This window comes from Carya illinoinensis, chromosome 4 (genome assembly GCF_018687715.1).
Source record: "Carya illinoinensis cultivar Pawnee chromosome 4, C.illinoinensisPawnee_v1, whole genome shotgun sequence".
Lineage (NCBI taxonomy): Eukaryota > Viridiplantae > Streptophyta > Magnoliopsida > Fagales > Juglandaceae > Carya > Carya illinoinensis.
In genome coordinates, this window is record NC_056755.1 from 31,240,280 (window position 1) to 31,384,458 (window position 144,179).

A 144,179-nucleotide genomic window follows, 5' to 3' on the forward strand; every position below is an offset into this window, starting at 1 on the left:
TCTTTTTCTTTTCTCCCCTGCTCTTCTCTCTCCCTGCGCGCAACATCCCTCTCTCTCTCTCTTCACCTGTTTCCTTTGTCCACTTCAACTTGCTGCCGCATGCCGACTTGGCCGTCACCGCCCACCCCAGTTGGTTCCCCTCCGACCGGCGACCCTCCCCCTCCATTTTCAGGCCACCTCGTGCCACCGTTAGTCTCCACCCACCGTTGGAAGCTGTGGCCACTTTTTCTTCCAGCTTCGTCATACACTGTTTATTGTCGTCGTTATTGCTCCCATTCTCTTCCCCATTAGCTGGCAACCCCACCCCTCTATTTTTAGCCCCTCTTGCTACACCTAGCTTCTCGACGCATAGCTTCAAGCCACGCAGTCTTAGTCTCCCCGCGTCGCTGTTGCACCACCATTTCTTCACCACTTCATCACTGGCTCTTTAGTAACCTAACCCACCATTCCCAGCTCTGATCCGCCGCCGGTGAAGCTCAACCATCCCACTTTCCGTTTTGGACTTTTTGGCCTTCAACTGCCGTTTGTGCCGCCACCCACGGCCAACCACCACCACCATTAGCTTCACTAGCACTCCTAAGCCCTACCCTATCCTTCCCTAGTCTTCGTTTGTCCTCGTTCAAATTTTAGTATTTTGTGACCCATCGCCACAATGCATTTTGTATTGTGACGTTGCATTTCGCCGCCTTTTGCAGCTCATTGATCCTCTAGAAATTATTTTATAGTGCTATAAGTATTTTTCAAATAACTTTTAAGATTTAAATATATTTTTGCATTAACAATAATTGTGATTTGGTTGGTTGTGCAGGACTGAGTCAGAGGGATCGGGAGTCGGTTGAATTGGAAGATTGAGTTGTGTATATGATTGATTGATGTTGTTGATTGATGTTGGAAGTTGTTGTTGTTGGATATTTACGTATCTTGTCGTATGCATTGCATAGTGTATGCACGTTCATGTTTACAAAATAAAAACTGGATTTTCGCATAATGGCATGCTTGTTCATGTGTATATTTGGAAACTGGGATTTTATGCTAGAAAGGATTTTGGATGTGTTTGAAATGAACAGATTGAACGGTTTTATAGAGAGTCACTATAGGGATTTTATACTAGAAAGGATTTTGGATGTGTTTGAAATGAACGGATTGAACGGTTTTATAGAGAGTCACTATAGGGATGGTAGTAAGCAGGGACGGTGGTAAAGTCCTGCCTGTGATTCCCACCTATAGTGCAAGCTGTAGGGATGGTGGTAAATAGGGATTATGGTAGAATTCCACCTACGATTCCCACCTACGGGGATAGTGATAGAGTCCCACATGTGATTGCCACCTACAGTGCTCTGTTAGACTGAAAGAGAGGTAAAAGGAACTGTAGGGATGGTAGTAAGCAAGGACAGTGGTAGAGTCCCGCCTGCGATTCCCCATACAGTGCACGTGGTAAGGATAGTGGTAAGCAGAGATGGTGGTAGACTCTCGCCTGTGATTCCCACCTACGGTGCATGCGGTAGGGATGGTAGTAAGCAGAGATGGTGGTAGAGTCCTGCCTACGATTCCCACCTACAGTGTTAATTGGATATTTTGGCCATTTTTTGGAAAAATGACAATTGTTTTAATGGATTGGATTTTTGGGCCAAAATGAAATTTTGGCGTGCGTGAAAAATTATACATTTTTGGAAAAATGATGATTGTTGGGTCTCATGCATATGGCATCACGCTCATGCATATTATTATTGCTTTAATGTATTTTTATCTTGTAGGTTGTTTGGGTTATTACTTACCTGCAGTACCGTTTCTTGATACTGTAGAATTTGACGCAGGTAATGAGGAGGCAGCTCCGCCGGAGGAATGAATTGGTGTTCCTTGCTTGCATATGATGGAAATTATTTTTCTTGCTTTTAAATTATGTATTTTGGTTTATGACTTTGTTGCTGGAAAATTGTAATATTTTTGGTACGCTTATGTTTAAGTGAATTTGTATTTAAACAATTCTGGTACTTAGTGATCAAGTTAAATCATTCCGCTGCATTCTTTGTTTTACATATGTTGCATATACACACACTTGACACATGTCAATAGGATGCGTGACATGTATTGTCATCATTCCGATGTCTCGATTCCCATGTTTCTATACGTGGGGGTTGAGAGCGTCACATAACTTAATTACAAACTAAATAAATGTGATGCCCAATATTCATGTAATTATCAAACAAACAAATACTTTATTAAATAAAATATTATAGCAAAACGTCGCTCTAATAGGATTCTTAGGGCATTAATCCCAACACATGATATCATATCATATATATATATATATAATGATAAGAAAGGTGAAATTTTGATGATTGAAATGTGCTAACCTGACGTTTATATAGATTCTGATTTTCAAATGTACTATGGATCGAGTGGTATGGTTGGATGGTCGATAAGATCATTACCTTGTTTTTTATTTCTTGCAATTATTCTTAATGAAAGATGCGAGTTTTGTTTTTTTCCCCTTTTTGTTAAAAACTATTTGGAGATAATTGAGTAGAAGAAATAATTAGAAAAATGCAAAAACTAACAAGTAGGTTACAAATAATACTCATGACTTCCATTTTAATCTAAGTAATATATATATGAAAAGGTGCTACTTGAATTAAGAAATATATTGGTGAATTCGAGAATTCTAAGAATTGATGCATGAATGAGCTAGAATTCTAAGAGGTAGAATTTAAATGGTGGTCTATCACATACATGTATGCGTATATAATTCTCCTCTATTGGATGACCATGTACAAGAAATATTTATCGTTAACACCTTGCCAAGCAAAAGTCTAAAAAAAAAATGATTACAAAAAGAATACAATATTCTTATGTATCTCGTAGTTTATTCCATGAAGGGAACTCATTTCCATATCCAAATGGCCAAAATGATTCAAACTTTAACAGCTTAATTAACGACTTGAGGCTTGACATGGGACAAGAAGTCTCCATACACCTAAAACGACATTGTTTGAGATGAGTTTCTCCATACACAACTCGTTAGAGCACAAGTATTGGATTAGTTTGGCTAATATATACCACTTGGTTAATCACTTAAAACTTGAACTCTACATTGAATTAGTCATTGCACTCTCTATAATAATAAGATTTTTAATTTTTTTTTTCTTTTTTGATCTACTCTTTTATAACACCCCACCTAATTACCCATTAGGATTAACCTTTAATTGCCTTAAAATAAGTTTATAATTTTGGACTTTATATATATATATATATATATATATATATTTAGCATAAAAATTATTATTATAATTTTTTTATTTATTATTTTTTGTCAGACTTGTTTTACCTATTAGATTATGGCACTTAGTGTCATTAAAAGATTAGCTTGAGGGTTAAGATTGAACGGTTTAGCAAGCAAGCCCAATAGTACTTCACTTACTTAAGCCTTTAAAACTTTTAGAATGTTATGGGCAAGACTTAGAAGCCTTAAACCAAGCCTTATAAGAGTTTAAGTCTTGGTGGGTTGGCCTTTGAAAGGTTTTGGCCCAAGTGTGAGGAAGGCATAAGGCCTTTTGGGCCTAACTTGGTGTTGGGTTTGACCCATGACATATTTATAATAAGACAAGACTTTTTTAAGTCATATCTTTGTGGATCTTGAGGCCTCTCATAATCTCTTAAAGTCTGGAACCAAGACCTCTCATCAACTCATACCCAAAGCCCATAAACCATGCAACTCCCTCTCATGGCCTTTTAAGCCCAATAAGTCTCAAAGCCTTATCTTGCATTTTCACATTTCTATTTGAAGTCCACATACACCATACCATTGGTTTCCGCAAATCCAAATGGTACCCCCACTCCCCTTAGAACTTCCAAGTGTCCATAATCAAGCTTCTAACTTGAGTTAAAGACATTAATCAACTTACCCATGATTAGTAATCTTTAAACCATATTTCAAGCTTAATTTTTCTTCTTAATATTTTTAGCCTTTTTTATCTAAAAATTTCTTATTTTATTATAAAATTTCATCATTTTTAGATCATGTTAGAACCCTAGATAAATCTCAACACTTGTCATTAAGGGTAATGACATATCATTGCCAAAAATCCACCAATCAGCTCACGCATGCACTTGGGCATTATTTTCTTTTAGCACCTCATATCATCCTTTTAGAACTAAACTAAGCCTTGGACGAAATTGGTTTCAAAAAGTCAAAACTGAATGCACTTAAACACTAGCTGGATGGAAAATCGAATGCCTTGCATTTTGGTTTGATTTTCTACTCTCAAATGACCCACACCCTCACGCCACCTCTATCACCATCCAATCCCCAAGAAACCCTCAAATTCATTATGAGCATTTGATCAAAAACTTTCCCACAAAAATTATGCCAAACCCATGGCATCAAGCCACCACCACTCGGCAACACCTTTCCCTTCACCTCTTCCCTTTGAGCTACCACTTCATCATCACTTGGTAGCCAATCCCCCACCCTCCACCACCTACAAAACCCTTCATATAGTGACTCATGACCTGCATAAAACAACCATGAAGAGAGGATAGAAGGGTGAGTTGAAAAATGGTCAAAATTGTCCAAGGATTTCATCCTTGAACCCAACAGCTATTATGCTTGATGTCATAAACCATTTTCTTTTATTTTTCTTCTAATGATGCACCATAGCAGTAACTGCACCCTCTTCTTTTGCATCGCAAAACCAGAAAATGAAGAAAAACATTTGATTTGGGTCACCATTCACCTACACAAGGTGATGCAACCAAGCTGGAAACTTCACATCCTCTCACCACCGCCCACTTCACCCAATCACCATGAAGGTCAATGCCCCCTCCCCTCTTGAAGCCTATAAAATGCCCCTCCCCTCTTGAAGCCCTATAAAATGCTCCTCCACTCCCTCATTCCTCCACACCTCATCTCCAAGCTTCCTCTTGAGATCTTCAGAGCTTCCCCTCCCGTAGTGAATCATAGAGAGAAACTGAGTGTTCTTGGGAGTTTTTGAGATTTCTTGTGTTGGGAGCTTTAGAGGGCCATGAATGTGATACCCCGTTTTTACGTGTATTTTCACTGAATGAGTATTTTAATTTAATTAATATATTAGTTCTTTTATTTTAAATTATTGTATTTTAATTGGTTTTATTTTAGTTTGATGTGGTGTTTAATTTATTTTAGTCATTTTATGGTTTTTAAAATTATTTTCGTCGGATCAGTTTTTGGACTCCGGAGGTGAGAACTAGACCTCATTTTCTTTCTCCATCTTTTCTTTTCTCTTTTTTCTTTTTCCCTTTTTCCTTTTTTCTTTCTTTTTTTCTTTCTTTTCTTCTTTCTTTCTTTTCTTCTTCTTCTTTTCCACTCTACCGCGCACAACCTGCTCTCTCTCTCTCTCTCATCACTAACGCCATCCAGCTCCTCAGCCCAGCAACGCCGCTCGAGATGACGTGGCCGTCATCGCCCCCATCGGTCGACTCCCCTCCGGCCGGCGCACCACCCCACCAAAAATCAGCCCCTCCCATGCCGCCGTTAACCACCTAGAGCCCATCTAAGCCACACGGCTTTTGGCCATTTTTGGCGCCGTCGCTCCACCTCCGGCCCCTATATTTTCACCACTTCATCTCCTACCTCTTGCCATCCTAACCCACCCATTTTTGGCCCCGATCCGTTGCCGAAGCAACTCCCACGAGCTCAACTCTGATTTGCTCTTTTTCAGCTTCCACCGCCATTTCCACCGCCACTCACGGCCAAAACTCACTTCCATTAGCTTCATAAACATCTCTAGGTCATTCTGGGAAAATGGCGAGGTTACGATTGAGGTTTTGTGATCCATTTTCTAGAAAAATGGTGGTTTCATGATTTGGGCCATTATCTGGGATAATGGCAAGGTTTTGTTTAAAAGATATGTTTTGGGCCAAAATGGGTTTTTGGCGTGTGTGGGAAAAAATGTGGTTTTATGGGTTATGTGCATTCGGCATTCTTTCATGCATATTGTTTGAGTTTAATATATTTTTATCTTGTGGCGTTTGGATCTTACTTACCTGTGGCACCATTTTGGTACCGTAGATTTTGATGCAGAGGTCAAGGAGGAGGAGGAGGCTGAGCCCGAGGAGGCGGCTCCGCCGGAGTATTGATTTGGAGTTTTTGCCTTTTAGTTTGGTGTTGAAACAATATTTGTGGCTTGTAATATTTTATTATGTATGTTTTGAACGGATTTGTATTAAACAAAGAAAAATTCTGGTACTTAATTATAAGATTTTGTTTATCCGCTGCGTGTTTTCTTTTGTACACTTGTTGCGTGTACACACACTTGGCACTTGGCGATAGGGTGGTGACCCGTGTTGTCATCATCCCGACGTCTGCATTTCCCCGTATCCGTACCTGGGATTTGGGAGCGTCACAGGTGGTATCAGAGCGGTTTGGCTCTAGGTAAAATCACATGTCCCGAAGATGTAGTACCAGAAAGTTTTTAAAAGTTGTGATTTGAAATTTATTTTAAGTAAAGTTGCTATTTGATTTGAATTTATTTGAGCTAGCTTGCTTGTTTTTATTTATTTAGTTATGTTATTGCATGCCAGTATGTTTTATTTTCTTGTTATGTGGTTTTGGTTTTGGTTTTGGTTTTATGTTGTTGGTTTTATTCATTTCTTAAAGGGGGTCAAAGGTTGTGTTGTGGCAGGAAAATGGCTAGACCAAGAAAGTCTACTCAAGAGCCTCGGGACGATACACCGAGAGATGATGCCATAGCCCAAGCGCTAAGGCAAATGACCGAGTTCATGCAGCAAAATTTTAGGCCACAACAAGGAGGGCCTTAACCACAACAAGGAGGTCCTAGTGGAGTGGTGCAAGCTGGATGCACCTATGAGCGCTTTCTAGCGCATAGAACTCCACCCTTCACGGGAGAAGAGGATCCACTTCGGGCTGGAAAGTGGGTCAGAGATTTAGAAAGAACATTTTAAGTATGTGGTTGCACGGAGGCACAACAAGTACTTTATGCCAGCTATTTGTTTCAAGGCACTGCTTCAGAATGGTGGGATACAAAAAGAGTAATGCTGGAGTCAGAATTGGGGTCTTTCACCGCTGTGTCCTGACAGCGCTTTAAGAAAGAATTTAATGACTGATTCTTTCCCGCTTCTGTGAGGCGGCAAAAAGCAAGAGAGTTCACAAGCTTGGTCCAAGGGAGTATGACTGTGGAACAGTACGCCCGAAGATTTATAGAGCTTGGGCGATTTGCTCCCCACCTCATTGCCACAGAGGAAATGCAGGCCGAGCGCTTCCAGGATGGTCTGCATCCTGATATACGCAGAATGGTAGTCTGCCACTGGATCTCTACCTTTCAGGATTAGTGGACTTGGCCACTCTTGCAGAGCGAGAGATTAATCTGAGTATGGGCTCCCCTCTAGGACAAAAGAGGCAGAGTTTTTCTGGTGAAGGAAGTAGTTCGGGTTCACCTCAGAAGTTTGTTCAGCGGACTAGGACTCGACCACAAGCGGCCTCGGTGTACGTATGAGAGGACGGGTGCCAGTTTTTGGAAGTTGTAATAGAGCCCATGTGGGTGACTGCCCTTCAGGTGGGGCTCGATGCTATAATTGTGGCCAGCAGGGGCACTTTGCTCGTGAGTGTCCTAGGCCAGTTCAAGGAAGCCGTGGAGGTAGACGTGGTGGAAGAACAAATCAGAGGCAAACAGTGCAAGCTCGGGTTTATGCTATTACACTCGGAGATGTTGATGATGAGGCACCAGCGACCCATGATGCTGGAGTGATTACAGGTATGGATCTAATTTAATTTTGGATTTGATTTTTGGTGTGATTTGGTTTCTTCTTTGTATTTGGATTTCATTGGTTAATGTGATTGGTTCAGGAAGAGTTCGTTTATATGAATTTTATGCTTGCACTTTGTTTGATTCAGGTGCATCTCAGTCGTTTGTATCTTCCACTTTCGCTCGGATATGTAATCTGGTTACGGGACCTTTGCCAAAGTCATTGGTAGTGGCTCTACCAAATGGTGAAGTGGTGTGGCGTTCCAAAATTGCTTTGGGTTGTCCTTTGAATTTTGGTGGAAGGTTCCAGGATGCAGATTTGGTTGTATTTAAGCTGCTGGGATTTGATACTATCCTTGGGATGGATTGGCTATATCGATATTCTGCGAGTATTAATTGCAAAAGTCAAATAATTAGTTTCCAGCTCCCAGATGGTGAGTATTTAGAATTTGTGGGGAGTAAACTAAAAGAAAAGCCGGTAGTTATATTGGCAATTCAAGCGAGAAGAGAGATTGCTTGTGGAGCGGATGCCTTCTTAGTCCAAATGGTGTCTACACTGTCTGAGAAGAAGTCATTGGTAGATATCCCAGTTGTGGAAGAATTTCCTGACGTGTTTGTGGATGACTTGCCTGGGCTACCCCCTGTTCGTGAAATGGAGTTTGTTATTGACTTGGAACCTGGAGCGACCCCTGTACATAAAGCCCCTTACCGTATGGCACCAGCTGAATTAAAAGAGTTGAATGTTCAGTTGCAAGAACTGGTAGATAAGGGGTTCATTCAACCAAGTACTTCGCCGTGGGGTGCGCCAGTGCTGTTTGTTAAAAAGAAAGATGGAATCCTCAGAATGTGCATTGATTATCGGGGAACTAAATAAGGTGACCATCAAGAATAAATATCCTCTCCCACGGATCGATGATTTGTTTGATCAGCTTCAAGGAGCAGCTGTGTTCTTGAATATTGATTTGAGATCAGGATACTACCAATTGAGGATAAGGGATAAGGATGTACCCAAAACTGCTTTTAGATCGAGATATGGGCAATATGAATTTAAGGTGATGCCTTTTGGGTTAGCCAATGCCCCTGCCGCTTTTATGGATTTAATGAATCGGGTATTTTGACCTTATTTGAAGAGCATGTTTATCATCTTCATCTAGTTCTTGGAAAATTAAAAGGATACCAGTTGTATGCAAAGCACAGCAAATGTGAATTTTGGTTGGAGGAAGTCAGATTCCTTGGGCATGTGATTTCCCGAGACGGGGTGGCTGTTGATCCTAGTAAGATGGAAGCCATTTTGTCATAGCAGTGTCCAACAACCGTGCGTGAGATTCAGAGTTTCTTGGGACTTGCCGGATATTACCGAAGATTTGTGGAGGAATTTTCTCGCTTATCCGGACCTCTCACAGCTTTGACTAGAAAGAATGCAGAATTTAATTGGTTAGACAAGTGTGAGAGAAGTTTCCAAGAATTGAAGAACAAATTGACAACTGCACCAGTGTTGGCACTTCCAGAACTGCACAAGCCATTTGTAGTTTTCAGCGATGCGTCTAAATTTGGATTGGGATGTGTCCTTATGCAGGAGGGACGGGTTGTTGCTTATGCATCCATCAGCTAAAGGATCATGAGAAGAATTATCCGACACATGATTTAGAATTGGCTGCAATTGTGTTTGCTCTTAAGATCTAGCGACACTATCTGTATGGGGAAGTTTGTCAAGTATACACCGATCATAACAGTTTGAAGCACCTGTTTTCTCAGAAGAATCTAAACATGAGGCAGAGGCGATGGCTAGAGTTAATCAGTGACTACCAGTGCGAGATCAAGTATCATCCAGAGAAGGCAAATATAGTTGCGGATGCTTTGAGTCGAAAGTCACACTTGGAAGATGAAGCCGAATCGTCAGGATTGGATTCTTTACTTTGCGGGATGAGAAGACTCCTTATTGAAAGTTCACAGCAAGAGGAGATATTATCTTCAATTCTTCATATTCGAGTAGCTGATTTTGAGGAATTGAAGACTCTTCAAAGGAAGAATCTGAAGCTATTGGATATCAGAAAAAGAGTCAGAAAATCTCGAGAGCTGTTGCATTATAGTATGGATAAAGATGGAATTCCTCGATTTCGAGATCGTAGAGTGTTCCCCAAAGATTCAGAATTCAAGGAGCGGATCATGGCAGAAGCTCATGCGGCCCCTTATTCAGTTCATCCTGGTAGTACGAAGATGTACCGGGACTTGAAGAAAAATTATTGGTGGGAAGGAATGAAGAAGGATATTGCCTTGTATATCGAGAGATGCCACACATGCCGTCAAGTCAAGACCGAACATCAAAGACCCGCTGGTATGCTTTAACCCCTTCCTATTCCTGAGTGGAAGTGGGACGACATCACGATGGATTTTGTAGTGGGCTTGCCGAGGACTCCTAGTGGGAAGAACTCGATTTGGGTGATTGTTGACCGGTTAACTAAGAGTACTCATTTCTTGCCTGTTAATAACATTGATTCCTTGGGTAAGTTGACTTGCTTGTACGTAAAGGAGATAGTGTGGTTGCACGGCATACCGAAGAGTATTGTGTCGAATCGGGACCCAAGGTTCACATCTCAGTTTTGGAAAAGTTTGCAGGCAGCATTGGGTACTAGTTGAAGTTTAGTACTACATATCACCCTCAGACGGACGGCCAGTCAGATGCGCACTATTCAGACCCTTGAAGATATGTTGCGAGCATGTGTTATGGAATTTCAAGGGAATTGGAAAAATCACTTGTCACTCATAGAATTTGCTTATAATAATAGCTTCCATGAGTCCATCTAGATGGCTCCTTATGAAGCTCTTTATGGGAGAAAGTGCAGATCGCCTTTGTGTTGGGATGAAGTCGGGGAAAATAAAATAATTAGGCCCGAATTAATTCAAGAGATGCAAAGTCAGGTCCGGATTATAAGAGATAAAATGGCAGCAGCTCAGAGTCGTCAAAAAAGCTACGCAGATACAAGGAGGAGAGAGTTATCTTTTGAAGAAGGTAATTGGGTTTATCTCAAAGTCTCTCCCATGAAAGGAGTTAAGTGTTTTAGTAAAAGAAAGAAACTGGATCCAAGATATGTTGGCCCTTTTCAGATTTTGGAGAATGTAGGGTCCATCGCTTATAGAATTGCTTTGCCAGAATATTTTGGGGAAATTCACGATGTCTTCCATGTATCATCCTTGAAAAAGAGTTTTGGACAACAAGAGCCGCGCTTTGTTGACCCAGAGCTTATTCAGTTGCAACTGGACCTTACTTATGAGGTTGTTCCTTCACAGATTATGGATTGGAAAGAGCAACAATTGAGATCCAAAACGATACCTCTGGTAAAGGTGGCATGGGGAGATCCGTTAGCTCAAGATTTCTCTTGGGAGAGAGTAGCTGACATGAGGGAGCAGTATCCCTATTTGTTTGAGTAAATGACGGTACGTTTCTTAAACTTGGTCTCAGTAGAATCATGTAGCTTGCTTCAAGTTAACGTTTGATCTTGTAAAGTTTGAGGACAAAATTTGTTTTTAAGGGGGGCAGGATGTGATACCCCGTTTTTACGTATATTTTCACTGAAAGAGTATTTTAAATTAATTAATATATTGGTTCTTTTATTTTAAATTATTGTATTTTAATTGGTTTTATTTTAGTTTGATGTGGTGTTTATTTTATTTTAGTCGTTTTATGGTTTTTAAAATTGTTTTCGTCGGATCAGTTTTTAGACTCCAGAGGTGAGGACTGGACCTCATTTTCTTTATCCATCTTTTCTTTTCTCTTTTTTCTTTTTTCCTTTTTCCTTTTTTCTTTCTTTTTTTCTTTCTTTTCTTCTTCTTCTTTTCCTCTCTACCGCGCACGACCTGCTCTCTCTCTCTCATCACTAACGCCGTCCGGCTCCTCAGCCCAGCGCCGCCGCTCGACGGCTACGTGGCCGTCACCGCCCCCATCGGTCGACTCCCCTCCGGCCGGCGCACCACCCCACCAAAAATCAGCCCCTCCCGTGCCGCCGTAAACCACCTAGAGCCCATTTAAGCCGCACGACTTTTGGCCATTTTCTGCATCGTCGCTCCACCTCCGGCCCCCATCTTTTCACCACTTCATCCTCTACATCTTTCCGTCCTAACCCACCCATTTCCGACCCCGATCCGTTGCCAGAGCAGATCCCACGAGCTCAACTCCGATTTGCTCTTTTTCGGCTTCCACCGCCATTTCCACCACCACCCATGGCCAAAACTCACTTCCATTAGCTTCATAAACATCTCTAGGTCATTCCCTACCAATTTCAATTCTAGGTTTGTCCCCGTTCGAAAGTGGGTAATTTACAACCCACGGCCACAGTGTAAAATATACTGTTACGTTGTTTTTTCTCCGCCGTTTGCAACGTCATGATCCTTCGAAAAATACCTTATAGCGCTGTAAGTATTTTCCAAACTCTATTTTATATTTAAATATATTATTGCTCTTACAATTATTTATTTGACTGGTTGATTAATTCCGAACTGAGTCCGAGGAGTCAGGGGTCGGATGGATTGAGGATGGAATTGTTTGGTTTTGTTGATTTTACGATTGGTTGGATGATTTGTATCTTGAGGTGTGCATTGCATGATGCATTCATGTGCATTTATTTAATTGAGAAAAACTGGCTTTATTTGCGTAAATAGATTTTCGGGTGCGTGTGTATCACGACCCCAAACCAGGATGGGGTATTATATCGGTGGAGCTCCTCTGATCACTCGGGAGTGGATAATACTGAGTGACATCCCCTGGGTTGTCGTTGGGTGATTGAGCTGAAATATTGCATGTTTTAGCTATTTAAAACCAATGAATTTTAAATTCTTCGTGACACTATTATTGGTTTTAGATGGAAAAATGATTTTTAAGCATAAATACGAGTTGGGATTTTTAATTGATTGATATCATGTTTATGCTTAATTTTATAATTATGATTTAATGGGACAATATTTCTTCACATATATAGTCTGTTTTTGATAATCTATTTTTCTTTTAATTTATTTTTTATGAGTGTTATTTCTTTCTTCTTATTTTCAGTTTAAATAAAATTCTAATGAGATCCGGTTGAAACTTTTGACCAAAAGTGCATATTAATTGAGAGGAATGAAGAGAAGGAAGGACGTAATTGGGCAGCTGCTTGTTTGGCTTAACTTTCATCGGTTGGTGCAGCTAAATTAAGGTTGAACATGTGATGGATTGGAAAAGAAGCCGTTTGAAGTGTGAAGACATGCTTGAGTTTTCAACCAAGTGTGAATTGAAGATGGAATTCGGCTGGTTAATTTGAGTGGAGTAGATAGATGTCGTGCATTACTTGACTTGGAGGAAGGGCAGCACCAACTTGAGGCAGCCATCTAAAGATATATATATATATATGTGTGTGTGTGTGTGTGTGTGTGTGTGTGTGTGTGGCTGGACGGCAGAAATTGAAAAGGTGAAGAGAAGAGATAAGAGACGTCGGCTGGAGTGCTGGATGAAGAAAAGAAATGCCGTGCTTGACTTGTGAAGAGAAGAGATAAGAGAAGTGTCGTGCTTGAAGTAGAGTGCCATATTCAACAAGAGAAGTCGGCTGAAGTGAATTGTGGTTGGGGGAAGTTTGGTGCCGACTTAATATATAAATATATTGCTGGACGAAAAGAGAAAAGAGAGGGAGTTTGGACGACTAGAAGCAGCTATATATATATATATGTTGCTGGACGTAAAAAAAGAAAAGGGTAGCAATCGGTGGGTGTAGAGTGAAAGGGTTACGTGGGGAGAAAAGAGAATTGGAGAGAGGGAGAGTGAGACGTGGAAGGCTGGGATTAATTTTCCAAAGAAGGACATAGAGATGTACGTGGTTGGAATTGAGAGAAGAGAGAAAAGGTTGTGTCGGTGCAGAGTTTTCAACCAAGTGTGAGTCGGTTGGGGATTAGAGTCGGTCATGAGTAGAGAGGAAGAGAAGAGAACCAGTCGGTGGATGCAAGAGTTGAGAGAAAAATGTAGGAGAGTTGAGGTGTAATGTACGTGGTTGGAATTGTGAGAAGAGAGGGGTACGTGGAGAGATATTGAGAGAATTAGAGTTGGATGTGAGTAGAGTCGGTCGGTGCATGATTAAATGGGGTTGAGAGAGGTGTCGGTCAGGTGAGGTTTATTTTGCTTGATAGTTGAGAGACAATGAGAGAGTATGGACATGGAAGTCTATGGTGTGGGATTAATGTACGTGGAAGGGAATTACTCGGCGGAGGAATTTTATTTTTCTGCAGTTCATTTTCTTTTTTTATGAATGGAAGGAAGTTAGGTGGGGACGTTTGAAGTGTTGTGTTGTGCTGGAAGTGAAAGAAGGCAGTCGGTGGGTTTATTCTCTTGAAAGAGTCGGTGCATGAGCTGGAGTTTATTATTGAAGAGGGAAGAGCAAGTCGGTTTCTTAGTGAGAGTGTCGGTTATTTTTTTTGGATGGAATAAATTCGTTGTGTTGTAAAAAGAAAGAGACTCTCTCTTTCGGACTTCATTTTCTTTTTATTCTTACTTGCGTATAGTTATTTCTTGTATTTCATTTTTGTTTTCTAACGAATAATATTTATATGATTTCTATAGCACTTATAATAAATATGATTGGCTAAATTTTCATACTAAGGTTAGAGGTGAAGTTTAACGATTTAAATATTATTTTCAGATCCACAGCTTGATCGATTGAAAGATTTTATTATTGGATATTTTGATTATCGATATACTCGTCTTGATTCATTGTGATTTCTGAATACAGTGAATGCTTGACGAATCCCTGTGGTATTTAAATAGATTTGTAAATGTTTTAATCATCAATCGTTCACGCTCAATCATAAGCAACTATTTTTCTTGATCTTAAATGTTAAATCTTCCAATTAAACAGAATCATTATTCTAGTTTAATTGAAGTAAATCGATCGGAAACAATATCATAAATTATTAAATGGATCCTCGAGACCTTAGTCTTTCTCCAAATTAATTCATTTTATCATTTTAGTTTGATTCAGTTATTTTATCAATCTTCATCTGATTGCACGTTTCTTTTAGTAATTTCGTTTCATTGTCTGAATTTATTTCCTTTATCACAAAAGTCAATCCCTGTGAATTCGATCCTGTAAGATACTATAACACCTGTATACTTACAAGTAAAACTGTACTAAATTTTTGGTTCATTAATTTGAGTCAGAATTTAGGCGCAACAAGTTTTTTGGCACCGTTGCCGGGGATTGCAACGTGTGATAATTGTTTTTTAGAAAAGAAAAGAAAAAAAAAATTTAGTAATCTTTTGCTAATTGTTTTTCATATTCTTTTTGCAGGTACGACTTTTTTACGGAAAACAGAGCATGTAACATTGCTTCTATATTCATACCATTTGGTAATCTCATTCCAAAATTTTTTTTCTTTTACTTTCTTGCTTGTTTTGCATTTTGTTTTTACTTTTTGAATGTGCTCGATCCTCTATGATGAATGATCTCGTGGCAACGTGACCAAACAGGTAGATTGAGAAGAGAGGAAATTGTTTTAAAAGAATTGATTGATACTTTGTCAGGTGATTCTAAAAATTCTCATTCTAATACCATGGCTGACAATCGTAGTGTTCATGACGAACAAGAAAATGAAGAGGCACAAAATAATCCGCCAATGAGAACTTTGCGCGAATATTTGCAGCCTACAAGGACAAGTACTCCATCTTGCGTGATTTTTCCTATGAATATGGAAAATTTTGATTTAAAACCGGGAGTAATCCAATTACTTCCCAAGTTTCATGGCTTAGATTCAGAAAGTCCTTATTTGCATCTAAAAGAATTTGAAGAAGTTTGTGCAACTTTACAAAACCAAACTATCAATGATGATGTTGTTAGATTAAAGTTGTTTCCATTCTCTTTGAAAGAAAAAGCTAAAAATTGGTTGAACTCCTTGAGACCAAGATCTATTGGCACATGGCAAGAAATGCAAAGGGAATTTCTAAAAAAGTTTTTTCCTACTCATAGGACCAACACTCTTCACAGAAATATTATGAATTTTTCTCAAAAGGAAAATGAAACATTTTTTCAGTGTTGGGAACGTTTTAAAGAATTGTTGCTAACTTGCCCACATCATGGCTATGAGACTTGGCGCACCATTAGTTTCTTCTATGAAGGTTTAACATCTCAAATGCGTCAATTTGTAGAAATGATGTGTAACGGTGATTTTCTAAATAAAGATCCTGATGACGCTTGGGACTATTTTGACCAGTTAACTGAAAATGCCCAATCTTGGGATAACACAGATCGATCTGATCGGTCAAATAAGCCCAAACTCGGTGCCATGTCTCAAGAAGGTATGTATGTTCTTAAAGGAAATGATGATGTGAATGCTAGGATAGCAAGTCTGACAAGAAAAGTCGAAGCCATGGAGGTTAGGAAGGTAAATCCGATTAAGGCCAATGAAAAAGAAGAAGAAAATTGTGGCATTTGTGAGATTAGTGGACACCTAACTCAGGATTGTCCAACAATCCCTGCTTTTAAAGAGGTGTTGCACGAACAAGCAAATGTCATGAATTCCTATAGGAGACCATTTTCTTCTCCTTATTCGGAAACATATAATTCTGGATGGAGAAATCACCCCAATTTTAGTTGGAGGAATGAGTCCAATTCAAATCAAAATCCTCAAAGGCCATCTTCTTCTAGTCCTTATGTACCTCCACATAAGAAAACCCTTGAGGAAACATTACAAGCTTTTATGCAGGGACAAGCAAATATCAACACTCAGACAATGCAGGCCATTACTGAGATGAGAAGTTCTATTAGCAACTTGACCTCTGCGTTGCATGCTCAAGAAAAGGGTAAGTTTCCTGCTCAACCTTAGCCAAATCCCAAAGGTAAATTTGAGGTAAGAAATTCAAATCCCTCTGATTCAAAATTTGAACATGCCAAGTCCATCACCACTCTACGCAGTGGAAAAATAATTGATAAGAGTATTTCAACAACGAAAGTTGATGAGACCAACAACTCTTTAAATTCCAAGAATGATGGTGAACTTGAGAAGGTGGAATTGGATGTGCCTGTGAAAGCCCCAATACCTGCTCCATTTCCCCAAAGATTGCAACATTCTCACAAGTTGGTTCAAAATGCTGATATTCTTGAAATTTTCAAACAAGTAAAAATCAACATTCCTTTGTTAGATGCAATCAAACAAATTCCATCGTATGCTAAATTTTTGAAAGATTTGTGCACAGTGAAGCGTACGATGAAGGTGCAGAAGAAGGCTTTTCTCACTGAGCAGGTAAGCACCATCCTCCAGAACAATTCTCTTCCTAAGTACAAAGACTCGGGTTGTCCAACAATTTCCTGCGTGATTGGAAATTTTAAAATTGAAAAAGCTTTACTTGACCTGTGTTAACCTCCTACCCTACTCGGTATATGAGCAGTTGGGTCTTAGTGAACTTAAACCCACCAAGGTAACACTCCAACTTGCTGACTATTCAATTAAAATACCGAGAGGGATAGTTGAGGATGTGCTAGTTCAAGTAGGCAAATTTTATTTTCCAGTGGATTTCATTGTTTTGGACACAGAACCTGTCTTTGATGTTTGCACTCAAATTCCTATAATTTTGGGTAGGCCGTTCCTTGCGACCTCAAATGCTTTAATAAATTGTAGGAGTGGTGTGATGATAATATCTTTTGGCAACATGACTTTGGAGTTGAATATTTTCAATATTTGTAAACAACCTGGTGATGATGATGATGTGCATGAAGTAAATCTGATCCAAACTCTTGTGCAAAATAAATTTGATTTGTCAAGTTTTTCTGACCCACTTGAGGCTTGTTTGGTTCATGGTGAAAATTTTGATGATGATTTTGTACTTGCATCTATGAATTTTTTGCTAGAATCTACTCCTATAATGGACACTGATAAATGGAGAACATGTTTTGAGGAATTACCGCCTCATGATGTCGTGTCTCTCCCTTCAAGTGTGCAAACACCAAAACTCAACTTGAAACCTCTACCTGCTGATCTCAAATATGTATTTTTAGGCCAAGCAGAGACATTACCAGTGGTCATTTCATCAAAACTGGATGAAATTCAGGAGAGCAAATTGATTGGTGTTCTCGTTGAACACAAAGAGGCAATAGGATGGACCATAGCTGATATCAAAGGTATCAGTCCTTTGATTTGTACCCACAGGATTTATCTAGAGGAAAATTCTAAACCCTCTAGAGAAATGCAACATAGACTGAACCCCAACATGAAAGAGGTTGTCAGAGCAGAGGTGTTAAAACTTCTGGATGTAGGGATCATTTACCCTATTTCTGACAGCAAATGGATTAGTCCCACGCAGGTGGTACCTAAGAAATCTGGTGTGACTGTAGTTAAGAATGCTGATAATGAATTCATCCCAACTAGAGTTACTACTGGTTGGCGTATGTGCATTGACTACAGAAAACTGAATTTTGTCACCAGAAAGGATCATTTTCCCCTACCATTCATGGATCAAATCATTGAACGTGTAGCGGGCCATAAATTCTATTGCTTCCTAGATGGTTATTCTGGATATAACCAAATTGAGATTGCTCCTGAAGATCAAGAAAATACCACTTTTACATGTCCATTTGGTACCTTTGCATATCGAAGGATGCCATTCGGACTCTATAATGCTCCTGCTACATTTCAACGATGCATGATGAGCATATTCAGTGACATGGTAGAGCGTTTCGTTGAAATATTCATGGATGCTTTTTCTATTTTTGGTGATTCATTTGATGAATGTTTGACTTATTTGGAAAGAGTGTTGATTAGATGCAAGGAAAAGAATTTGATTTTGAACTGGGAGAAGTGTCATTTTATGGTCACTCAAGGGATTGTTCTCGGTCACATTGTTTCTTCTCAAGGTTTTGAAGTGGACAAGGCCAACATTGAATTAATTTCTAAATTGCCCATCCCAAAGAACATCAGGGATATCAGATCTTTTCTAGGTCATGCAGGTTTTTACAGGAAGTTCATCAAAGGCTTCAGCACAATTTCTAGACCTTTGTGTAATTTATTGTCAAAGGAAAATTCTTTTGTGTGGACTGATGATTGTGAGTTAGCTTTTACAAAGCTAAAAGGTGAAATTCCTCACATTTGGACTCAGCAAGATAAGAGGAAATTTTTTGTGGAGGTAAGAAAATTCTTTTGGGATGATCCATATCTGTTCAAGTATTGCCCAGATCAGATAATTAGACGATGTGTTCCCAATAACGAATTTCAAAGTGTGATATCTTTTTGTCACTCTGGGGCATGTGGTGGCCATTTTTCTGGAAAGAAAACTGCTTTTAAAATTTTGCAATGTGGTTTCTATTGGCCTACCATTTTCAAGGACACCCATGAATTTTGTAAAACTTGTGAGCGTTGTCAAAAGTTGGGAGGTATTACCCGCCGAAGTATGATGCCATTAAATCCAATTTTGGTTGTTGAAATATTTGATTGTTGGGGCATCGACTTCATGGGACCCTTCCCAATTTCTTTTGGCAATCTCTACATTTTGGTAACTGTGGATTATGTGTCCAAATGGATTGAAGCTGTTCCATGCAAAAACAATGATCACAAAGTGGATTGAAATTTTTGAAAGAAAATATTTTATCAAGGTTTGGAACACCTCGAGCCATTATCAGTGATGGGGGTAAACATTTTTGTAATAAGTCTTTCGAGACCTTAATGCGAAAATATGGTATTACTCATAAGGTTGCTACCCCTTATCATCCACAAACAAGTGGCCAAGTTGAGGTATCTAATCGGGAGATCAAAAAAATTTTAGAAAAGACGGTTAACCCAAGTCGCAAAGATTGGTCTTTACGACTAACCGACGCACTTTGGGCATACCGTACTGCTTTTAAAACCCCGATTGGTATGTCCCCATATCGACTCATTTTTGGAAATGCATGTCACCTACCTGTGGAATTGGAACACAAAGCTTATTGGGCAATCAAGCAATTTAATTTTGATGTGGATAAAGCTTGCTCTCTTCCTAAGTTTCAGCTTAATGAGTTGGAAGAAATCAGGAATGAAGTTTACGAAAACTCTCGCATTGCCAAGGAGAGAATGAAAATTTTTCATGACAAAAATATTTTTCAAAAATCTTTTGAGCCTTCCCAAAAAGTTTTATTGTATAATTCAAGGCTTCATTTGTTTCCTAGAAAGCTTCGATCCCGATGGATCGGCCCCTTTGTTGTAAAAACTGTTTATCCTTTTGGGGCCATTGAGATAGAAAATCCAGAGAATAGTAATGTTTTTAAAGTTAATGGACAAAGGTTGAAACCATTTTTGGATGATTTTACTCCAGAGGTTGAGTCCACTACTCTGGAGGATCCTACTTATCAGAATTAATTTCTGATTTCTCATTGTATATACCGTATTTGTTTGTTTTGTTTTTCTTTCTTTTGCTTTTTGTGTTTTTAACTTTGACAGAAATCTACTCCTTATGTGCGTTTGAATATCTCAGGTGAATTCTTTCCTCTCTATTTAATCATTTTCGTCTCAATATATGTTCTACAGTGTTTATCTTGCTCCAATTCATACCTGTATATCATACATCATCGAACATTCAATTGCTGAACATTAAGGACAATGTCACATTTAGTTGGGGGGAGGGTTTTCTGTTGAAAATTTATTAGTACCTAAAAAAAAAAAAATTGTGAGGTGCATTGAAACATAAATGATTAACACACACTTCTGGCATTTTTGTGAAATTTGAGTATCTTGGTGGAGTAGTTGAGTGGAATTATTTTGTAAAGATTTATTTTCAACCTTAAGCATAGAACATGACTTATGATGCATCATATTTTGTTGAGGAGTGACTTGAAACACCGGGATACGATATTTACAAAAATGAGAATTAGTTTGATTTGTATAGAATGAAGGGCAAGTTTTGAAAGAACATTTTGCACATGCTTACACTTGTAGTGTTGTAGTGTTCCTCATTAATGTTCATTGATTTAAAACAGGAGAAGTAAACTGCAGGATTACCGAGCCTTATGATTGTAAAAAAAAAACAAAAAAAAAAGAAAGAAAGAAAGAAAGAAAGAAATTGAAAAAAAAAGTCATGTAATTTTTCCTGAATAAAGGGTTAGAAACAGTTACCCAAAACTTTGGGGGTTGAATGTTCAACATTTAAACGGAGTTGGCGTGAAAACTGTTAGTCCCTTAGGCTTTGAGGTAGTTAGAATCAATAATGATTAATCTCAAAGTTGAAAAATCCTATGATAAATTAGGTTTATTAGTGAGGAACATACAAAGGTTTAGCCACACACACATATCCGAGTTCTAAGACATTTGCCCCAATTCTATGTGAACAATTGTTGAGACTTTCCTTGTGGATACAACTCCTGGTGTTGAGTAGTCACGAATCAATTTTTTGTGAGAATTCAGAATTATGTTTGATTGTTTTTGTTTGAATTTCGAACTTTATGTAATGTTCATCTCAATTAATTTTTAATATTTTGCTCAAAAATTAGCAAAAAGCTAGTTGGGGGGTGTGATTGAGCTGAAATATTGCATGTTTTAGCTATTTAAAACCAATGTATTTTAAATTCTTCGTGACACTATTATTGGTTTTAGATGGAAAAATGATTTTTAAGCATAAATAAGAGTTGTGATTTTTAATTGATTGATATCATGTTTATGCTTAATTTTATAATTATGATTTAATGGGACAATATTTCCTCACATATATAGTCTGTTTTTGATAATCTATTTTTCTTTTAATTTATTTTTTTTTAGTGTTATTTCTTTCTTCTTATTTTCAGTTTAAATAAAATTCAAATGAGATCCGGTTGGAACTTTTGACCAAAAGTGCATATTAATTGAGAGGAATGACGAGAAGGAAGGACGTAATTGGGCAACTGCTTGTTTGGCTTAACTTTCATCGGTTGGTGCAGCTAAATTAAGGTAAGGAACATGTGATGGATTGGAAGAGAAGTCGTTTGAAGTGTGAAGACATGCTTGAGTTTTCAACCAAGTGTGAATTGAAGATGGAATTCGGCTGGTTAATTTGAGTGGAGTAGATAGATGCCGTGCATTACTTGACTTGGAGGAAGGGCAGCACCAACTTGAGGCAGCCATCTAAAGATATATATATATATGTGTGTGTGTGTGTGTGTGTGTGTGTGTGGCTGGACGGCAGAAATTGAAAAGGTGAAGAGAAGAGATAAGAGACGTCGGCTGGAGTACTGGATGAAGAAAAGAAATGCCGTGCTTGACTTGTGAAGAGAAGAGATAAGAGAAGTGTCGTGCTTGAAGTAGAGTGCCATATTCAACAAGAGAAGTCGGCTGAAGTGAATTGTGGTTGGGGGAAGTTTGGTGCCGACTTAATATATAAATATATTGCTAGACGAAAAGAGAAAAGAGAGGGAGTTTGGACGACTAGAAGCAGCTATATATATATATATATATATGTTGCTGGACGTAAAAAAAGAAAAGGGTAGCAATTGGTGGGTGTAGAGTGAAAGGGTTACGTGGGGAGAAAAGAGAATTGGAGAGAGGGAGAGTGAGACGTGGAAGGCTGGGATTAATTTTCCAAAGAAGGACATAGAAATGTACGTGGTTGGAATTGAGAGAAGAGAGAAAAGGTTGTGTCGGTGCAGAGTTTTCAACCAAGTGTGAGTCGGTTGGGGATTAGAGTTGGTCATGAGTAGAGAGGGAGAGAAGAGAACCAGTCGGTGGATGCAAGAGTTGAGAGAAAAATGTAGGAGAGTTTGAGGTGTAATGTACGTGGTTGGAATTGTGAGAAGAGAGGGGTACGTGGAGAGATATTGAGAGAATTAGAGTTGGATGTGAGTAGAGTCGGTCGGTGCATGATTAAATGGGGTTGAGAGAGGTGTCGGTCAGGTGAGGTTTATTTTGCTTGATAGTTGAGAGACAATGAGAGAGTATGGACGTGGAAGTCTATGGTGTGGGATTAATGTACGTGGAAGGGAATTACTCAGTGGAGGAATTTTATTTTTCTGCAGTTCATTTTCTTTTTTTATGAATGGAAGGAAGTTAGGTGAGGACGTTTGAAGTGTTGTGTTGTGCTGGAAGTGAAAGAAGGCAGTCGGTGGGTTTATTCTCTTGAAAGAGTCGGTGCATGAGCTGGAGTTTATTATTGAAGAGGGAAGAGCAAGTCGATTTCTTAGTGAGAGTGTCGGTTATTTTTATTGGATGGAATAATTCGTTGTGTTGTAAAAAGAAAGAGACTCTCTCTTTCGGACTTCATTTTCCTTTTATTCTTACTTGCGTATAGTTATTTCTTGTATTTCATTTTAGTTTTCTAACGAATAATATTTATATGATTTCTATAGCACTTATAATAAATATGATTGGCTAAATTTTCATACTAAGGTTAGAGGTGAAGTTTAATGATTTAAATATTATTTTCAGATCCACGTAAAATCTATTTTGCAAGCTTGATCGATTGAAAGATTTTATTATTGGATATTTTGATTATCTATATACTCGTCTTGATTCATTGTGATTTCTGAATACAGTGAATGCTTGAGGAATCCCTGTGGTATTCAAATAGATTTGTAAATGTTTTAATCATCAATCGTTCACGCTCAATCATAAGCAACTATTTTTCTTGATCTTAAATGTTAAATCTTCCAATTAAACAGAATCATTATTCTAGTTTAATTGAAGTAAATCGATCGGAAACAATATCATAAATTATTAAATGGATCCTCGAAATCTTAGTCTTTCTCCATATTAATTCATTTTATCATTTTAGTTTGATTCAGTTATTTTATCAATCTTCATCTGATTGCACGTTTCTTTTAGTAATTTTGTTTCATTGTCTGAATTTATTTCCTTTATCACAAAAGTCAATCCCTGTGGATTCGATCCTGTAAGATACTACAACACCTGTATACTTGCAGGTAAAATTGCATTAAATTTTTGGTTCATTAATTTGAGTTAGAATTTAGGCGCAACACTGGGCGACAACCGGATCGCACGATACGGTAACGCTGTCATGTCGACTCCGTGGTTCCTAGGCTGGCGGGGACTAAAGGATGGCCTGGTCCAGGTACGCACTGGGCGTGAGACTGGGCATTGCTCGTTTAGGTGTCACATGCGTGGTCGGTACCTGCGGTGTGGCACAGGAGCCAGAGTGTGCGGTTGATCCCTAGGGGAGATTACAGTGCATGCAATAATTGGATCGGATTTTTGGATTTTGAATACGGGCCATTTTCTGGAAAAATTGTGAGATTACGATTGAGGTTTTGTGATCCATTTTCTGGGAAAATGGTGGTTTCATGATTTGGGCCATTATCTGGGATAATGGCAAGGTTTTGTTTAAAGGATATGTTTTGGGCCAAAATGGGTTTTTAGCGTGTGTGGGAAAAAATGTGGTTTTATGGGTTATGTGCATTCGGCATTCTTTCATGCATATTGTTTGAGTTTAATATGTTTTTATCTTGTGGCGTTTGGATCTTACTTACGTACTGCACCATTTTGGTACCGTAGATTTTGATGCAAAGGTCGAGGAGGAGGAGGAGGCTAAGCCCGAGGAGGCGGCTCCGCCGGAGTATTGATTTGGAGTTTATGCCTTGCAGTTTGGTGTTGAAACAATATTTGTGGCTTATAATATTTTATTACGTATGTTTTGAACGGATTTGTATTAAACAAATAAAAATTCTGGTACTTAGTTATAAGACTTTGTTTATCCGCTGCGTGTTTTCTTTTATACACTTGTTGCATGTACACACACTTGGCACTTGGCGATAGGGTGGTGACCCGTGTTGTCATTATTCCAACGTCTCGATTTCCCCATATCCATACATGGGATTTGGGGGCCTCACAATGAAAATTGTAAGTTTTCTTTCCCTAGATCTTAGTTAGCATGTCAAGTCTTGCTTTTAAGTGTTGAAGTAAATTTTAGTTGAGTTTAGAAAGTGTTACCATGCTGAATTCAAAACCGGGTTAAGAATAGATTACGTGTTTAAATTATTTTAAGTGAAAATTTTAGCTATCGCATGTCTTAGCATATTTTGATGTGATTTATTAATGTCTTAGAATGATCATTGAAAGTTTGATTTTCATATTAGAAGCATGCCATGATAGGTTTTAATTCTATTTTTAATTGATCATCAAAGCATGCATAGGTTTTAATTAAGTTTGTGATTAAGGCATGAAGTTTTAATTTATTTCACATAGGCTTGATAAATGAGCATTTAGAAGACCTTGTAATTGGGATAAGAATGAAAATGCCTTTTTTGGTGAGTTTTGAAGCATGCCTTTGTGGTTTAGGCTAGAAGCATCATGCTTGATTAATTGATGATTAATGAAGATTAAGGTTTATTAGTTGATGATTAATAAAGATTAAGGTTTTTAGTCATGATTAAGTGTTGGAATGAACTTGCTCACCTAAGATTTAGGTTTTATCATGTAATTAAGGACTATAGTGATTATTTGTGATTAAATAAAATTATATATGCATGCATTCATAAGGATCAATAGTTGAAATTACACTTAGGCATCAACTAGAGTGCATGCCATGAGTAGAGTGTGTTTAAGCTAGTTTCACTTTGAATTTTAAAATTCTAAAGGTATAAACACCTAAGGCTAGTGGGTGTATATGTTATGATGTTATGTTATATTACCAATGCATTGAGAACGAATCTGCAGACAATGTAGTTTCAAAGTGAGTTGTACTACAGTCACCAGTAGGTACTCACAGTGCATATAGAGAACTGTGACAATACCATACATTATGTTATGATTAAGTATGAATTGCTAATAATGATGAAATTATGCTTTTGTTAGTTGAAGTGAAAAATATTCTTTATAAGAAAATCATGTGTGTCTCAGTTTTTCTGAAAATGTTGAGAAATCTGGATAGGAGACATATACTGATTTCTCTGCACTGCATGCATTTCATATTTATCATTCATCATGCATAATTTATCTTTTGTGCACATTGGTTGTCTAACTTACTAAGATTTCAAAAAAAAAAATCTCATCACTTGTGGACCCACTATCATTCCATTCGGAATGATAAAAGCTGTGTCAAGACCCGACAATGAAGGACTAGATGGACCAATGGATTCAAGTGGTTGAAGAGGAGCCGGATATCAACAAATGAGTAGACCTCATCTTGATATTTATAGCCCTAAACCTTTGTGCATTAGAACTCATGAAGTAGTTGATTTAGCTATGGAGACTTCTTATCGTGAATAAATGAACTAAGATTATGCTACTGTATGATTTAAACTTATGATAGTTATGAATGACATTGAGATGTTTTAGTTATTCTAGCATAAATTTTATTTAGTCACCCTTAATCCACTGTAAATATTGCATTCTACTATATGCATTTGTAGGATATATTGCATGTTAACTATCATGTATAGGAGTATGTAACTTTGTGTTACATGTATCGACGCTCTATGCCTTCATTACATTCAATGTAGATAAAATTTGAGCCACATTAACTAAATTATGACTTTCACACTACAACATATAGCAGTGTTTGCGATGAAAATAATCATTGCAAAAACATCAAATTGCGCCGCAAATGACTTTTGGTGTCCGAGCTCTTTCACCGCTAGATAGTCAACACTAATTTATCTCAAAAAGTTTTTAACAGCGACACATCGTGAAAACTCTGAACTATTGCGGCGATTCATAACGCTGCAAATAGTCTACAATGGCATCGCAAAAGAGCACCAATCATGATTAATTATCCATTGTAGAATTTCCTCGCTGGAAATGGGTAGCTATAAGCTTGAGAGTTTTTTTTTTTTTTGATAGGAAATGCTTCACTGCATATATTCATAGACGAAGTTACAACTGTGACTTAACAAACTGGAAAACCAGACCATAAGCCAACTAACACATCTGCTCAGGAGCTCCCCCGTCAACAAATTTCTTTGTGACAGACAGTATCTAAAACTTCTATACCTCCTCTCTTGACAGCGGTCAAAAGAGAAAGCTCTCTAATAAACAGAGATAAACGACATCTCTTCCGAAGAAGAGAGGTACACCACACTCTCTCCTCCCACGGAAGAGGAGTACCCAAACCTACATTCCTCCAAAAGAGGAGTAGGACAAAACCCACATTCCTTTTAAGAAGGAGTGGGACTCTAGGCAGTATATTATAAATAAAATCTAAAACATAATTAAAACAAATACAGAACAACATAAAAAAACAGTAAAGGGCTGTGCAAAACAGAGGGCCCAGCCCAGGCCCAAGACCCAACATCGTGGGGGCCCAACCCGCTAACAGAAGAGGCGTCTAAGGATCGGACTAGGGTTACTTCGCTACATCCGCCGCCCCTTCTTCTTCTCTGTTCCTGTGCAGCGCTGCTGCTGCCGATCACCACAAGGCACGGGAAGACCCCCGATGCCTAGATAAGCCCCTCAACATCGTCGGCCAGAAACAGATAGAGTAAACCAGCAGCCCCATCGTACGAAACCCAACCCTCTGTTACGAAAACAGAGTTTCAAGCCTCTTGCCGTCGAGCCACCCCGCCGTATCCCCGCCTCACCATAGCCCAAGCCGTCAGCCTTGCGCCAACACGAATAGGCTAGCTTCTCACCCGTCCAGATCCTCCCATCTGTTTCGCCCTCGCCGTACGTCCCCACTGCAAAGCGCCTCCTCGCAGGATTGCTCACGCCTCCTCTGCAAAGCGCCACCTCGCTGGGTTGGTCGGGGCCCTTACCGGTGATCCTCGCTCCAGGAAAGACACTGGAACCAGGGGAGAAGAGCTAACCACCACAATCGCAGGACCGACTGATAAAAAACCAAAAACGAGCCAAAACAAACAGCCGAAAAAGAAAAACAGAAGAACAAAGGAAAAAAACTAAAGGGAGAAGGGAAGGAGGAGGGGGGGAGGTGACCGGTGCAAAACTGCAAGTGCACAGTATCGTAGTTTTATAATAAAGTGGTAAGAAGAGTATCGTCCTCAGGGATTGGTACCTTACTCTTACCAAATACCAAAATTATACTAATCTCAATTTTATCTAGAGGAATCGCTAAGGTTTTTATAGTTGCAAATAAAACTAGATCAACTCAAAGAGAAATAAGCAAAGAAAATAAAACTGACTTTCAAAGATCAAATTCAATAGGGAAGAAAACTTCTAGGAAATCGATTTCACCATAATTCTTCACTATGCTTTTCTCATCCAGCTAATTTAACTTAAACCTCTTTTGTCTATTAGCAAATCTCTAATTCATCCAAAAGCCTCTTTCGATAGTCAATTGGAAGTGATTCTAGTTTATCAATTCACACAAGAGTATGCAAATTAAATAATCAAGAATGTAATAAGACCAATGATTTAATTACTACACAGGTTCATACAAGTCTTTCGATCTCTATACTTACCTATGCTGAAATATCCAAGATCTACCCTATGATTCCCTCTTTCGATAGCAAATCACAAGATTAATAATCATCTAAGCAATGGCCAGTTAATTAGAAGCATTAAACTCAGAATAAATCAGATAAACAAAGAGAGAATTGCATTAAATTAGCATGGACAAACAAGCATAGTTCGGAAATAGGTTACATCGTTTTCCTAGAATAAAAAAAATTTAGTTCATGCTAGAAATGGAATTCAACATAAACGAATTCACCATAATTGTTCTGAGAAGATGGGAAGAAGAAAATAAACACTGAAAAATCCTCCTTGCAGCCTCAACTCGTCGTCAAAAGCTCAAGGGAACGATTCAACGCTTTTCTCCCGTCCGTGCTCGTGTATGAATCCAACGTACGTGCAATAAATTGGAATTCCGTCTCCAAAACAAATGATTTGAATCCCTCTAGCTATGTTTTTCTCTCCCAAAGAGTGTTCTCCAGTCAAAACTCGCGGCTCTAGAGTGAAAAATGGCTTTTATATGGTCCCACGGCGGAAAACCTAAAATCTGTCAAAATACGATGTTCGCTCGAGCGGGGTGTCGAGCGCGCGTCGAGCGTTCGACTCTGCCTGATTTCGCCCGAGCGTCCTATCGAGCGCACATCGAGCGTTCGACTCTGCCTGATTTCGCTCGAGCGGCCAATGTCTCTGCTCGAGCGATCTTCGTTTTTCAGCAACCCGCTCGAGCTCCCTGTCGAGCGGCAGTCGAGCGTTTGAATCTGCCTGAATTCGCTCGAGCGGCCAAAAGCCTCCACTCGAGCGAACTTGTAAAATCTGCAATATGAAATTTTGCAAGCCATCAAATACCCCCAAACTTACAACTTTGTTTGTCCTCAAACAAAAAGAAAAACAAATGATAGTTTAGGCAATATCAACTCGACCCCAAAGAGAAGTATCATCACTCACCAAGCTTTTATGAATTTAGATTTCATCTCTAGTATCTTACTCTTTTAACATCAAAGATAGCAAGAAAATCAATCAAAAATTTTACAATTTGTCAAGCAAGAGTTAGGCGTTTACTTCAACCTAAAGCTAAGACCTTGAGTGTGTTGTGATATAGTCAATTTAACCTCAAACCACCTGCAAACTCAGATAAAAGTAGAACAACCAAAATCAGAAGAATTCTCTTAAAACTTAACCCCATAAGTCCAATTTTCAGAAATCCTCTCCACTAATGTAGTCAACACCAAAATCAAAGATCAAAAGGTCTTTATTAAGGTTGTAATGATAGGCCACAGGGTGAGGGTTAAGAAAGAACTGGATATGGGAAATTAAATCAAACTGGGAAAATACTTAGTGAAAAGAACATTAAAAGAGAAACTCACATGATTCAAATCATAGCTCTTTCTTGGCAATATGCTCATACTTGTGGCATTATTATTGCTGTAATCACTGATGTAATACCAACACTTTCCTTAACAAAATTTGAGGTAATTCACTTTCCGCTTGGCGACTTCTTTTTCTTTTCTTTTCTTTTTCTTTCTTTCTTTTTTTTTTTTTTTAATCACTTCCTTTCTTCTTCTTCTTTTTCTTTGATCAAACAGAGCAAACATAATACGTTTCATCATGAAACCAATTTTCTCTTTTAAATGTAACTCTCCACCAAAGTATTTTCTCAAACTATCAATGGTAGATTCATTGTTTTTCAGGCTTAGAGCGGGCATGGTTTATGTAGTTTAATGAATCAATAAAGGCTCATGAAGGCTCAAGGGGGTTGACTATGGAAACACACCATGTAATGATGGCATGACATTTAGGACGGCTGGGAAAGCTTTTTGGTTATGCCAAAGAAATGCCTAGATCATTTCTCTGATATTTGGTCTCAACTAGGATTTCGCATCAAGGACCCATCAACGGATTCTAGAGCAAAGCAAAATCGAACCTCCCTCTTTCAATTAATTCAACTTCTTCTCTTCATAAGCAAAATGGAATAAGAGAAAAACGACTATGTGCTCAATTGTGTTCAAGGTCAAAGATTTAAACCAAAGTACCCACAAAACTTCACTTGACATAAAAGAAATTTTTGAAAATTTTTCTCAAAACTATCTTCAATCACAAATTTCAAATTTCAGAGTCATAGAGAATTCAATCTTACTCCAATGCATGCTTGGTAAGAGAATCAAACAACTCATCAACAACCCAAGACTTAGAACACAAGAGGATCAAATGATTATAAGAGTTTACACCCCCAAACTTAAACTAAACAATGTCCTCATTGTAATACAAAAGTAGAAAGGATTGAAGAAATAAAAGAACTTCCCTGGTTGCATCATGAATCTTCCGTAAATTAGAATTTTTCAGCTCTTTATTCTTGCTAAATAAACCTGCATCAAAAACCAATTTATTAAAACTTAAATAAATAAAGATAATAAAATAAATGAAAGAAAGAAAGATAGATCTATGGGTTGCCTCCCATAAGCGCTTGTTTTAAAGTCTACAGCCAGACTTTTCAATCTTCATCAATCGGGATCTCCAAAAGGAATAAGAGTACAGTTCCTCTCCACTTCATTGCTAAGTGATGTATCCTGCTGCAGGGCTCGTTCTAGGTGATTGGCTGGTGCATCTTCTTTAAAGGCCTTTTCTTCACATTGCTTAATGTCATCAACCCGAAAACAAGTGCTTGGCTCTTCTGAAATTCTCATGGCTTGGTAAATGTTGAACAAAACCTCTTCCTTGTTCACTCTCAATGTTAACTCACCCTTTTGAACATCAATCAAAGCTCTTCCCGTGGCCAAGAATGGTCGACCAAGAATTAGTGGGACTTCTTCATCTTCTTCCATGTCTAACACCACAAAATCAGCAGGGAAGATAAATTTATCCACTTTTACCAATACGTCTTCTATGATTCCACGTGGATACTTGATGGACCGATCCACTAGTTGCAAAGAAATTGTTGTAGGCTTCATCTCTTCAAGTCCTAATTTCCTGCAAACAGAAAGTGGCATAAGATTAATGCTAGCACCAAGATCACATAAAACTTTATCAAAAAATGAATTTCCAATAGTGCAAGGCAAAGTGAAACTCCCCGGATCTTTCAATTTTTGAGGCAATTTCTTTTGAAGAATAGCACTGCATTCTTCAGAAAGCTTCACTGTTTCAAACTCTTCCAATCTTCTCTTCTTGGAAATGATGTCCTTCAGGAATTTGACATAATTTGGCATTTGTTCCAAGGCATCTGCAAAAGGAATATTAATGTGAATTTTCTTAAAAATATCCAAAAACTTAGAAAATTGCTTATCTAGTTTTTGCTTTTGAAAATGCTGAGGGTAAGGAAGTGGAGGAGCAAGAATAGGAGGATTGTCAGGAAATGAAATTGTAGGAGCAAAGTCGGTCTCCTCTAGTGTATCATTGACAATCTCATCTTCTTCTACTTTATTCTTGCTTTGGCCAATGTTCACAGCTGTAGGGGTGGACTTGCTCTCCTTCAATGGTGACCTCTCTATTTCTTTTCCACTCCTAAGTGTGATGGCCCTGCATTGTTCCTTTGGATTCACTTTAGTGTTGCTGGGAAAAGCTCCTCCTTGTTGGGCATTGATGGTAGTGGCTAGTTGCCCAATTTGCACTTCAATATTCTTTATAGAAGCTCCCATATTGCTACAATGAGTCTCAATGTTGTCCAACCGTGAATCAATCTTTTTAAACCTTGCATTGGTCTCCTGAACAAAGGAAACCATGGCATCCTCAAGTGACATCTTCCTCTCGCTTGGTTGGCTATCAAATCCGGGAGGATGTTGAGGTTGCAACACGTTCTTGGTATTTCCATATGACAAATTCTCATGATTTCTAAGCCCTGGATGATAGTAATTTGGCATAGGATTACCACGATAGTTGTAGTTCCGCTTGTTGACATATTGAACTTGTTCTTGACTCACCTCATTGCTTGGAACTATCATACTTGTAGATGCTACATATTCTGTACTTTGTGGTATCCTTTGTGTTGTCAAGGTTGAAATCTGATGAGATAGAGTAGCTACTTGAGCGGAAAGAGCTGCTATTGGCTCCAAGTCATGAATTCCAGCAACCTTCTTAGCCAAAGTCCTCTCAGTTGGCCATTGATAGTTGTTTGAGGTCATTTCCTCCAAAAGTGCAGTAGCACCTTCAGCTGTCTTCGACATCAAAGTTCCACCAGAAGCAGCATCAACTATAGTTCGAGTTTGCCCATTTAACCCATTGTAGAACATCTGAACTTGCAACCAATCTGGCAATCCATGTTGTGGGCAACGTCGAACCAAGTCCTTATACCTTTCCCATGCTTCATAGAGTGATTCAAAATCATTTTGCTTGAACTGGCCAATCTCACTCCTGAGTTGGGCTGTTTTTGCAGGAGGAAAGAATTTAGCAAGAAACCTCTCAGCCATGTCTTGCCAACTAACGATTCTTCCCGGTTGTAAAGATTGTAGCCAACCTCTAGCCTTGTCCCTCAAAGAGAAAGGAAACAATCTCAGTCTAATGGTGTCTTCAGTAACACCATTGATCTTCATAGTGTCACAAATCTCCAAAAACATAGCCAAATGAATATTGGGATCATCCAGTGGCGATCCGCTGAATTGAGCCTGTTGCACCATGCTAATCAAAGCTGGTTTGAGCTCAAAGTTGTTGGCATTGATTGGCTGGCGCATTATGCTCGAGTAATTTCCATTCACAACTGGCCGCACATAGTCCTTCAAGGTGCGTGGTAATACCTCACGATCTTCTTCAGCCATAGCTAGTATCTTATTTCTTCTTAGTGATCTAAGAGTTCTTTCAATCTCCGGATCAACAGGAATAATGTCACGAGATCTAGTACGGCGCATCCAATGTCAAAAACACACCTGTAGAACAAATTAAAACAAAATTCTAAATTAAAATCAAGATTACTTTGTATCGATATTGACAAAAAGAATAAGAATAAATCAATCCCCGGCAACGGCGCCAAAAACTTGACCGGTGCAAAACTGCAAGTGCACAGTATCGTAGTTTTATAATAAAGTGGTAAGAAGAGTATCGTCCTCAGGGATTGGTACCTTACTCTTGCCAAATACCAAAATTATACTAATTTCAATTTTATCTAGAGGAATCGCTAAGGTTTTTGTAGTTACAAATAAAACTATATCAACTCAAAGAGAAATAAGCAAAGAAAATAAAACTGACTTTCAAAGATCAAATTCAATAGGGAAGAAAACTTCTAGGAAATCGATTTCACCATAATTCTTCACTATGCTTTTCTCATCCAGCTAATTTAACTTAAACCTCTTTTGTCTATTAGCAAATCTCTAATTCATCCAAAAGCCTCTTTCGATAGTCAATTGGAAGTGATTCTAGTTTATCAATTCACACAAGAGTATGCAAATTAAATAATCAAGAATGCAATAAGACCAATGATTTAATTACTACACACGTTCATACAAATCTTTCGATCTCTATACTTACCTATGCTGAAATATCCAAAATCTACCCTATGATTCCCTCTTTCAATAGCAAATCACAAGATTAATAATCATCTAAGCAATGGCCAGTTAATTAGAAGCATTAAACTCAGAATAAATCAGATAAACAAAGAGAGAATTGCATTAAATTAGCATGGACAAACAAGCATAGTTCAGAAATAGGTTACATCGTTTTCCTAGAATAAAAAAAATTTAGCTCATGCTAGAAATGGAATTCAACATAAACGAATTCACCATAATTGTTCTGAGAAGATGGGAAGAAGAAAATAAACACTGAAAAATCCTCCTTGCAGCCTCAACTCGTCGTCAAAAGCTCAAGGGAACGATTCAACGCTTTTCTCCCGTCCGTGCTCGTGTATGAATCCAACGTACGTGCAATAAATTGGAATTCCGTCTCCAAAACAAATGATTTGAATCCCTCTAGCTATGTTTTTCTCTCCCAAAGAGTGTTCTCCAGTCAAAACTCGCGGCTCTAGAGTGAAAAATGGCTTTTATATGGTCCCACGGCGGAAAACCTAAAATCTGTCAAAATACGATGTTCGCTCGAGCGGGGTGTCAAGCGCGCGTCGAGCGTTCGACTCTGCCTGACTTCGCTCGAGCGTCCTATCGAGCGCACATCGAGCGTTCGACTCTGCCTGATTTCGCTCGAGCGGCCAATGTCTCTGCTCAAGCGATCTTCGTTTTTCAGCAACCCGCTCGAGCTCCCTGTCGAGCGGCAGTCGAGCATTTGAATCTGTCTGAATTCGCTCGAGCGGCCAAAAGCCTCCGCTCGAGCGAACTTATAAAATCTGTAATATGAAATTTTGCAAGCCATCAGGAGGGAGGGAGGAGCCGAGGCTCCCACCTCCCTCAAATTCTTTTTACGCCGCAGCAAATTTTTACGCCGTAGCAAATTTTTTTTTACGCCGCAGCAAATGCCAGTGCTCAGTAGCCTTAATCTGAGCACTAGTAACAAATGCCAGGAGGAGGGAGGGAGGACTTGGTAACAAATTCTTTTTACGCCGCAGCAAATGCCAGGAGGAGGGAGGGAGTTGGTAACAAATTCTTTTTACGCCGCAGCAAATTTTTTTTACCCCACAGCAAATGCCAGTGCTCAGTAGCCTTAATCTGACATGGGTTTTGGCCTTTGATGCTTCTAGCAGGCCGCTAGCCTTTACCGCTAGTGTTTCTATTAACTGAATTTTTTTAATTATCTTTTTAATATTTTTAGTCATTAAGAAAGAAAAAAATTTTAAAAATTTAAAAATTAAATTTTACTAATCATCAACAACTTAATAGTAAAAAAAAGTTAAAAAAATAAAATAAAAAATTGAGAGTGCAAACTCATGGATTATTATTTAGCATTTTCCTATGGCCTTGGCCGATGACTCAGAAATAGAGAGAGAGAGAGATCGATGGTTTGAATGTGCAGGCCGATTGAAAGACATGCATGTATGTCTACTTTTGTTCTGTCCCAACTGCTCACTGTGATAGTCCTTTATAAGTCTGTCGCTCTGAAGTTTGTAGGAACTTCTTTCCTACACTTTTTGGACCGATGCAGAACAGGCCCACTCCTACTTCAGATTTCAGGATAACTCGACCAGTGCTCTTTTTTACCCAACTCTCCTCGTTCCTTTCTCTCTCTTCTTGTTTTTTTTTTTTTTTTTCTCATTTTCTTTTAGCTTACAGTATGGGAGTAATTTGTAATACTCCATAAATAAATTGTTTAGCACGAAATATCATATGTTTTGGGTTTATTTATTAGACAAGGAAAATGATATTCCCACCAAAGGAACCCACCGACAAAAGCTACCGATTGTGTGGTTTTTTCTTTTAACTTAATGATTAATAAAAGATTTTTAATTTGTGATTTCTTTTTTTAAAATGTTTAAGAGGTTAAAAAAATATTTGAAAAAAAAATTAGCCATTCAGGGGAAACTCTCGGTGGCTATCCTCGGTGGGTATAGCATGGTAGGAACACCCATTAGACAAACTAATTAGTTTGGGACAAGCTTCTTCTAATGTTAGAAAAAATAAATAAATAAATAAAATAAGCAGTTATGCAGCTTGCTTAGTAAATGGAAGTATATTATATATGTTCAAGCTTCTTCTAATATTAAACGATTCAGATCACCTCGAAAGTTTTTTTTCTTTTTTTAATTTTAAAAAGAGGACAGTACCTCAATTTTATTGATAACTCTCAATTTTGACGGAGGAAAATCGTAATTACAGCCAGATAATTGGGATTTAAACATATAAAACTCGAATTCAAGTTGTTCATAAATAATTCAATATAATTTACGTAGCCTGCTGAGATATAACTAATAAAATAAATAAATTTAAATCTCATGAAATATCTCAAAATTTTATTTTGTCGGGAGAAAGATGGAGTCAACTTTTCAACACCAGAAACCATTTGTATATAGATTTTTCGTTTTTAAGTAGTACTCCTAGCAATCCAACAGTATAAAAAGTTCTCACAGTTTCGATTTTTTTTTTTCTGCTGTTTATATAATTTGTTTGACATTTATGTTTGGGAAGATTCATCACGTGAGGATGATGAGGCAGCCATGCCCGAGGATGACAGAAGGTACCTATAAAAATAGAGGATTAATGTGGTTTTTGGGTTACTTGAACGTCGTAACCCTTGCAGGCTTGATCAGGGTAAACTATATATAGTATATAATATGACGTCTGGTATATATGGCTCGACAGTATTAGAATGTTTTCTGTAACCCTAAGTATAGGTTGTGGTTAGAATGTTTACAGGAAGAGAAATGTTACAACTATAAAGAGATTTTATAAATATAAACCAACAAAGTAACGTTGTACGTAATACGTCAATTTGTGAATTTATAATTAAGCATTTCTCTTACATAAAATCGAGAATATATACAAGAGAAGAGAAGGCTGGCGAGGGACTCCAGCTACTCCATTATTACAGGAAAAGCAGTGCATGCATGCATGCGCAAGATCAGGGGAGGGGATGATTACACAAACAGTTTGCATTAGTCCAAATATTTGACCATGCAGATTGTGGTCGTAGCTAAGAAAGAGACAGACAACAGAAGTACTATATATATATATATATATATGTGTGTGTGTGTGTGTGTGCAGTGTGTGTTGGTTTGGAGTTGGTGGCGGAGATCGATCTCTCACTTTTTATGCCTCCAAATCTCAAACCTCAAGGAAATTCTGTAGCATGTATAGTTGAATAGTTACCGTTGAGAGGTCTAGATTCCCAACGGCTAAACAAAATTAAACCACATGTTATATATGCACGCATCATGTCAAAGGTGAAATATTTGCATGGTTTAATACTACGGGTGATATTTGATATATGCTGAAAGGCTCATGTAGATAAGATCATTGACATGGAGTTGATATTCAGAGCTAGCTATATATAAGGAAAATGAACGAAATTATAAAACCGGAAAAGAAAAGAAAACATTCGTAAATCGGGAAATTATTAATGGGAATCCTCCTCTCCGTTCAGCGCTTTTTGGTTAAATGTAGTATTTAAAATCCACTTTTGCCTCCAATTAAGTTGAAAACAATGAAAATCTTGTGGGGGTAAAAAAGAAATAATCTTTTGCAGATCAACTCATAACTACCGTAGTGCTTAAAAATGAGAAATATTTTAGTCTCAAAGAATTATACAGAAGTAAACTCACAAACAGATTGTAAAATTATTTTTATTATAAAGTAGATCTAACAGATTATATGAAATCATGTCAGTTTATGAATTTATTTTTATATACTCTCTTTGTATATGTAGTACTTCTCTTAACAATTGGGGCAAAACTTGGCTCAAAGCTCATACAGATTTATGCCTCACAACAATGCTCTAAAATTAAATATATAGAGGGGTTTTCTGTCATGTTGTTCTTTAAAAAAAACACAGAAAAAAACAAAAACACTTAAAAATACTTCGATTGGAATGGCATTAGAAAAATGACACGACTTATACATAATTATAGTACAATTTACTCTCATTAATAACAAAATAGCTTGTAGTTAGTGTTGAAAAATAAATCTCACATTGCTATGGATAAGGTTTTTAAGCTCATTATCCTTTCTTGTTAAACCGGTTTTATAAGAGAGATATGCCCATAAATTTCTTCATGGTATTAGAGTCTGCCACAAGGACAAATAGGAGCACACATTACTTATCTCGTGATAAAGACCACTTATTTCGTGAAAAATACCAGAAAAAATATTGACTTATACGTGAAGGAGTGTGTTGAGGAATAAATCTCATATTATATGTAGATAAAATTTTGGATATATTTATAAGTAATGAACAACTCTCTCTTGTTGAACTAATTTTATGAGATGAATTATTCTCATCAATTTTTTCATATAGATGAAAAAAGTTTTGTTTTATCATGGCACTGTGCTAATGACAAAACGTTAATACGGATCAGATCCAAAGCTACAGTTTTTAGTGACAATGTTTGCATACAGTTCTGGCCCGAGTGCCAACTTCAAGGGTGTGAAAAATAAAATATCTTTTCCACTGAATCCAGATGTGCCACACTTCTTCGCAAACAGAGAGGAGAGTTTGCACACAAATCAAATCATAGTATTCATGCATTGAACCAATTTTTCACCATTCCTTTTTCAATCTTTGTTTTTCCTCAGTGACATCGACGCATGATCAAAGAAAACATCGTAAGGGCTTGATCTGTAGCTAACTCCAGACAGTTTTTGAGTGTTTTATTCCCATTGTATACAGTAAGCAAGTAGGTATGGGCAGTGAATGAATTTGCCTTGGTTTGATGGCTACAAGGTGGGTCTATCTGTACAAAGAGTTAAGAAGTGACAAACTGTAGCAAATCTTGGTGACATTGGGCCCCTCCATCATAAATTACAACAAAGAGAGAACGTGAATGAAACCCAGAAGAGAAGATACATATCAAAATGCAAACTTGGCAATGAAGCAGATTTGGATGAGTCACGCAAACATTAACTGAAGTGGGAAAGGTACAGAAGGAAGAAAGCAAAAGACATGGGATCTTTCATCTTCAATCAGAACACAGAAACAAGCAAAGTAGCCAACGAAAAAATATATATATAATAATAACAAAAGCCTGCAGTTCTTAAACTATGATTCCCCACCAAGTGAGTTCATTTCCGGCCTTTGCTTCAGAAACACAGTGCCGTAATCTCAACCATCTGCAGATAAACGGAGCTTTTAGGCAAGAAACAACTGGTTCGTGAAGGATAAAGAACAAAAATACCAAACTCATTGTGAAATAATGTTGATCAAGATCAACAAGTGGGTTATTCAATTACCATTATGGGCTCTGGAATTGAAGATGGGGAAGTCATGGAAGGAAGATGGAATGGAAATTGATAGCCGGGTTGTTGATACTGATGAGCTATTTGATGATTTATCATCCAAATCGAGCCACGAATCTCTCTCTTTAGGCGGCCACTCATCTAAGAAGCGATGAATGGTCTTCTGGGGTTGTTCTTTCTCTATTTGGATTGGCATCTCATTTTTTATAGCACTGCCCAGCGAAAAGTAATGCTGGTCTTGCTCGGGTTGTTTTGTCGAACTACCGAGGCTCTGAAGCTGCAAGTAAGAGTACTCACTTTGTAAACTAGAGCAGCTCCTTTGCTTTGAATACGTGCTCATTGTCAAAGGTGTGAGTTGCCATGAATCATCCATAGATGGACCAGAAAAATTTCTCATAGACCCAGAAGGTTCTGAGAAGAAAGCATGCTCATCTACCTCCTCTTTCAGCCCATTCACATACCTGTTTCTTCTTCCCAACAACAAAGAAAAACACTATCATTAACAAGCACTTACTAAAAAAGGTACCATGTTTAGGTTTATAGACTTCTGTTGTAAGACAGACCTGTAATCTGCGTTGGTTGCCTGGGAGTAAGAACCAGTGTCCAAGAGGTAGGGGCTAATATTGTTTTCTTGAGGTGACAAACCAATCCCGGGAAGCCTTGAAGAATATGTGGGATGATAAATGAAAGGGTGGTGAAGGTGGGTACTGTAGCAAGGATGGTGAAGGTGGTGGGTCTCTGAGGACATTGAAGAAAGTGAAGGAAGAGAATGAGATGGAGCTGGCGGAAGTGTGGAGTGGTTCTTGGTGATTGATGAGATTGTTAGAGATGATAGATTTGTGTTTGCTGCTGTTGATGTTGTTTTCAGAGCTTCCACAGGCTTTCTTGAACGGTTTTTCCCTCTGTGCATATGTCTCTCGCAGTACTTGGAATCTGGAAATGCCTCTTTCGAGCACCTCCATTTTTTCCCATCTGTTCTTCTGCACCTGCCTGGCTCTGGGTCTATTTTTCTCCCCAAACCCATCTGCAAGTAGTTCCAGCCAACTGCACCAGAAACACCTCAAATCCCCCTTTTTACCGAAGGCACAAACTTTTATTCAAAAACTCAAATAAAAACACATAGATGCACCCTCACTCAAAAACATGAGAGTCTAGTTGTAATTGGCATACCATGTTGAGGTTGGTGAGGTAAGAACTTTGATGAGAGAGAAGAGTCCAAGCAGCTTCTTTTGATGGTTAAGAGGAGTTCAGGTGGGATAGGGATGCCTGATGCCATGTACTTGAAGATTAGAGCTTGGTGTTCAAGCTCTTGCCACTGACATGCAGTGAAGGGAAACCTGTTTCTTACACTCATCATTGAAAGAGAAGGAGAAGGAGGAGAAGGAGAAGGAAAACGAAAAGGGAAAAGAAACTTCAAAGCGAAGAAAGAAAGATGAAACAAAGAACCTCTTCGGACTCACAGGGGCACTGAAAGAATCAGAGGTGTGTGTAGGTTATTACTTATTACTTGAGCCCTTGGAGTAGAGTAGGTATATTTATTTCAGGGACCATTGGGCTGCAGAATCTTCTGTAGATGAATAAAACTAATGGTTTTGATTACAGTGCTGCATGCCATCCCACCCTCTCTCTCTCTCTGCGCTCCTATTATGACTGCACCTCTCTCCTGCTTCTGGTTCTGCAGCTAAGCTGCATCTGTGGCAGCTCTTGTCTCTGACATATCTACGGAAACCCATAAACTAAAGGGGGGAGAAACAACAAAAGATCGAAAAAAACAAAAGAGAAAATAATAGTTATTGGCGTTACTATATATGAGACTGTAAGAGTTGGTGTCTGAAGCCAATGGCCAGTCTGAAGAGGTCGTACGGTTCAAGCTTTTACTGCTACTAACTCTTTTACTTTTTCTGTTCCTTTACCTCAGAGCTCTGTACTCCCCCCACCCCCCACCACTTACCATCTGACCCTTTTTCACTATCGGAAATTTGGAACATGAGAGTTTCAGGCCAGGGGCTTTTTTGTGCACTGATCAAACTGGAATACTGCTTTTCTTTTTCCCTTTTTTTGCTTTCTTTTACTGCAGATATTTTTTCTCTTCCTTGGTTCCAAAATGCCCAGATTACTGAACAACGTGTTGCTTAATTTAATCCGCCAGTCACTTGCTCAGATTACTGAACAACAAATATTATAGTTTAAATCCCCAGAAAAATAAAAGAAAAACCATTTACTTTGTCTTAATGATTCGTTATCATTTCTTTACTCCTACCGGAAAGAACATTGCTTAAAAGACCAGAATCTGACCCTTACACACTTGTATTTTTAATAAAGTTGGCTTCAGAACTTAAATGATCCAGACATTCAACCTAGCTTTTGCGCTTTCTCTTTTTCTTAAATGGGTTCTCCATGATCTATGGGACTGTGACAGAACATTGCATTTAAAAGGCCTTACTTATTCAGTGGACCAGATCAACAAGGTTCAAATGCATTAGAAGAGATCAGCATCTTGTTACATGTTAAATAGCTTAAAATGGAATGATGCTCTAAACAGTTGAACACAGGATTGAAACCAGAGTCCAGACCATTGCTTATTTGCTTTCCTGGTATAAAGTTATCAACAACCATCAAGTCCATAACATTATATCCTAAAACTATTTATTTTTGACTAAAATGAATCTATTGAAATAATATTTGCCGTGTAGATTACGTAAGTGTTGCATAACTTTTTTAAAAAAATAAATAAATAAAAAATTTATATAAAAAAAGAAATTAATTTTTTAATAATAAACTCTACTTTTAAAAAAAAAAATTACGTGTCACTTACACACTTAACAAGTACATCTAACATTACTCAATCCCCTTTGGCGCTATTCCTAACTTCCTATACCCTGGCAGTCTGAATCTCAAACACATGCAAACTTTTGTTTTTTCATATATATTTAATTTTTAACGTGACCCACTTCCAAAATATCCTCTCAGGTCCGTTTTATATTGTAAAAATAGTTAAATATCCTCTTTAACATTCCCATGCACAGTTTGACATAAACTCGATTTTTTTATGGAAAAGATGAGATAATTTGATTATCAAGAATGGTGTGAGACCCAACAAACATTCCAAAACAATAGATATATCACAATAATTCAAGCCTAATTGGAAAATGTTACTAAATAATTAGTCTCCTCCCATGGTTGACTGCTGCCTGTGAACATGGTTGTTGGTATTATTTTTTTAGAGGAAAAATCGATAATAAAAAAAGCAAACAACATCAATGAATATGAGAATGAGAAACTTTAGGGGTCGACTAACACAAAATAAATAGCAGCATTAATTAGCAAAAATCAATTATATCATGTCTATAAGCATCTAGACTTCATTCTAATCAAAATCATACAGCAAAAATCTTGGTCTAAAGTCCAAAGAGATCATGAACAAGAAGAAAAAAGAGGAGTAAGAGAGCCGCAAGTAAATCAAAATTGAAATTAAAACAAAGATATTTACAATTATGAATTATGTAACCGTTACATAATCATTTTGAAAAATGTGAATAAAACATGAGACCCACATAAAAAAAATTTACTTTTTTAATAATGGATCTCTCTTTTTGATTACATAACATTTACGCTCTTCGCGGTTATATGTAGAATTATTTTTAAAATTATTATGATATAATTAGACAAGTTTTAGACCCGTTTGGATAGTGAAAATGTTTGATTTTATTTTATCTCATCTTATCATTATAAATTTTTTAAATTTTTACATAAAATATAATAAATAATTTAAATTTTTCAAATTTTAAAATAATAATAATATTAAAAAAGTATTTTAATAATATTTTATTTAATTTTTAATTTTTATCTTAATTCATCGGTTATTTTTCAATCCTTCGTGCAATAATGCAATTTGCGTGCTTATTGGAGAGAGAGGGAACGTTCTTTTCTAACATAAATTTATTATATAAAAATAAAATATATAAATAAAATAAATTCCATTAAAAAAAGAAGGTACAAAATTTGTTAACACATACAAAATGGGAAATGGAGCCAAAACATTGATCCGAACCCATGCTCCTCGAGTATGGCGACTGCCAAAAGGCAGTTTTGATTGCAAAATTGCGAGAGATTTGAGATACAGTTGATGAGAATCAGTGGATACAGGTGCATTGTATTTGACCATTTTAAGCCATCTGATAGAGCTTTCCATACTCTTGTCGTCCAGATCCTCAAAATTACAAGTAAAATCTCATCTCTACTTTGGATAAAAGAGAGAACAGAAGTCTTTCTCGGAGATGGAGGAAAAGCTTGAGAAGCGCCGGTGCGTTGGGTAGTTCGTGTGCTGGGCTCCACTTGTTGAGTATATTTCTGGGCTGGTGGTAGGGGATGATAGAGCGATATACTCCCAAGTCAGCGAGGGGGTGTGTGTCAATGGTGGGGGAATGGAGGACAACAGATCTAGAGTTTTTTCTTTTGAACAAAAATGAGGAAAATTGAGGAGGAAAAGTGCTAAGAAAATAAGAAAGAGGCCCAAAACTTAGTCGGAGATTGACAAGTACGTAGAAAATACAAAGGAGGCATTGATTGCACCACAATGGGACTATGCTTGGTTCTCATGCACCGGTAATAAGGAGGTCGTAGCGGCCAGCCGTGGTCGTGCAAATGGAGGCGGTTCTATTGTTGGGGATCGTGTATGAAGATGAATCTTAGATGATGGGTGGAGAGCGGCAAATGATAGAAAATGGAGGGAGAAAAAAGCAAAAATGAGAGAAAAATGGAGACAAAGTAATTAGAGGGAGAGGGCAGAATTTCTCTCTCTAAAGTTCGGTCTACGGACAAAAAACACTTATTTTATAGAGGACGGGTAGGAAGGAGAAACTGTAGAGTTATTTTATTTTTATTTTATAAATTTAAAAAATTAACTTATTTATAATATTTTACGTTGAATTTTTTATTTATTTTTTCGATTGTTTAAAGAGAGCATGTTCGCTTAGGATAGCGAGCGAGAAATTCGCCTGTGAGCTTGGAGGCCGGACAGATTCGCATGGATGTCTCAGATTTGTGGGCCTGCCCAGCCAACCCTAGCAGAATTCAAAAGCACGTCGTGATAGGCTTACCTTAAGGGCTTAGTTGTCCTCAAAATTCTCAACTGGGGGGGGGGGGGGGGGGGGGGGGAGGGGTGGGTCTGGGAACTTCCTGCCTCAATAATTTGCATGCGGTGGACTACATGGTCGTATCATGGGGTGCGTGCTTTGGCTCTTCATTAATCAGAGAAAAACATCTGGTCAGAAGAAAAGTCATGGGGCCGAATTCCCTTCACTTTTCTTACAATCCAAAGCCAGGTGGTCGAGAGCCCCCCCATGTTTGCCAGTTGCGAAGACTAAAGAGAGCACGGTTTTAACAAGGTCAAGCAAAATTGGAGGTAATGGTGGTCCACAACACTAGAGAACTGACACAAAAATTTACGGTGTCCAGGGAGACCAGTTGCAGTCCATTCAGTATGGTGTTTGCCAAGGAACTTGTACCGGAACTTGCATTTATATATACTGCAGAGAAAACTGATCATATATGTACATAACATCTGACTATGCAATATTTTCCTGCATACACCAGATTTCATTCAAAGGTTCAGTTCATACAAAGATGACATTTTTGAGATTTCTGTTCTACTTTCAATCACATTCAACCTTACCTGGTGCCCTTCTATTAAGTTCATACAAAGAAATTCTCAAAACTGGATTTGATGCTAAAATCTGAACTCAACATTAGTTTCTATATCCCAAAAGGCAGTGATTGTTACTGGTTTGCACTGGCTGACCACGTCCATAGAGTACGCTGGTTAAATATGGAGAGATAATCTTGTAATTCCAATAGAGTTGCATTTCCGCAGTCTCGACTATTATGGTGATGGAAAAGTATCAGAAAAGTGCAATGAATTGCTATTGATAAAATGTATTGGTGGTATTCACAATTCAGATGGGATGCAGAACACCTTTCTTCCTATACCCGCAGTTCTAACTCCTGTCTACAAAGGCTGAGCTATCGTGGCATAATAATCCCGAATCAGGACTTTACATATTCAGTATACATTGAAGGAGAGAGGGCTGGAGATGAAATATGACGAATAAATTACAGCCGCATTCAAAACCGGGCAAAATTTACTCATACGATATTTGGAAAATTACGTAATTCTATGATTGGATAATTACACAAATTGAACTTACGTTCAATGTAGAATGACACCATACAAACTTCAGGCCAATCTTGCATGGAAGCACTATTCTTTCTGGAATAAAGAAAGAACAAGATCTGTATGTACAGAGAAGAGTTGCGTGTCCACAAAATGCTGCTTGGTATGATAACAGAAAGTGGAATAAACAAGTTAATATGATTTCTTAGTACTTTCCACTGTACAGGACATTAAGAGAGGATTAGAATAAGGTGCAAAAAGGTAATGCAAAATAGTGGTTGTCTACAGTTCAACTCGAGTCAAGTAATTTGGCTTTTTTCCCATAATGACCTTCAAAACTAATTCATGAATAAAGATAAACCAATATCATGGTGGTAAATTGATGCTTGGGCCCTAGGTGGAAAAGACGTGGTCAATAAGTCTTTAAGATCTTCTCTTAATTAGCAAATAACTTGTGCACTCCATGCGACTAGAACCCATGACTTAAATTACCATCCCATTCTTTTAGGGGGTGGAAGTCTCATTCATCTTAAATGCCATTGGCTCTTTCTTAGAGAATAGCCTACCTTTTTCCTTTGACACATTCATATGCAGAAAAAATAAATACCATGATGCTCAAGCGTGGCAAAGATAAAAAAGAATATCTCTGATTAATTCAGTTAGCAAGCTAATTCCTCAAATAGTCAGTGAGCACTAAAATTGGCTTCAACAAACTAGTGTAAACATTGTTGGATGACAAGGAAACACACCTTCATAAATGGTCGATCACGGTTAGAGAATGAATCGATGAAACTCTCCTTCAAAAGCAACGATACCTATGATGAAGTATAAGGAAGTTGTGTCAGATCTCCAGCAATATGCTTTTATAGCTTGCCAAAACAAGTCAATTTTATCAAGTGACTATTTGCCATTCAAAATGACAGGTGAAATCATCACACATTGGGCATCTATGTTTGCACTCTTCCAATTGTCCATCACTCGCCATCCAATATGTTTAGTGACTGTTCTTTTAATATGTAAATTAACTTTGATCTCATTCATACATGGATGAGATAAAAAGCTCATCATTGAGAAAAATTATGTTTTTATCATTACATCAGGCCACACGTATGCTTTGTTAGTGGTAGCATTAATGCATCTCCACCCCTCCTTCTGCTCATTGTTCCCAAAGTCCTCAACTGTTCTGGCACAAAGATGTAGCAAATGCACCCATATACTTATTTTTCTCAATTTCCCTGAATACCAACACAAATGTGCAGTTCCCTGAGAAAAGAAATCTTATCCCGCCTGGCAGAAACTAGCTTTTGCCCCTTCAGGTGATCCCCTAGATATATTTCATGAATTGCAGGATTTTTCTTCTGTTATTTGTTAATAATCTCAAGGCTTTCAAATGCATCCAAGCAATGGTATCAAGTTGAAGATAGAAAGCATGAATTTGCTTCAAGAACAGGGGCATGGATCAGTGTTCCAATCCCTGCGCTGACTTTTACAGCATACTACTGCATAAATTTGGAATTCTTACCCTGTTTATTTTTGTACTACTTGTATGTATCACTTAAATGCCTGATTCCCTTTTAAGAGAACATGGTCAGTGCTTCTTAAGAGGTCATAATCATCACAATTTCATGGTGCAAATTGTTTCTTCCAATAATATAGAGACTATAACAGAAACAAAAGAATAGACGTTTACTCGATGCCACCCAACTATTAGAAAGAATTCAAATCAAGATCTCCTAACATTTCAATTGGGACTAAATACAAACCTTATCATCATTTGACTGTACATTTGTAATTGTGTGTGAACGGAGCTTCGAGCAAAGACAGTCCAAGTAAGACCTTAGCACCACTAGGAAACCCTTGGCTGCTTCAGCCTGCATTCAAATACAAGAAAACAGCAGTGAACATAGCACTGTAATTATAGTTGCCATATCATTACAAAGACAATCTCAAAGAGGAAAGAACATGACAAATTGAACATCATTGATATTTGACAAGAAAAAAATCACTTCCTTCCTTGGTGGTATTAATTGTTTGCCCAGGCTTAATAATTGTTCCTACCAAACAGAAATGGTCAATGAAGATAAGAAGCCAGTCTAAAGAAAAAGGCACTAAAGCCTAAGTTCCACACTCAAAACCAGAGATTATTTCATAGAAGAATAATCAAATGGTGAATGGAGTAATGACAATGACCACTGGCTGGCATTCTGTGAGCTTTGTCACGGGATGCTGCACTCTTTCCTTCTACATTTGCAACCAACATCACACGTTGTGGCCAGTGCCCAAAAGAAGAAAGAAACACTAGCAAGCACAATCTCACCAATCCAGTCTATTATTATTAATGGGAACAGTCTGAAGCTATGGGGAAACCAAAATGAGGCACTTGAAACAAGAAAGAAACTGCAGAATCAACTTTCCCAAATACAAGAATGTTCGTCAACTTGTCGTACCCAAAAATATCAAGCTTCCTTCTTGGGAAACTAAATTCTGATTCGATTCAATTTTTAGCAAATATATTCTGATTTAGATGTCTGAAAATTTCTGTTAGTTTGTACATTGGTTCATTTGATTTATTAAACCTGTTTTATGATTAAAAGTAGGAGAAATGATAGTTTAAAAAGGAGCTTTCGCTGTGCATAGGAGAAGTTTAAATTAGCTTGAAGTCCTTCTGAATAAAAACCAGATCTGGTTCAGAAAAGCATGAGCCTAGGAGGCTGAGGACTCCCAGATCTGCAAAAAATTCTAGTGCTTTTTAAAATAGTTTTGGAACCTAAAACTCATCTAAAGCTGCCAACTGTCAAGAACTACCTACAGCCAAATTTCCTTCGTGAGTTTATTTTTAGAATTAAACAACAGCCTAGAAACCAATCTTAAACTGCGGCCAGCCATGAGAACACATCCAGCACCCCTACGTGAGCTTCCCTTCGACAAAATAAAACCCTAGCCCCACGAGAAGATCAAATCTTCACTTTACCCTAGCTGCTGCCATCTTCTGAATAAAACCCTAAGGCAATTATGTTTAGCACACTAGAAAGCTTAAACACAATACATAGTGCATACCACATTGAGAAACAGGTCAACTTAAATATGTAATATGACCATCCATGAAAAAGAGTTTTATTCTTTTAAGAAGACAACTGTCAAACAAAGAAATCAAATTTGACCCTAAATGTAAAAAAGCATGTACAGGACTTCAACATATGTCAAGTGGATAAAAAGGTGCGAAAGTAGAAGTAAATGGTGATGACTACGAATGCTTTCTTTAGGTTGCTAAGGAAGTGTGGATTTTGTAACTTTTGGAAACCAGGTAAGAAGTATGATCATGCCCTTTTAAAATAAATGTTAAATTTTTCTTACGAAAGATTTTCAGGTTATATGCTGTAATAATAATTCTTTCTTGTAAGCCTTTTTTTATGCACCTACTATATGATACATTATGAAAGTGAACTTTGCAGACCACACCAAAGGACACTAAGAAGGTTTGGTCCACCAAGATGCATATATCCAAAGAGCAGCTCCCCTTGCAGGCTACAAGATGTAGGACTGGTGCACAACCTAGACACAGTATGTGTGGGCTACCAAGACTTCAAAACTAATTGCTTTTGACAATGTAGAAGTCCGCAAGCTAGAATTACCAGAGATATTGACCTAATGAAGAATGAAATGAATGTTTATCACATGAGATATTCGGAATTCTTTTAGGAAAAATGTATGCCCTTTGGTTTCTCCTGGGGTTTTATGATGTATCAAATTGTTACATTTACAGTTTTATGGCTTTATGGCTTAGTTAGTTGTTTTTTATATATAAAAAAAAAAAAAAAAAAAAAAAAAAAAAAAAATTTACTACACAACTAGACTTCCAGTGACTCAAATTCTGAAGGAAAAAAAAAAAAAAACCACTACCGATCCAATCTTTCTTAAGAATTATACTATAAGGTTAAAAAAATCAACACAATACAATTCAGCGTTGCTCAGTTCCAACAATATGTTCCTTCTAATACAGAGGAAACCACTCTAGAAGATTATGAACAAGGGCTTCCTGCTAGCCTGGTATTCATCATCAATAACTCTGAAAACTTGCAAACACTGAGAAAAAGAATATTTGACCGAGGTGGCAGAGGCTGCAAGGGAAGGATAATGGTGACAAAATAGATCAGGAAGAAGAGCGTACCTGCACGTCTGTACATTCATAAACAGGCCGTTTCTTCCCCAAATAACTTTCTCCAACAAGCTTTGCGTAATAAGGACTTAAGGAGGAAAGTAACTCCTTTTGTTGTGGCAGTTGAGGTATTGACGATGACTTCACCTAATGCACATGCAATAAATAAGTATTTAATAAGTCGGCCACAAAGTTTTGTTTTTTTTATGACAAGTAACTTGGCTACGAAGTTTAATCTATGAGGTCCAAATAAATATACAATTTACAAAATGTCACAAAATGAAATCATACAAAACAGCTTCATAAGTAGCAAAAGAGCATCATCAAAAGTGGTATAGAAATTAAATGATGCAAAAGAAAAGTATGCACTTAAGCTTGACTTGGGGCTTTACATTTGATGGCCAAGATTAAAGAGCCTTCCATAAGCATTCATGGGTACTGACCCAGAGTGTCGGCAAAAGGGCTAGGCGCTCTTAGTGCAAATGCTGTCTAGAGACTAGGCACAAAGTGCAAAGCACAAAGCACAAGTGCACGCCTAATTAAAGTAAAGCGCATATGTTAAAATTAATGGATAATAACAAAAAATAAAATAAAAACGGTTTAAAAAGCAAGATGGCAATATATTTAGCCTATTAACTATATTTATTACAGCAATGCAACATGAAAATCAAGTAGTCACCTAATTACATAAATTTAGAAAGTTTTGGTCAAAACCCTAATGCAATGGGATACTTAGGTTTAAGATCCTGTAATTCTTTTAAGAAATAACCCCATGTGGTATGAGTTAATTAAAGAGAGGCCCTTTGTTAATTTTGTCATCCATCTAAGTTAATTGAAAACACTTAGTAGCTTCATAGATTGTCATGTGTCAATTTTTATTTTTTAAAATAATTAAGTTCGTTCTTCTAAAACATAATTATAAATAAAAACAGATTTTTTTATTTAAACTTAAAAAAAAAAAATGGAACGGCCATCATTTAATGGCCAAAACTAGGGCACCCACGTGGGTGGCCATGCTTTACATGAACATAAAATTTTATATAATTATATTGTGATTTACTTCATATACACATATGATACTTGATATCCACTCAAAAAAAAAAAATCATAATTTCTTTTTTGATAAATAAAAAAAAGTACATGGTGCATTGTTGAATCAAAATATACAAAAATGCGCTTTTCTGCTCACACAAAAGGCCTTAAAAAAAAATGCTTAAAGCATTCTTTCGTACAAATGCTTCGCTTTTGGTAAGCAAAGCACTTTGGCCTTGGCACCTAAGTGCGCTTTTATCAACACTGCTCACCCATCAAACCATTTGACAATCAAATCTCAAGTAATGCTCTATACAAGCCCAGGGCTTGCAAGCTCTTTGGAAAACAAAAGGTGGGACCCACCATAAAAAGTGGATTTTTTTTCAGATTTGACCCACTTTTTTTCAAAGGAATTGCATGCTCTGGGCTTGCACAAATCATTGTTCTTAAATCTATCCATGCCATAGATATCAAATCCATGGGCCTCAACCTTGTGAGACCCTAAAGAATGCTTTCCAAGTGTTCAATGCTTTTTTTATGACAAGGAATCTTGGAAACTATGCAAATCATTTTTCTTAGAGAAACACTCTAGCCACAAAGGAATTATACAAAAGTAATCCCACAAACTAAAGTGGCTTAATGTGGTTCGTCAGATTGTAAAATTATTTTTATTGTAAAACAGATCTAACAGATTAGATAAGTCACATCAGTTTATGGGATTGTTTTTGTGTGATTCATTTGTGGATGTAGCAGTACTCTATTTCTTAAGGCTCTGTTTCGTTTCACAAATGTCTTAATCTATCTCACCTCAACGTCTAAACACCATTCAAATCCAAACACTTTTCAATTTCAACTTTTCAACTTTTTCATCTAATCATTACCTAATCGTTAGAACTTTCCCGAACTTCCAAACAAAACACAAAAAACAATTTAACTTTTTCAAATCCCAAAACAAAAACAATGTTAAAAAAATTATATTCTAACAATATTTTAACTTTATAATATTTTTATTCAGCCTTTTCTCTTTCCTTTCCCAAAACTCCATAAAAAATTTTAACTCAATCCATTTCACCACTATTTACAAACTATCTCATTACTATTCACAAACTATCATATTACTATTCACAAATTTCTCATCTCACCTCATCTCATCTTTGTAACCAAACAAGACCTAAGTCTATCCATGAGCCTCAACCCTGTGAGACCCAAAAGAATGCTTTCCAAGTCTTAACCAATGCTTTTTTTTATGAAGAGGAATCTTAGAAACTGTGCAAAGCAACATGTCTTTTACCTAGTTAAACCCTGAACCCATGTAATGCATCGCCATGTCACGGATCAGGTAAACATTCAATTTTCACGATGGGATGTGGTCCCTAAAAATTGTCTACACCCAAGGGTTCAAACCTTAAACTTGGAGGGAGCATAAAACTAAGAACAAGGCCCTTAGCACTTGAACCAGCCCCTAGGGTTTCATAACCAATGTTTATCATGGATGATAGCAAAATCTCCCAAATGTAAAACTTTGATACGGAATATCATAACCAAATTGTTATCTCCAGGCTGAACCATCTAAGGAAGAATTATTTAAAACCTAAAATCTTTTTTTAGCAAAAGCTTCTGTAAGAATCCAAGGATGGCCGAAGCCCCATTTGGGCCTATACTACAAAAGGAATAGCCAAGGTTACGATTGGAGCTCCTTGAAATCATTATAAAGGATAAGAATTTCGCCCTCTCAAGTAATGCGAGATCCCATTCACCACCTTCCTATACACAATCCAATCCGAGATATTACACTCTACCCCCTTAAATCCCTGAGATCCTCGCCAAGCCATAGGTGGCATGGCTCAAGTCCCAGACTTCTTCTAGTTTGGCTCTAATGCCATTTTGTATAAACCCATGGAAAGCCCAAGCCACATTTGGGCCAATACTCTAAAAGGATTAGTCAAGGTTACAATTGAAGCTCTTTGAAACATTATAAAGGACACCAACTTCTTTCTCCAAGCAATTTGGGATCCCATCCACCACCTTCTTATTCTCAATTCAATTTACAGTATTACAGCTTCTATCAAGGGGAAAATCTTAACAATAACTTCTAAAATAGCTACAATTAATGACCATTTTTTTAAGGTAATAAAAGTGAATGAGGGCAAACAAACTAGGATAATACATCAGTCAATCATTCTATTTATCATGTCCAAGACAGGTATGCAAATAAAATATCTGGAAAAAAAAGTACAAACCTGGTTCTTGTTAATATCAACCAGAATGGCATTAGTCAACTTCGACTGTACTTCATTGGTTTTGTTCTTCACACCAACCTTCATAGGAAAATAACTTTTAGTGATGAATAAGATGGATGAAACGGCACATAGTAGGAAAATAATGAAGATGTCCAGGGCTGGAAGCCACAAATTCATCTGAATCATCTCCATCATAAGAACCCTGAAATCCTCCAACATTATGCAATTGTAAAATGGAAATGTTGAATCCATTTATAGTCGATAGGCCCCCATTTCTTAATTTATTCTGAAAAGATAACTGTCAAAAGAGACATTAAAATCACAGTTCGTTTGCACTCACAATATAAGGGACAGGTGCATCCAAAAAGTCCAGCATGTCATTTGGTAAAACCTGGATGTTTATGCACGTGATTAATACACAGAATAGTTCAGACTAACGCTAAAAATAAAAGTTCACTAAAATTTCAAAGGCCAGAGCAACATTCTATACCGGCATTAGCAGGCTTTGCCACTGGTAGGGACGGATGAGAGGGATAATGGACAATACACAAGCAGATAGGATTCCCTGTACATAAAAAAAATCAAATCCAATACAATCTTAAGAAATGAAAAAATATAAATGATTCAAATAGAAGTTCAAGGGTTGGGCAGTGAAATATGCATCTTCCTCAGACCATCATAAACTTGACATGAGACAAATTACATACCAGATTGGAACAAACCACCACAATCTGCCTCTCCAGTAGGGCTCCCGCAAACAATGTTAATACCTGTAAATTAGAAAGAGAATCAACCATGTTTCAGCCATTATGCAAGCATCTAAGACAAGGAACTAAGTACTGTTTACATTCAAATTTCAATAGATTCAACGTACGATGGTGGAAGCAACCACATAGTTGCCCTGATCAGAACAAATTTATGTTATAGACAGAGGATACCATCAGATGTGCCGACATTGGAACTGAGACCAAAATTTGTGCACAAGGCTTTTATGCTTGATTATTCATATAAGTTTTTACTTATTACCCATATGAATGTCAATTCTACACACACACACAGATATACATCCTCTTTAGAAAGTGATGAAGAAATCCAAAGGTAAGTTATTCTTAAAAGATGAGTAGGGCATTACCAATAGCCAAGCTGCTAACAACACAAAAGAGAGTCCAGTAAACATCACATAAATCAATCCATAAAATGAATAAACAGCAAATGAAGAGCTATTAATTTGGGAGCATTATTAATCAAATACGAAGCTGGATACAAACTAGGTATCAACTTACATTCTCAAGGCGTAAGGAGCCACATATGCATGCAACAGCCCATACAGATAATGCAGTTGCTTCCTCCTCTGCCAAGAGTGCACTGTGTGCCTGATAATAACCAACAATAAGATGTCATTGACCTACCATGCCAAGCTCTTTTTGGTTGTTGTTTGGGGGGGGGGGGGGGGGTTGGGGGGGCGCAAGTGGAGAGTAATTTATAATCCACCACACATGGAACAGTTAGGTTAATTGATCTTCCTACAAAGTTATCATCAGAATCTACCTCAGCAAAGCCGAGACTCATGCTGCGTGATCTCAAATCAATAGTTGAGCCAGCAAAATGTAAAACTATTTCATCTGGTCTATAAAACTCCAAAGGGTGCAGGTGCTCCAAAGGATGAAACCTAACTGTTGAACCCTTGCCAGGGCAATGTAACCGATAATATTCACAAATAATCTTTAATGATCCATTGTTGTTGGCCTGGGAAATGCAATTGTCAATAGGAGTCAAGGGTACAAATTATGAGGCAGACAGCTTTAAAACATGTAAATAGGCATGTCTAAAATATGACTTGATTGAACCTTAGCCCATTCAAGAATATCAATGACGTCACTGGGAGCTTCCTGGCCAGAGAATGACACCTCTTCTGTCTCTGTATCATCAACATCACTTCTAAAATTTCTCTCTTCACTAGGAGAACCTTGAAAACTGCATAAAACAATATATATATAGATGGTATTCATAAGAAGCTATACAAGAGCACGTTCTAATGACACCACAAACAATCAAATATTATTACATTCGACATTTCTGTCTCCATATAAGAAAAAAAACCTTCAACACATATGAAAACGTTTTTACTCCATTTTTTGTAATTTTTAACAAATATAGTGTTTTTTACCTACATTTTTTAGAAATCAGATCACTAATCATCAGAGTATTTCTACCTTCATTCCTCTCTATATACAAAATACCTTCAGCCAGTACAGATTATAATTAAGTACACGCATTAAGGTAAAAGATATATAAAAGATTATAAATTTTTGCAGGTGCCAGTAGAAAATATCAGTTTTTATACTTTCTGTCCACTAAACGGAGGAAAGAAAACATGTTTCCAGAACATGCTATTGTCCCTCTCACATAATGTAGTGAATAAGATATATACCTGGAGGAAGATTCAGAGCTCTCGCACTGACAATACGGCAAGAGTGGCAGAACAGCATTTGGTGGACACCTTTCTACTACTTTCTTGTTTCCCAAGCAATCATTAGCATTCATATCACAATCTTCACAATTTGTATCACTAGATTCTCTTTTGGCTGTCACAGTCTCAGAATCAGGATCCAGAGAATTGAATACATTATCATTGATACCTTTCTTCGACAGGCAAAAATCCCCATTGAGCATTTGATGCTCTTCATGACTGCCATTAGCTGTAACTTCTTCACGTTTACACTCTCCTATACTTAATTTGGAAATTTCAGGCATTCTGTCCATCATGTTCTCTTCATCTCTATGATTCAGTGATACACCATCTGAATCTGTACCTACATTTTCTTCCAATCTTTCTGTCCTCCAACAATCCTCAGGGGACTCCAAATTTAGAAGAATACCTTGTGTTAACCGTTCTAACCTTTCTTCTGTCAATATGCTACAGGAGAAAAACAACAGATGTAAAGATGGAATGGCATGAAAGATAAAACGTTTCACTTTGCCATTGATAGTAAATACAAAGCTTCAACTTATAGATGCTTTAAGTTCAGAATTTGATTTTTATTCTTTTCTTATCCCTTTCCATTCTCTCTTAGAGTAGAGTTTGTTGGTATGCAAATTGTGTACTAGGGTGTGGACTCCGTTGAAACTTGTACCATTTAAAGCCCCTCGATATCAAAGATCATATGCAATTCCACCTCAATTAAGAAACCCATTGTGAACTGCCTAAAGCAACATATGCTAATCAGGCTTTTCTTTCTATCAATTTACTTACAAGAACTTAGATATATAACACGCACGTCAAACATCTATTATTACATTTAACATATGCATACATGCATATACACAATTCTTCTTGCAGCCCAACATTCTAACACCCATTACCCTTTGCTCGTATGATAACTCCCACCTTTTGGGAGGTTGATGCCTTTACAGAGTTCTTAAATCTCTTATACTCTTCTAGACAAAGTCTTGGAGTTGCAAATAAAATTTCTTGGGCCCCTACCAAGAAAGTAAAGTTCATTGTCCAATTTTTGTATATGGTCCTTATACCTCGACGTGTAATCCTTTCCCTTGGAGGAATATATGGCAGAGTAAGGCACCTCTAAGAGCAGCTTTTTGTCCTGAATGGTCTTCTTAGGGAAGATTCTCACCATGCCAACCTAAGTAAACACCATATCATTGTGACATAATGGTGTTGTATATGCGGAAAAGGTGGAGAATCTGTTAACCACCTTCCTCCATTGTAGAATTGCCAATACTTTGTGGAATAATCATTTAGTCAAGTTGGATTGACTTGGGTTATGCCAGAAGGATGTAGATCTCTTTGCCAATTGGAGGGGTTATATAGCAGCCAACAAATTGCAAGTGTGGAAGCTAGTCCCTATTTATCTAGTGCGGTATATTTGGAAGGAAAGCAATGATAAAACTTCTGAGGATCGAAAGCGGAAAATAGAGGAGTTTAAAACTTTCTATTTCAATATTTTGTTACTTTGGGTAGCTTCTATGCTTCCATGATATTTTGTTTCTTTTTTTATTTTTAATCAGGCCACGTCTTTTGCATTGTTAATAAAATCTTGATTTACTTACAAAAAAGAAAAACCAAAAGGGCAACGAGTGTCTCTTTGTTTCAATAAAATTTTATTTTAATTATAAAAAAACCAAAAGTAAGTCACTCAAATATAAATACTAACATACCTATTCAATACACCAAAATGCAATTGGAAAAAGGGAAACCTCGAGAGAATGCAATAACATCTCCGTGTGGTCAAAATATGACGGCTCAAAGAAGGACCAGAAGGTTGTTTATCTGAAATCATGGAAAGTAATCCAGAGGGTTTTTGGACTGGTTCTTCAACCAGCACACAGCATCCGTACATGGTTGAATCATCAGCAACCTATGAAAAAATATTTGAATAGGTATGTATGTACCAGAGAGAAAACAAAAAAGAAGAGTATTCATTAAATGTATCGGTCAGAGCCAATAAAAACTAAAAAGTTAGTGCATTTAATGACGGGACTATTTAAACATATTCCCTTGGTAATAATAAGATTAAAGTTTTCAAAAGATGTACAGATACTCAAGCTCCATGAGCCTAGCAGTTTGTTACACTAAGAAAATCTGTGTCCGAATGTCAAATCCTATAAGGATTGCAGCATTTGTCCTTTTATTTGAGCACACAAGATCTTAGCATAAACACAAATGAGACCTATCACTATTCTATAATTTAAATTTAATGCTCCTCCATGATAACATCATTTCTCTGAAATGGATTGTAGCTCCTTTAGAACCTTTACAGATGTTTCAGAACTCATATTCATTCAGTACTAATAGATAGATCATTTCTTAGATAAAATTAATTAACGGATTGAAAAAAAAAAAAAAAAAAAAAAAAACTTATATATAGGGTGATTCTGAGATACTATTTACAATACTAGCCAAGTTTTTAGGTTGATTATAGAGTAGAACTAACAAAGTTCACTATAAATAAATAAATAAACAAAGATTTTTGCAAGTTTAAGTTTAAGCACAAATAAAGAGTAGGTGTGGAAAATCATGAAAGGAAAGGGTTCTGCACTTAATTGGGATTCTGCATGAGTGCGGTACTGGAAGATGGTCCAATGGCTATGGCTTGAATAAAGAAACTACGATACTCAGCTTGATAAGCTAGACTCAAAAATAACTTAGTGGGTAGTTGTATAATCAAGGAACCCAACTTGATTACTACACTATACAAAGTGAAAACACTAAGGTGTCGTTTGGATAGTGAGTTGAGATGAGAGTTGAATAAAATATTGTTAGAATATTATTTTTTATTATAATTATTGTTTTGGGAATTGAAAAAGTTGAATTATTATTTATATTTTGTGCGGGAATCTTGGAAAGTTGTAATGATGAGATGAAACACTTTCATTATCCAAACAGGGCCTAAGGTAGTCAAAAAAATGTTCCAAGGTAGAGTTCTAGACCATGAAATAGAAAACACAGCCCCTACATGAAGATCAACCTTCTGATCTAAAATAGCAAGAAAGTCATCTCAATAGAAAGAACCATAAAGTCAAGGACTCTATGGTTGATAAGTATACAAAATTGTTTTCACCACATGGTGAACTCGCATGGAGGGAACAATGTCATCGAGACAATGATGGTAGACGGAGTGGCAACTTCAAACCTTCCGACAATCATGCAACACACTGTTGACTATTATGAGCATTTATTGTCTGGATAGTTTTCATGGAACCGAAGCTTGATGGTCTTGCATTCGAATATATTGATCAAACAAGAAGTTGAAGGGCTTGAGAGGCCTTTTCAGGAGACAGAGATACGAATAGTGGTAAAGAACATGGCAGGTAACAAAGCTCCAGGCCCCAATGGGTGTTCATTATGGCCTTTTTTCAAACTTGCTGGGGAGTGATCAAGGATAATGTTACGGGGATGGATTCTCCGAATATGAAAGGTTCAAAAAAAGCCTCAATGCAACCCTCATTACTCTCATTCCTAAGAAATAGGGTGTTGTTGAGGTAAAAGATTATCACCCTATCATGTAAAAGTTGGATGTACATAATACTCTCCAAAGTCTTGGCAAATAGATTGAGTGTGATGATGGAGAAGATCATATCAAAGCCCCAAAATGCCTTTGTTAAAGGCAAACAAATTCTTGAAGACAGAATGTCTCTGTTAAGGGCTCTTCTGCTATGCTTTGAAGCCGTTTTTGGGTTGCAAGTAAACTTATCAGAGTCAGAAATGGTTTAGGTGGGAAATGTTCCTAATGTGGAGAACTTGGCTAACATTTTTACTTGCCTGTGAGAAGGAAGTAAAATTAATAAAATTACTGATAAAATAAAAATAAAAAATATATATAAAAAAAAATTAATAGGCCAAACAAAAGATTTCACATGGTAACAAAGGTTTAGAATTCATTTTATTGAAAGGCCAAATGATACTAATGCAAGAAAACAAGGCCAACAAGACATAGCATTCATTAGCTCACCTGTAACCGGAATACAAAGGAGAGATCAGTTTGTTTAAGGTGTTCCTGCAACATAAACAAGGAACTAGAGGATCAGTTGTTCATCATTGCTGGAGGTTATTAATACTACAATTTTGAAAAGAAAATGCACCCAATTTGGTAAACACAAATCACATTTTTGATTGGTAAGAAAAAAAAATTGATGAAAACATTAACAGGTGCAAGTAAGTACCATAACCAAAACTAGCTGATAAAAAAAAACTCTTCTGATGATAAAATAGGTAGTAATGCATCAAATTACCTGCCCAACCAAAATTTCATTCAACTCACTCATGGAAGGAGTTCTCTCAATGGCATGAACCTGAAACCACATACCTCCAAGTTTTAGAAACGCATACATTTGCTCACATCTACTTTAGGGTTTAAAAAAAAAAAGAAAAAAAAAAGAAAAAAGAAAAAACAAAGGAATAGAAAAATATACTAGGGGTACTAAAGCATAAGAAAGAAGAAAGAAAACGAAAGGCTAGACTCTCAGGCCGGTCAAGTACATAAAAGTTCAGATATTTAACTTCTTTAAAAGTAGAAAGTATCTGTTGTGATAAAATTTTCTATTCCTACACAAACTTCACAAGTGTACTGGTTAAATTTTACACATATCTTATTACTGGCAATGAGTTAAAACCACCCTTTTCTTTTCTTTGTTTTTTCCAGTTTTATGTGGAGTGATAATAGGCTAGCAATTATCCCTCCTTACCGAGACAAAGTCCTCCTCTCACTGAAGGGATAGAAGTATCACTTGGCTACAATCAGTTATGCTTGCACTTCACTGTTGGATTTGTGACATTCCACAGATGGCCACACTGTCCGTGAAGATAAAAACAACTCCAGCTAAAAGCATATGCAAACTACCGAGAGTTTCTAATTATTACTTTTTTATCTTTTGTTGCAATTCTCGAGAGAATTGGAAAAGTTTCCATTAAATTTTTGGATTTTTTTTAATGGATAATAGCTCCTTTTAGAAAGGAATAATTGAAGAGACCGTCCTTGGTAAACAGGCAGCGAACATGGGTGACTCAAAATGTTAGCATTTAAAGCTGTCATAAAAATCCATCGAGGAACAAAAAGAATTATTTTGATAACTAAGGTACAAAAAGAATTACAATTGGAGGATGTGATCCAATTAAAAAGGGAAATAAACAGGGCATTTGAAGGCTTCAGTCATATGAAGTTTCATTCCTAATCCACCTGGGTATTTTTCAATGCACAGGGTCCAAAATTAAAGGGGAGAGAAATGGAAGTTATCAACTTCACTCAAGTTTCAAACTTTCAGGGTTTGTCTTGTTTCAGTGATTTGGCAACTCAATAAACTTCACAATAGTTAAAATTTTCAAATCCACAACAGCCAACTAACTAGAAGTCATGTGAATATAATATATATAAAATGGGACCCATCAAGAATACACCCAACCTCCATGCCTCCAGGCAAGCAAAATGAAAGAAGATCTTTGTATTTGAGAGGCACCTCCTTTTCTGAAGGGTAGGCAAACAACACCTGAAAACAGAAAAGCAAAGAATCATATATTCATATCAAATGCTCAAACAAACATCCAAAGGCCAATGAATTCAACATTTTGATAAAAATAAGGCCTACCTGAGGCTCGAGATTAGGTTCCACACGTGATTGATTCTGACAACTTAGTGCACTTCGCAGTCTTCCAGAACCTTTATGCTTCCTGGCAATGAATTGCCTATAAAGTGCTTGGATATCACAGTTAGGATGAAGCCCTACAACTACCATGCTCTCAAAAAGCCTTGTTGGTTCCATTAAAGACTTATGACCCTGCACGCTTGAAGAAGATAAATGTTATAGAAACACTACAATAAATGCACTGTGATAAAAGTTCACCTTACCTTACAATTATCCTCTATTAAATTTATATATATATATATATAAAAAAAAAAAAAAAAAAAAAAAAAAAAAAAAAAACTGAATGAAAGAGACAGAATGGACTGTCTACATAAAACTCAAAGAGCTTTCAGTATTTCCTCCGTTGAGGCCAATTTCTAGCATGAGCATCCAGTCCAGTAACCGAAAATTCAAAATAGCATACCAAGTATTGTGACTGAAAGCTTGCCCATTGACGCTTTTGGCTAGTCAGAATTTCTGGATTGTAACTTGCACTTTTGACTTCGGGAGGTTGCGAGAATCCTTTTAGCACTCTAGTAACTTGACGCTGCATTTTTTGAATTGGGCTACCGCCGTCATCCTCTTTAGATGAAAATACCGCAGATGGACGTTGGGAACGATTAGCAGTGGCTGCAGCAGCTGCAGCAGCAACAGCTCTCGCAACATCTTCCGTTGTCTGCATGAAGAATGAAGCACTCCAACGTGGGTTACCTGTCTCTTCGTTATTGGCCATCCTCAAAGTCCCCGTCCTGCCATACACACAACAATCCAAGTTAGAGAGACCCAAAATTATGACAAATCGCTGGCTAAATCAGAATACAAATCTCTGCAAAAACACAAAGATATGGAACATCTTACAATTATAGCTTAAACCCAGAACTCAAATAGTTTGTTTAGCAATAGACAATGGATGGTAATAACCCAAAGCATAAGATTTCCATGTTACCGAAATTCTCAGGCAATTTGTAAACTGTACTCGTTTTCAGAACATAGAGCATAAAAAAGAAAAGACAATAAAAGAACAGCAATTCTTAATTCTACTCCTGAAGCATTTCACAACAGTTGAAAGGAAATACTTTTTTTCTGCTTTTGCGCAATAAGATAGGACCAGTAGAAATCGCCCAGGAAATCATTTTCTTCTTTTTGATGAGTAAAAAGGTTCAAAAACTAATTAAGCTAGTGATCAAGAAGCAATCTTGAGCACAAGATTTTAAATGTTCCATCAGGTCGTTTTCCTTCAATCCAACTCTGACAGTTACACAAACTCGCACAAATCAAAAGGCAAAAACAAAAAGAATATTTCAGAACTTAATGAATACAATCAAAACACAGAAGTAAATAAGCAGAGGTAAAATAAAAACCTACGAAAAGAACGTCACCCCAAGCACGAAATCAAGCAAAAAGAAAGAGACTTTAGTATCTGTGTTCCTAGACGAAAGAATCGTTTAGAAACAAATAGAATGAAACGCAGAACAACGAGAGATATAACGGAAGAGAAACGGAAACAGACTCCAAACCTAGCTAACCTTTGAATGACCGATATTTCAAGATATCCAGAGGGACAGAGGAGGAGGAGAAGAAGAAGCAGCAGCTCAGGAAGCGGCCATAACAAAGCTCTGCCTCCGGAAAAGATCCGCGAAAGAGAAGAGGGAAGGAGATGTCTTGGGTGTGACTATTCTCACCGAGCCCGGCTGCTCCCTGCGTCTCATATTCACACGTGGCTAAGAGTTTGGTACGGTATAGTCTCTTAGGCTTGGTCAATGCCACGTGTTATTCTGGGGATTCTTTTCGGAGGTGGGGATTGGTCTTGACCTCTTTGGCCGACGATGACGACACAGTCTTTTTTTTCTTTTTCTTTTTCTTTTTGTTCTTGTTTTTTCCTTTTACACTTTCTACTGGTGTTTGTTGTTGCAGGAATGGACCCACGTTGATGCCTAACATCATTGTACATAACAACAGAACTGAGTGGGGTCACATATTTTTTAAAACATGCTTGCCATAATATAATTTTTTATTTTTAGTTTTGTGATTCTAACCACATAACTTAATTTGTTATATTTTATTAATTAATAATATTAGTCATAATCATAAAATATATAAATATTATACAAACACTTTAAATAATAGTAAGATTAGAAATCTATTATTAAAAAATAAATTATATTATATATAATTATTTTTATATACTCTTTACACATATTACGGACTTAATTTACAGACTCTATTAAGATAGTCATTCTTCAAACATTGTGAAGAAGAAGAGAAATGAAATAAGAGAAAACTAAATTTCTGTATAAATTTTTTGATACATTTTCATTATTTTCTAGACTTCCTTAGTAACATATTCTTACAAGTTAGAAAAAAATGGATTACAAAACGTTACGTTTTATCAACTAACTAAAACTATTACCACACAGACTACTAAAACAGCGACGTGCTATTTAACCGAACGACGCTACTCGCACCAACACCCACTTATTTAAACAATGCGTTCCATCATCAATCAATTTAACTGTCATGCCCTTTTCAGACTTCACGCTGCTACCCAAACCTTCATTGCATTCTTCAGCCATCTCTCGTGACTTCAGCCCATGACAGTACATTCTATCACATGATTAGTTAAAATAATTATTTTATATTAAAAATAATACAATTAATTACATCAGTAAAATATATAAAGAGTACGTAAAAGTGAATACATATAAAATTTTTATTAAAAATTTAAATTTTTTAATATAAATCAAGTATTTATTTACTTTTTTTAAAATAATTACACGATATTTACCTACTTACTATTATAAATATCATTTCTCTTTAAAATACATGAAATCAACTTATATGATTAAAAATGATAAAATAAAAAATAAAAAAATATCATTATTTGACTTTTAATTATTTTACTAAAAAAAATATTTTTGTTATTAGTGTCAAGAATGAATCATATAATAATTCGCTTAAAGGATTTTTGCGGAACAAAAGAAAATCTCAAATATCTCAAATAAAAGTATTATAATGTCATTCAATATTTATCTCTAAGAAGAGGGTTCATAAAACACGTACGTCTAAAGCTTTCAACAAATCATCATTTGGTTATGGATAATGCTTTATCCACGTAGAAAAGTCACGATGGCGGCCACCGATTCTCTCTCTCTTTTATTAAATTTTGTGATTAAAAAATTATTTTTAATTGATATTGTAAATTTTAAAAAATATATATTTAAAGATATAAAAAATTAATAAAAAAATGCCTGCTTGGTGGCCACCTTCGGTAGCCTTTTCCTGTAGTTGTAGCAAATCTTTTAGTTATAAAAAATAATATTTATAATTATGATTGTATAAATATTATATAGTCTCTTTAAAAAAATAAATTAATAAAAAATCCATATTTAGTTATATCCTGTAATCATGGATGTTATAGGAAATCAAATTCCTTCATCCATATTCAAGATCAAGACAAATTCAGTATATTTATCCAATTAGTTATTTTACTTTCAAACTTTTAATTTTTAAAAATTCAAATCTTAAAATTAATTTATATAATTTTAAATTAAATTATATCATATAAATACTTTATTAGATATGTTATATACACCCGCTTGAAAATATAATTTATAATTTTTTCTTATCCAATTATTTCCGGCATTCAAAGCAGTTGTGATATTGTTCCTATTAAAAACAAGAAGAAGATTGACGCAATGAACAACTATATGATAAGAATTAGGCATAACAGTAATATTGGAAAACGCGGAGGATAATATTCCATTAGAAAGTTAAAAGCTAAGTTCTGACTATTTTTCTTAGAAAAAATGGACAAACAGTACAGAAAATAAAGACACCTAGACCTCCCCAAGGCCAATTAGATGACACACAGACCAATCACAAAGCCATTCACTGAATAATACAGCTCAGTACCTCATATGAAACCATGTAATACAACCTCAAATATACACGTACAGGCGGCGGATCTGTCAAAGGAACACGACCTGTACGTAAAGACTACAAACAAATAACCCTCGTCTCCAAACATACATTACTACAAGTAAAAATTTGGTTATAAGTAATTATGCTGATTAATATGTGCACTTACTAATATGATTAATCAAAAAGTCAGATTTTAATAAAAATAATATGAATTTAAATTGAGTTTTATTACGTATAAATAAAGTTACACACTAATCCACATATCAATATTGATTTCTTTATATTTAAAATTTAAATTAGCACTATTTCAATAAAATTTACTTTTGGACCAATCATATTAGATTGGTGCACATCTTAGTACACAGTTGTACTTAGAACTAGATTTTTTCATTTAAATTTTGAATATGAATATAACAGTATTAGTACGCAGATTAGTACGCGAATTTGCTTGTACGTAACAAAACTCTTAATATAATAGACGAATTATTTGCAATAAAAATGACTCTTTTTTATGAAAATAGACTTATTTCAATAAAAAATAATTATTTTCATAAAAAATAACTGATAACAAATAAATAAACAATTTTCTTGTAATAGTGATTAAAAAGAAGAGTCACCCAACAACCATTCTAAAGCACTCCAAAGGTTGGGTTGCATGCATGCGCTAAGAGAAAGTGAAAGCCTTTGTAGACGAGTAAAATAATGATGAAGAGGCACCCATGCATGCATTATGGAGTGGGTACTTTGTCGGAGTGCAATATATTTGCTGTACGTCGATGGTGGTCATGATCACTAATTCGGCGTGTAGGGTTTTCGGACCAATTCATTGTAAGGAATGAAAATTGAAGGCCGATCTAGGAAGAAAATGGTGGGATCCGTGAATAGAGGAAAGCGATCTTTCCTTTGAAAAGATTATGAGAATTTTCTTGCAAATGCTACAATGGTTCAAGGCTAAAAGATTAATTAGGTGAAGCGAATATTGAAGGCAAAGTAGACGTTGATGATGCCGATAAAGCAATAGATTATTTAGCTTTCAAAAGTGATATACACACACATACACATATATATAAATATATATATTAAAAAAGGACGATGAACGGAGAGGTGAAATATTATATATTAATTATGAAGAGAATTAGAAAAGATACAAATAAATTATACAAAAATAAATTTATAAATTGACGTGATTTCATGTAATTTGTTAAATCTATATTACAATAATAATAACTTTATAATTTAAAATATCGCATCAAGTCATATTAATTTGTAAGTTTATTTTTATTTAATTATTTCATGACTGAAATATAAAATTATAATATAAGATTTTTTTAATTATTATACATTTTCAGCTGGACTCTATGTCATGTTTAGAGGTGGGCAAAGAATAATAGCTTGCACTTGGATCATGCCAAAGATCAAGAAGCTTTACATTATTATGTAAGTTTTAAGTTAGATGGTCATAATTGTGTCACATTATGCAATCATAGTAATCGCTGGTCGTGGGCTCAGTCGGATGTAAATTGTCTTTTTTAACGCATAACTTCATCATTACTTCAACCGCCGAAAAGGATTTTAACGGGTGTACTCCTTAAACTCCCACGGTAATCGATTTGAAAAATACTTTAAACATAATATAGTTATATAAAATAAATTTATAAACATAATTTAATCTAATATATCATATTATAAAATTAATTTTATTCTAAAATAAATTTAACAAATCTCATAAAATTATATCAGTTTATAAATTTATTTTTATATAATTAATTTATATAATTTCTATTTCCTCTTTTTAACTTCAAAATAAAGGAAACAAAGGTCAATTGACCAACCAATGGCATCTCTTCAGCATTCATTCCAACGAGCTGACTTTATGGCACTTCACCTGTAGAGTAAAGCTAAAAGCATACAAGTTCAGATAAGTCGGCCATTATCCGAGAGATGTACATTTGACTACATATAAACCTTTTCCTAAGTAGAGTTTATTCTTTTTGAAAAGTAGAGTTTATTCTTAGATCAGCTATGGGATTTATTTTTATGTTAAATAGTTTTAAAAATCATATCAATAAACGTTAATAAATTTGAAGTTTTAAAGGTCTATATCACTTCATCTTTTTTTCCTCTACAATATTTTCCTTTATTTTTCCTCTTACTCTAATTTAATAAAATTAGTAATAGGAAAAAGTCAAACCTTTGATCTATAATTCTATTTTATGTAAATATTAATTTTCTTATATATTATTAGTTTGGATATCGACCATAAAATATTTTATCATGAATCCAATTGTAATTATGAATGATTTATATAGTTATCATTGTTTTATATATATGAAATTTTATTAATTGGATAAAAAATAAATATACAAATCAGTTTAATCTATTTATATGACACAAGTTAAATGAGTTGAAATAGTTTAAATCGGTTGATACGAGTTAAATGGATCATATTTAGGTTGACCCAATAAAAATTTATTATTAAATGAGTTATATAAGTCGTGTCATATAATCTGTTATATATACGAGACATATTAAGATTTTTCAATTAAAGGCCAAATTGTATTGAAGTTGACTCATGTGGTCTAATATTTATCATTATTTGATATAATATGAACACAACTTACAAATACAAACTATTACTCCTAATGGTATCAATGTTTTCTTGATAAGCACCCACACATTTTCAAACCACGAGTTTATAAAAAAATAAAAAAAGAAATTACCAACCAATGCCAACCGAAGTTCGGCGAAATACGACCACCACCACCATTGAGCAGAAGTCAGATTGATGGTGATTACTCCATCACCCACTCCAAGCGGTGACTAGATATGAGCATTATATATCTTTGAAGGTGCTTCTTCAATTTTACACGACCTGGACAATCTTTAATTGGATTCTGTCAAGTGGGCTAAGCCCAACTATAAAGTAGTGCGAGCACGAGGTTAATTGGGTCTAGCTCAATAATTTCATCATGTCCAAGGCTCATTATAAGGTATGAAAACAAATATAAAGATCAAGCAATCATTTAGCTAAAATTTTTAAATACGTCACTTTTTAGTATTCGGCTATCTATTCAAAAGCTTCATTTCACGTATTAACTTATGAGTCTTTTTTTATTACCTGTTTGATTTAGGGTGGAAAAGAAACAAGTTCACGTGGTACAACCATCATGAAGATGAGTCATTCGCCAAAGAAAGATTGGACAAAGTTCTAGCTAACCCGAGATGGAAAGTAAATTACTCAAAGGTTTCAGTGGAAACACTTCCAGCTATCTCTGACTACAGCTCAATACTACTTTCTTATAGTTTTGAGAGGTGTTCAATATCTAGATACCAATTTCCTTTTAAATATGAAGCCAATTGGAGTAAGGAAGAGGGGTGTAGTGAGACAGTAGTGGCAGCTTGGCATGGTAGTAGTGGAGGAGAAACTGGTTTGATCAGGATCTTAAATAAGCTGGATAGAACAAGGAAGCGGCTTCAGAATTGGAGCAAAAATATGGTTAGAGATAGAAACAGAGCCATAAAGGAAAAGACTCAGCGATTGGGTGACTTGCAAAGCCGTGCAGATTCCAGAACTATGAATGAACAAAAAAGTATACAGTAAGAGCTTGATTTTTTGTTGGAACAAGAAGACACAAGATGAAGACAAAGGGCGAAGAGGCATTGGCTGATTGTGGGAGATAGAAATATAAAATTCTATCATGCTTGTGTCAATCAGAGAAGGAAGAAGAACAACATCATAAAAATAAGAGATAGGGAAGGGATAGGATTGAGTAAAAAGGAAGATATAGCTGCAGGTTTCAAGGATAATTTCACAGCAATTTACAAGTCGACACATCCTAGTTCAGCTTGTATTGAGCAAAGTATTCAGGGACTAGAATCAAGAGTAACAGGTGTTATGAAACAAGGGTTGGACAGGGAATTTACAGCAAGGGAAGTGGAGGTAGCCCTCAAACAGATGTCTCCTTTCAAGTCTCCAGGCCCTGATGGTTTCAGTGCAGGGTTTTTTCAAGAACATTGGGAGGTAGTGGGTCCTGAGATTTCAAAAGCAGTCTTGGACTTCTTCAAATCAGGTAGCTTACCAAGGGACTTAAACCACACACATCTGGCTTTAATCCCAAAGTCCAGCTCACCTGTCTCAGTACATGATTTTAGGCCAATTTCTCTTTACAATGTGGTCTACAAGCTCATCTCTAAGGTTTTAGCAAACAGAATGAAAGGTATGCTAGATAAGGTGATCTCGGGGAATCAAAGTGCATTCATTCCCAGAAGGTTGATAACAGACAATATTATAGTGGCTTATGAGGTTCTTCATACAATGCAGACAAAATAGAAAGGAAGAGAATGATCCATGGCAATAAAACTAGATATGTCAAAAGCCTACGATAGGGTGGAGTGAGATTTTCTTGAGGCTGTGTTACTAAGATTGGGTTTTGGACAGAAATGGACAGATTTACTGATGATGTGTGTTAAAACTGTCTCATATTCAATAATCATAAATGGAACCCCGGGAGAGACTATTATTCCATCAAGAGGTCTAAGATAAGGTGACCCTTTATCACCTTATCTGTTCTTAATATGTGTGGAAGGACTTAGTGCCTTGCTTCATCAAGCTGAAAGTAGAGGACAGATTAGGGGAGTGGCTGTAGCAAGGGGGTATTAGAATTAATCATCTCCTCTTTGCAGATGATTGTGTGATCTTCTGCAGGACAAAGTTAGTGGAATGGTACATAATCCATGACATACTGGTCCAATACGAAAAAGCTTCAGGTCAGACTTTAAATAAAGAAAAAACCAGTGTCTTTTTCAGTTCCAACACAAGAGGGGAAGCAAGGGACTTCATCTTACAACAGGTTAATGGCTTGAGGTGCAATGACTATAATAAGTATTTGGGCCTACCTACAGTGGTTGGAAGATCAAGATACAACTCTTTTAGAGGCCTTACGGATAAGATATGGAAGAAAATAAACAGCTGGAATACAAGGTTCCTATCAACAGCAGGCAAGGAAGTCTTGATCAAAAGTGTACTTCAGGCAATACTCGCATATGCCATGAGTGTCTTTAAGCTACCAAATCTGTTGCTAAAGGAGATTGAAGCTTTATTAGCCAAATTCTGGTGGAATAACAAACGAGAAGGGAGAGGCATCCACTGGAAGACATGGAAGTTTTTGGGTTCTATTAAAAATCAAGGGGGCTTAGGTTTTAGGGACCTCGGCTATTTCAATAAAGCACTTCTGGCTAAACAGTTGTAGAGGTTCTTGAAGGAACCGAATTTGTTAGTTTTTCAGATTTTCAAGCAAAAGTATTTTCAGCACAGTGACCTAGTGGAAGCTAAACTAAGAGGCTCACCCTCTTATGTGTGGAGAAGTTTATGGGCCAACGTAGGACTGATAAAGGAAGGTATGGTCTGGAGGGTGGGGAATGGAAAGAGCATCAACATCTGGAAAGATAAGTGGCTACCTTGTCCACTGATTTTCCAGGTTCAGACCCCTATAAATACCTTTGATGCAGAAACCAAAGTTTAAGTGCTGATTGATGAAGAAACAAAATCATGGAAAGAAGAGGTGGTTGCTGTTGTATTCAAAGAAGAGGAAGCACGTGTGATCATGACAATTCCTTTGAGCAGTAGAGGAGCCAATGACAGAAGAATATGGACAGCTTCAGCTAGAGGAAATTTTTCAGTTAAAAGTGCATATGTGCTGGAATCTACACTATAGAAAATAAAAGAAGGTGACACATCTTTTAGTGGGTCTGTTAATGGCCAGTGGAAAAAAATCTGGGGTCTAAAGGTACCAGGTAAAGTTAAAATATTGTTATGGAAGTGCGCAAACAAGATCCTCCCAACTAGAGATAACCTTTACAGGAAAAATATAATAGAAGATAATACCTGCCCTGTTTGCTTGAGAGAACCTGAAATAGTGGTGCATGTATGCTAGGAATGCCCTGTAGCAGCAGATGTGTGGGGAGGGATTTCTGTTTTCAGGAAATGTAGGAGAAAATACCATGACTTTCAGTCCCTGTGGGAGGAGATGGAGACAAAACTAAAATATGAAGAACTAGAGCTGGCTTCTATAGTTTTACATAATCTTTGGTTAAGGAGGAATGGTCTGGTTTTCAATGGTAAATTTCAGTCTTCAAATACAGTTATCATTATGGCACAAGCTGATCACTTAGTGTATAGGGAGGTGTTGACAGTAGTCCCTGAGATAACACCTGAAAATCATACAAGTGACTCTAGACAGTTTTGGAAACCTCCTGTATGGCCTTGTTACAAGGCAAATTTTGATGCAGGGTTTGATAGAGCAAGGGGAAGAATGGGGATAGGAGTGGTTGTAAGGGATTTAGAGGGGGACTTTGATTGGGAGTCTGGTTGCACCAAAGAAGAACATCACCTCAGCTTTCCAAGCAGAAAGTTATGCTCTTCACAGAACAATGGTTTTCTGTATTGAATTAGGATTGATGCATGTGTGTTTCGAAGGGGATGCAAAAGCTGTAATTGATGCTGTTAATTCAGAAGCAGAAGACAACTCTTGGTGTGGCCAGTTGATTAAAGATATTTGTCAACTTAAGGCAGCCTATCCTGTGTGGAAGCTGGTCTTCGTTCGTAGATATGCAAATGTTAGTGCTCATGTAGCAGCTAAGCTAGCAATCAATGTATCTAGTGAGAGTGTGTGGCTGGAAGATGGCCCAAGTAAGGTTAGAAGATCCATTATAGATGAGTTAGTGTGTAATGTACTAGTTCAATCCCAGTAATGAATCTGTCTTTCATTTAAAAAAAAAAACTTTTTTTATTGAAAATAAAAAATGGAGAGAACAAAAAGTCCTCTATCTCATAAAAGTTATTTATATCTTTAATTCACATTATTTTATTAAATGAATGCCTTACATGTTAGCATCGGTGTGCGATTTAGTGTACAAACTCGCTTGTAAAAAGAATTTTCCTTAATTTATTTATTTTTATTGTCTTTTTTAAATCATATATTTTTATATGTTTTTCAATTATCTTTATTTTCATTTTCATAAAACTCTTAATCATGTAGAATCGTGTTTGATATTTCTAAAACTCTAGTAAATCAGTTATAAAATTCCTTAGTAAAATTAATGAAATAGGCATGAGAACCACAATATATAGTTGAACAGGCAAAATATTTAATGAAATAGGCACGATTAGTGGTGTAACGGGTCACGTTTAATTCAATTTTAGATAAAATTTAGGACCGAACTGGTAACACTAATTTTATATATTTTTTTTTATAAACTTGTGTTTATATTAATAAATATGGAGTAGCATTTGTTGTATGAGATCTATTTTAACAGACATGTGGAGTAGCATTTGGATATATTGGATGTTGCGTGAGAGAATTGTCACGTAGCTCAGTTTTCTCCTAATTGTCCATTATATATATAAAAGAAAATTACAAATTTGTAAAAAATATATTTTTTAATGATTAAGTAAAAAATAAATCTTATAAAAAAAATCAATGGCATTCCTCAATAAGAGGTTGGACTGTGTTTTCCATATATTTTATTATAAAAAATACTATTCTTATTGATAGTTGGATCTGATTGGGTCTTAATAATTTTTTTTCAACTTAGTGATTAAGAAAATATTTTAAAATATTATTATGAATTTTTAAAAAAAAAATAAATATAAAATATAAATAATAAATAATAATTCTTTTTACAGTTATCGGTACACGACTCGTGCTACAGTAATTGCCCCTTGTTATATGACTTTTTTATTTTTTATTTCACAAGGGATGTGGTATTTTTCGAGGAGTTTGTCGGATCAAAGATGAGATTGGTTTTTTTTTTTTTTAAAGGAATATTTTCATTAATCGGTCTTCTTCATTTTTATAAAATTTTTATATTTTATCTTATATAATCATTATAATTTTTTTTTAAATTTTTACATAAAATAAAATAAATAATTTAATTTTTTAAAAGTTCAATACAAAAATAATATAAAAAATATATTTTAATAATATTTTATTTAACTTTTAACTTTAATTTTAACTTATCTCATTTTATCTTATTTTTAAAAATAAACGAAGCATTAAAAAATGTCAATAATACAAATAGGGACATGTCTTGTATCAAAAGAAGAAATGACATGTAACAAAGCATCCCTAGCAAACTTGTGAGCATCTTTGTTACTTTCTCTTCTAACATGTGACACTGACCAATGTTCATAAAAACTTATCTTCACATCTTCAATTATCATGCCTGTTGCTGACCAGTTATCCTTCCTTTTATTAATAGCTGAAACAACTTTCTTCAAGTCCCCTTCAAGAATGATTTTTTTCTATCCCCAACTGTGGTCCAAAACAAGTTGCTTCCATTGCATCTGCCAGAAAAGGGTCAAGAAAAAAAGACCTATGTTTCCTATCTGTTGCCACAATCCTCCCATTCCAATCCCTTAGAATTTTTTTTGAGGGAAACGTCAAGTTTTCATTCATAACAATAAGTGTCGAATACAAAAGGGGATAACATCTACTGTAGTAATGCTATCATTGATGCTTAACGCATCTTGACACAAAGCATGAGCTACTGAATTACAAGTCCTCTTAACATGGCACGCGGTCCACACGGTAAAGGAGTCTAATGTTACTCTTGCAGCTTTGATCAGCACACCTGCATAAGAGTCTGCTACTTCTTTGGAATTTAGACAGTTGACTACCTGCAGGGAGTCACCCTCCATGATCACATCCTGCCAACCCATAGACTTGATGAAGAGAGCTGCTTGGTGGGCAGCATAAGCCTCAGCTAGAAAGGGGTCGGGGTAGAGAGAATGGTTCATTCTCATTGTAGCTAGAACCTTTCCCTCCCAGTTCCTGACTACTGCCCCCACACCAACCTTACAACTTGCTTTGTCTAAGCTTGCGTCCCAATTAATTTTCAGCTTCCCTTGTGGTGGAGCCTCCCACGCTAGGAGGACACTAGATGGGGAGGAGCACTGTCTCACAGGTTGGTGTGCTTGATGAAGGTCATCCATAAGGAGCTTGACACTTTGGTTGATTGAGCTTGGGTGGGAGAGAGTATTGCCAAATACAACTTCATTCCTTCTCTTCCAAATCTTCCAAGCCGTGAGTCCAAATTCCACCAACTCATCCTCATCAAAGGTTTTAAGGCACGTTTCCAGCAGTAACTTGAATGAGTGGCAGGGGAAACTAGCCTTTTGGATCCTCCTATTGCTCTGGCTCCACACATCCTGGGCAGAGGGACATTCCCATAGGGCATGTAAAGCTGTCTCGGGGTGGATCCTGCAAATGGGACAGGAATCCTCATCAACAACTTCTTTTTGGAGAAGTCTGTCCCTGGTGGGGATGGCTTCCAGGCAGGCCCTCCAGAGGAAGTTTTTGGTTGTCACTGGGACACCAAGTTGCCAAATGGATGACCAAACCGTGTCCTCTTCCACAGCCACAGAGGATTGGCCTTGCTTCTGCTTCTCCAGCTCCAACAACAAAAAGTATGCTGACTTAACAGTGAAAGCCCCGGTGCTAGTGCCTCTCCACAGCAACTTATCAGGAGTGGGGTAGGGGCTTAGGGGGATCCTTTTGACACACTCGGCTTCTGTACTATCTAAGACAGCCCTTAGAATTAAGCCTATACCAATCATACAAAGTCTTGTCTACAGTAGCATCTCAATTGAGTTTATAAACATCTACAACGACATCCCTTAGAATTAAACAATAGGTTCGGGCGGTTCGAGACTATTGAGTATTGGGTTTTGTGTGATATTATGAGCAAGATTTGGTAGAATTATAAAATATTATTTTTAATAAAGTAATATAGTTTAATTTTATAAGTTAAATTATAAAATTATTTTTATAAAATTTCTTCAATATACAGCACATAATTCTATACAACTTTATAACAGCAGCCAAAAAGAATCTTTGACTTTCTGGGAATATTATATGGTCCGTCTGGCTTGAATTTTATCATGTGAAAAATACCTCGTAATAGCATCACATGCCCTACCTAGTACCGACCAGTTATGCCGCTAATTTGATTAAAAAAAGAAGAAGTTATGCCCACTAATACATAATTCAACTGCACGTGGTCTACGACACTATCTAGAATATTTGTACAGTACGAGCAGCAGATAAATAGATAATAAAAATATAATAACATTTTATTAAAATGAGTGATATCACTATAAAAAAAATTATATAAAAGTAAATCCTTATATCTTTATATATGATATATTTTTAGGTTAAACTACTTCTTGTTTATTAATATTTGTAGTTACAACATTTCACGCTTATTAATCTTTATAGATATGCAAATTGAGTTGAGATAAAAATTGACAGTTGAATAAAATATTATTAATATATTAATTTTATTTTAAAATTATAAAAAATTAGATTATTTATTATATTTTACTTAAATATTAAAAAGATTATAATGATGAGAGATGAGATGGTTTTGACGTCTTAACCAATTGATGAATGTTGGAGCACTATCAATGGTTTCTTTATTTTACTCTTTAAAATACATAATCAAACTTTGCTTTTTCTATTTTATATAATGACTTTTACAATATATCATATATCAATTTATCTATTTTTTCTTTATATCATTTAAATAATCTTTTTTATTCTTTTTTAAATATTTCATTTGTATCCATCAATTTACAATATCTATATATTTTTTATATTTACAATTTATATATATATATATATATAATGTCAAATAATTTGTCCTGTACAGTGTACACATAAAATAAAAATATTTAAGTCAAATAAAAATTAAAATATAAAAAAATTGGCTTACAAATATTTTCAAGATATTGTTTTAAAAGAAAATGAAATATATATATTTTAAATGATGAACAAAAAAAAAATTATTTATATAATCAAAACCAAAATAAAAGAAAATAAAAGAGCAAATAAATTTCTTTTTACAGGATAAGCAGTATCAGTTACTATAACTAATTGTAATTTATAATTCTGAGCAACTAAATTAAAGTTGAACATGCAAAACACGTTCTGTCATTGCTTAAAAAAAAAAAAAAAAACACGTTCTGTCACATCCTATAGGCCTACCCCGACCAACCATGCCACTATATATTACACGTTTTTGTTTGTTCGTGCGTGGACCATGTCAGTCAATTAACGCTAATGTAGAAATTTTAAATACACAATTTGATATAATTATTTGTAAAAAATAAATTTTACTAATAAAAGAAAAAATATATATTTTTTAAGGTCTTTTACAAAAACTTTCTATAAATCAATTCTCTTCATCTCTTCATCGTCCCTTACATTATTTATACACAACATTATTGAATTTGAACAGTGTTGTCTGTACTGATGGCGGAAAATTCAGCAGCACAAGATGGCAGCCTCTTCTCTCCTTACAGGATGGGCAAGTTCTCCCTCTCTCACAGGTCAGTCTTTTGTGGGCTCACTCTGATTTCCTCTCCGTTGTACCGAATCCGATCCTTCCGAGGGCAGAGCTTTTTTGATTTCTTTTCTTTTTAGTGGGGTGGGGAAAGTTGGGAGGATTCTTGGAGTTTGGAAGGGCGATGGAACTGAAAGGAGATATCCGTGGCAGGCGATCTGCGATTCTTTTATTTTTATTTTTGGACGGGATTGGTCTTGGTTTTAGCTGGTATTTACTGTGTGTGTTGGTTTTGGTGGTGGCAGGGTGGTGCTTGCGCCCATGACGAGGTGCAGAGCGTTGAATGGAATTCCACGGCCAGCACTTGCGGAGTACTACGCCCAAAGAACAACCAACGGCGGCTTTCTCATCACCGAAGGCACTCTGGTCTCCAACACAGCCGCCGGGTAATTTCGTGATTCTCTTTGTTTTTGAGGGTATTCTCTTTAATGGGTGGGCCCGGCCGCCCGAGACTCATTTTTCTTTCCTTTTGCTTTTGTGTTAAAGTAAATGCGACCCACTAAAGTTCACACCAGGGCAGCCAATCTCAATCTCAAACTGTGAAATCAAGCTTATCTTAGATGAATTATGTCATTGAATGTTTCTTTTGGAAGTACCATAAGGAATTAGTTTTGGCGTAGATATATCAAATTGCATTAAAGACTCCAAGTTTTGCTAATATTTTGGTTGTGTGGCCTGCAGATTCCCTCATGTTCCCGGGATATATTCTGAAGAACAGGTGGAGGCATGGAAGAAGGTGGTGGATGCAGTTCATAAAAAAGGTGGCATCATTTTCTGCCAATTGTGGCATGTTGGCCGTGCATCTCATCGAGGTACTCATGAATGGCGTTGACTCAACATTTCTCATGTTATTGTTCTCGTCTAAACACAACATATCATTTTATTTTTTCATAACAATTCTGTACTGCTTTTGTGCTTCTTTCCCATTTCCCTTTGCCATATTCCTTAGTTATGACTATTTCTTACAATATACAATGTTAATAATGCCAAGTCAGAATAAAGATGATGTAGTCCCTTGATCTAGATCGTGAGTATAAGCTTTTAGACCTAACCATATTATACCTTACTTATCATCTCTTTCTGTAACCCTTTGTTTTTTAAACTTGTTTAATGCGACTAATTTATTTGCTTCATTGTTGTTGAATAGTTGACCATTTTAATTATTCAGTGTTTTCATGATAATTGATCAGTTTATCAACCTGGGGGGGCCCCTCCAATTTCATCAACGAGCAAGCCCATATCAAGTAGGTGGAGAATTCTCAAGCCAGATGGATCCTACAGCACATACCCGGAGCCAAGAGCCCTGGAAGCATATGAAATACAGGATGTGGTGGAACATTATCGCAAGGCAGCCTTGAATGCCATTCGTGCAGGTTCGTTTAAGTTACTTTCTCAGTTTGTAATTATAATAACTCTAGCATTACTTCCAAGCTTCGAATGACTCAAGCATCCTAATATTATCTTACTACTAAATTTTGAAATGGGCTGATGTGTATTTACTTTTAGCTAAAGACCAGGTATGCAACCTCAATGGGTTTCTTTGACTAGAATCCTTCTATGCTTTATAGTACTTTTGGCGCATTGAGTGACTACGAGTGTGTTTCCTTTCCAGTGGCTCTCTGAGTCTCCAACAGATTACAAGTGAAAAGGTTCTATATATATATATGTATATGAAATGACGATTTCATGTTGTCAATTTCATACCCGTGCAGATAATTATTAACTGGATACCCACCTCTTTGTGGTCCCCCCCATTACACAAAGACCTCGTGCTAATGATTCAACCCTTCTTCTTTTCTTTTGCCTTTCTCATTTAAGTAATTAATTTAAGGAAGGAGAGGAATAGATGATACCTATTTAGTGTAGCCGAAGTCTATCTTAAAACTCTCTATATGATATGATCTCCAAACTACAGTTGTCACTTAACCCGCAATTTGAATCATAAGTTGCACTTTGTTCCCTAGTTATGATTTGACTGTTAACATAAATAGAAAAAAGGTGACATGACATGATCTTGACGAGTAGATGTTAAAAAAGAGGACAAGTTGCAATTTATTGGAGTCTAAATGATAACTTTCGTAGTTTGAAGATCATATCGCAAAATGAGTGGTAATCTGAGAATAGTTCAAAGTATAATTTCTTTTTTTTGGTAAGTAAAATATTTTGAGAAAATTTTAAAAATATTAAATTAGAGAATAGGAATTTAGAAAATTTTATAAATAGCAATTAGTTTGCTATAAAATGTTTAGTGAAAGGATCTGGGTTCCCAACGTATAGTTAAGGATTTTCATGATTGCCTCAAAGTTCTATTTTAATTTTTTAGGTAGCACCATGGATTGAAGTTGGATTCCTTAATACATTTGCACATGCCTACCATGGTTTTATAATGAGAATCTACTTTCCTACATCAAAACTTTGTTCAATGTACATTTCTCATACCAACCAAAAAAGGATTTGTTGTTATGTTCAAGAATCATTGATACAGAACATGACATTCTGTAACGTTCAGGTTTTGATGGAATTGAGATTCATGGGGCGCATGGCTACCTCATTGACCAATTTTTGAAGAATGGTATCAATGATCGTACAGACGAGTATGGCGGATCAATTGCAAATAGGTGTAAATTCTTAATGCAGGTGGTTCAAGCAGTAGTAGGAGCTATTGGTGCAGAACAAGTTGGCGTTAGAATTTCTCCAGCAATTGATCACCTTGATGCCACAGACTCTGACCCACTTGGCCTAGGCTTGGAAGTGATTAGTAGACTCAACAAGCTACAAGCAGACCTGGGCTCAAGACTCACTTATCTCCATGTGACTCAGCCTCGATACACTGCTTATGGCCAAGCAGAATCAGGCAGACCAGGCAGTGAAGAAGAGGAAGCTCAGTTGATGAGGGCCTTTAGAAAAGCTTATCAGGGAACATTTATCTGTAGCGGTGGCTATACTCGGGAGCTAGGAATGGAAGCTGTGGCGCAAGATGATACTGATTTGGTATCCTATGGTCGCCTTTTTATCTCGAACCCAGACTTGGTCTTGAGGTTTAAGATCAATGCGCCCCTAACAAAGTATAATAGAAAAACTTTCTACACCCAGGATCCTGTTGTTGGGTACACAGATTACCCATTTCTGAACAGGGACAGTGCAAGCCAAGGTCCATTATCTCGCCTTTGATGGGTATATTTATCTGGCTAATAATCGTCTGTATGGTCTTTTGCATATCTAGATTCCACTTGATATTGTTTTTGAGAGAAAATAGACTGGGTGTTAATCAATAATCATTCAGATATGCATGTACACTGCATAGTCATAGACATGACCGTGTCCTTGTGTAATTTAATATTCTTCTCACCTTAGTTTATGTGGGAACTTGAAACAAAGGAATGGCAACTTTTATTAACCTGCAGGGTAAATACCGGATAAACAGAGGTTCCTCGTTGGGACATAGAAGAGAAAAAGTTCTGCTCCAAGCCTTTTCGGCTTTTAATCTCATAGGACATTACAAAAAAGAACCCTTCCTTCTATGGTGATGTTTGGTCTCTTTGGTGTCCCCTGCTTCAGCGTTGGTATGCTTCACGAAACAGTACTGCTCATACTCTACTGTAAGTGGAGTTGTGAAGTAACCGTTAGCAGGGGCAGGCCAGACCTACGGCAGTGCGGCACCACTGCCGTACTGCATTTTAAAATCTTTCTTGCAAAATTCCTTTCTTGCAAAATGCCAGACGTACTGTACTGTTAGTGGCCCGAGGATTTCTGTCTTACTTGCAAAATACATTTTTTTTTTAATTTTTTGATTTTTTTAAACATTTTTTAAATTCCTTTAAATATTTAAAAAAATTTAAAAATTTATTTGAAAATAATTTCTTAACAATTAAATAAAAAAATAAAATAAGAATCGATATTTTTGTCGGGCTGCATGCTCGATTGGATGCAGCATTTTCCCTAACCTAATAGCATCTCCAACCGGGTTTGCATATTGTCATTTTTCCTGTAATTTAGGGATGAAATTAGGGTTTTGCAAAAAAAAAACCTCCCCATCCCGATCCCCATTTTGCAGCTTGAGTATCCGGCCTATACAGTAAATCTCCATCTTTGTTGATTCACTGTACATCCGTATCGTGTATTTGGCTCCTGTTTCGATGCCCTCCATCCCGCGTGTTCTTTTCTCTCGCTAGGTAACCCGTTTGCTTCCTCCCTCCCACATTTTCAGATCGATTGCCAATACGATTTCGGTAAGTGATGATGGATAATTTTTTATCTTCTTTGGTTGTTTGGCTTCCCCGATTTGAGTTTCTATTTTCCTCTTCCCCCCTCTCTCTCCTTCTCTGTTTCTCTCTTCCTGGTTTTCTTCCTCCCGACACCATGATCTCTCTGTGAGACCTCCAAATTCGGGAAGGTATGTGGGACAATTTTTGTTTGCCATGGGTTGATGATGAAATAATCTGGGTAATTGAAGCACGACTTGTTTTTATTGATGACATTTACGGTAATGCCGGGGTTTTTATTTCTTGCATCTCTTCTCATTCGTATGATGATGGTGTTGGGGGCAAACCATTTGATGATTTCCGTTAATGATTTTGTCCATTGCTCTCTCTCTCTCTCTCTCTCTCTCTGTGTGTGTTATCGAGACTCTGTGATTATGTTGGCTTTATTCCATGGCTTAACCTCAATGGAAGGGGGGCGTGAAGTTTGGTGCTTTATGTTGGCTTTTTTCCAGTAATCTCTTCACTTTGTAAATGCTTGGATGTGTGCCATACCTTTCTTGAATTTGTGATGATCGAACATATTATGCATCTGTTGGCCGATTGTGTAAACTAAACCTAGTTGAACCTCTTATTTTTTGACTATTCTGGACCTTTGGTTGAAGATTGGTTTAATTACACCGAATTTGGTTGCTTTTCATTGTAGATCTTGTTTATGTTTTTTTTTTGGTAACATTGGTTTCTTTTGTAGGTCTTGGTTTCATGGAATTGTTCTTGGTTTCATGAGACTTGAGTTTGTGAGAATGTGAATGTTAGCAATATGCTAATTTATAGAGGAAAAAGTTACCGTTACATTACAAACAAAAAATGTTACAGTTTGAGAGAAGACAAAAAAAATTACCATTAGAGAAAAGACAAAAAATATTACCGTTGGAAAAATGACAAAAAATATTACCGTTGTAAAAAAGACAAAAAATATGACCGTTGGAGAAAGGACAGGTAATATTACCGTTACAACCAATTTAAAAAATTATATCATCAATACGTGACTACGGATCCTCATTAATCTTTAATTGATAAAGAGTACTCTTCTAAATAAATTTTCCATCACGTTAGAAAATGCATTAATTTATTAATAAAATTTACTATTTTTATAATACGATTAATGATTTGAAAAAATATTGTATTGGGTAGTCAAAATCATATAAACATTTAGTAGAAAGTGATATTTGAAAAAAAGATAATAAGACAAAAGAGTTAGTAGTTAGGATTGTAAATGGAAGAGAGAGAAAAAAGTAATAAAAAAAGAATAGAGAAATATTATTTAATAGAATAGAGATAGGGATGAAGAATGAGATGTAGGAGGTTTTTAGAAGATGAATAAAATTTAGGAATAAATTTGAGGAAATATAATTTTGAGTTAAATTATAAGAATGGAGATGGGAAACCGGATGAGGATGCTCTAAGTACCTGTTGTTCCCTTTGCAGAATGAGAGGAAAAAAAAAAAAAAACAACGGCAACAAAAAGGCTTCTGTGGCCTAAAATATACGGGCTTATGGATCCACACTACAAGAAAAATGGGCAATTGCGACCAATTAATAGCAATGAAAAGACTATTAGTAACTAATTTTGGTTACTAATAGTCTTTTCGTTTCTATTAATTGATCGCAATTACCCGTTTTTCTTGTAGTGCCATAAATAACCTAGTTGCTTACAGCAACATAATCGAAGACAAGGGTGGTGACTTACGTGTATTAAAAAGAAGGTTTCTAAATATATTTTTCCCACAATATTCCATCACAAACACCCATTTCACGGGGTGCTTGAGCCATCACAAATTGGTTTTGAGCGGTTGCTATATAGCTAAGAGTATTGTTAATGGATTATTTATATCTAAAATAAATTGTAATTTTGGTATCTACTGTACAAAGACCAAATTCTTATTTTATTAATTTAACTCTGCCTCTCTCCTCTCTCACATCGATATATCCTAAAGAGCATCATTCGGCTTATTTCACCAATTGTTTTAATTCATGAGCTAAATAAATTAAATAATTAAACAATTAAATATTTTTTTTAATTAAAATTAAATTCATGATAAAATTAAATAAATTACAAATATCCAAATTAAATTTTTTTAGGTTAATATTATTTTATTACTATATAATGAATAAATGAATTACAATGTAGAGATTTGATGTAAATGAAACAGTCAAAGTTAAATTCATCTCATATTATTTTATTATTATATAATAAAAAATAGCTATTCCAATATAGAGATTTATGTGAATGAAATAGCCAATATCTAAATTCATCTTACATTTATTAAAAGTGTCATTTATATATTCATAATCCAATAACAATGCTCTAACAAATTGAACACAATTCAAGGGTGGTGACTTAGGGGCTGTTTGGGAGATGAAATGGTTTCATTTAATCTCATATAATCTCATTTCATTTCCAAATATCACTTAAATATAAACACTTTTCAATTTCATATATCTAACTTTTTCATCTAATCATTATCTAATTATTACAATTTTTCCAAACTTCTAAATAAAACACAAAAAATAATTCAACTTTCTCAAATCTCAAAATAAAAACAATATTAAAAAATTACATTATAACAATATTTTAACTTTATAATATTTTTATTCTATTTTTTTCTCTTCTTTATCAAAATCTCATAAAACATAATAACTTAATCCATTTCACTACTATTCACAAACCATTCTATTATTATTAATAGATTTTTCATTTTATCTCATTTCCCAAACATCTCCTTAATATCATTGGGTTACTCTATGTTATGTAGTATGTATTAGATCGTACGACTCCAAATATGGGTTTGCCTTAAATTATTAGTAGCTACTTAATGATTCACTAATTTTTTTTAAGGGACTCAGGTCTAAACTATGATTCAAACTCGATTCGAAATGTAACTTTCTGCAATTTAATCGGCCTTCATGTCAGGTTCCCAACGATTAAGATCATGCTATTATGATTACAAGACCAAATTGGTCCTAGCAGTTAGTGTGGAATTGTCATGACCATAACCAACCTCGACTCGGCAAAGACCCAAAGGAAACCCCGACAATGGCAGATGATCTCGACATCTAATAAATAATTTGGGTCATTCATATACTACACATGACCATTTTTATATTACAATCCATTTGTTATAAAAATATTTACAACTAGAATTTATGTACCCCAAATAGTTCTTAATTAAGGAGAATATATGGGATCTTAATTGCTAGAATTTATGATACAAAGTCCAGTTTGGAATTAATCGATTATTATCCTATACAATAATGATTAAATCGATCAATATTTATTAATCCTGTGATGAATAATCAACATGATGTTTTAGACGTATTTGGTGAGATATCAGCTTGATAATGGAAGTGTTAAGAGTTCAACTTCTATAAGTTTACTATATTGATCATACCTTAACATACTAAAGAATGTGTAGATGTACGGGAGTCATTAGTATTGATCTTGTCATTCTTTCAGTGATAGAGCATTGATACTGTGGTTAGGGTTGATACTTTCTGTTGAGAGTGAAATTCTGGGCTAGTTTATAAAGTGAAATGAAATGAAAATTTTGTGAATAGTAGTAAGATAATTTGTGAATAATAATGAGATAGTTTGAGTTGAGTATTCTTTTAGTTTTGAGAAAGGAGAGACAAAAAGTTGAATAAAAAATAGTATAAAGTTAAAATATTGTAAAAATATAGTTTTATAATATTGTTTTTTTTAGAGATTTGAAAAATTTGAAATAATTTTTTATTTGAAAGTTTGAAAAAATTGTAATAATTAATTTGAAAATTTTGTATTTGAATTATGTTTAGAAATAAGATGAGATGAGATGAGATGTGATGAAATGAGATTATATAAGAATTTTGTGTCCCATCTGAAACCCCAAATCTACCTTTTGTCTATCGGGCTCACTACATGTACTGGGCCCGAGTCTTGATAAACTGATTTTTGATTAAATTTTTATAGTACGTAGTTATCCTTTTGTCATTTTCAGGAATGCATGCATATTTTAGTGTTCATGGAAGTCTTTGTATACTGTTAGTGGGTATGGATTTGGAGGTCGGAAAACTTAGTTAAATTGGAAAGTTTATATGGACATACTTCATGGCTCACTACAAAAAAATTCCTTATTTGCTGCTAGACATTTCATATGAAAATAATTATTTTTTGTTAAAATAATTCTATTCTCATCACAAATAGTCATTTTTGTTATAAATAATTCGTTATAAATTTTCAGTTTTCTTGTATGATTGTTTGGCATAGATGATGATGTAATGATACCTGCAAGTCTTGTTTAGGCCTTGAGTAGCTAGCAATATCATTCGGAATAGTTGTAGGGCGGACCATTTTCCTTCGTTAGAAAACCTTGTTCGTTTTTAGAGATGAGATGAGATAAGATAAGTTAAAATGAAAGTTGAAAGTTCAATAAAAGATTATTAGAATATATTATTTTAATATTATTTTTGTATGAAAATTTGAAAAAGTTAAATTGTTTATTTTATTTTGTATGAGAATTTGAAAAAATTATAATAATTAAGATGAAATGAGATAAGATGAAATGAGTTGATGTTTTCGCACTAGACTTTTCAAAAACTAACGTGAATCTTCTATATATATAGATTTTTTTTTTTGTTTGCTATAAAACTACCTAGATGCATGCCTTTCCATTTGCTATTATGCATAATTTACAGCCATGGGATGAATTTTATTGAAAACAATATGTGATAGTATCATATAAAATTTTTTTTTTGAAACCCTAATGCTCGATGTTATTGTTTGTGTTGGTACAGACCAACATCGATCTCTGGTATTAATGTTATCGAGTGCGTTTTGTTTCTATATATAAAATGAATTGTTTAGAAAAGTTTTATTTATTTATTAGTTTAGTTCTTTAGAAGCTTAATATCATTTCGTTGAAAGTTTTTTGTGCTGTACAAATGATGTCACGACACTATTTTATAAGTACTACATATGGATAAAAAAGATGAAATATATAGTAATATTTAGTGAATTTATTTAGTGAGATGAAATATACAGTAATATTTAGTGAATTTATTTAGTGAATCATCGTTAACTTCTAGAAACAAGCCGGCCGGGCTCACCCCTTAATAACCCTCTCGGCCTCAGGGGTGGGAGGATCACGAGGAACAGAAAATGGATAAGCCGGCGTTTGATCCGGATTGAAAAGCCCAAAATGTTGTGCCGGACCGACTGGTTTTTTATCTTCATTGTACAAGCTGTAAAGAAACCCTTCAATGAACCATGGGGCATACGGTGTCCCATTTCCATTCACAATATGTTCCATAAGATTCTGATTATACTCTGCTGCGATTGCCGATGTCGTGAATTTGTCATTTCCGGCAGAAGGCCAACCGGTGGCAGCCACCTCCACAAATACTCCATCAACACCCACTCCGGAAATTGCCCAATAAAAAGCATCAACCAAGGCGTCGAACATGTTCCAATAACCTAGGTTGCTGTCCCAAAAGTAGGGTTTATCTCTGCCAAAGACTGCAAAATCTTTGGGTATAATCCCTGCTGCATAATCATAGTAAGGAAACACATTGACCATAAGTCGTGATTGGACCGGCCTACTTTTTCTTATCGCTTTAAGGACCTTTTCCATGTATAGTTTAATCTCAGGCTTAAACGCAGCAACCGAAGGTGGAAATCTAGGGTTCAGAACAGAATCGGACACCACAGTGGTCACCTTTGTAGAAGTACCTGCTTCCCACACGCTGATCGCTTCCATCATGTTTTCTAATGCTGGCGCCAGGTAAGCGCTGTAGGGACCGGGAATGGCGTCGTTGCCGACAACAATATAGTCGAATATCACTCCATGATGGTAGGGTTTCACTCTGAGTTCGTACCATGATTCTGCAGCTTGGACACTTGATGCAACCTCAGGTAATTCGTCATTTCTGACTCCGATGCTAACTTCAAAATGGCCGGTGTTGTTTAGAGCTAGCATCACGTAATCATTGTGCTCCAAAAGTCTTATTTTCCTAATACCAATATTTTCACAGAGGTCGATTGTAGAATATGGGTCTGGTATGTTTGTTCCTGACAGTCCGTAGATGACACCTAAATTATAAAATGCTGCTTCTGCCAAACCGAGCTGGTCGGGAATGGTAGCGATGCCAGCCAGAATGAGTGCAAACCAATAAATCAGTAGAGCTAGCGCCATCACTTTTGTCCCTACAAACATGTTTATCCAAACAAAAACATTTAGTAAAAAGATGATCATTTAAAACAAAAAAAAAAAAAACATCGTAATTCTGTATGTATGTCTTGATCATCAGGATCTACAATATGTAGCTAAGATTACATGTTACACAGTAGTACTACTAAGGCTTATAAGGCTGCAGGGACCCTCACTGGATTGCTAGTCTTCGGAATCGATCTTCTGAAAATTTTTTTCAGCTCGATTGTGTACCTCTATACCTTATATATACACCCAATTTTGCCGGAAAAAGACCCAAGACACTGTACAGATTGCATGCATTCGGGATTGGAAAGCGCGCATGTCATTATAGGAAACTTTTCTCAATTTTACTGGGTTGGTGTCTTTTAATAACAATGACCCACAGCAATATATATTTTTACAAGTCACGTCATCATGGAGGCGCTTGAGGGTAGTAATTAATTAGAAAATCAGACAAAGATAGAAAAGAAGTTACAGACAAGAGTCCACAAGAGTACGTACTCTCACCAATGTATTTTATTTATTTTTTAAATATTGAAGAAGTTTATTTCTTTATCCCTTGCAGATATTAGTTTAATAATATTTCAGAAGAGTCTGATCTTGTGAAGTAAATTCAGTTTATAAAAAGTTATATAATTTAGGAAAAAGGATATTTGTAGTCGTAAATTGTGTAACTTTCGCATAATTGTTTTGAAAAAATAAATAAAATATGAGATCAATGAAAAAAATTAATTTTTTAATAACAGACTACTCCACTCTTTTACAAAACGATTACGCGACGTTTACACACTTCATAATTATATATAGAATTACTCATAATTTAGTACTGCTTTTCGTTTCCATGTTGGCGTGGCATCGATGAATTAGGATTAATATTCAATATATACCACGTTTTAAGGCATGTAGTTAGGTATAACGTACGGAAGAGTATTTTAGATTTTCCTTTTCACAAAAATACTAAATACACTAACAAAAGTTTTATTACAAAATTAAACTCATGAGTTGTCAGATAATCATTTGATAATTAGTGCCACATTCATCTTGATGATCATTAATCTAATGAGCCGAGTTTTGCATGCAAGATGACTTTCATGCACGTGAAGATCATGCTTTGAATTTGAAAAAATGCTGATTTTGCAGGAATTAATTTTATATTCAAAGATCATCTCATGACGTAGTTTACCATATAAAATTATTTATTTAAAAGCTGCAAATAAATTCTAATGTGGCAATGAATCTCAAGCATTTAATTATTGAAAAAATTTATTCATCATCTCATTTTTTATCATATCTCATTATCTCATAATATAGAATTAGATGATAGGTTCACAAGTGAAATATAATAAATAACTTCTAATAATCTAATGTCACATCATAAAATTATAAGAAGATGACGAAAATTTAAATGATGAGTAGCATTATAACTTAAATATTTATATGTATACGGTTAATTTATAATTCTATAGATCAATCATGCTGGCAAAAATGTATTGACAGGAAATCTATAATGCCTTCCTTTTAAGCCAAATATTGTTATAGTTGGGTTCAATACCTTATATCATCTTGAACTGTAAAAATCTGTAACTTGAAGAATCAAGAACAGAGAAATAGAAGTATAGAAGAAAAAGGAGAGAAAAACTTAATGCAGAAATTCTCAATGAATTGAATGATCTGAATATTGAATTGTACAAAAACTTCCTTTACATCATTTCTATTTATAGACACGTATACTAACTAACATTACCTAATTTATTTCATTTGCATTTCATCTTAATTTATCTGTCATTTGCATTTCTGTTTAGCTTCCCTTGACTTCAACTCCAAAGCTTCAATCTGAGTTTGTAGATTCCAACACCCCCCCTCAAGAGGGGAATGGATGTTTATCATTCCCATCTTGCGGATCAAATGATGGAAATTGAGGGAACCAAGTGGTTTAGTCAGAATGTCTGCCAGCTGATGTTTGGATGGAATATGAATTATCTTGATTAAACCTTCTTGCAGTTTTTCTCGAACCAAATGGCAGTCTAGCTGAATGTGCTTGGTTCTTTCATGTTGGACAGGATTTGAAGCAATTTCAGAGGCTGGTTTGCTGTCTGTATAAAGCAAAACAGCTTGTGGATGAGGGATTTTTAGGTCAGCTAATAGGTAGATCAGCCATTGTAGTTCACATGTGGTAGAGGCTAGAGCTCTGTATTCGGATTCAGCTGAGGATCGACTAATTGTTGGCTGTTTCTTTGATTTCCATGAGATAAGAGAGTCACCAAGGAAAACTGTGAAGCCAGTAACACTTTTTCTGGTATCAATACAGCCACCCCAATCACTGTCTGAGTAGGCTTTTAGATGAAGAGATGAATGAGCAGATAGAAAAATTCCTTGCCCTGGTGTTGCTTTGATATATCTGAGAACCCTTTCAGCAGCTTGAAGATGATTGCTGCTAGGATGAGCCATGAATTGGCTTAATGCTTGCACTGAGTAGGATATGTCAGGTCTAGTTATAGTGAGGTATAACAACCGACCCACTAATCTTCTGTATTGTGCAGGATCTGATAAAAGAGGTGATGAGTCATTGGCACTCAGCTTAAGTGTAGATTCCATAGGGAATGCCACAGGTTTACAACCTGAAAAACCACTATCTTGCAAGATATCTAAGGCATATTTTCGTTGGCACAAAGTTATGCCTTTGGTAGATCGAGCTACTTCAATCCCTAAGAAATACTTTAGTTCTCCCAAGTCTTTGATAGTAAAGGAGTCATGTAAGAACTTTTTGATAGTGAGTATAGCATCAAGATTATTAGAGGCAAGAATCACATCATCAACATAAATCAAAAGTGCTATGAAACTGTTTGAATTATGCTTGATGAATAGAGATGAATCAGACTTCCCTTGAATAAAACCAAACTGAAGTAGAGAAGATGACAGCTTGGAAAACCACTGTCTTGAAGCCTGCTTTAGACCATATAGGCTCTTTTTGAGTTTGCAAACTCTTGGGTCAGCTGGTGAGGAGGAGTACCCTGGTGGTAGTTGCATATAGACTTCTTCATTTAGATCTCCATGGAGGAAAGCATTGTTTACATCAAGTTGATGTAAATGCCAATTCTTAATGGCAGCAATGGATAACAAAGTCCTCACTGTTGTCATTTTAGCTACAGGTGAGAATGTATCAAAAAAATCAAGACCTTCTTGTTGGGTGTAGCCTTTTGCTACTAACCTTGCCTTGTATCTATCAATTGTGCCATCAGCCTTGAATTTAACACGATATACCCATTTACATCCAATTGCAGTCTTATTAGGAGGTAATATTGCAAGTTCCCATGTTTTATTTAATTCAAGAGCTTTTATCTCATCTAACATGGCTGCTTGCCATTGTGGGTAAGAATTGGCTTGTTTGAAGGTCTTAGGTTCAAAAGTAGATGACAAGGCAGAAGTAAAAGCTGCATGTTTAGGAGATAATTGATGTGTTGAAAGAAAATAAGCAAGAGAGTATGGCTTACCAGAAGAAGGAATGCAGCAACTGAAGGATTTTTGAGATGTTGAAATAGATTGAGCCATATTACCACAATGAAAATGCTGCAGATATGAAGGAGGATTCTTTATTCTTTCAGATCTTCGAAGACTTACAATTTCAGGATTAGTCTGTGAAATGACAGTTGTTTGAGTTTCAGAAGATGAATTTTGTGAAATAACAGGTGTTTGATTTTCAGATGATGGATTTTGTGAAGTGATGGGTTCTGGAATTTCAGAAGATGGAATTTCAGAAGATGGAATTTGTGAAGTAATGGGCTCTGAATTTTCAGAGGACTGATTTTGTGAAAGAGTAGGTTCTTGAATTGCAGAAAGTGGATTCTGTGTGCTAGTAGGTACTATGAAGTCATGTATTTGAGGAAAGTCTGGGAAAATAAAAGGTATGTGAGTAGTGTTTGGAATGGAAGGAAAAATATTCTCATGAAATATGACATTTCTTGAAACAAAGATTTTGAGAGTAAGGAGATCAAGCACTTTGTAACCTTTGATATTTGGTGGATAACCAAGAAATAAGCATTTTGAGGCTCTTGGATGAAATTTGCCTCGACCAGTGTTGATTGTGCTGGCAAAACACAAACAACCAAAAGCTTTAAGATAATTATATGCAGGAGGTTTATGAAAAAGCATGTCATATGGTGTTTTATTGTGTAGGACAGATGAGGGGGTTCGATTTATGAGATGTGTAGCTGTCAATACACATTCAGTCCAGTATGTTAAGGGCAATTTTGATTGAAAAAGGAGAGCTCTAGCAACATTTAACAAATGTTGATGCTTTCTTTCAACTCTGCCATTTTGCTCAGGAGTTTCTACACAAGACAGCTGATGTATTATGCCATTTTCTTGATAAAAAGAAGGCATATTGAATTCTTGACCATTGTCTGTTCTAAGTGTTTGTATTTGAGCATTAAACTGAGTTTGAGCATGAGCAATGAAGTTAGCAATTAAGGCTCGAGTTTCTGACTTAGCTTTCATAAGAAAAAGCCAAGTGAATCGTGTATGATCATCCACAATGGTAAGAAAAAATTTATATCCAGAATGAGAGATAGTGGAAAAAGGACCCCAAATATCACAATGTACTAATTGAAAAGCTTTATTTGAATTGTTTTGTGATACAGGAAAAGATAGTTTCTTTTGCCTAGCTAGAGGACAAATCTCACAAACAGGATTATGAGATGTCTTTACAGAAGAATCAATGGAACTAATGAGTTTTAGTTTGGCAGAAGATAAATGTCCCAAACGGAAGTGCCATATGTCATGACTAATAGTAGATGTGTTAGCCAAAAAAGATTTGTTTGAATCAGGAATTTCCTTCTTTGTAGCAGCAGAAAAATTGATTAGGTGGTATAGACCATTTCTGACTTCAGCAAGCCCAATCATCCTCCATTTGCTGAGGTCCTGCAATACACATTTGGATTGAAAGAAAAATAGAGCAACAGAATTTTCTTTAGTCAGTTTGGAAGCAGAAATAAGGTTGACATGAAAAGAAGGAACATAGAGAGCATTGTGTAAAACTAGATCAGGGGAGTATTTAACAGTGCCAGTAAAGACTATAGGAACTAAGTGACCATTTGGTAAATGAACTGAAGAAGTTCTTGGTGGGATTTTTATAGAGGTGAACAAGTGAGGAGAACAGATCATATGATCTGTTGCTCCAGTATCTAATATCCAAGGAGAGATGGGATTTAATGAGACATTAGCTGAATAAAGAATGGGATTATTACCTGATGTAGAGACAGTGTTAGCTGCAGGATTGGAATTGATAGAAGAAGTAGATAGACTATTTGCAAGAGTCATCAAATTCTGTATTTGCTCTTGAGAAAAGAACATAGATGGGTTGTTTAAGTTTTGCTCCATAGAAGATGCAAAGTTTGCATTGGGCAATCGTGTAGAATTGCTTCTTTTTCCTCGAGGCCCTTTCCATCCTGGTGGATAGCCTATAAGCTGGAAACACTTATCTACAAGATGTCCAGAAAATCCACAATGGGAACAAATGACATCTGTTTTGCCTCTGACTTTGCTGAATTTAACAACATTTGAAGAAGTTTGTGTGAATGGTTGTGCAGCAACCATAGCATGGGAATCAAGAGGGATATGTACTGCATTAGTTAAAGAACGTTGGCTTTCTTCTTGTATCAATAAGGAGAAAACCTTTCCCATTGATGGTAAGGGAGAGAGAAGCAATAGTTGACTGCGAATTGCTGAAAAAGAATCATGTAATCCAATCAAGAATTTCATGACATAGTCAGCTTGTTGTTGATCAGCAAGATTCTTGAATACTGAATAGGTGCATTTTTCCATGAAACCACAATTACAAGTGGGAAGGGGACGGTAACTAACATATTCATCCCATAGTGCTTTGAAACCACTAAAGTATTCAGTGATTGAACTTGAGCCCTGAGAAATGGAACTCAAGGATTTTTCCAAAGCAAATACTCTTGGACCATCACTACGCAGGTATCGAATCTTTAATTCATTCCAGATGTCAGCAGCATTATTGAAGTAAAGAAGACTACCTCGAATCTCCTTTGCAATGGAATTCATTAGCCAAGAAAGCACAAGATTGTTTGCCCGTAACCAAGCAGTCTTGAGTCGAACATTTGCAGGGTTAGGTTGAGGCAAACTCCCATCGATGAAGGCAACTTTGTTCTTGACTGTGAGAGCAATTGTGATGGATCGACTCCAAGCTACATAGTTGTCACCAGAAAAAATTTCAGATACAAGAAGAGCTCCAGGATTATCAGATGGATGCAGATAGTAGGAACTTGAGGAGTCATCAGAAGGATTCCCCAAAGGAGAAGAGTCATCAGAGGATTCTGCCATAGAAGCAGAATAAAGAAAATAGCAAGAATTCTTGAAAGAAATCAAGAAAAGAAAGGAGAAGGCAACGGAATGTTTATGGACGATGATACCATGTAAAAATCTGTAACTTGAAGAATCAAGAATAGAGAAATAGAAGTATAGAAGAAAAAGGAGAGAAAAACTTAATGCAGAAATTCTCAATGAATTGAATGATCTGAATATTGAATTGTACAAAAACTTCCTTTACATCATTTCTATTTATAGACACGTATACTAACTAACATTACCTAATTTATTTCATTTGCATTTCATCTTAATTTATCTGTCATTTGCATTTCTGTTTAGCTTCCCTTGACTTCAACTCCAAAGCTTCAATCTGAGTTTGTAGATTCCAACATGAACATTAGCGGCTACAAAGTACTAATCTTTTCTTATCCTTTATATTTTTGTAGAATTCTACTACGTACATATAGTTACTTTTACTTTCTCTTTGTATACTCTAGTAAAGTGATTGACTGCATTCTTTCTTTTCTATTTAAGAATACTAATGCAGCCATTAATCACATCACCAGAGTACGTAAGAAATACGTAAAATAATTGCACATAAAATTTTTGATTTTTGTATAATAATAACAAAATCCCAAAATGAATAATATTAGAGATACAACTTTTTTATAATTTCTTTTTCAAAATTGGGGCTCAATGATACTCTCACCTTTGGCTGAGGGGTGCAATATTACAATAGATAACACTCTAGAGGTTAAGAAAAGTCCTAATATTGTGAATAGGACAAATTAACTAAGCCTTCCTTCAAACTGGGTTAGAGGAAAATTCCTTCACCTATTTTTTATAGATGAACACGTCTTTTTAAAAATTGAACATATAAAATTAAACATTTTAAATGGTCGGGATTAGAAGAAACTCGTTCTTCCAATCTAGTTTAGAAGAATACCCTGTCCTGGCAGATATTGCGCGCAAAGTTTTAAACTTCTGGTCATTAAATATACATTAGCATAACCATCTCAAATAACCATAATGTATGTAAAATCTGATCCATCCAAACAAAGGAGAAGCATGAAAACTTGAGAAAGGATGACAAGTTGTTCACCTGCCAGCTTGAGTCTCAAGCAAAGTTTTAAATTTCGTTTCGGTTACCATTCCAGTTGAGGTTCTAGAATGAAATATTTTAATACAGCTACATTAATTTCGGTGTGCCATTTCGAGATAATTATTATTTAGATAAATTATATATATAAACTATATTCTAAATCTTAAAACTATCACTACAAGACTTAAAAATATAATAAAAATTGAACGAAATATTTTGGATGTTAAGAGTAGCGCATATTATCTGTGAATAGTAGTGAAATAGTTTGTGAACAGTAACGAATAGTAGTGAATTGTTTGTAAATAACAGTGAAGTAGTTTGAAAATATATGAAAATAGTTATGTTCCCAAATGGAAAATTAAAAGCGGTATGAAAGTTAACCTATATAAAGTAAAGAGTTTCATTTTCTTTTGTAGGAATTCAATTTGCTCCATAAAGCCAAGAGAGAGAATAAGAGGAATTTTAATTGTTATGCTTTTGTCTGCAATTCTTATTTATTTAAGGGGGGCTTAAATTCTGAAATTGTATATTTTAATGGGCTTGAAGCTTTGAGCCGTGTGTTTCTATGACATTTTTTTCTTGGAATTGTAGAAAAGCTAACCTACTTGTTCTTAGGTGTTGTATTAATTTAAATAGAGATTACAAGAGTGATTAACAACTTTGTAGAGTTAACATCATGGCTGTATATTTTGCTATACATGGAAAGTAACGGATATACAAATGACAGAATAAGAGAAAATTATGGGAGAAAATCATGAGAAAGAAGATCACGACAGAAGGTTTGGAGAGCTTATCTCTTCACCCCCCCTCAAGCTCAAGGCAGGATTAGACCAATGAAGAGCTTGCTACTATTGGAGACAAACTTGGGAGCACACAATGGTTTTGTAAAAATATCGACAAGTTGGTCAAGACTTGAGATATGTGCCAGAGAAAGAACACCACGAGCTATTTGTTCTAAAAAAACAAAGGACATTGATCTCAATATGTTTCGTGCGATGATGGAAAACAAGATTTCTGGCCATGGCCATGTTGATAGCATTGATATTGTCATAATGTAGGGGAATGAATGCAATACCCAATGCTCTTCAGAAGGTGCATGAACCACATAAGTTCAAATGTGGAATGAGACACAATGGCCTTCTTCTTGGCTCCCCAAGATAACAAGTTATCACCCATGTAGATAGCAAATCCAGTGGTGGAACAATGATCATCCTTACAACCTGCCCAATTGACATCACAAAAGCCATGAAGGGCAATGAGAGGAGCTTGAACAAAATTAAGGTCGAGATTAAGGGTACCTTTGAGATAATGAAAGATACGCTTAACGGCAGTGAGGTGAGTGTCTTGTGGATTTTGCATAAATTACCAAATATGGTGAACTGCATAGGAAATATCAGGACGTGTCAAGGTAAGGTACTGTAGAGAACCCATGAGGTGCCAATAAAATTTTGGATTAGATAAGAAAGCACCATCACTAACAGTCAACGAAGTACTAGAAGCTAGCCAAATTTCTGGAGAAGAGAAAGTAAATAGCGTGTTTGAATGATAGTGTTGGTGGACTCATCACAGACAACTTGAAGTCCTAAAAAAATGAACATCTCCATTATCCTTCATATGAGTATAAGAAGATAGGTGAGAAATAAACTTACTAATCTGTGAGGTGGAGCTCCCGGTTATAAGAATGTCATCTACGTAAATTAAAAGCAAAAGAATATATGAGCCTTGACGTCGATAAAACAATGATTGATCATAGAGACATCTTGGGAAACCCATATATTGACTATAGTTATTGAACTTCATGTGCCAATCCCAGGGTGCCATTTTAAGCCATAGAGTGCTTTATGAAGTTGGCAGACATAATGAGGACGAGAGGAGTCATCAAAACCAAGAGGTTGAGATAAGTAAACACGCTCTTGCAAAATCACCGTGGAGGAAAACATTGCTTGCGTTAAGTTGCTTGATGGACCATCCTTCATAGAGCGAAAATCAATTTGATAGTACTTGGCTTAACTACTGGACTAAATGTTTCATCGTAGTCCAAGCCAGGGAGCTGTGTGAAACCACGAGTCACTAGTCGAGCTTTATATCTTTCAATTGAACCATCAGCTCTAGTTTTAATTTTGAACACCCATTTGCTGCTAACTAGGTTCATGTCTAATTTTCTAGGCACCAAAGTCCAAGTTCGGTTGGTATGAAGAGTATTAATTTCTTCTTGCATGGCTTGCTGCCATTTCAGATTAGTGAAGGCTTGTTTACGTGTTCTGGGTTCTTTTTGTTGGTTCGCTTGATCAGCAACAAAGCACGCAGAGGTACTGGGTGTCGTGAAGAGAAAAATACCTTGGGTTTTTGTGTGCCCGTTTAAATTTGTGTGATCATGGGGTGAATTCTACGAGGGACAAATGGTGGGCAAGGCTCAATTGCTGACGGACACAAGTCTGGTGCATCTTGGATTATCGTAGGAGCAGCAGGAGTATGAGGAGCTTGGCCTGGTATGGTCTGGGCCACAATAGAGCTAGTAATAAGATCAGTAGGCTCAGAATTTGGGCCAATAGCAGATGATAGTTGCAAATGGCCGAAGGAGGGGACATTGGCAGCCGCAGATAAGGGATCCAAAGGACATTATAAAGTAGCAATTTGAAGAGGCTTGGGAAGTGCCCGACTGTTGAAGGACTAAAAACTAGATTGAATAGAGCCCTGTTGACACATGAATGGAAAAGTGATTCATCAAATTTTACATGCTGAGAGATATACGTGTGGCCCGTTTGTATGTCAAAACATTGATACCCTTTCTGATCATGGATAGAATTGTAAGAAAAAGTTGTAAAAATGATCTATAGGATTTTTTACCTCCGGCCATTTGTGCTTGATAACTGGAAAGCTTCAAATCTACAAAAGAGACTAGAGATTTTGTAGGAAAGGGACTTCTAGTCTTTTACCTTAGAACTTTTTTGGGTGGTTCTAATGGAAAACACAAGCCCCTTTATATAGGCAAGACTAGGGACCCTCATTTATTACTCCTACAACTTTTAGGCTACCCTCATTATTCCATCCATCACAAAATAGCAAGGGTCACCACTTTATTTATGAAGGGCAATTACCTATGCTTGATAGATGAAGTGTATCATCTTAGATGAAGTGAACCACTTTAGGGAAGACAAAGGTTTTCTAGGAAAACCAAAAGTCTAACATTCTCCCACTTGGTTCACTTAATAGGTAAAACAGAAATGGCCAAAATAATGCCCTTCATTCTGTTAAGGTATCCTATATACGAACCATGGTGGTATTGCTCTTTATAGTGAACATTTCCCTTCCATGTGTCACAATACATAGTATCCCTTAAAAATACTTTATGAACAACTATTAAAAGTTATTCGGGTCCAACTTAATCACCCAATGGATATGACGAATTCATTACTTTATACGCAAAACTAAAACTGAATTCAACTTTATTCTATATAGTAACATAAGAGATTACACTTCAGTTATGCCCATACGATCCACATGACCCTGAAACTGTTTTACCAGTAAACCTTTGGTCATTGGATCAGCTAACATCAAATCTGTACTGGTATGCTCAATATACACCACATTATATTTGATGCTCTCTCTCACACTTAAATACTTTATGTCAATATGCTTGCTTCTGCTTCCGCTCTTATTGTTCTTTGAGAAGAACACTGCAGCGGTATTATCACAAAGAATCTTTATTGGTCTTTGAATGGAATCGACAATTTTAAGACCAGAAATAAAATTCTTCAACCATATAGCTTGTGTCGTTGCTTCATAGCACGCAATAACTTTTGCCTCCATAGTAGACGTAGCAACTATAGATTGCTTCGTACTTTTCCAAGATATAGCTCCTTCAGCAAGAAGAAAGATATATCCAGAAGTAGACTTTCTGGTGTCTACACAACCGGCAAAATCTGAATCTGAATAGCCAACCACTTGTAAATTTTCTGTATGCCTGTAAGTTAGCATGTAATTCTTGGTTCCTTGCAAATACCGCATCACCTTCTTTGCAGCTATCCAATGTTGAAGTCCTGGGTTACTTTGATAGCAACCCAATAATCCAACTGCTAGACATATGTCTGGACGGGTACAAACTTGAGCATACATCAAGCTACCCACTGCAGATGCATAAGGTACACTTTTCATCTGCTCTTGTTCCAATGCATTTTCAGGTGATTGTCCTTTATGAAATTTATCACCTTTGATTATGGGAGCTACAGAGGCTTTACAATCTTTCATACCGAATCTCTGTAAAACTTTTTCAATGTAGGCCTTTTGAGACAATCTTAAGACTCTTTGTTTCCTGTCTCTGTAAATCTCTATGCCAATGACATAAGAGGCTTCACCCATATCCTTCATTTCAAAGTTTTGGGAGAGAAATTGTTTAGTCTCATGTAACAATCCCAAATCACTGCTTGCAAGAAGAATATCGTCTACATATAGGACTAAGAAAATGTATTTGCTCCCACTGACTTTAAAGTATATACATTGATCAACAAGATTCTCGATAAAACCGTATGAGATAATAATCTTGTGAAACTTTAAATACCATTGATGGGAAGCTTGTTTTAGTCCATAAAGAGACTTCTTCAATTTACATACTTTCTGACTGTCGTTACTGAAACCTTCAGGTTGTTTCATGTATACCACTTCATCAAGATCCCCATTAAGAAAAGCCGTTTTCACATCCATTTGATGTAACTCTAAATCAAAATGAGCTACTAAAGCCATGATTATCCTCAACGAATCATTCTTAGAGACCAGAGAGAAAGTTTCATGATAATCAATGCTTGATGGCACTAATTTTTCTGACTGGAAAGATTCGGTTCAATTTACCTTGGGGTATATGGACCTTGACTATGCACTCCGTGTGGAGCAACCACCTACTGCCACGGATACGGATGCACAGGAAGTTATTGAAAATCGCCAATGGTGGGAGCGATCTAATCGCCTAAGTCTAATGCTCATAAAGTCTCGCATGAGTAAGAGCATTAGAGGTTCTATTGGTGATTGCGCTACAATTAAGGAATTAATGCAGGCAATTGAGGAACAGTTTGTTCGCTCTGACAAGGCTTTAGCTAGCACTCTTATCAGACAATTCACTACTAAAACCTTTGACAGTTCTAAGGGTATGTGTGCATACATTACAGAAATGAGAGACATTGTTTCTCAACTTAAGGGCTTAAAGATAGAGATATCTGAGCCATTCTTGGTCCATTTCATCCTTGACTCACTGCCATCTGAGTATGGCCCTTTCAAGATCTCTTATAACACACATAAGGAAAACTGGTCAGTTACGGATCTTCTGACCATGTGTGTACAAGAAGAGGAAAGGATGAAGCATGATCGACTTGAAAGTGCAAATATGGTCGTGAATGATAAAGTTAAGACCGAGAAGGGCCAAAGTGGACCTCAAAAGAAAAGGAAGCATAATGTGCTATCAAAATCCAATGGATCTAATGGCAAAAAGGTGACCTGCTTCTTTTGCAAGAAAGAGGGACATGTAAAGAAGAGTTGCATCAAGTATAAAGAGTGGCTTGAAAAGAAAGGTAGCTCTATATCTCTTGTGTGTCATGAATCTTTTTTCATTGATGCTCCTAAAAATTCATGGTGGATTGACTCTGGTTCTTCAATTCATATTGTGAATACATTGCAGGGTTTTCTCACCAGAAGGAAACCAACCTTAGAACTTTTTTGGATGGTTCTAATGGAAAACACAAGCCCCTTCCCTACAAAATCTCTAGTCTCTTTTGTAGATTTGAAGCTTTCCAGTTATCAAGCACAAATGGCCGGAGGTAAAAGATCCTATAGATCATTTTTACAGCTTTTTCTTACATTTGGTATCAGAGTGGTTGCCTTTCAGCTTTGTGTTTGAATTATTAGTATTTCTTTTGTTCATATAATGGGCTTTTGAAATCTAGTTTTGTTCTTTTCATGATCAATGTTTCTTTTTCTGTCATAATCTATGTCGTGAGAGAAAAGCCGGGTCATGATTTCAACCTTTTGTGAGCTCATTTTCAAGTTCAATTCATATTATTGGGCCTTTGGGCTAATTTACAGTTTTTTAAGGAGATGTCCAGTTGTATTTCTTTTAATAATGAAGGTAATGCCACAGCATCCTTATTATTTAAAAGAATACATATAAAAAAAAATTGGAATCTCATTGTAATTAAATCATAGGTTTTAAGGATTTATCCCTACAGGGAAATCTTTAATTTTTGTGATTTAATTAGTATAAGAAAATGATTTTCGGTATTAACAGTTAAATTTATCTTCTGCCTACAGGTGTGGATAGTTTTATTTGTTAATATTTGGAATAATTTGTCTTATAAATAAAGATGAGTAAATTTATGCTGTTATGCAACCTTTTCCCATAGGAAGGTTAAAATTTACTTGAATTCATAGCATCAAAGTTTTTCTTGGTTTTGCAGCTGTTGTACCACAATCCTTAGCTGATGGTGTTTATTTTATTCCAATGCTCTGATACCAAACTAGATCCTATAGATCAATTACCTATGCTTGATAGATGAAGTGTATCATCTTAGATGAAGTGAACCACTTTAGGGAAGACAAAGGTTTTCTAGGAAAACCAAAAGTCTAACAAGAATATCCCAGGAAAACATAGCGAATGTATTTATAATCCAACTTTGACCTGCCAAAAGGTGTGAGGCATTGATAACACCAAAACCCGTAGAAGATCAGTATAAGATGGAGGAGACCCAAAACCAAGCTCATAAGGTGACTTGAGGCCAAGAGTGGAACTAGGCAACCAATTGATAAGAAATACTGCAGTGTTAAATGCCGCTGTCCAAAATTTGGTGGGAATGGAGGCATGTGCCATTAATGTTAAACTGGTTCCCATAATGTGCCGGTGTCTACGTTTTGCCAATAAGTTTTGTTCTGGTGTCTCTGAACATGATAATATGTGAATAATTCCATGGGCTACAAAATAAGCCTGTAAGACTTTGTTAACAAACTCACTACCATCACTTTGAAATATTTTTATTCGAGTATTGAATTGATTATCCATTCGCTTGAGAAATGTAGGAAAAATGGTAGCCACGTCAGATTTGCGAGCATGTAGGAAAATGCCATATGTATCGAGAGTATTCATCAATGATGACTAAATAAAATTGAAAACCATCAGAGGAGGGAACAAAGGCAGGTTCCTATATATCGGTGTGAAGAGTATGTAAAAATGAAGTAACATAAGACTGACAAGACTGAAATGGCAACTTTGTTGATTTTTCCAAAATAAAAAATTCAAAAAATACAATATTTTATTCAAAGATGGTAATAAAATTTTAAGAATATGAGATTGAGGGTGTCCAAGCCGAGCATGCCACAAGTCGCTGGGCACTTTATTTGCTAGAAGTCCAGTTGGAGAATGTGAAGACCATTGAGGGTGGATTGGCTACGTACAAGCCATCTACCATTGAGCCTTTAAGTATCACCTGTTTCATCCTCATGTCCTTAAGAATAAATCCCCAAGTATAAAATAGAAAGTAACTGTTATCATCCCTTGTAAATTGAGAGATCGACACTGTAATTTTTTTTACTATTAGGGACAATAAGAACATTGTTCAACTTGATATCAGTAGTAGGTAGTGGAACTTGTTTAATACCAGAAATAGGTAATCCATGTCCATTAACAACCAGAATAGAATCATTTTTGAGATAAGAATGAATACCTTGTTGAGATAAGAATGAATACGTTGTACTTCACTTGTATCAGATGTCATATGATGATTTGCTCCAGTATCGGGATACTAATTATTCTCTATCACCAGTTTGTAGGGCAGGAAATGCCTTTTATTGAACTGCTTCTTTAATGAGGCAAAACATCCATGTGCTTTATGGTTTAGGCCTCAAGAGCCGAAGCAAGTGATGCCACCACGGAAGCAAGTGAGGGGTGGGACAGTGGTGTAGCGCTAGGACTGCCGTGGCTGGGTTGAGGCTACTTGAAGGTGGTTTTTCGTGGTCTGAAAGTGGAGGCGGAGACGTGATTGGCTTGGCCACCGAAACGGAGGTTATGGGCTGCGGCAGTTCATGAAAGGGATCAGTGGGTTTGTGGTTTACGGCTGTGGTGGTTTCTCAAGTGCATGGGAGGAAAACAAGCATATTTATAGGTGATATATAAAAAAGAAAAAACCATAGAGGAGGAAGGAAGGAGCATTCATCATGCATGCCACGGAAAACGGACGTGATGAGGCTGTGCACGAAGAAAAGTCTGTGGGGGCTGTGCGTGAACTTGTGTAACATGTGAAAAATAAAGTGCTAAAAAAAAACAAAAAGGTTCTTCCTGAATTTTGGACCTCGACTCAATCTAAAAAAAAACAAAAAGGTTCTTCCCGAATTTTGGACCTCGACTCAATCTAAAAAAGAACAAAAAAATCGAACTTGTTCAAAAACATTAATTTATCTCCATCCATAAAAAGATTTTTAACCTAAATATCAAATTCAAAGAAAAATTATAATCCACCAAAATAGGGATTTTTAGGCTTGTAGTCTATTTAAAAAAAAAACATGATATTTGAAAACTTAGATGGCTTTTAGAAAATATAAATCTAAATTTTTTTAAATCAGCTTGGTACTGGACCTGGTTGTTACAATGGATGTCTATCACCACTGTTTACAGCCCCCATGTTGCATGGTGTGTAAACTTGCTCTCCCCTTTTCATGGGCACTCTCTCAATCAATTTCATATTCTGCTGCCCTAGAGCTAGAAGTTCACAGTTAAAGCCACGGCCACTGCCTCACGGTAAGGCCACCCTCCCTTATACAATAGAAAAGTACGTTGGATGAAATTCATATAACAAGTGACGTGTCTTAAGCAAGATTACAAAAATACCCCTTTACAAGTTAGTGTTAATCATAGAATAATTTAGTATTTATGATTTATTATTTGCTATAATAAATCAGGCAAATTAGATGGTTGGGGGTGGAGAATATTTTAGAGTTTAATTGATTAATAGGATAAATTATGTGAAAATCAAAGTATTTGGAGATTGATGATGTTTTTTGGGTTATGATTATAGGCTAAACGAAATCTATGTTATTAATTAAGTATTTTGATTTTTAATTACAAAAGGTGTGCTTAATTAAATAGTTAGGTAATATTGAAAATTTATGCAAGTTATATGACTATTTTATAGGAGATGACTGATATTCCTTTGGTACTGCTGTGAGAAAATTCAAAGAAGTTAAAAAATTCAGGTAACCGGGACTCCTATGCTAAATTTTGCATAAAACGAATAGACTGAGGTTGATTTTATAAAAAATATGCATGTTATTTTATGAAAAGAAAATTTGAAAAAAACCTTGGTCATTTTATTTTCATTACTCATGAAATCCATGTAAGAAGAGAAAAATGTTTTTGTCATGACTAATCTAGATATAATTTATTTTTTTACATTATGTTTCTGAACTATGCAAATGGAGTGAATATGAAATCTAAAAATTTGTGTATGGTTATGTAAAGATGCTTTGAATTTGTTTTGAATATGTGAAAATGATCGAAATCTGTTATGATATGATTTGGCATCTAAGAATCTTTGGCATTACATTCTAATTCTGTATTTGGTGCTATTTTTGGTTATGCTCTTATGATTTTGTTTTTGTTATTGTGTTGGTACCAACATTTTTGTTTTGCTATGATATATGACCCTACCACAAGATACATTAGTGGCCTCTGGTCCAACCACGAGACATAATAGTGGCCTATGGCCATACCATAGGAAATAATAGTGGCCTCCAGCTTTGCCATGGGATACGATAGTGGCCTCTAGCCTCGCCATGGGATATAATAGTCAACCATGTTTTGAGTTTATCACTTTGGTGACAAATAGTGATAAGTTGTGCTTGGTTAACCGCAGACATGCACAACCCTATTACAGGGGTTAAATATGGCCTCTATTATGATATGATGCTTTGATATAATATGATGATGATGATGTTTAGTTATGCTACGCCAAAGGACTTTTTAATATAAATGTTTTGAACTGTCATTTTGATAATATGTTTTGGTTCTGCATTTGGAAACTAAAAATATTTTGTTCTGCATTATGAACCTTGTAAATGTTCATGTTTACATACTAGTGTATATTCTTTACTTACTGTGTTGTTGATAACTCACCTCTTATCTCTACAATATTTTCAGATGATTTGGATGTTTCAACTGATGATCAAGAATAGGAGGCATGAGTAAGGCTATTTGAACATAGAGGAACAAGTACAAAGAGGTTACCTTGATTTTTGGAGAGTTTTATGCAATAATTTTATTTCTATTAGTTGATGGTAGTTTTGAAGGCTGATGGTTGTTTTGAGACTTTGTAGTATCTTAGAGTAATTATATTGGAGTTATTGGCTCGTAACAATAAGGTTTATGTTTTATAGAAGAATTTGGAATATATATTATGTTATTGGGAGATGATTTTAAGTAACAAGAACTAACTCCCTAGATCTCTAGGTATGGGGCGTTACATAGGCCCTCCTCAAACTTCTGTGTATTCTTCTGCTCATCTGGGATTAAGTACTTGCAAAGTGCGACAACTTGGCAAATTTAGTAGCATATTGATGTACAATCATGTTTCTCTGCACTGCATTGGAAAACTTCTTAGCTCTAGCATCTTAACGGATTTTGGGAAAAAAGGCTCAAAGAATATTTGTTGAAATTAGGGCTAGTCAATAGAGTCTTCTCCACCATTTGCTTCTCTAATAGTTCTTTCAGCAATCCACTAGCATTTAACTTCACCAATCAGCTTAAAGGTAGAGTTTAACACTTTTTGTTCATTTGTGCACTTGAGAACCCGAAGTATCTCCTCAATATTTTGAATCTAATCCTTTGCTAAGGTTGTTTCGCCTCTTTCGTTGAAAGAAGGTGGATGCATTCGATTGAATTGTTCAATTGTGCAACCACAAAAATGTTATAGTTGCGACCTAGGCCATTCTGTGCAATTTCTTCCATAACTTGATGTGCCACAACTCAGATTATATCAGATGTATTGTAATTAGCCTCTGCTTGCAAACTTGATCCAAGAAATTTTGAAAGATTTTAAACACAATGATGAGATGGCATCTTGAAAACCTAGACTTCGTTAATCAAAATGAACACAGTAACCGGGTAGGTATGAGTATCGAAGTGAATACATATATAATCAATAATAATGACAAACAAAAATAAATAAACTTTTGAAACCCTTAATTCTACCCTCCTGTACCCAAATCTCACTTTGACCTAGAGTCTGGAGGATCTAAAGCCTACAATTTCATAAACATCTAACCTTAAAGTCTAAGGAACCTAAAATCTAGCTCGCTCTGATACCAACTGTAATGCCCCATATCTGGAGGGTCAGGGAGTTAGCTTTTGTCTCTGAAAATCATAGCTCAACAATCCAAAAATGTACTCTAAATGATTTAGACAAGGAAAACTACTTTGAAGATTGTAAAATTAATTTATTTCAAATTTTGATGTTCCTTCGTAACTAAGTTCCAAAGTGTAAACATAAACAAGAAAAATAAACTTCACAAGTCTCAAATAAGACACTATTAACTCAAAATTTTAATATAGTAACAAATTTAATTCTTTAATAAATATTTAAATGGTCCCTCATACCCAACTTTGGCACTTATTCAAAATCGGTAATTCACTTGTGCCTGTCAAGCACTTATTCCTCTACACTTAACTAGTCCCACCCATGCTTCCTATTCTTGATCTTCAAATGGCACCTTAGAGTCATCTGAGAAATATTAGAGATAAAGTGGTGAGATTATCAACTGCTCTGTAAATAACGATCCTATACTAGTGTGTAAACATGAGTCATTTAGAAAATGCATAAGACATATAGCTATCAAAATAGTTGAAATATTTCTAGAAACATCTTATTTCAATAATTACTACACACACACACACAAGCTAAAAGACTTTCGGCACAAGTATACTGAAACAACATCAGAAATATAATAGAGTCATGTTCACCCCCATGGTAAGGTTGTGTCTTATGCGGATAGCCAAACAGAATATAGATCACTAAGCTAGCAAATTAAGTGATTGCAATAAGACATCAGAGGCCACCATTTTATACCCATGGAAGGGTAAGACATCGAAGGATGCCATTTTACACTGATGGCAAAGTTAGCCATTAGAAGCCAAATTTATAAACTAGGTCTGTAACCAAAACGGAACAAAATCTTATGCTTTAGGTTTTTATATGTAACGCAATAATAGGAACAATATACTGATTAGATAATATCATATAATTGGATAATTATTTCAGAATCCATATTCATAGTTTTTGCAAATAGAAACATTTTATGCAAATAGAAACTTAATGCAAAAGTCTGCTCATGTCTACACCATTCATGATAAAATGTCAGTTATCAAAGTTCATAGAGACTCATGAGAAAAATAACCGAGGTTGTTTTCATAACAAAATATGCAGGTTTTCACAAAATCAGCCTCAGTCAGTTTTAAGCAAAGTCTAACATAGGAACATCACATATTTGGCTTTTGCAGTATACTATTTAAGCTTTGAACTCGAATAGAACCAGCATCATGACCTAATCCAAAATACCACTAATATATAAGTATCTCATATTAACATAGAGCTGTACTACTAATAAAATTCTAAAACCCAAACTATACTTCAATATGAGCCTACTAACCAACCCATAAACCAAAATAGTCCATCATGGTGCCTTGGTTTTATTAAGGCCTAAGCACAAAATCCAAAGAGCTACTCCACCAATAAATTAGCCCAACCTTGGATTCGTTGAAATTTCACCCCAGTGCACATCACAATATAAATTCATTTCCTCCTCTGACCACGACAATCATAACTAGGGAACCTCCAAGCACCAACAAATCATGAAATCGTTTAATTACCAACCCCAACATCAAACATATAAAATAGAGTAACCAAAACTTCCGATGGGCTCAATTATAATAGCTACAAATTTAACGACGGTAACGAGACAAGAGCTCAGGAGTACTTTACCAACTCTCTAGGCAGTAATCAGTGTAGTTTGACAATGTGACTGCACCATTTATTGATGTTTGGGATGCTCTATGATATTAAAAATACATCAAAACAAAATCCGAGAAGAGTGAGGCGGCACAAGTCATAATAACAAAATTGGACCGAGTGAGGTAATGGAAAATAGTAAACAGGTATGGGCTTACCATACCTGTTTACTCTGTGTTCCAGCACAGAGTAAGACATCACTCATGGTAGAGAGAGAGAGAGAGAGAGAGAGAGAGAGAGAGAGAGAGAGAGAGAGAGAGAGAGAGAGAGAGAGAGAGAGAGAGAGAGAGAGTTGGTGCTAGTCATTACAAGAGTGAGGTGCAACCTAGAGAGGACGAAATAGTGGGGGAGACAATACATGTTGAGTTCCTGCTGAGTAGAATAGAGAAGCGAATGGTGACGGCCAATGTGATACCCCATGTTTACGTGCATTTTAATTACATAATTATTTCATTTATTTTATTATTGGTCCTCTTTTTTTAAAATTATATGAGTTTTGTTATATTATTTTATGATATTTGAAGTTGTGAAATTTAATTCAAAGTGTTATTGTTATTAATTATTGTTCATCATTTAAAATGTTCTTTATTTTAAATTAGTTTATCTCTAGATTTTATTATTTTATTTTACTAAGTCACTGCATTTAAATTATTTTATTTTAATTTGTCTTTTTGAAATCATTTTCATTGGATCTGTCTTGAGACCCAAATTGAAAAGATTGGACCTTATTTCTTTCATTTTTTTTTTCTTTTTCCTTTTTTTTTCTCATTTCTCTTTCTTCTTTCTTTCTCTTTTTCTCCTCCCTTTTTCTCCTAGCCCGCACGCAACACTTCCTTCTTCTTCTCTTCCATCCGTTTCCTTCGCCCCCACCCAGCGCTACTGGGCACCACCACTGGACTTCACCACCCAGCCCACTAGCTCCACCACCCTCCGGTGACCTCCCCCACCCCAGCCTTCCTTCCCCACGCGCTCTCTCTCTCACTCTCTCTCTCACTCACTCTCTCTCTCTCTCCATTGGCCGTATGTAGCCCGAGTAGGTTGTGCATTTTTTTGCTCCGCCGTACATCACCCATTGGGTCCACCACAACCACATCAACTTGATCTCTTGCAGACCATCCTTATTTACAAAGCTCAGCCCTTAACTCCTTGTTGTTTGCTCACACGAAGCCTACAAGCCCCTTTAGCTGTCGTCTGCCATCGCCTAGCTATGCACCACCGCCATAAGCTTCCCCTCTCCTGGGTGAGTCTCCCCTTGCCTTCCCACCCCTAGCCAAACCTCCACCTTATCTCATTCTCCCACGGCCTCTTTTCCTCAAAGTGGGCTGATCTCCTCCGTATGCCACCACCCACGGCCAACCACCACTACCATTAGCTTTACCAACACCCCTAAGCCATTTCCTATCCATCCAAAGTCTTCATTTGTCCTCGTTCAAAAGTTGGATTTTTGAGACCCATGGGCCTTGTCCATTTTGTACTGTTGCATTACTGTGCCACCACCTCTTGTACCTCATTGATCATCCAAAAATTATATTTTAGCACTGTAAGAAATTTTTCAAAAAATTTCTTGAGATTTAATTATATTATTTCACTAACAACTTTTATGCAGATGGTCGGTTGTACCGGACTTGGAGTCTGAGGAGTATGAGGGTCAGTTGGATTTGAGAATGGTTTGTTTATTGAGATGAATTGTGTTTGCATGTATTATGTTGTGTTTGGCATCATGATTTTTATTGCATCATGGCATGCATATTTATGCGTTATGCATAAAAATTAGGTTTTCATGTGAGAAAAGAATTTGGGACGTTAATTTGTGATAAATGATTGGTAAGGATTGAGAGAGAGGAAACAAAAAATATAGAGATGGTGGTAAGCAGGGACGGTGGTAGAGTCTTGCCTGTGATTCTCGCCTACAGTGCATGAGGTAGGGATAGTAGTAAGAAGGGATAGTGGTAGTCCCACCTGTGATTCCTACCTACAGTGGGAGCTATAGGGATGGTGGTAAAGTCTCGCTTGTAATTCTTGCCTACAATACTCTGATAGATTGAAAGAGAGGATAAGGGAACTGTAGGGATGGTGGTAAACAGGGACGTTGATAGAGTCCTGCTAGTGATTCCCGCCTATGGTTCATGCGATAGGGATGGTGGTAGTCTTGTCTGTGATTCCCACCTACAGTGCACACAGTATGATGGGCCCTAAGACGGATTAAGTCTTAAGGATCAACTACAAGATTAAGAGACAAGAAAATCAAGGAAACAATGCAAGGGTTGGTGCAATCCAGTTAGGATGAAGTTAGCAAGAGCCCAACACTCAAGATGAGATTGACGGAAGGAGAACTAATTTTGATCAATTTGATACAAGCTAAGGAAGAGAGCAACATAGCAACTTAACTTGAAGGCTTTCAATTTAATTAATTCATTCAAAAGACTTATTTTATTAGTTTAGAATAATTGGATTTATTATGAGAATGACTTAAGGGCATGTTGGAAAATATTCAACTAGGGTTTGAAGGAGTTACTGTAGCGCGGCACTATTTACAGTACTGTAGCGCCGAACTATTCACTTAGGGGTATTTTTGGAAAGGGGCCTTATTTTTGTTGGACAGTATTTAAACATTTTGTGGCTGCCCACTTTAGGTAAGACATTATTGAAATTGATGAATTTTATTCATTGTGAGTTGAGTTTATCTCCTCTTGTTCTTGACTGAACGTTTGAACTTATCAAAAGTAAATCACAACTTTTGTGGCATTCCTCATTTGTAATCCGAGTTATTGTGATAGGTTTTTCAATGGCTTTAGATTTTAATATAATCTAGGTTCTTGAAATGAGTTTTCAACGGGTCTAGATTCTCACCCATAGACTTGATTTTGGTTTTCTTGACTTGGTTTTTCAATATTGTTGTTGGGTCTTAAAGCGAGTTGATTGGGGTTCACATCATTTGATATTCAGAGCAAGGTTTCCAATCAGGTTTGATTCTATCTTTTATTTATTGTATCGTTAATTCTAGGGCTTCATTGTTCTAGAGTTGCAAAAAAAAAAAAAAAAGAGGGCAGAGATTCATTTTTTGCTAGGGCTGCCAAATTATGCTATCATTTGGGTTTTGTGTTCATTATCATAGGGTGGCTAAATTCCTTATTTGAGGGTTGCCAAAATTCGTACCATCTAAAATTTGAAATTTTTAGAATTTCATTGATTCCCTTCTATGTCCTTATCAATTTTTATGTATGTATTTGAATTCAAATGTTTGATTATTACAATTGAATATTTCTATTTGTGGTTGAATTGTTGAGAAAAGAAGAGAAAAGAAAAGAAAGGAAAGGAAAGGAAAAGAAAAGAAAAGAAAAGAAAAGAAAAAAAATTAAAAAAAAAAAGAAAAGAAAATGATTTTGGGTATAGTTGTTTGGAATATTTTGCCATATGAAGTTGATTTGGCATTGATTGAACTTTATCTTTAAAGGGGTTGAATACAACTTTCTAGTTAGTGTCTTGTTTTGTAATTATTCTTTTCATCGTATAATTTTTTTGATTCTCGTGTCATTTTTGTTCCTTCCGTATTTCTCTTGTTTTGGTTTTCTTGGACCTAATTACTAGTTAGAATAAAATAAGGTTATATTATCTTGATTTAATTCAATTAGTTCTTAGAGAACTTAAGTGGGAAAACTCGAGGTAAAAGACAAGAGAGTGAGAGATCATTATCGAAAAAAAAAATCAACTAAGAGTGAAACATGAGTGGAGTGCCATTAATCAAGTGTAAACATGTAAGGGAGCGCGTGAGAGTTTTTCCACTAACATTTTTTTTTTGTGCAGCATGTACTATGTCTTACAATAGTGACTTAACATAGAAGGGAGTGGCAGAAAATTCATTCTTTGTGTTGCAGTCTATGCAACAAAAGTTTGAAATGTTAAATTTGACATTGGAAAAAGTGAGAAATATGATGGATCAACAAGATTTATTGATTAGGAATCTGCAAAGTGGGGGAGATAGGAGGAGATATAAGCCTAATATTGAACATAATTATAAGAATGAGGAGTATGGTGAGTCTCTTGTTATCAGGCATGCTCTCAATACACAAAGTAAAATGGATTATACAAAGCAGCAAAGAGAGAACATTTTTCATACTAGATGCCACATCAACAACAAGGTATGTAGTATGATCGTTGATGGGGGAAGTTGTGCTAATGTGGCTAGCACTGCTTTAGTTGAGAAATTGAATTTACCTACCTTGAAACACCCTAGACTATATAAGTTGCAGTGGTTGAATGATTGTGGGGGAGGTTAGGGTAAATAAGCAAGTGTTAGTATCATTTTCAATTGGGAGGTACAAGGATGAGGTACTTTGTGATGTAGTGCCTATGCATGCTGGCCATATTTTGTTGGGGAGGCCGTGGCAGTATGATAGGAGAGTGATCTATGATGGGTTTAGGAACATGTACAGTTTTGAAAAGGATGGAAAAATAATTAAACTTGCTCCTTTAACTCCAACACAGGTCTATGAGGACCAACTGAAGTTGAAAAGTGAGGTTGATCAAAAAAGAAAGAGAGAAAGTGATATTGATAAAGAAATAGAGAGTAAGAATGAGGTTGAGCGAAAAATAAAGAGTGTGAATGAGATTGAGGGAAAAAAAAAGTGAGACCGAAAATGAGAGAGAGAGAAAAATGGGAGAGAAAAAAGATGAGGGTGAGGCTGAAATCTCAAGAAAAAGAGAGCATGAGTTGAAAAACAATTGTGAGGCTAATAGTTCAAAAAAAGATGTTGAAAAAAGAGAGTAAAAGAAATGAGGGTAAGATTGAAACATCAAGAAATAAAGAGAGTGAAAAGAAAGAGGAGAGTGAAGAAAGTGAGAGAAAAACAAAGAGAGAAGTGAGTTTTTATGCTAAGGTGAATTTTAATACTAACAAACTTAATGAATCTTTGCCAAGTGTTGTTATCTTTTTGTTGTATGGATATGAGGTCGTATTGTCTAGCGATGTTTTTAGGAGATTGTCGCTTATTAGAAAGATAGAGCAACACATTGATTTTGTGCCAGGTGCGACAATCCCTATCCGACCTTTCTTTGAAGAACATGAGTGCTTGATAAACTTGAAAGGACAATGTAAGTTGAATAGAATGCATGCCAAGTGGGTTCAATTCATTGAGACATTTCCTTTTGTAATTCAGTACACACATGGTAAGAAAATTTTTGTATTTGATGCTTTAGCAAGAAGGTATGTCTTTGTCATCATTTTAGATACAAAATTATTGAGACTTGAATATGATAAGAAATTATATGTTAACGATTATGGCTTGGCTAGTGTGTATGGAGTATGTGAGAAAATATCATTTGGTAATTTCTATATACTAGATTGGTATTTATTTAGAGAGAATAGACTTTTTGTGCCTAATAGTTCTATGCATGAGTTGCTTGTGCTTAGAGCACATGAAGGTGCTTTGATTGGACATTTTGGTATAAAGAGGACCTTAGAAGTATTGCATGAACATTGGTGGGAGTATTGTTTCCCATTCATTTATTTTGCATATAGTTGGAGTGGTCACTTTGGTGTAAAGAAGAGTTTAGGCATATTGCATGAACACTTTTGGGAGTACGGTTTGCCATTCATTGAGGTCGCATATAACTGGAGTGGTCATTTTGTAGTAAAGAGGATTTTAGACATGTTGCATAAACATTTGTGGGAGTATCATTTGCCATTCATTGACTATTTGCATGAATATTTGCGGGAGTATCATTTGCCTTTCACTGAGCTTGCACATAATTGGAGTGGTTATTTTAGTGTCAAGAAAACCTTGGACAGTTTGCATGAATATTTCTTTTGGCCTAAGATGAAACGAAATGTCAATCACCCTTGTAAAAGGTGCATTACATGTAGAAAGACCAAATAAAAGTTTTTGCCACATGGGTTGTATACACCCTTACCCGTTTCTAGTAAGCTATTGGTAGACATATATATAGATTTTGTTTTGGAGCTACCTAGACCAAAAAGGGGTAGAGATTCTATTTTTGTGGTTGTGGATATATTTAGCAAAATTTCACATTTCATTCTATGTCATAAAATTGATAATGCCACAAACATAGCTAACTTATTTTTCAAAGTGATAGTGCGACTTCATGGTGTACCTAGGAGTATTGTTTCTAATACTCAGCTCTTATGCACTATCGTTCATAAGAATTTAAAAACTTGGGAGGATTGTTTGCCATTTATAGACTTTGCATATAATAGGATCATGCATACTACTACTTCATATTCTCCTTTCGAAATTGTTTATGATTTTAATCCATTTACTCATTTAGATTTGATGACATGAGTAAATTGGATAGATTTTTCCAAATTCATTTGCAAATTAATGATATTCATATCGAGTGGATATTCCAGGTAAGTACCATATTTTTGCTACTTTCAATATTTTTGATATTTTTTCATTTGATCCAGGTGAAAATTCGAGGTCGAATCATTTTGAGGAGAGGGGGAATGATGGGCTTCAAGGCGGACCAAGTCTTAAGGATCAACTACAAGATTAAGAGCCAAGAAAATTAAGGAAGCAATGTAAGGGTTGGTGCAATCCAATTGGGATGAAGCTAGTAAGAGCCCAACACTCAAGATGGGATTGCCAGAAGAAGAACCAATTTTGATCAATTTGATACAAGCTAAGATAGAGAGCAACAGAGCAACTTAACTTGAAGGCTTTCAACTTAGTTAATTCATTCAAAAGACTTATTTTATTAGTTTAGAATAATTGGATTTATTATAAGAATGACTTAAGAACATGTTAGGAAATATTCAACTAGGGTTTGAAGGAGTTACTGTAGTGCGGCACTATTTACAGTACTGTAGCTCCGAACTGTTCACTTAGGGATATTTTTGGAAAGGGGCCTTATTTTTGTACTAGGCTTATTTTTGTTAGGGAGTATTTAAACATCTTATGGCTGCCCACTTCAGGTAAGACATTATTGAAATTGATGAATTTTATTCATTATGAGTTGAGTTTATCTCCTCTTATTCTTGATTGAACATTTGAACTTATCAAAGGTAAATCACAATCTTTGTAGCTAGCGTTCCTCTTTTGTAATCCGGGTTCTTGAGACGGGTTCTTCAACGGGTCTAGATTTTAATATAATCTAGGTTCTTGAAACGAGTTCTCAACAGGTCTAAATTCTCCATCCATAGACTTGAGTTTAGCTTTCTTGGGTTGGTTTTTCAATATTATTATTGGGTCTCAAAGCTATTTGATTGGGGTTCACATCAACGGTAGGGATGGTATTAAAGAGGAATGGTGATAGAGTCATGTCTATGATTTTCGTCTACATTGTTAATTGGTTAATGGGTCATTTTTTGGAAAAATAGCAGTTTTTAATAAATGGATATGTGAACCATTTTCTGAAAAAATGGTGGATTTTTATATTTGGCCATTTTCTGAGAAAATGGTGGATGTTATTTAATGGATTTGGTTTTTGGGCCAAAATGAGATTTTGGCTTGTGTTAGAAATAATTATTTTTTGGAAATGATGATTTTTGGATTTCATGCATATATAATCATATACATGCATTTTGTTGGTTGCATAAATGTATTTTCATCTCTTGGGTTGTTTGGTTTATTACTTACTGAGATTCACAATCTGACAGTATTCGACATCCTGCAGTTCTGTTTTATGGAACTACAGATTTTGATGCAGATGTAGACATTGAGCCTGAGGGACCGACTTTGCTGAAGGAGTGACATGTGGTCACCTTTTGGATTATGGGATTTGTTTCCCTTTTGTCTATGTATTTGGCTTTTTACTTTATTTTTTTAAGGATAACTCTATAATTTTCGGTAATACTTTTATTTTGGTAAACTTGTATTTAAAATTCTGATACTTAGTTGACTTATTTAATTTATCTGTTGCATTTTTGTTGTACACATTCTACTTGTGCACATACTTAGTACTTGTCATTGGGATGTGTGACTCGTGTTGTCATCATCCCAATGCCTCGATTTTTATGTGTCTGTACGTGAGAGTTAGGAGTGTCACAGCCAAATACTAGCAGCATGAATGTCGGCGTAATCAAGTGGTAACCGCAAAGAGGAGAAAGGAAGCTAGTCAGAGAGAAGGTGGGGTAGGGCATTAGGCACCCGGGAGAGGGGGGGGGGGGGGAGGAAAGAAGAGGAAAAAATTAAACTTGATGAAACGGTGCGTTTTGCACCTTTTTTTTTTTTTTTGTGTGGAGGAACATATACTTTTGATTAAAGGAGTGCGTGGTATAGAGTTGTTGGAGTTTAAATCTGTATTGTTGGGATGTGATTTTAAGTGATAGGAACTCCCTAACCCTTTGAGTACAAGATGTTACAATTCAATTATATTATTGGTTTTGTTGGTTGTCTAGTTGCAAAACCATGCCGTTGGGTATAAACATATATTACTGGTAATGTTATTGTTGATGTTGAAGGGAGTTAAACTAAATTATTATACTACTAAAATAATCTTCCCAATCAATTAGTTTCGTAGGTTTCAAGAAAGTTTCAATATTACACTACATATGGTTAATTTGCTTAGGCATTACACATTAGTATAACTACTATGCTTATCGAGTTGTGGAATTCAGTTTAATAAACTCTATTGCACTCTTTGAGGAGAGTATCGATATATATGTGGAATAAGTACCGAAGAGCACGAGTGGATGTGTTAGATCTAGTACTCAAAATGTCTTTCAATGAATTTTGGTGTATTTTCTTTCAAAAAATATCAATTAAGAAACTATTGTAAAATAAATAGTCGTAAGAGAATTGAATTAATGTTACAATATAAACTTACTCTTTAGGAACACAATATCATTAATTAGTTTGAATTTTTTGTGTTGTATAAACGATCCTCAAGATACTATTTTATAGGCATAGAAGGATAAATGAATATGAAATGATGGTATTTGATGAATTTATTTAGTGAATCATCGTTAACTCCTAGAAACAAGGCTCACCCATTGATAACACTCTTGGCCTCAGGAGTGGGAGGAGGATAAGGATTATAAAATGAATAAGCTAGCGATTGATCCAGATTGAAAAGCCCAGAATGTTGTGCCAGATCGACTGGTTTTTCATCTTCGTCGTACAAGTTGTAAAATGTAGAGAAAATTGTATATAGCGATCTTGAAAACAGAGAGATCAGAGAAGAAGAAAATCAGTGTTTCTCATTATTGTACAAAATTTAATTACAGTACTATACAATCAAATCATTTAAATAGACATAAGGACTATTTACAACTTGCCATCTGGACCACTAATATTCATGATTGGATAACTAACTTAACTACCAATTATATGCAAGCCTTTTGTTTTTGTTTAGCTTCTTGAGACTTTAACTCCAGACCTTCTATATGATTCTGTAAGCTCCAATACCCCCCTCAATATGAGAATGAATATTAATCATTCCCATATTGTGTATAAGATGATGAAAATTGAGTGAACCAAGGGGTTTGGTTAATATATCAGCTAACTGATGTTTAGAGGGGATGTGTATGATTTTACTGAGGCCTTCTTGTAATTTTTCTCGAACTAAGTGGTAATCCAGCTGAATGTGCTTAGTCTTTTCGTGATGCACATGATTATAAGCAATTTAAGAGGTTGGTTTGCTATCAGTATATAATAAGGTAGCTTGAGAATGTTGAACATTTAGATCAGCTAGCAGATAGAGGAGCCATTGAATTCCACATGTAGTAGTAGCTAAGGCCCTGTACTCATTCAGCAGATGATCTACTAACAGTGGGTTGTTTCTTCGATTTCCATGAGACAAGAGAATCTCCTAGAAACACTGTGAATCCAGTTACACTTCTTCTAGTGTCCAAGCAACCACCCCAGTCACTATTTGAGTATGCTTTTAGATGTAGAGATGAGTTTGCAGATATGAAAAGTTCCTGACCTAGTGTAGCTTTAATGTATCTAAGTACCCTTTCAGCAGCTTGGAGAAGTAAGGTACTTTCATCAGTTATAGGCCAATTCAAGTTGAAGATGTAGAATACTCGACAGATGTTCTTGCAATCTTTTAAAGAACTTCACAGACATGCAGCAATCAGATTATGTCACGAAGCTTCTCATTGGCTTGCATGATTCTTATTCTATGATGTGAAGTCAATTACTTCTCCAATCACCTTTGCCTTCTATGAGCAAAGTATTTTCTTTAATAATGCAAGAAGAAAGCCAAAGATTATTATCAAATGTTGTTGGCATTCCTATATACTCTCATGCAATGGTTGTTGCACAAACACAGAAACTTGTTGCTACAAATGGTACTCGGTTCACAAAATCAAAAGCAAAAACAGATGTCACTTGTTCCCATTGTGGATATACTGGACATCTTGCAGACAAATGCTTCCAATTGATTGGATACCCACCTGGATGGAAAGGCCTATGAGGCAAGATAATTTTTCATGCTCAACATGAAAATGTAAATACAAGATTGCCCACTACAAATGTTGCTTCTTCTTTGGAGTCAAATTCAAGCATCTCAAACATATTTTCCCAAGAGTAAATTCAAAACTTGTTGTCACTTTCAAATAGCTTATCTCGTACACAAACGAATTCAAACTCCATAGCAAACACTGCTTCTACATCAGGTATTACATCATGTCACATTGTTTCTGTTGACAAAAATAATTCTGCATGGATCCTAGCTAGCTACAGGAGCAACAAATCATATGATCTGTCCTCCCCATTTTTTCAATACAATTCATTTACCAAGTCAATCATCTATGGTCAATTTACCAAATGGCTAATTTGTTCCTATTGTCTTTACTGGAGATGTAAATTTCTCAACTGATATCACCTTACATAATGCTCTTTATATTCCTTCATTCAATGTTAATCTCATATCTACTTCAAAACTCACTAAAGATAATTCTATTGGGTTGTTCTTCTTTCAATCCAAATGCATTTTGTAGAACCTAATCAGCTGGAAGATGATTGGTCTTGTTGAAGTAAAATCTGGCCTATACCATCTACAACAACCTTCTGTTCAAGCAAGGAGTAAACCAAATTTTAATTCTGTACCTTCTGTTTCTCTAGCAAATAATTGTAACATCAATGCTAATATTTGGCATCTTTGACTAGGACATATTCCATGTACCAGATTAAAAATCATTAGTGAGATAGATTCCAATGTATCAGTAAATCACAATAATATCTGTGAGATCTGTCCTTTTTAGCCAAATAGAAAAGGCTTTCATTCCCTGTATCAAATAGTTGTTCTACTAAAACTTTTCAGTTAGTCCATTTTGACATTTGGGACCCTTTCTCAACTAGTTCATACTCTGATACCATGTAAAATGTAGAGAAAATTGTATATAGCGATCTTGAAAATAGAGAGATCAAAGAAGAAAATCAGTATTGTACGAAATTTAATTACAGTTGTGACGCCCCCAAATCCCCACGCACGGACACGGAGAAATTGAGACGTCTGGATGATGACATCACGGGTCACCACCCTATCGACGTGTGCCAAGTGTGTGTATAAGCAACGAATGTGCACGAGAAACACGCAGCGGATAGCAAAGTCAATAACTATGTACCAAAATTTTTCTTAACTTAATACAAAACTGTTTAAAACATACATATTAAAATATTGCAGAGCACAAATATAGTTTTAAACCAAACAACAGAGCTTAAACTTTAACTCAGAACTCCGGCGGAGTCGCATCCTCGGGTTCAGCCTCCTCCTCTTCCTCGAACCCTGCACCAAAATCTACAGAACCAAAAATGGAGCCGCAGGTAAGTAAAATCCAAACACCACTAGATAAAAACATATAAAACTCAAACAGTATGCATGAAAGAAAAACCAATGCACATGTCCCGTAAAACCATATTTTTTCCATGCACGCCAAAAACCCATTTGGCCCAAAAACATACCGCTTAAAACCAAGCCTCGCCATTATCCCAGATAATGGCCCAAACCACCATTTTTCCAGAATTGGATCAAAAGCCTCAAAACCAAACCTCGCCATTTTCCAAGAAAATGGCCCGCATCCGAGAACCATAAAAATGATCCAATTATGCATAGACCATGATCTCCCCTAGGGATCATCCGCACACCCTGGTTCTGTGCCACACCGTAGGTAACGACTACGCATGTGACACCTAAACGAGTGATGCCCAGACTCGCGCTTAACGCGTACCTGGCTAGGCCATCCTCTAATCCCCGCCACTCTAGGGACCACGGAGTCGACACAACAACGTTACCGTATCGTGCGATCCGGCCGTCGCCCTGCGACAACCCAGGGGACGTCACTCAGTATTATCCACTTCTGAGTGACCAGAGGAGCTCTACCGAGATAATAACCCATCCCGACTTGGGCTCGTGAGACATATGCACCCGAAAACTATTTACGCCAACAAAACATGATTTTCTTACTTAAAATAATATGCACATGTATGCAATATGTAACGCACGCCTCATGGTTCAAATAATCAAGCAATCACAAACAATCAAAACCAAGCACTCCGTCCTCAAACCATCCGACCCCCGAACTCCTCAGACTCAGTTCGGAATCAGCCAATCAACAGCAAATATTTATTGTATGAGAAAAATATATTTAAATCTAAAAGTAGGATTTGGAAAATACTTACAGCGCTATATGGTATTTTTTGAAAGCTCGCGGCTTTGCAAACAGCGGAAGAAAAGTAACGTAACAGTGAAATTTTACTGTGGCCGTGGGTTGTAAAATACCCACTTTTGAACGGGGACAAACCAAAACTCGGGATTGATAGGGAATGGTCTAGGGATGTTTATGAAGTTAAGGGAAGTGGAGTTTGGCTGTGGGTGACGATGAAAACGGCGGAGGAAGGCCAAAATACCCAAATCGGAAAGGTAGCTCATGGGGACTGTTCCGGCGAAGGATTGAGGCCGGAAATAGGTGGGTTAGGACGGCAAGAAGTCGGTGATGAATTGGTGAAGAGGTGGTGGCTAGAGGTGGAGCGACGACGGCAAATCGGGGCTAAAACCGTGTGGCTTGATGATGGTTTTTCGGCTAAACGGCGGCTCCGTTGGCCGTGGAAATTTATGGGGTGACTCATCGGAGGGAGGAGAAGAGATTGGTGGTGGTGTTGTGCCGCACGGTGGCTGGTGGCAGTGGGTCTGGGTGGTTGGAACGTTCGGCGTGAAGGAGAGGAGAGAGAGAGAAACGCACGGGGGAGGGGGAAAACGCACGGGAAAGGGGAGGGAAAAAGAAAGAAAAAGAAAAAGAAAAAGAAAGAAAAGAGAAAAGGAGAAAAGGGAAAAAGAGAAAAGAAAAGATGAAGGAAAGAAATGAGGTCCAGTCCTCACTCTAGAAACCAAAACAGATCCGCCGAAAACGAGATTAAAAACTGTAAAATGACTAAATAAATTAAACACAACATGAAATAAATTAAAAACCAATTTAAAACGCAATAATTTAAAATAAATAAACCACTATATTAATTAAATTAAAGACAACCATTCAGTGAAAATACACGTAAAAGCGGGTCATCACATCCTCCCCCCTTAAAAACAAATTTCGTCCTCCAAATTTGCAAGATCAAACACCCACTTAAAACGAGCCACATAATTACACATAAAACCACTTGTGACCAAGATTAAAAAATGTACCGTCATTACTCAAACAAGTAGGGGTACTGCTCCTTCATATTCGCTACTCGCTCCTTCATATTCGCTACTCGCTCCCAAGAGAAATCTTGAGCTAACGAATCTCTCCATGCCACCTTAACCAAAGGTACCGTCTTGGACCTCAACTGTTGCTCCTTCCAATCAACGATCTACGACGAAACAACCTCATAAGTAAGATTCGATTGCAACTGAATACTCTCTGGGTCAACAAAGCGTGGCTCTTGTTGTCCAAAGCTCTTCTTCAAGGATGATACGTGGAAGACATCATGTATATCCCCAAAATATTCTGGCAAAACAACTCTATAGGCGACGGACCCTACCTTCTCCAAGATCTGAAAAGGCCCGACATACCTCGGATCTAGATTCCTCTTTTTACCAAAACGCTTAAGTCCTATGATGGGAGAGACTTTGAGATAAACCCAATCACCTTCTTCAAAAGATAACTCTCTCCTCCTGGTATCAGCGTAGCTTTTCTGGCGACTCTGAGCTGCCGCCATTTTATCCATGATGATCCGAACTTGGCTTTGCATCTCTTGAATTATTTCGGGTCCAATTATCCTACTCTTCCCGACTTCATCCCAACACAGAGGCGATCTGCACTTCCTCCCGTAGAGAGCTTCATAAGGAGCCATATGAATGGTCGCATGGAAGCTATTATTATACACAAACTCTATAAGTGGCAAATGGTTTTCCCAACTTCCTTGAAATTCCATGACACATGCTCGCAACATGTCTTCAAGGGTAGGAATGGTTGGCAGTCTGTTTGCGGGCGATATGCAGTACTGAACTTCAACTTAGTACCCAATGCTGCCTGCAAACTCTTCCAAAACTTAGACATGAACCTTGGGTCTCGATCCGACACTATACTCTTCGGTATACCATGCAACCGCACTATCTTCTTGATGTACAAGCGGGTCAACTTACCCAAGGAATCAGTGTTATTAACAGGCAAGAAATGAGCACTCTTCTTTAACCGGTCAACAATCACCCAAACAGAATTTTTCCCACTAGGCATCCTCGGCAAGCCCACTACAAAGTCCATCGTGATGTCATCCCACTTCCACTTAGGAATAGGGAGGGGTTGGAGCATACCAGCAGGTCTTTGATGCTCGGCCTTGACTTGACGGCATGTGTGGCATTTCTCAACATACAAGGCAATATCCCTCTTCATTCCATCTCACCAATAATTTTTCTTCAAGTCTCGGTATATCTTTGTGCTACCGGGATGAACTGAATAAGGGGCCGCATGAGCTTCTGCCATGATCCGCTCCTTAAATTCTGAATCTTTGGGGATCACCCTACGATCTTGGAACCGAAGAATTCCATCTTTATCCATACTATAGTGCAACGACTCTCGAGATTTTCTGACTCTTTTCCTGATATCTAGCAGCTTCGGATCCTTCCTTTGAAGAGTCTTCAATTCCTCAAAATCAGTTACCCGAATATCAAGAACTAAAGATAAAATCTTTTCTTGCTGTGAACTTTCAATAAGGAGCCTTCTCATCCCACAAAGCAAAGAATCCAATTCTGACGGCTCGGCTTCATCTTCCAAGTGCGATTTTCAGTTCAAAGCATCAACAACTATATTTGCTTTCCCCGGATGATACTTGATCTCGCATTGGTAGTCACTGATTAACTCCAGTCATCGTCTCTGCCTCATGTTTAGATTCTTTTGGGAAAACAAGTGCTTCAAGCTCTTGTGATCAGTGTATACTTCGCAAGCTTCACATACAAAAATGCTGCCAGATCTTAAGAGCAAAAACGATCGTAGCCAATTCCAAATCATGCGTCGGATAATTCTTCTCATGGTCCTTTAGCTGACGAGATGCATAAGCAACAACCCATCCTTCTTGTATAAGGACACAACCCAATCCAAATTTAGACGCATCGCTGAAGACTACGAATGGCTTATGCGGTTCTGGAAGCGCTAACTCTAGTGTCTTCGTCAACCTGTTCTTCAATTCTTGGAAGCTTCTCTCACACTTATCTGACCAAACAAAATCTGCATTCTTCCGAGTCAAAGCTGTGAGAGGTCCGGATAGGCGAGCAAATCCCTTAATAAATCTTCGGTAATATCCGGCAAATCCCAAGAAACTTCAGATCTCGCGCACTGTAGTTGGACGCTGCCATGACAAAATGGCTTCCACCTTACTAGGATCAATAGCCACTCCGTCTCGAGAAATCACATGCCCAAGAAATCTGACTTCCTCTAACCAGAATTCACACTTGCTGAGCTTGGCATACAACTGGTGTTCTCTCAATTTCCCAAGAACTAGACGAAGATGATACACATGCTCTTCAACATCTCGGGAATAAATCAGAATATCATCAATGAATATTAGCACAAAGGAATCCAGATAAGGTCGAAATACTCGATTCATTAAATCCATGAAAGCAGCAGGGGCATTGGCTAATCCAAACAGCATCACTTTAAATTCATAATGGCCATATCTCGACCTGAAAGCAGTTTTCGGCACATCCTTGTCCTTGATCCTCAACTGGTAGTATCCCGACCTCAAATCAATCTTCGAGAACACAGCTGCTCCTTGAAACTGATCAAATAAATCATCTATCTGTAGAAGAGGATATTTATTTTTAATGGTCACCTTATTTAATTCCCGATAATCAATGCACATACGGAGGGTTCCATCTTTCTTTTTAACAAACAGCACTGGCACACCCCACGACGAAGTACTAGGCTGAATGAAACCCCTTATCTACCAGCTCTTGCAACTGAGTCTTCAACTCTTTTAATTCAGTCGGTGCCATGCGGTAAGGAGCTTTATGTACAGGAGCTGCTCCAGGTTTCAAGTCTATAATAAACTCCATTTCTCAAACAGGGGGTAGCCCAGGCAAGTCATCTACAAACACGTCCTGAAATTCTTCTACAACGGGAATGTCTACCAAAGACTTCTTCTCAGATGGCGTATACACCATCTGAACTAAGAAGGCTTCCGCCCCCCATGCAATCTCTCTTTTTGCTTGAATTGCCGATACAATTACCGGCTTTTCTTTTAGCTTACTTCCCGTAAATTCCAGACAATCACCATCTGGAAGTTGAAAGCTAATTATCCGACTTCTGCAATTAATACTCGCAGAATATCGGTATAGCCAATCCATCCTGAGGATGATATCAAAACCTAACAGCTTAAACACTACCAAATCAGCATCCAAGAACCTTCCATCAAAATTTAATGGGCATCCCAAAGCAACCTTGGAACATCACACCATTTCACCATTGGGTAGAGCCACTACCAATGACTTTGGCAAAGGTTCCGTGACCAAATTACACATTCGAGCAAAAGTGGAAGATACAAATGACTGTTAAGCACCCAAATCAAACAAAGTGCAAGCATAAAACTCATATAAACGGACTCTCCCTGAACCAAAAACATAAACCCATGAAATCCAAATACACAAAGAAATCAAAGCACACCAAAAATCAAATCCAACATAAAATTAAATTAGATCCATACCTGTAATTACTCCGGCATCATGGGTCGCTAGCGCCTCATCATCCACATCTCCGGGTGTGACAGCATAAACCCGGGCTTGCACTGCTTGTCTTGGATTTGTTCTTCCACCGCTACCTCCACGGCTTCCTTGAACTGGCCTTGGACACTCACGGGCAAAGTGACCCTGCTGGCCACAATTATAGCATCGAGCCCCACCAGAAGGGCACTCACCCACATGGGCTCTATTACAAACTCCGCAAACTGGCACACATCCTCCCATACGAACACCTGAGGATGCTGGTTCGCTGAACAAATTTATGAGGCGAGCCCGAGCTGCTTCCTTCACCAGAAAAACTCAGCCTCTTATGTCCCGAAGGGGAGCTCATACTCATATTATTCTCTCACTCTACAAGGGTGGCCACATCTACTAAGTCCTGAAAAGTGGATATCCGGTGACTGACCACCATACGGCATATATCAGGACGTAGATCCTCCTGGAAACACTCGGCTCGCATTTCCTCTGAGGAGATAAGGTGGGGAGCAAATCGCCCAAGTTCTATAAATCTTTGGGCGTACTGTTCCACTGTCATGCTCCCTTGGACCAAACTTGAGAACTCTCTTGCCTTTTGCTTCCTTACAGAAGCGGGAAAGAAGCAATCATTAAACTCTTTCTTGAAGCGCTGCCAGGTCACAGCGGCTAAAAATCCCAATTCTGATTCCAGCATTACCCTCTTGGTATCCCACCAATCAGAAGCGGTGCCTTGCAACAGATAGCTAGCATAGAGTACTTGTTGCGCTTCGGTGCAATCACACACCTCAAAAGTTCTTTCCAAATCTTTGATCCATTTTTCAGCTTGAAGTGGATCCTCTTCTCCAGTGAAGTGTAGAGTTCTATGCGCCAGAAAGCGCTCATAAGTGCATCCAGCTTGCACCATGCTACTAAGCCCTCCTGGGTATAGCCAAGGCCCTCCCTGATGTGGCCAAGGACCTCCTGGTTGTGGCCAAAGCCCTCCTTGTTGTGGACAAAGCCCTCCTTGTTGTGGCCAGGAACCCCCTTGTTGTGGCCAAGGACCCCCTTGTTGTGGCCAAGGTCCTCCTTGTTGTGGCCAAGGCCCTGCCTGCTGTGGCCTAAAATTCTGTTGCATGAACTCTGTCATCTGCCGTATTGCTGTGGAGTCATCTCTCGATGTATCATCCCGTGGCTCCTGAGTAGATTTCCTTGGTCTTACCATTTTCCCTACCACAACACAAACTTTGACCCCCTTTAAGAAAAACAGATAAAACCAACACCACATAGCAAGAAACAAAAGAAACTAGCATGCAATAACATAACTAAATAAATAAAAATACGCAAACAAGTTCAAACAAATAAAACAAATCAAACAAATCAAATAGAAACTTTACTTAACATAATTTTTAAAACACAACTTTAAAAACATTCTGGTACTACTTAAAGGACATGTGGTTTTACCCAGAGCCAAACCGCTTTGATACCACCTGTGACGCCCCCAAATCCCCATGCACATATACGGGAAAATCGAGACGTCCGGATGATGACATCACGGGTCACCACCCTATCGACGTGTGCCAAGTGTGTGTATAAGCAACGAATGTGCACGAGAAATACGCAGCGGATAGCAAAGTCAATAACTATGTACCAGAATTTTTCTTAACTTAATACAAAGCTGTTTAAAACATACATATTAAAATATTACAGAGCACAAATATAGTTTTAAACCAAACAACAAAGCTTAAACTTTAATTCAGAACTCTGGCAGAGCCGCATCCTCGAGCTCAGCCTCCTCCTCTTCCTCGAACCCTGCACCCAAATCTACGGAACTAAAAATGGTGCCGCAGGTAAGTAAAATCCAAACACCACTAGATAAAAACATATAAAACTCAAACAGTATGCATGAAAGAAAAACCAATGCACATGTCCCGTAAAACCATATTTTTTCCACGCATGCCAAAAACCCATTTGGCCCAAAAACATATCGCTTAAAACCAAGCCTCGCCATTATCTCAGATAATGGCCCAAACCACAATTTTCCGAGAAATGGATCAAAAGCCTCAAAACCAAACCTCGTCATTTTCCTAGAAAATGGCCCGCATCTGAAAACCATAAAAACGATCCAATTATGCATGCACCATGATCTCCCCTAGGGATCATCCGCACGCCCTGGCTCTGTGCCACACCGCAGGTAACGACTGTGCATGTGACACCTAAACGAGCAATGCCCAGACTCGTGCCTAGAGCGTACCTGGCCAGGCCATCCTTTAGTCCCAGCCACTCTAGGGACCACGGAGTCGACAAGACAGTGTTACCGTATCGTGCGATCCGGTTGTCGCCCTGCGACAACCCAGGAGACGTCACTCAGTATTATCCACTCCCGAACGACCAGAGGAGCTCCACCGAGATAATAATCCATCCCGGCTTGGGCTCGTGAGACACACGCACCCGAAAACTATTTACGCCAACAAAACATGATTTTCTCACTTAAAATAAAATGCACATGTATGCAATATGTAACGCATGCCTCATGGCTCAAATAATCAAGCAATCACAAACAACCAAAACTAAGCACTTCATCCTCAAACCATCCGACCCCCGAACTCCTTGGACTCAGTTCGGAATCAGCCAACCAACAGAAAATATTTATTGTATGAGCAAAATATATTTAAATCTAAAAGTAGGGTTTGGAAAATACTTACAGCGCTATATGGTATTTTTTGAAAGCTCGCAACATTGCAAATGGCGGAAGAAAAGCAACATAACAGTGAAATTTTACTGTGGCCGTGGGTTGTAAAATACCCACTTTTGAACGGGGACAAACCAAAGCTCAAGATTGATAGGGAATTGTCTAGGGATGTTTATGAAGCTAAGGGAAGTGGAGTTTGGCCGTGGGTGGGGACGAAAACGGCGGAGGAAGGCCAAAATACCCAAATCGAAAAGTTAGCTCGTGGGGGCTATTCCGGTGATGGATTGAGGCCAGAAATGGGTGGGATAGGATGGCAAGGAGTCGGTGATGAAGTGGTGAAGAGGTGGTGGCCGAGGTGGAGCGACGACGGCAAAACAGGGCTAAAACCGTGTGGCTTGATGATGGTTTTTCGGCTAAACGGCGGCTCCGTTGGCAGTTGAAATTTGTGGGGTGGTTCACCGGAGGGAGGGAAAGAGATTGGTGGTGGTGGTGTGCCGCATGGTGGCCGACGGAGGTGGGTCTGGGTGGTTGGAGCGTTCGGCGTGAAGGAGAGGAGAGAGAGAGAAACGCACGGGGGAGGGGGAAAACGCATGGGAAAGGGGAAAGAAAAAGAAAAAGAAAAAGAAAAAGAAAGAAAAGAGAAAAAGAGAAAAGGGAAAAAGAGAAAAGAAAAGATGGAGGAAAGAAATGAGGTCCAGTCCTCACTCCGGAAACCAAAACAGATCCGCCGAAAACGAGATTAAAAACCGTAAAACGACTAAATAAATTAAACATAACATCAAATGAATTAAAAACTAATTAAAAATGCAATAATTTAAAATAAATAAACCATTATATTAATTAAATTAAAAACAACCATTCAGTGAAAATACACGTAAAAGCGGGTCATTACAACAGTGCTATACAATCAATTCATTTAAATAGACACAATTCTATTTACAACTTGCCATCTGGACCACTAATATTCATGATTGGATAACTAACTTAACTACCAATTACGTGCAAGCCTTTTGTTTTTGTTTAGCTTCTTGAGACTTCAACTCCAAACCTTTTATATGATTCTGTCAGTTCCAACACAAGCTATAAAGAAGCCCTTCAAAGAACCATGTGGCATATGGTGTCCCACTTCCATTCACAATATGTTTCATAAGATTCTGATTATACTCCGTTGCGATTATCAAGTCGTGAAATTACCATTTCTGACAGAAGGCCAGTCGGTGGCAGCCACCGCCACGTATACTTCATGAACACCCACTCCGGAAATTACCCAATAAAAAGCATCAACTAAGGCGTTGAACATGTTCCAATAATCTAGGTTACGGTCCCAAAAGTAGGGTTTGTCTGCCAAATACTGCAAAATCTTTGGGTATAATCCCTGCTGCATAATCATAGTATGGAAACACATTGACCATAAGTAGTGGCTGGACCCTACTTCTTCTTATCACTTTGAGGACCTTTTCCATGTATAGTTTTATCTCTGGTTTAAATGCAGCAACCCAAGATGGAAATCTAGGGTTTAGAATAGAATCGGACACTATAGTGGTCCTCTTTGTAGGAGTACCTTCTTCAAATGCACTGATCACTTCCATCATGTGTTCTAATGCTAGTGCCAGGTACGCGCTGTAGGGACCAGGAATGGCGTCGTTTCTGACAACTATATAGTCGAATACCAGTCCACGATGGTAGGGTTTCACTCTGAGTTCGTACCATGATTCTGCAGCATGGATACTTGACGCAATCTCAGGTAATTCATCATTTCTAACGCCGATGCTAACTTCAAAACGGCCGGTGTTATTTAGAGCTAGCTTCACGTAATCATTGTGCTCCATAAGTCTTATTTTCCTACTACCAACATTTTCATAGAGGTCGACTGTAGAATATGGGTCTGGTATGTTTTTTCCTGACAGTCCGTAAATGACACCTAAATTATAAAACGCTGCTTCTGCCAATCCGAACTGGTTGTGAATGGTAGCGATGCCAGTCAGAATGAGTGCAAACCAATACATCAGTAGCGCTAGCGCCATCGCTTTTGTCCAGATAAACATGTTTATCCAAACAAAAACAGGTAAAAAGATGATCATCTTCAAAAGAACAAAAAAACCATCTTAATTTTGTATGAATGTCTTGAGAATCTACAATATGTAGCTAAGATTACATGTTACATAGTGGTACTACTAAGGCTTATAAGCTTGTACAATGTGCTGGCTAGCTCGCTAGGACAGATCAGATATAAATATTAGAATCTGAATCTAAAACTTCATTTTGGGGGTCGGGGAGAGCTATTAAATCTGAAAGTCTGAGCATGCGTGTCGGACGAACTTGAATATTAATGCAGATGATAATCATGAATGCTCATTACCTTGCGAAGGAAAATTTACAGATCTAAACTATATATATATATTCAACAGACTAGCTAGGCGAAACACATTTGAGCTCGGTACTCCTCTGTTTTAAACTTGGATGAGATTGAGCATGGAGGCGTGGTCTATGCTTTACTACCTTGCGAGAATAGTGTAGTAGACGTGGATACAGATTTACCAGTAGAGGTGCAGCGGCTGCTAGCAGAATTTTCTGACTTGATGCCAGAGGATCTTCCTCCTGGGCTACCGCCTATGAGGGATATTCAACATCAAATTGACCTTGTTCCTGGGTTAAGTTTGCCAAATTGACCAGCATATCGCCTCAGTCCCAAGAAGGCTGAAGAGTTGCAGCGACAGGTGGTAGAGTTGTTGGAGAGGGGCTATATCCGAGATAGTATGAGCCCATGTGCAGTCCCTGCCCTGCTAGTGCCAAAGAAAGATGGTTCTTGGCGTATGTGTGTTGACAGCAGAGCGATCAACAGAATTACAGTGAAGTACTGGTTTCCAATTCCTTGTCTAGATGATATGTTGGATCAGCTATCCGGTTCTAAGGTCTTCTCAAAAATTGACCTTAAAAGCGGATACCACCAGATCAGAATAAGGCCTGGAGATGAGTGGAAGACGGCGTTTAAGACGCCACAAGGGTTGTATGAGTGGATGGTCATGCCTTTTGGGCTATCCAATGCACCCAGCACGTTCATGAGATTTATGCATCAGGTCTTGCGGCCTTTTATGGGAAAATTCGTTGTAGTTTACTTTGATGATATCCTCATTTATAGTCCGACATGGGCTTCACACTTCGATCACCTCCGTGCTATTTTTGAGATGCTGAAAACGGAGTGCTTGTTTGTCAATCAGAAGAAGTGTTCTTTCTTCACTACTTCTGTGACTTTTCTTGGTTTTGTTGTGTCTACTGATGGTGTTCATGCAGATCAGTCAAAGATAGATGCTGTCTTGGAGTGGCCCAGACCAAGGACCTTACATGACATTCGAAGTTTTCATGGACTGGCATCTTTCTACCGCCGGTTCATTAGAAATTTCAGCACTCTGATTGCCCCTATCACAGAGTGCCTCAAGGGGCGTGATTTCCAGTGGTCTGAGGAGGCAGAGGCCAGTTTTCAACTGGTCAAGCAGAAGATGACCGAGGCACCAGTTTTGGCACTTCCTGATTTTGACAAAGTGTTCGAGGTAAATTGTGATGCATCTGGCGTTGGCATTGGTGGTGTTCTGAGTCAGGCAGGTCGTCCGATTGCTTTTTTCAGTGAGAAGCTATCGGGATCAAAGAAAAATTATTCCACTTATGACCTGGAGTTCTATGCCATAGTTCAATCTCTGAAGCATTGGCATCACTACCTAGTACAGAAGGAGTTTATTCTATTTACCGATCATGAGGCCCTGAAGTACATCAATGGCCAACACAAGCTGAGTAGACAGCATGCCAAGTGGGTGGCATACTTGCAAGAGTTCACCTTTACGCTGAGGCACCAAGCAGGGAGTCTGAACCACGTCACAGATGCCCTGAGCCGTTGTACCTTACTCCTCACCACCATGAGTACCAAAGTTGTAGGCTTTGAGACGTTTACAGATATGTATGCAGCTGATCCTTCCTTTGGAAGGATATTTCAGGAGGTAACTGATGGTCACCGTCATGATTTTGTTTTGCATAATGGGTATCTGTTTCACGGATTACAGTTTTGCATTCCAGATTGTTCATTGAGGCAGCAAATTATAAGTGAGCTTCATAATGAGGGACACTTTGGCCGAGATAAGACCTTGGCCCTTATCTCTTCTGACTTTTATTGGCCCAAGTTGACTAGTGATGTGGCCCATTATGTGGACCGTTGTTATGTGTGCCAGCGGTCTAAGGGAGTTCTCACCAATGCGGGCTTGTACACTCCCTTACCTATTCCTGAAGCTCATTGGTTCGATGTCAGCATGGATTTTGTATTGGGTTTACCCCGCACCCAAAGGGCCTCGGATTCTATCTTTGTTGTGGTTGACAGGTTTTCCAAGATGACCCATTTTGTAGCTTGTAGGAAGACTATGGATGCTGTCCGGATTGCCCATCTTTATTTCAGGGAGATTGTGCGTTTACATGGTGTTCCTCGATCCATCACTTCAGATCGTGGTACCAAGTTCATCAATCATTTCTGGAAGAGCCTGTGGGGGAAACTGGGAACACAGTTGAAATTTAGTAGCGCCTACCACCCCCAGACGGATGGCCGGACCGAGGTGGTGAACCGGAGTTTAGGCAACCTTTTGAGATGTTTGGCAGGAACTAAGCCGAAGCAGTGGGATTTGGCATTACCTCAAGCAGAATTTGCCTACAACAGATCGAAAAACAGAACCACAGGCTTAAGCCCATTTGAGATTGTCTATGGTCAGAACCCATCCGGGGTGCTGGACTTAGCCCCTATTCCACGTATAGGGCGTTTCAGTCCTAAAGCAGATGAGATGGCAGAGCATCTTCGAGTTATCCATGAGCAGGTGAAACAGACTATTCACGAGAGCAATACCAAGTACAAGACTCGGGTTGACAGTCATCGTCGTCAGGTACTTTTTGATGTTGGTGATTTTGTTTGGGCTGTATTAACTCGTGATCGTTTTCCTGTTGGCGAGTATAATAAGCTTAAGGATCGGAAGATTGGACCTTGTGAGGTCGTGCAGAAGATCAATGATAATGCTTACAGGTTGCGCCTTCCCAGTCACTTGAAGACTTCTGATGTCTTTAATGTGAAGCACCTAAGTCCTTGTTTTGTGGATTCTGATGACACTACTCTGAACTCGAGGACGAGTTCTTTCCAACCTGGGGCGACTGATGCAGGGGGATCCGAGATAGATGATGCTGAGTTGTCAGATTGCACCTTGATGGCGCTGAGATACCATGAGTTGGCAGATCAGCGCAAAGGCGGGAATTGATTGTGATATGTTCCTCATTGGGGCCGTTTTGAGTGCGTTTCAGTCTTTTGGCCATAACTTTGGCTACAGGTGTCGGAATCGCACATAAGACCCCAATTCGGAAAGCTCCATGTGCCTTTTTTTTTACCTCAAATTCTGCTGTTTTCCCCTCTAAATCACTAGTTTTAGTTATTCTTTTCTATTTATGGTAATATTTCGCTTGTCAGTTAGGAAGTCATTTTAAACCCGATTTGGGCCGGATTTTTTGCAGATTGCTTATTTTATTTCGAATTTCAATTTGGAGTGATTTCCGAGATTTTGCTATTTTTGGCAAAATTCGGATAAACACGATTTTTGGCTATAACAGTCCGGCTTGTGGGCTGATTTTCATTATTGCTTGATTTTATAATATTCAGTTAAACCCTAGAGACGTTTCTCTCTGGTTTTGGGCGATTTTTACTCTTGTGAATCATCTGTTGGAACTAGCCTGCAGGATAATCGCTATTCTGTCTGGCGTCAGAGGCTGTCAAGCATATTTATCTCCTAGTATCAAGCCTAGAATCAGTCAGATTAGTTCAGAGGCTGTTAAGCATATTTTTCTCTTTTATTGTAATATTTTCTTAATTGCTTTCCTTGTGTATAGTTTCCTTGTGTGTATAGTTTCCTTGTATAGGACAGCTTGTAAAGCAACTGTATGAATAATATACATCCTCTCTATTTCAACACGTGAGATAGTTTCATTTCAATATTTCTTTATGGTATCACGAGCCAAAATGTGTTGACAGAGAGTGGTGATTTTTTTCTATTTTGTTTAAGAAATGACTTCATCATCAGCTTTTGTGTTCTCTGATAATTCAGATCCTTACCTTTATCCAGTTTCACAAAATGTTTCAAACTATGTTTCCCTCAAACTCAATTCCAACAACTTTCTACTATGGAAAACCCATATATTGAATATCCTTGAGAGTTATGATCTCCAAGGCTTCATCATGAGTCAAATTTTTGCACCACAAGAAATAATTCTTGCTGAATCCTCCATCTCTTAGCCTAATGCACTCTATCAGAAATGGAGAAGGTTTGATAGGTTGGTTAAAGGTTGGCTAACAGCAACTATTTCAGATCGAGGTCTTGCTCTTAAGTAAAGACTCACTGCAATCACCAAAAGATCTGATTCCTTAAGTCATTATTTGAGAAAATTCAAGACCATTTGTGATGAGCTTGCAACTATTGTCAAGCTAGTTTCTGATCACAAAAAGTCTTGGTAGCTCCTCAATGGTCTCGGCAAAGAATTTGAGGTCTTCACAGCCACAATGATGAGGCCTCTTGTCACTTCATACTCTGAGGTAGTGACATTACTTGCAAGCTATGCTGACAGGTACAAATTTGATGCCCCTCCTGCATCAATGGTGTTCTATGGACAAAACTCTTACAAGAACAAGAAACAATATGGTCCTTTCAATTCCAAGGGACGAGGTTTTGCTCGAGGAAATTCAACTGGGTCCAAAGCACCAAATTAGAGCCAAACTTCAAACAATAACTCTCTAGTTCAAGCAATAGCAAACCTGCACAACGAGAAGAAATTGTCTGTCAAATTTGTCATAAAAGAAATCACACAACCCTGAAGTGTTTTGATAGGTTTAATCATTCTTTTTTACATGACAATCTTCCTAAAAGTTTTGCAGAAATGAAGTTGGAAGAACCAGCAGAAGCTTCTTGGCATCCAGACAATGGAGCCACTAATCACATGATAGCAAATCAAGGTACTCTTCAATCTATCACTCCATATACTGGTAATGATGGAATAATGGTTGGGAATGGAAAAATTTTCCCTATTACTCATACTGGTCAGGTTATGCTTGGTTCTGGTCAGTCTAAAATTTAGTTAAACAATGTTCTTGTGGTACCTGACATCAATAAAGATTTGCTCTCAGTTAGTAGGCTAACATCAGACTATCCTTTAAAGTTTGAGTTTGATGGTAATGGTTTTGTGATAAAGGACAGGATGACATAGAAGACAGTGGCCATAGGGAGGAACCAGAAGGGCCTATATGTTTTTAATGCTGTAGCATGGACTTCTCCAGAAAAACAGAACTACTTTTCCTCTAGATTTTGAGCAGGAAATAAAGAGAGCTGGCACTTGAGGCTGGGACATCCAAACTTCACAGTTCTTGATTATCTTTGTAATAATAAGCTTATTTCATTTGATTCTAAACAAAATTCCATGGGAGTTTGTACTAGTTGTCAAATGGGAAAAGTTACAAAATTTGCTTTTCTTCTTAGAGCACAAACTGTCAATGGTCATTTCTCAAAGATACACTGTGATTTATGGGGACCAGCTCCCACTCCTTCTAAGGAAAAATTCAGATTTTATGCTATTTTCATTGATGAGGCAACCAACTTTTCATAATTAATTCCCTTAAAGCATAAATCTGATCTGTGTCAAGCTTTTATTCAGTTTCACAAATTTGTTACTTATCAGTTTAATGCCAAAATACAAGTTTTTCAAAGTGATGAAGGTGGTAAGTTTAATGACAAAAACCTTATCACTTATTTTCAAAACCATGGCATTCTCCACCAATCTGCCTGTCCAAAAACACTAGAGCAAAATGGAAAAGCTGAGAGGAAACATAGAAGCATCACAAATCTAGGCCTAACACTGATGTTTTCTTGCTAAACTTCCAAATAAATTTTGGTTAGATTGTTTCTCCACTGTTGTATTCCTTCTAAACAAGCTACCCTCTTCTGTGCTTGACATGGATTCTCCCTTCTTTAGACTCCATAACAAGCATCCAGATTATATAGCTCTAAGGGTACTTGGTTCTAGATGTTTTCCCTATCTTGGAGAGTATAGATCAAATAAATTAGAACCTAAGTCATTGCCATATGTTTTTATTACATACAACAACAAGCAAAAGGGCTACAAGTGCCTCTATCCCTCTACTGGTAGGATCTATATTTTGAAGACATGTCTTCAATGAGTTTGTCTTGCCATACTCAGAACCTACTCAATTATATACCTCTTCTCGTGTTGAAGTAGATTTTTCAAGTTTTGAAGAATGTCACAATAACATACAGTCACCACCTTTTGTATTTGCACCCCTACTTCAAGTTCTCCTCAAACTAATGTTGAACATTCTTCCTCAAGTCAGCAAGTCTCAAATAACTCAACAACTTTATCTCACAATGTTTCTCGACCAGGTTCCCCATTACAGAATGTTGCTACTAAACCAGTGTTACAGGTCCCACCATTGCAACATCAGATGCAAACCAAGGCCAGAAGTGGTATTCATAAGCCCAATCCAAGATATGCAAATTTGCATAATCTGGTGATAATACCAGTAGAGCCAAAAACCATCAAATTATGAATCACCCTAGATGGTCAGTTGCAATGGAAGAAGAATTGAGAGCCCTTATTGCCAACAACACTTGGGAATTAGTTCCAAGAACATCTGGGATGAATGTCATTGGATGTAAGTGGGTGTACAAGGCCAAACTCAAAGCAGACAACACACTAGAAATGCTCAAAGCTCGGTAGGTGGCAAAGGCGTTCAGTCAAGTGGATGGTGTGGATTTTTTAGAAACCTTCTCTCCTATTGTAAGGCCAGCTACCATTAGAGTTGTTCATACAATTGCTACTGTTAAACATTGGCCACTCCATCAACTAGATGTTAAGAATGCCTTCCTACTTGGCTATCTTAACAAACTTATTTTAATGCACTAGCCTCCAGGATATATCAATAAGGATAATCCAATGCATGTATGCAAATTACAGAGAGCTTTGTATGGGCTTAAATAGGCCCTTAGAGCATGGTTTGACAAGCTAAGTGATTACCTCATTCAACTTGGTTTTTACTCAAGTGTAGCAGATCCAAGTTTACTTGTTTCACACTCAAAACATGAGGTTCTAATCCTACTACTCTATGTAGATGATATGGTGGTGATAGGTGACAACCCAGAAAGAATTCAGTGGTTAATCACACAGCTTAGTAATCAGTTCTCGATTAAAGACCTTGGGTTCCTTCATCATTTTTTGGGCATTGAGGTTCAAAAATATGGTTCTAATCTATTTCTATCACAGCATAGGTAGATTGTGGACCTCCTCACTTGAGCCAGCATGCATGAGAGCACGCCATTGTCAACTCCAATGCCAACAAAAGTACAACAGAAATCTGGTTCCAAGGAGTTATTTACTGATGTCAAAACCTATTGAAGTCTTGTGGGAGGCTTGCAGTATCTCACTTTTACAAGACCTGATATCTTCTACAGTGTGAACAATGTCTGCCAATTTAGGCAAACTCCAACAATGGCTCATTTTCAGCTTGCCAAAAGAATCTTAAGATATCTACAAGGGACTGCAACTCTTGGTATCAGAATTTCGTCCAACATCTCCCTTAATTTATATGGTTTTTCAGATGTAGATTGGGCAGGTTGCTCAACTACACGAAGGTCTACAATAGGATTTTGCACCTTTTTTGGAGGTAATTGTATATCTTGGAGTGCAAAGAAACAACCTACAGTGTCAAGATCTAGTGCAGAAGCTGAGTACAAGGTTATGGCTTCTATTGCAGTAGAATTAACATGGTTGTCCCTCCTTCTCAAAGATCTTGGTGTTTCTTTAAAGAAAGTTCCATCACTGCATTGTGACAACTTAAGTGCACTATACATGACAATTAAACCTGTTCTACATGCTCGAACCAAGCATATAGAGCTTGATTATCATTATGTCAGAGAAAGAGTAGCTCTCGGGTCACTCGAAACAAAATTTTTTCCCTCCACTAATCAGCTTGCTGACATCTTCACCATGGGGAATATAAGGAATAGTATCACAAATCAGCAACGTGAAGCACGAGATATCTCCAAGTATCAAGCCTAGAATCAAGTCAGATTAGTTCAGAGGCTGTCAAGCATATTTTTCTCCTTTATTGTAGTATTTTCTTAATTGCTTTCCTTGTGTATAGTTTCCTGGAATAGGATAGTTTATAAAGCATCTATATATATGAATAATATACATCCTCTTTATCTCAACACATGAGATAGTTTCATCTCAATATTTCTTTAGAGATAAGGCAAGCTACTTACACACACGTATAAGGAAAGACTTCATAAGACAAGTAGATCAATCCTTCCAAAGGAGAAAGATTTATTTGAAAAGAGGGAATCACCTTAGATTTGGGAGAACTCCACTAGGCATAATAACTCCAAAAATCTCATCTCTTCATAAGGAAGGCATCACTTTCAACCTCCAGATTTTCTAATTTCTTGAATTGTATTGAAAGATATGTAAGGACATGATTAAAGACTGTAAAATCACCATCATAGTGGATTTCGCCTCCAAACAACCTCATGTGAATATAGGCTCTACGCCAAACCACATAAATATGTGTGTTTCTCTCTCTATTTATATTTTGTGTACCTGTTTATTGTTTATTCTCATAAATGTACGTTTTGATGTACCATATCAACCCAAAAACCACCAAAATACTAAATACAGTGCTAACAAAAGTTTTACCACAAAATTAAATTGATCAAGTAATTGTTAGATAATTGTCATGTGATAGTTAGTGCAATCATCTTCTCTAATCGAGTCAGAAATATAACATAAATGGGTTTTTGCAATGACTATTTGCAACTAACATTATTTTTCCTTACTAATCATACTCTTTTTGCAATGGCCAATTTATTTTTTTGAAAAATAGTTACGATTGCAACAAAATATTTTCCTTGCAAAATTATCATTGCAATTAGTCTATGATCAGACATGTGAACTTAGTTTCTAAATGATTGTAATTAATTACATTACCAACGAATATGTTCATCGCAAAAAATATCCATTCAATTAGCAACGGGTTATTCCCGTTGCAAAGATAAATTCCTTAGTTACCAAGGACTTCTTTTGATTCCAAAGAATACCCACTCAATTAGCAGCAACTTGTTTTCATTGTTAAATATACCCACTCAATTAGCAACGACATCTCACTACAACAGAAATATTTTTTTGGGATGAAAAATTTCATCCCAAATTGTAGGGATTTCATCCTAGAAAATATTCTGGGACGAAAAAAAATCGTCCCAAGGTCATCCCAACATTACTGTCCCAGAAGTTATTTTGGGAAGAAAATCACCATTTCATCCCAAAATATATCTTTAGGGACGATTTTAAAATTGACTGTTCGATACCGTTTGAACGGGTTAGTTTTTTGTCACGGTTTAATTTCATTCCAGAATGACGTTCGAATGGTTACTATTGGACGTTCGAATGAAATTAAATTCGTTGAACGGTTATGAAAACACATTCAAATGATCACACATTTTGATAATGTTTGAACATTAAAAGAACAGATCGAACGGTAAAGGGATCGAATGGTGTTGAGTTATGTTCGAACGGTACGGTAATAAATTGCATTCGAATGTTTTTTGACCAATCTGATGTCGTTCGAACGGCTCAATCAATAATGTTCGAATGTTACATGGTCGTTTGAACGAAAACTATTTTATTAAAACCCCATAATAATAAAAAACCAATTTGGCATTCATAATATTTGAAAAACATACATTAGAAACTATTTAATACTCACAAAAGTTTTATAATAAGTGCAAACTAATAAAAAATCATGAGACTAACATTGTTCATACATAATTAGATAATGTCATAATCTATACGTAAAAAGCCATCAGTTGCTTGGAGGCCTATATTGTTGCATAAGTTGTTGCATTTGGAGTTGCATTTCTCTCCTGAACTGTTCTTGTTGTTCTTTATGTTGTTTGAGGCGCTTCTTCATCTCTCCTTGTTTCGCCAATTGAGCCTCTAACTCATGCTGCCTTGCAACCAATTCTTTGATTCTGCGATTTGAATTCTCTTACGCTATAGAGGCTGCAGAGACAGACCCGGAAGAAGAGGAAGAGGGAGAAGGTTTTACACAGCGACCCAGACCCCTCAAATATCCCGAATGTTGACCCAGAACTTGTGTGAAAATCTCAACATCATTTGTTGAGGAGTTTTGATCTGATGCAGATTCAGCATGTATGGCAATCATTTTATCCTACACATAAGATAAATAGTTAATATCATCATAAATATTCTAATATATTTATTTAGAACAATTTATAATACTTACATAATTCTTACAGGCATCAAGATGACTATACTCTCTATTACGATTAGTAGGTGATGTAGCATATAATTTTGTCAGATTATAATTAGCATTTGAATCTTGCTATAATAAATATTTGTTAAGATATAAAGTCATTAGGATTCATATATTCAGTTAACTATATACAAATAAAAAAAATAGCAATACCAATTTCTTAGAGAGGCGGTGGAATGGAAAGATTTTGAGCCTGCATGATAAGTAATCTTCAATTTCGATCTATTTATTTTTGTTTATAGAACTTCGGTTTTACATAGGAATTGAAAATATTAGAAAGTGAAATTAAAAATAGGATGACTAAAATAATTAATTTAATTATACCTTATATGATGAATCCTCAAACATGTCACAAAATTTTTTCCAATCAGAAGGTTTGACATCTTGAAAAGAATGTTGGCGTGCATCTTCCATATTCTCGAACTTATTATAATGCTTATGACACCTCGCCTTATATTTATGAAAAGGATATTATAACTCTTCCACAGTCTTACGCTCCTCTTTTCGACCAAAATTTAATTCGAAATCATCCTGTAAAAAAAAATTTAGACAAACATATTATTATTTATAATATTCTAACTTTAAGTAAAATAAAAAAATTTACCAACTAAATAAATGTTTTAAACATTACCAAACAACGTTTCTTGATAAGCTCTTTAATATCTTGGGAGACTTTCTTCCATGAACTTGTTGCCAAAGGCACATAAGTTCATGTAAGAGCATCCACATGCGATGCAAGCCAAGCTACTGGTTGTCCTTCGCCTCCGGTATGTTCGTCAAGAATGTTAACTTTGATCTTACCCACCTTACGATATTTTTCTAACATCACACCTCTAGTAGTGTCTTGACCTTGACTAAATTGTACTGTGAACTCATCATGATATATAACATTGTAATCAATTTTCTATTATAACCTTAATTAATAAATTTTATGACTATTAAAATTTTACCTTGTTCTGTAGAGTCAATTTCTAAATAAAAGGATCATCCTCGTACCATTTTCTTGATATATTAATACTAAAAAAAATTCATCATCACGGACTCCAGTTTGAGGATTGCTTAAACCCACCAATCACACTTAAACAGATACACTGCAAGCTCTCCCAAATATTTCATTCTAATTATATGAACAATAACTCTATAGAAATCAATATTTTCTCCATCATGACTTTCCTCGACTAGGACACCACTATTTTATATTTTTCTATAATAATCTCGATCCATTGTGTGATACCTACTTCTCTGAGAAATACATGTAGAATATCTTGTAGCACATCTCAATGGGCCACGTGCTAATGCATACAGTTTATTTGATATATCGTTTGAATTATTCGCATGCATTTGTACAACCTACATATTGAGTAAAGCTCCTATTATATCAATAAAAAAACAATCAATATTTTCTAAACTATTGGATGAGTAAAGCATATATAATGTCATTACCCGTTGTTCAAACCATCTTAGGAACTCCTCTTCATGTTTATGGTCTATATCATTTACTCTTAGTTCCTTGAGCATGTTAAGATGATCGATGAAAATGATGATTACCACATGTATTTATATTCTTAGAATTTTGTGAAAGTAAATAAGCGAATATTAAATTAAGAAAAGATTAGAACTTACTTCAAGTAATTCTCTATCTCAGGGCACTTGTTCAGCATGTACCACTGAGTTTTCTCAAACTCTCTTCCACATAAGTCATAACCACGCACTGCACCAAGTGGACGTATTTGTTGGGAAAACACAGAAAACACAATTCGTTGTCTTGCTCGGTCAAAGTCAAAGTTTCTTTCCGGCCGATCAAACCTAGTGTCAACTCTGTGGAAATATTTGGAATAGAATGTATGTCATTTATCATCATTATATGCTTCTGCAATTGATCCTTCTGGGCAAGCCTTGTTACCAACTGTACGTTTCAACTTCCCAAAGAATCGTTCAATGGGATACATCTATTTATATTGAACTGGTCCTACAAGTTGAGCCTCACATGGCAAATGGACAGCTAGGTGAACCATGACATTGAAAAATGACAGTGGGTAAATACTTTCTAGCTTACACAATATTATGGGAATTTCCCATTCCATTTGATCCAAAACTTCTACATTTAATGTCCTAGCACATAAGTCTTTGAAAAATAAACCTAACTCAGTCAAAGCCACGCGCACATCTCTAGCCAAATACCCACGGATACTAATAGGCAATATATGCTGCAAAAGGACATGACACACTACAACAAATATAGTTTTTAGTGACGGATTGAAGATAGTGACAGTCTCCAAACCGTTACAAAAAGTCTTTTTCTGTGACGGTTTGTGGGAACTGTTACTAAATGTTGGGGAAGAAATTTTTAACGTTCGAACGTTAAGTAGATTTACGTGTGAACGTAATATTTTTTAGCACCAACGTTCGAACGTTATATGTAATTACGTGCGAACGTAACAATTATTAGCACCAACGTTCGAACGTATAGTTGTAAAGTTCAAACGTTATATGTTAATTTATAAAAATTCATCATAATATATATTTGTTTAATATTAAGGTTGCATAATATTAAAGAAAATTGAGAGTAAACTACAATACATACATTAAATAATATTGTCCATTACATATGTTGAAAATAGAAAACAAAATATGATTAATTTTTACAAATGACATTTAGAACTGTTGGTTTACAAAAGATCGAAACTCTTCAGTCAATGTCTCAACCTTATTATTTAGCACATCTACAGGATGTGCAAGTTGTGCGACAACTTGATCTATATGCGCAATCTGTCTATCAATCAGTCGGTTTATTTGCGCCTTCATATCTGTCATCACTGCATCAACCCAAGCAGGTCGTACATCCCCTACAGATGCAGTCACCGTGTGACGCCCCCAAATCCCCACGCACGGACACGAAAAAATCGAGACGTCCGGATGATGACATCACGGGTCACCACCCTAACGACGTGTGCCAAGTGTGTGCAAAAGCAACAAAGTGCACAAGAAAAACGTAGCGAAAAGCAAGTCAATAACTAAGTACCAGAAATTTTCTTGTTTAATACAAAGCTATTCAAAAACATAAATAAATATTACAAAACACGAATATAATATAATATCAAATACATAGCATAAAATCAGCAACCCGGCGGAGCCGCATCTTCGGGCTCAGCCTCCTCCTCATCCTCGAACTCTGCACCAAAAGCTACGGAACCAAAAATGGTACCGCAGGTAAGTAAAATCCAAACACCACCAGATAAAAAAACACATAGAGCTCAAACAACATGAATGCAAGAAAAGCCAAAGCACATGTCCCGCAAAACCACATTTTTACCACGCATGCCAAAAACCCATTTGGCCCAATAAAAACATATCCTTAAAAACAGCGCCTCGCCATTATCCCAGATAATGGCCCAAACCACTATTTTTCCAGAAAATGGATCAAAAGCCTCGAAAAACCAACATCGCCATTTTCCCAGAAAATGGCCCACATCCGAAAACCATAAAAACAATCCGGTTTTGCATGCACCATGATCTCCCCTAGGGATCATCCGCACACCCTGGCTCTGTGCCACACCGCAGGTAACGACTATGCATGTGACACCTAAACGAGCGATGCCCAGACTCGCGCCCTGCGCGTACCTGGCCAGGCCATCCTCTAGCCCTCGCCAGCGAAGGGCCACGAAGTCAGTGAGTAGAGCGATGCCCAGACTCGTGCCCCGCGCGTACTTGGCCGGGCCATCCTCTAGCCCCGCTCCCGTCGTCGCCCAGCGACAACTCAGGGGACGTCACTCAGTATTATCCACTCCCGAGTGACCAGAGGAGCTCCACCGAGATAATAACCCATCCCGGCTTGGGCTCGTGAGACACACGCACCCGAAAATCCATTCACGCCAGCAAAACAGGATTTCCCAAATAAAATAAAATACACGTGCATGCGCCATGTAAATGCAATTATCAATGCACAAAACAAACAACCAACCATAATACAATAAATCAAGCAACTCCGTCCTCTATCCATCCGACCCCCGAACTCCTCGGACTCAGTCCGGAATCAACCAACCAGCAGATAAAATAAATTGAATGAGCGATATATATTTAAATCTGAAAATAGGGTTTGGAAAATACTTACAGCGCTATACGGTAATTTTAGAAAACACCTGGCGTTGCAAACGGCGGAGAAAAAGCAACGTTACAGTGAAAAATCACTGTAGTCGTGGGTTGTGAAATACCAACTTTTGAACGGGGACAAACCAGGGCTTGGGATTGATAGGGAATGGTCTAGGGATGATTGTGAAGCTATTGGAAGTGGTGGTTGGCCGTGGGTGGCGGCGAAAACGCCGGAGAGAGGCCGGATTTCCCAAAAAGGAAAGCTAGCTGGTGGGAGCTGTTCCGGTGGTCGTTGGAGGCCGAAAATAGGTGGGTTAGGACGGCAAGGGACCGGTGATGAAGTGGTGAAGAAATGGTGGCCGGAGATGGAGCGACGGCGGCGGATCGGAGCAAAACCCGTGCGGGATTTGAAGGTCTTTTCCGGCCAAACGGCCGGCCGGATGGGGGTGGGTTTTGGTGGGGAGGTGCGCCGGAGGGAGACGAGTTGACCGGTGCCGGCGGTGAGCCGCACGGTGGCCGGACGGTGGCGGTTCGAGGGCGGGAAGCTTTCCGGCGTGAGAGAGGAGGGGAGAGAGAGGGACGGGGGGTCGAGCGGGAAGGAGAGGAAAAAAAGAAAAAGAAAGAAAAAAGAGAAAAAGAAAGGAAAAAGAAAGAAGAAAAAAGAGAAAAAGGAAAAAAGAAAAAGGAAAAAGAAAAGAGGTGTAGGGAAAGAAGATGAAGTCTAATCCTCATTCCGGGAAAACAACACTAATCCGCCGCAAAGATATTAAAAACTGTAAACAACTAAAAGAAATAAAACACAACATCAATTAAATTAAAAAGTAATTTTAAAACGCAATAATTTAAAATAAATAAGTTAATATATTAATTAAAATAAAAACAACCATTTCAGCGAAAAAAAAACAAGCGAAAGCGGGTCATCACATCCTCCCCCCCTTAAAACAAATTTCATCCTCGAAATTTGCAAGATCAACCACCAACTTAAAGCAAGCCACATAAACACACATAAACCAACTGTGACCAAGATTATGATACATACCTTCATTATTCAAATAAGTATGGGTACTGCTCCCTCATGTCCGCTACTCGCTCCCAAGAGAAGTCTTGAGCTAACGAATCTCCCCAAGCCACTTTAACCAAAGGTATCGTCTTAGACCTCAACTGTTGCTCCTTCCAATC

General features: G+C 36.9%; 7 protein-coding genes and 2 non-coding genes across 14 annotated transcripts; 3 read left to right on the plus strand and 6 right to left on the minus strand.

The window, feature by feature from the left end:
• Positions 1–15,728: 15,728 nt before the first annotated feature.
• LOC122308616 lies at positions 15,729–15,832 on the minus strand. The gene has a single exon (XR_006242135.1). It is a non-coding gene; the product is annotated as a small nucleolar RNA R71 (small nucleolar RNA).
• Positions 15,833–32,279: 16,447 nt separating this feature from the next.
• LOC122308677 lies at positions 32,280–32,386 on the plus strand. The gene has a single exon (XR_006242189.1). It is a non-coding gene; the product is annotated as a small nucleolar RNA R71 (small nucleolar RNA).
• Positions 32,387–38,311: 5,925 nt separating this feature from the next.
• Positions 38,312–40,461, minus strand: LOC122306746 (growth-regulating factor 5-like). 3 transcript variants are annotated; one of them, XM_043119256.1, is made up of 4 exons: positions 39,956–40,461; positions 39,349–39,829; positions 38,780–39,255; positions 38,312–38,659 (listed from the first exon to the last, which is right to left on the minus strand). In XM_043119256.1, exons 1-4 carry the CDS (start codon positions 40,140–40,142, stop codon positions 38,652–38,654), a joined length of 1,152 nt encoding a protein of 383 aa, XP_042975190.1. In that variant the 5' UTR covers positions 40,143–40,461; the 3' UTR covers positions 38,312–38,651. The 3 variants fall into 3 exon arrangements, with proteins under 3 accessions (XP_042975190.1, XP_042975192.1, XP_042975191.1); XM_043119258.1 differs by having other exon boundaries at positions 38,780–39,246; positions 39,956–40,458; XM_043119257.1 differs by having other exon boundaries at positions 38,780–39,252; positions 39,956–40,452.
• A 3,873-nt stretch (positions 40,462–44,334) lies between these two features.
• Positions 44,335–62,208, minus strand: LOC122307858. Of its 4 annotated transcripts, XR_006241843.1 has the most exons (20): positions 62,048–62,206; positions 60,946–61,270; positions 60,486–60,674; positions 60,303–60,386; positions 59,136–59,195; positions 58,856–58,900; positions 56,562–56,761; positions 54,817–55,302; positions 54,233–54,359; positions 53,934–54,131; positions 53,669–53,758; positions 53,093–53,155; positions 52,876–52,950; positions 52,726–52,776; positions 52,386–52,463; positions 49,126–49,260; positions 46,721–46,828; positions 45,707–45,772; positions 44,992–45,113; positions 44,335–44,871 (listed from the first exon to the last, which is right to left on the minus strand). XR_006241843.1 is itself a non-coding variant. In XM_043120967.1 (19 exons), exons 2-19 carry the CDS (start codon positions 61,252–61,254, stop codon positions 45,045–45,047), a joined length of 2,433 nt encoding a protein of 810 aa, XP_042976901.1. In that variant the 5' UTR covers positions 61,255–61,270; positions 62,048–62,206; the 3' UTR covers positions 44,335–45,044. The 4 variants fall into 4 exon arrangements, 3 of the variants coding, with proteins under 3 accessions (XP_042976901.1, XP_042976903.1, XP_042976902.1); XM_043120967.1 differs by having other exon boundaries at positions 44,335–45,113; XM_043120969.1 differs by lacking the exon at positions 62,048–62,206 and having other exon boundaries at positions 44,335–45,113; positions 60,486–60,681; positions 60,946–61,081.
• Positions 62,054–69,691, plus strand: LOC122306409. Its single transcript, XM_043118836.1, has 5 exons — positions 62,054–62,258; positions 67,574–67,938; positions 68,158–68,659; positions 69,029–69,095; positions 69,148–69,691. The coding sequence occupies exons 1-5, from the start codon at positions 62,054–62,056 to the stop codon at positions 69,689–69,691; spliced, it is 1,683 nt and encodes a 560-aa protein (XP_042974770.1).
• A 5,978-nt stretch (positions 69,692–75,669) lies between these two features.
• On the plus strand, positions 75,670–79,242 carry LOC122307986 (12-oxophytodienoate reductase 3). The gene is made up of 5 exons (XM_043121132.1): positions 75,670–75,831; positions 76,091–76,231; positions 76,527–76,657; positions 77,036–77,218; positions 78,355–79,242. Exons 1-5 carry the CDS (start codon positions 75,755–75,757, stop codon positions 79,014–79,016), a joined length of 1,194 nt encoding a protein of 397 aa, XP_042977066.1. The 5' UTR covers positions 75,670–75,754; the 3' UTR covers positions 79,017–79,242.
• A 5,943-nt stretch (positions 79,243–85,185) lies between these two features.
• Positions 85,186–86,274, minus strand: LOC122306410 (probable glucan endo-1,3-beta-glucosidase BG4). Its single transcript, XM_043118837.1, has one exon. The coding sequence runs from the start codon at positions 86,272–86,274 to the stop codon at positions 85,186–85,188; it is 1,089 nt and encodes a 362-aa protein (XP_042974771.1).
• A 4,652-nt stretch (positions 86,275–90,926) lies between these two features.
• Positions 90,927–92,643, minus strand: LOC122308118. Its single transcript, XM_043121287.1, has 2 exons — positions 92,328–92,643; positions 90,927–91,209 (listed from the first exon to the last, which is right to left on the minus strand). The coding sequence occupies exons 1-2, from the start codon at positions 92,632–92,634 to the stop codon at positions 91,175–91,177; spliced, it is 342 nt and encodes a 113-aa protein (XP_042977221.1). The 5' UTR covers positions 92,635–92,643; the 3' UTR covers positions 90,927–91,174.
• A 35,181-nt stretch (positions 92,644–127,824) lies between these two features.
• On the minus strand, positions 127,825–128,532 carry LOC122306413 (probable glucan endo-1,3-beta-glucosidase BG4). The gene has a single exon (XM_043118843.1). It carries the CDS (start codon positions 128,530–128,532, stop codon positions 127,825–127,827), a length of 708 nt encoding a protein of 235 aa, XP_042974777.1.
• Positions 128,533–144,179: the final 15,647 nt, after the last annotated feature.

Coding starts and splice junctions, on each gene's coding strand:
- LOC122306410 (XM_043118837.1), bottom strand. CDS start 86,274: ATGGCGCTAGCTCTACTGATTTATTGGTTTGCACTCATTCTGGCTGGC.
- LOC122307986 (XM_043121132.1), top strand. CDS start 75,755: ATGGCGGAAAATTCAGCAGCACAAGATGGCAGCCTCTTCTCTCCTTAC. Junction 76,658..77,035: donor TGGCCGTGCATCTCATCGAG/GTACTCATGAAT, acceptor ATAATTGATCAG/TTTATCAACCTGGGGGGGCC. Junction 77,219..78,354: donor CTTGAATGCCATTCGTGCAG/GTTCGTTTAAGT, acceptor TGTAACGTTCAG/GTTTTGATGGAATTGAGATT.
- LOC122308118 (XM_043121287.1), bottom strand. CDS start 92,634: ATGGCAGAATCCTCTGATGACTCTTCTCCTTTGGGGAATCCTTCTGAT. Junction 91,210..92,327: donor CATTGCAAAGGAGATTCGAG/GTAGTCTTCTTT, acceptor TGTGTATTGCAG/GACCTCAGCAAATGGAGGAT.
- LOC122306746 (XM_043119256.1), bottom strand. CDS start 40,142: ATGATGAGTGTAAGAAACAGGTTTCCCTTCACTGCATGTCAGTGGCAA. Junction 39,830..39,955: donor ACCTCACCAACCTCAACATG/GTATGCCAATTA, acceptor TTTCTGGTGCAG/TTGGCTGGAACTACTTGCAG. Junction 39,256..39,348: donor GCAACCAACGCAGATTACAG/GTCTGTCTTACA, acceptor GTTGTTGGGAAG/AAGAAACAGGTATGTGAATG.
- LOC122307858 (XM_043120967.1), bottom strand. CDS start 61,254: ATGGCCAATAACGAAGAGACAGGTAACCCACGTTGGAGTGCTTCATTC. Junction 55,303..56,561: donor CATTTTGGTGTATTGAATAG/GTATGTTAGTAT, acceptor TTTCTCCTGTAG/CATATTGACAGAAGAAAGGT. Junction 46,829..49,125: donor ATGAATGTACAGACGTGCAG/GTACGCTCTTCT, acceptor ATTTGAATGCAG/GCTGAAGCAGCCAAGGGTTT.
- LOC122306413 (XM_043118843.1), bottom strand. CDS start 128,532: ATGGCGCTAGCGCTACTGATGTATTGGTTTGCACTCATTCTGACTGGC.
- LOC122306409 (XM_043118836.1), top strand. CDS start 62,054: ATGACCGATATTTCAAGATATCCAGAGGGACAGAGGAGGAGGAGAAGA. Junction 62,259..67,573: donor GTGGCTAAGAGTTTGGTACG/GTATAGTCTCTT, acceptor TGTTTGATTTAG/GGTGGAAAAGAAACAAGTTC. Junction 68,660..69,028: donor TTTAGCAAACAGAATGAAAG/GTATGCTAGATA, acceptor TATGTGTGGAAG/GACTTAGTGCCTTGCTTCAT.